The sequence below is a fragment of the Spermophilus citellus genome (genome assembly GCF_964194105.1).
Source record: "Spermophilus citellus genome assembly, chromosome: 12".
NCBI lineage: Eukaryota > Metazoa > Chordata > Mammalia > Rodentia > Sciuridae > Spermophilus > Spermophilus citellus.
Genome location: NC_138198.1, coordinates 33033208 through 33177386, shown reverse-complemented (window position 1 = coordinate 33177386; position 144179 = coordinate 33033208). Strand labels below are relative to the sequence as shown.

Sequence of the window (144179 nt, the reverse complement as noted above, 5' to 3'; positions counted from 1 at the left end):
CACTCTGCTGGATGAAGAATGGTACTGGGAACCTGCGATATTTATAATAATATATAGGTGAAATATATGTATGAAAACAGAAATCCAAGTAAGATTTGAAGGCCAGAAGGGCATTGGGCCCTTGATTGGGATACTTAGCTTTGAATGACTTTCTGCACAGGTGTCTCAGATAAATCGATATACAATGGCATAGGACCTTGTACCTTGGATGATTGAATGTAGAAGAGGACATCCAGTCAAAAAGGGATAGTAGGTAGGATTAGGAAGATAGTTGGTAGGTTTAGGAAGAAGAGTGGGTATACAATTTGGACCAAAAGTTCTTTAGCAATAGGGTGTCGGTTAGAGAGTGAATGTAAATGTCAGCACATGTGAAGAGGCAGTCACAATGATGAACTGGGGAACATATGTAGGAAAGCAGATATCAATAGAGACATGAGGAAATCAGGCAAAGTATAAAGTGAGTGAGAGGATTAGACATTTTCAACAGGGTTGAGGTTGAATATATCATCTTAGGAAGAAACAAATGTGTAGTCACCAATAGGATTGACATTTGAGAGCATTAGGCAACCTGGACAAGGATGTTTTTAGTAATCCATGCTCACTTTCAATGAGGCTTTGGTACAATCATAAGTGTGACCTTTGCATTTTGTGTCCAGAATATCACTGTGATAAAATGTATATGGAGATCAGGTGACATGAGTATTTCTTCCACCATTTCTGAGAGTAATATGTTGAAGACCTATAAATTAGCATTTGGGGTACAAATAGGTATACCATGGGTCTATGAATATAGAGATAATGCATGAATAGAACATACTGTGAATAAATATTATAACTGGTTCCAATTCAAATAATGGATTGAATTGATATCTGAAAATATATAGGAAATCTAATATTGATACACAACCATTCATTCCAACCAGTTATACATCTAATGGCGATATTAGGGTTATGGTTTACCATGAAGGGGGTGTGAGTTTTGCTTCACAAGGGATTATGGAAATGGAAAAGAATGTGTTTGGAAAGAAGTCTCATGAAAAGACCAGTCAAGAAACGTGGAGGAATACATGTGTTCTGAAGCAGGAAGTGATTGAAAGGGAACCAAATGCCTAGAAATTTGTGAACTTGAGGATGAAATACATATCCTATGATGTGCATCAACTGAAGAAATAGTAATGCACCAGTGTTGAATAAACATGAAAGTCAAAATACACATCATGTCCCATAGGAATCTGCTTGCATTGATGTTAAACTGGGTCAGTTACTGTAGAAATATTAGGATTTCTATGCACCATTCTCTGAAGTTAGTTTTCAGCACTAGGAAACAAATATGTATTTCAGGTGGATGACTATTTCTGAGAATAATCTTGTGAAAAGTTGATTATAAATCCACATATATGAACATGAATGAATTTAGGGAGTGTATAATAAGACACATACATTTCATATTTTGAAAAATCTGGAGAGTGTGTGTATGTGTGTGTGTATACACACACACACACACACACAGACATTAAAGGGTAGAAATGCATATGCCAATCGAAATTCATCATGAAATATTTATCATCCACAGATCCAAAAATATTTATTTTACTGAACATGTATTTATGTATCATGTTGTTCAAGTAGGAAGCTCACCTGGAGGTTGAATGTTCAGTTCCAACAGCGTTTAGGAGGAGTGATCTCTTCTCACAATTTGTATCTGCCAAGTCAGCCACCTCACAAGAATGTACGTGGGATAGCAGGTAGGATTCTATATGTGCATGTAAAAATGCAGGTTGCTGAATAGACTACAGAGAAAGGGAGACAGGAATTCACATATTTGTTAACTTTCAAAACACATGGAGAACTACTTCTATTAAACTGGACTAGATTTATAACACCTACCCTTTACAATGCAAAAGGCAAGTCCAACTATACACCAGGCCTCCTCTGAACCGCCTGTATTTCTATTCTGTTTGAGTTATTTTTCTCCATCATATTAGTATTCATAGTCACAGTCTAGTAGGGTATGGGTTAGTGTCAGGGATTCAGTATTTTGAACGGAAAATAGGAAAATGAATCCAATGTGTAGGCAAATATGTGCTACACAAAATTCTTCCCACTCTCCTCCAGAACAATGCCTTGACATTACCTTTGCAATAAGTAAGACACAATTTGAGGAGAAGAGTTAGAACTGCTGTGAATACATATGTGGAATGGAAAATGCTCAGGACAACCTTGGAGGTGGTAGAGGAGTTTCCATGAGTAAGGGACAGGGTAAACACTCCACAAACATGGAGCTCTGCTGGCCGAAAGACTTCGTGAGAAACTGCCTCTGAGGTTGGGCACTTGAAATGTATGTTGTTGTCAGGAGCTTTAGCTTCCTTTGCAGTGAGACCATCAAACCTGGTCTGCATCTATGTGACCTGGAGGACATGGTTTCTGATTTTTCAATGAACATGAGGCAGAAGTGCTGAATTCTCTCTTTGCAGGTAAACTGTGGCCACTGGGGTCTAAGTGTCTCCCTGTGTGGACTGTGAAGCCATTTGGTCATCCTCCACTTTTCCTGGTGTTTCTTGCTCCTGCACTGGGAGTTTGGAATTTGCTTCAGGAAATACAAGGAGTTCAACTGGGACACAGTGCTGGAGGGAGTTCTGTCACGTGTGGTGGGTCAGGGTCCTAGGAGAATGCACCAGCCAGGTTTCTATTCCACAGAGCTTGCCCCCTTGACCATAGCAACCCGATTCTGAACATTGCCCTGAAACCTCTCCATATAACAAGATGCCTTTACATAGAAGGGTCTGCTCACTGCACCATGTCAGTCACAAGCCATTTGGAAGCCAATGGCAGATCCACATGGCCCCACCACAGATGTTTTATCACACACCTGCACACCACTGCTCTAGGCCCACTACTCAGCAGGCCCCAACTTACTGGCATCTCTGTTTTACACCGTTTTCATGAAACCCAGTCAATCAAGGCACTGTCTGGTACACTCCTGATCAGCAACAGGACATCCAAAGGTTCTCCAGTGCCACCAGGTCATGGGAATTTCAAAAATTTCATGGTATTTATCTAGCTAGCCATTTTTAAAGGATGAAGTTGGAGGCACTGTGGGTTTCCATTCCTTCAGGAACCATTAAATGGTGAGGAAGCTCATTTCAATGAAAGCTCTGGAGAACTCTCACAAACAAGGCTTCCCAAAGAGTGGCCAAAAGGTCACATGAAGCCAGGCCCATTGAGGTCTACAATGTGAGGTCCACGTGTGTTTGGACTCTCCACTATGGCTGCCAGGTCTTTAAGAATAAAATCATGTGATATCCGGGCTGAGATTCCCAGTGCTCTGTGGAAAGCCAGCCTGGGCCTAGATCTCAGTTTCCAAGGGCGACTCTCATGCGTGGCCTCCTAAAATCCCAACGCAATTCACGGCAATACTTCTCTGAGGTCAGTTCCAGAACTCAGTCTCCAAGGGGAATCACACCAGAGTTCAAGCCCAGGTGGACCCAGTCATCTCTTCCCACTGCCACACCAATGACCACAATTCAAACCAAAACACTGCCACATGGCCCTCATCTTCTTCCATATAGACACTCATCATAACCTCTGGCTGGAAGTTTCCATGAGGGGCACAGCCCAATACAGTGTCCACAATGAGCTCCCTTGCCTCTCATTTGCCTAATGTCAGGGTGGACTGGACACCCTTCCTGTGAACCTGGAGTGATCAAATAGGCCTGCCCTTAATACTGCTCTACTTCTCCAATTGGAGGCCTACTGACTGCCGGGTATAGATTCTTTGTGTGACCTGGAGTCATGAGAAAACCCAAGCACCTATGGGCTAGCCTCTGCAGGGCTTTGAAGAACTCATTTGACACAAAGGATCCCTATTCTCACTTGATGGAGGTCAGGAACCTTACAGAGGAAGGCGAGAGACTTCATCCACAAGGACTGCTTTTGTGCCAATTTGGCTTTGGATGCACACATGGGATCTTTCTTTGGATCCATGAGGTGCTGACAATCTAAGCCACAGCCTCACACAGGGCCAAGAGGCTGATTCAGACACATCCCTTTGCAAAGCAATTAAGCAAAGAGCCACAGGTGATGCCCATTCATTTCCATTTGAAAACTGTTTTCTTCAGGCTTCACAAAGGGGTGCCCTGAGGCAAAGGCCTTCCTGACATTCAGGGCCACAGAACAATAGGTAAGCCAAAGGCCCAAAGCAGGGTTTCTCCAGGGAGACTTTACTGGTCACACTGATATCTGAGTTTTCTGAGATGCTCACCATTCCTTTCAACTATCCAGTGCATGGCCGTGTCACCGAGCTTGGAGGTGGTACATATCTTGGACACAAAACCATGAGCCTATTCTGGAGAGTGGCCAGAATTCAGGAAGAAAACAGGAACCTAGGAAGATAGTAGGTGTTGCCCATCCATAAGGCAAGCCGCAGTCCATTCATCAATTGGGCAGGATGAATGCTGGGAAGCTTTCTACTAGACAGGACACATCCATTGATGCGTTCTCTTTTCTAATGTCTACAACCAGGGACACAGTGGGATACACAAACATAGAAACACTCGCCTTGTCAAAAGCCTTACTAGAAACAGTCCACTCCAAACCAAACAAACCGCCTTTCCTACCTATTCTCAGAACATGAGACAAAACCACAAACTCACACCCACACCCACAAAGGCACCTCCTTCCAAGTTGGTCTGTGACTACCCAGAGTGTCATCTGACTGGTGGGCCATACTATGTTCCCCCGAAAGGGCCTGTCCTGTCTCACATCTGGCCTCCTTGGCCAACTCTGTGAAGTTGTCAGGAGCCAGCGGTGAGCCACTACCTGCTTTCTCAGGAAAGGCCCCTCTGCAGAGCTTTCCTGGCATTTGGCCATCCTCACATCAGTAGGTACCAAGAAAGACTGACTCTGTCCTTGGTAAATCCAAACAAGTGAGCCCACTGGGACTGGGACTGGGACTGGCTCTGGGTGCCTGGCTTCCTGGATCCCAAGTTCAGAGAGTTCCATCACCAAGGAAGTGAGGTGAGGTCACTTCCTTCAGGAACTGAATGAGGTCACTGCCTTGGCAACCACTGTGTCCTAACAGTTGCTTCCAAGGCTCCCATGAGATGGAGGCTGCCCCTCCTTCCTGTGACACTTTCACAAGTTAGAATGGAATATCAACCACAGGCACCAAGGAACAGCTGTCCACACAGGCCTGCTTTGGTCCATCTTGTCTACATTAAGAAGAGAGAGGCTCATTCAGACACATCCCTTCATCCTGACCAGGTTGTTTGCCATGGAAGATGACTTCTGCTCTCTCTCAGGTCCTTCATAGCTGCCTACATCTTCTCCAGGGATCATTTCTGCATGGACCTTTGAGGTTCTCAGCAGGTGGAAGATCCCCCACATTCCTGTATTGTAAGACCAACTCTGTCCCTGCTCTTCTGTAAAGTTAGATTGAGGGAACAGTGTATGGTTAGGGTTAAGAACCTGTTTGACTTGGGTGAGGAATCACTCTGCTGGATGAAGAATGGTACTGGGAACCTGCGATATTTATAATAATATATAGGTGAAATATATGTATGAAAACAGAAATCCAAGTAAGATTTGAAGGCCAGAAGGGCATTGGGCCCTTGATTGGGATACTTAGCTTTGAATGACTTTCTGCACAGGTGTCTCAGATAAATCGATATACAATGGCATAGGACCTTGTACCTTGGATGATTGAATGTAGAAGAGGACATCCAGTCAAAAAGGGATAGTAGGTAGGATTAGGAAGATAGTTGGTAGGTTTAGGAAGAAGAGTGGGTATACAATTTGGACCAAAAGTTCTTTAGCAATAGGGTGTCGGTTAGAGAGTGAATGTAAATGTCAGCACATGTGAAGAGGCAGTCACAATGATGAACTGGGGAACATATGTAGGAAAGCAGATATCAATAGAGACATGAGGAAATCAGGCAAAGTATAAAGTGAGTGAGAGGATTAGACATTTTCAACAGGGTTGAGGTTGAATATATCATCTTAGGAAGAAACAAATGTGTAGTCACCAATAGGATTGACATTTGAGAGCATTAGGCAACCTGGACAAGGATGTTTTTAGTAATCCATGCTCACTTTCAATGAGGCTTTGGTACAATCATAAGTGTGACCTTTGCATTTTGTGTCCAGAATATCACTGTGATAAAATGTATATGGAGATCAGGTGACATGAGTATTTCTTCCACCATTTCTGAGAGTAATATGTTGAAGACCTATAAATTAGCATTTGGGGTACAAATAGGTATACCATGGGTCTATGAATATAGAGATAATGCATGAATAGAACATACTGTGAATAAATATTATAACTGGTTCCAATTCAAATAATGGATTGAATTGATATCTGAAAATATATAGGAAATCTAATATTGATACACAACCATTCATTCCAACCAGTTATACATCTAATGGCGATATTAGGGTTATGGTTTACCATGAAGGGGGTGTGAGTTTTGCTTCACAAGGGATTATGGAAATGGAAAAGAATGTGTTTGGAAAGAAGTCTCATGAAAAGACCAGTCAAGAAACGTGGAGGAATACATGTGTTCTGAAGCAGGAAGTGATTGAAAGGGAACCAAATGCCTAGAAATTTGTGAACTTGAGGATGAAATACATATCCTATGATGTGCATCAACTGAAGAAATAGTAATGCACCAGTGTTGAATAAACATGAAAGTCAAAATACACATCATGTCCCATAGGAATCTGCTTGCATTGATGTTAAACTGGGTCAGTTACTGTAGAAATATTAGGATTTCTATGCACCATTCTCTGAAGTTAGTTTTCAGCACTAGGAAACAAATATGTATTTCAGGTGGATGACTATTTCTGAGAATAATCTTGTGAAAAGTTGATTATAAATCCACATATATGAACATGAATGAATTTAGGGAGTGTATAATAAGACACATACATTTCATATTTTGAAAAATCTGGAGAGTGTGTGTATGTGTGTGTGTATACACACACACACACACACACAGACATTAAAGGGTAGAAATGCATATGCCAATCGAAATTCATCATGAAATATTTATCATCCACAGATCCAAAAATATTTATTTTACTGAACATGTATTTATGTATCATGTTGTTCAAGTAGGAAGCTCACCTGGAGGTTGAATGTTCAGTTCCAACAGCGTTTAGGAGGAGTGATCTCTTCTCACAATTTGTATCTGCCAAGTCAGCCACCTCACAAGAATGTACGTGGGATAGCAGGTAGGATTCTATATGTGCATGTAAAAATGCAGGTTGCTGAATAGACTACAGAGAAAGGGAGACAGGAATTCACATATTTGTTAACTTTCAAAACACATGGAGAACTACTTCTATTAAACTGGACTAGATTTATAACACCTACCCTTTACAATGCAAAAGGCAAGTCCAACTATACACCAGGCCTCCTCTGAACCGCCTGTATTTCTATTCTGTTTGAGTTATTTTTCTCCATCATATTAGTATTCATAGTCACAGTCTAGTAGGGTATGGGTTAGTGTCAGGGATTCAGTATTTTGAACGGAAAATAGGAAAATGAATCCAATGTGTAGGCAAATATGTGCTACACAAAATTCTTCCCACTCTCCTCCAGAACAATGCCTTGACATTACCTTTGCAATAAGTAAGACACAATTTGAGGAGAAGAGTTAGAACTGCTGTGAATACATATGTGGAATGGAAAATGCTCAGGACAACCTTGGAGGTGGTAGAGGAGTTTCCATGAGTAAGGGACAGGGTAAACACTCCACAAACATGGAGCTCTGCTGGCCGAAAGACTTCGTGAGAAACTGCCTCTGAGGTTGGGCACTTGAAATGTATGTTGTTGTCAGGAGCTTTAGCTTCCTTTGCAGTGAGACCTTCAAACCTGGTCTGCATCTATGTGACCTGGAGGACATGGTTTCTGATTTTTCAATGAACATGAGGCAGAAGTGCTGAATTCTCTCTTTGCAGGTAAACTGTGGCCACTGTGGTCTAAGTGTCTCCCTGTGTGGACTGTGAAGCCATTTGGTCATCCTCCACTTTTCGTGGTGTTTCTTGCTGCTGCACTGGGAGTTTGGAATTTGCTTCAGGAAATACAAGGAGTTCAACTGGGACACAGTGCTGGAGGGAGTTCTGTCACGTGTGGTGGGTCAGGGTCCTAGGAGAATGCACCAGCCAGGCTTCTATCCCACAGAGCTTGCCCCCTTGACCATAGCAACCCGATTCTGAACATTGCCCTGAAACCTCTCCATATAACAAGATGCCTTTACATAGAAGGGTCTGCTCACTGCACCATGTCAGTCACAAGCCATTTGGAAGCCAATGGCAGATCCACATGGCCCCACCACAGATGTTTTATCACACACCTGCACACCACTGCTCTAGGCCCACTACTCAGCAGGCCCCAACTTACTGGCATCTCTGTTTTACACCGTTTTCATGAAACCCAGTCAATCAAGGCACTGTGTGGTACACTCCTGATCAGCAACAGGACATCCAAAGGTTCTCCAGTGCCACCAGGTCATGGGAATTTCAAAAATTTCATGGTATTTATCTAGCTAGCCATTTTTAAAGGATGGAGTTGGAGGCACTGTGGATTTCCATTCCTTCAGGAACCATTAAATGGTGAGGAAGCTCATTTCAATGAAAGCTCTGGAGAACTCTCACAAACAAGGCTTCCCAAAGAGTGGCCAAAAGGTCACATGAAGCCAGGCCCATTGAGGTCTACAATGTGAGGTCCACGTGTGTTTGGACTCTCCACTATGGCTGCCAGGTCTTTAAGAATAAAATCATGTGATATCCGGGCTGAGATTCCCAGTGCTCTGTGGAAAGCCAGCCTGGGCCTAGATCTCAGTTTCCAAGGGCGACTCTCATGCGTGGCCTCCTAAAATCCCAACGCAATTCACGGCAATACTTCTCTGAGGTCAGTTCCAGAACTCAGTCTCCAAGGGGAATCACACCAGAGTTCAAGCCCAGGTGGACCCAGTCATCTCTTCCCACTGCCACACCAATGACCACAATTCAAACCAAAACACTGCCACATGGCCCTCATCTTCTTCCATATAGACACTCATCATAACCTCTGGCTGGAAGTTTCCATGAGGGGCACAGCCCAAGACAGTGTCCACAATGAGCTCCCTTGCCTCTCATTTGCCTAATGTCAGGGTGGACTGGACACCCTTCCTGTGAACCTGGAGTGATCAAATAGGCCTGCCCTTAATACTGCTCTACTTCTCCAATTGGAGGCCTACTGACTGCCGGGTATAGATTCTTTGTGTGACCTGGAGTCATGAGAAAACCCAAGCACCTATGGGCTAGCCTCTGCAGGGCTTTGAAGAACTCATTTGACACAAAGGATCCCTATTCTCACTTGATGGAGGTCAGGAACCTTACAGAGGAAGGCGAGAGACTTCATCCACAAGGACTGCTTTTGTGCCAATTTGGCTTTGGATGCACACATGGGATCTTTCTTTGGATCCATGAGGTGCTGACAATCTAAGCCACAGCCTCACACAGGGCCAAGAGGCTGATTCAGACACATCCCTTTGCAAAGCAATTAAGCAAAGAGCCACAGGTGATGCCCATTCATTTCCATTTGAAAACTGTTTTCTTCAGGCTTCACAAAGGGGTGCCCTGAGGCAAAGGCCTTCCTGACATTCAGGGCCACAGAACAATAGGTAAGCCAAAGGCCCAAAGCAGGGTTTCTCCAGGGAGACTTTACTGGTCACACTGATATCTGAGTTTTCTGAGATGCTCACCATTCCTTTCAACTATCCAGTGCATGGCCGTGTCACCGAGCTTGGAGGTGGTACATATCTTGGACACAAAACCATGAGCCTATTCTGGAGAGTGGCCAGAATTCAGGAAGAAAACAGGAACTTAGGAAGATAGTAGGTGTTGCCCATCCATAAGGCAAGCCGCAGTCCATTCATCAATTGGGCAGGATGAATGCTGGGAAGCTTTCTACTAGACAGGACACATCCATTGATGCGTTCTCTTTTCTAATGTCTACAACCAGGGACACAGTGGGATACACAAACATAGAAACACTCGCCTTGTCAAAAGCCTTACTAGAAACAGTCCACTCCAAACCAAACAAACCGCCTTTCCTACCTATTCTCAGAACATGAGACAAAACCACAAACTCACACCCACACCCACAAAGGCACCTCCTTCCAAGTTGGTCTGTGACTACCCAGAGTGTCATCTGACTGGTGGGCCATACTATGTTCCCCCGAAAGGGCCTGTCCTGTCTCACATCTGGCCTCCTTGGCCAACTCTGTGAAGTTGTCAGGAGCCAGCGGTGAGCCACTACCTGCTTTCTCAGGAAAGGCCCCTCTGCAGAGCTTTCCTGGCATTTGGCCATCCTCACATCAGTAGGTACCAAGAAAGACTGACTCTGTCCTTGGTAAATCCAAACAAGTGAGCCCACTGGGACTGGGGCTGGGACTGGCTCTGGGTGCCTGGCTTCCTGGATCCCAAGTTCAGAGAGTTCCATCACCAAGGAAGTGAGGTGAGGTCACTTCCTTCAGGAACTGAATGAGGTCACTGCCTTGGCAACCACTGTGTCCTAACAGTTGCTTCCAAGGCTCCCATGAGATGGAGGCTGCCCCTCCTTCCTGTGACACTTTCACAAGTTAGAATGGAATATCAACCACAGGCACCAAGGAACAGCTGTCCACACAGGCCTGCTTTGGTCCATCTTGTCTACATTAAGAAGAGAGAGGCTCATTCAGACACATCCCTTCATCCTGACCAGGTTGTTTGCCATGGAAGATGACTTCTGCTCTCTCTCAGGTCCTTCATAGCTGCCTTCATCTTCTCCAGGGATCATTTCTGCATGGACCTTTGAGGTTCTCAGCAGGTGGAAGATCCCCCACATTCCTGTATTGTAAGACCAACTCTGTCCCTGCTCTTCTGTAAAGTTAGATTGAGGGAACAGTGTATGGTTAGGGTTAAGAACCTGTTTGACTTGGGTGAGGAATCACTCTGCTGGATGAAGAATGGTACTGGGAACCTGCGATATTTATAATAATATATAGGTGAAATATATGTATGAAAACAGAAATCCAAGTAAGATTTGAAGGCCAGAAGGGCATTGGGCCCTTGATTGGGATACTTAGCTTTGAATGACTTTCTGCACAGGTGTCTCAGATAAATCGATATACAATGGCATAGGACCTTGTACCTTGGATGATTGAATGTAGAAGAGGACATCCAGTCAAAAAGGGATAGTAGGTAGGATTAGGAAGATAGTTGGTAGGTTTAGGAAGAAGAGTGGGTATACAATTTGGACCAAAAGTTCTTTAGCAATAGGGTGTCGGTTAGAGAGTGAATGTAAATGTCAGCACATGTGAAGAGGCAGTCACAATGATGAACTGGGGAACATATGTAGGAAAGCAGATATCAATAGAGACATGAGGAAATCAGGCAAAGTATAAAGTGAGTGAGAGGATTAGACATTTTCAACAGGGTTGAGGTTGAATATATCATCTTAGGAAGAAACAAATGTGTAGTCACCAATAGGATTGACATTTGAGAGCATTAGGCAACCTGGACAAGGATGTTTTTAGTAATCCATGCTCACTTTCAATGAGGCTTTGGTACAATCATAAGTGTGACCTTTGCATTTTGTGTCCAGAATATCACTGTGATAAAATGTATATGGAGATCAGGTGACATGAGTATTTCTTCCACCATTTCTGGGAGTAATATGTTGAAGACCTATAAATTAGCATTTGGGGTACATATAGGTGTACCCTGGGTCTATGAATATAGAGATAATGCATGAATAGACCATACAGTGAATAAATATTATAACTGGTTCCAATTCAAATAATGGATTGAATTGATATCTGAAAATATATAGGAAATCTAATATTGATACACAACCATTCATTCCAACCAGTTATACATCTAATGGCGATATTAGGGTTATGGTTTACCATGAAGGGGGTGTGAGTTTTGCTTCACAAGGGATTATGGAAATGGAAAAGAATGTGTTTGGAAAGAAGTCTCATGAAAAGACCAGTCAAGAAACGTGGAGGAATACATGTGTTCTGAAGCAGGAAGTGATTGAAAGGGAACCAAATGCCTAGAAATTTGTGAACTTGAGGATGAAATACATATCCTATGATGTGCATCAACTGAAGAAATAGTAATGCACCAGTGTTGAATAAACATGAAAGTCAAAATACACATCATGTCCCATAGGAATCTGCTTGCATTGATGTTAAACTGGGTCAGTTACTGTAGAAATATTAGGATTTCTATGCACCATTCTCTGAAGTTAGTTTTCAGCACTAGGAAACAAATATGTATTTCAGGTGGATGACTATTTCTGAGAATAATCTTGTGAAAAGTTGATTATAAATCCACATATATGAACATGAATGAATTTAGGGAGTGTATAATAAGACACATACATTTCATATTTTGAAAAATCTGGAGAGTGTGTGTATGTGTGTGTGTATACACACACACACACACACACACACAGACATTAAAGGGTAGAAATATATGTGCCAATCGAAATTCATCATGAAATATTTATCATCCACAGATCCAAAAATATTTATTTTACTGAACATGTATTTATGTATCATGTTGTTCAAGTAGGAAGCTCACCTGGAGGTTGAATGTTCAGTTCCAACAGCGTTTAGGAGGAGTGATCTCTTCTCACAATTTGTATCTGCCAAGTCAGCCACCTCACAAGAATGTACGTGCGATAGCAGGTAGGATTCTATATGTGCATGTAAAAATGCAGGTTGCTGAATAGACTACAGAGAAAGGGAGACAGGAATTCACATATTTGTTAACTTTCAAAACACATGGAGAACTACTTCTATTAAACTGGACTAGATTTATAACACCTACCCTTTACAATGCAAAAGGCAAGTCCAAGTATACACCAGGCCTCCTCTGAACCGCCTGTATTTCTATTCTGTTTGAGTTATTTTTCTCCATCATATTAGTATTCGTAGTCACAATCTAGTAGGGTATGGGTTAGTGTCAGGGATTCAGTATTTTGAACCGAAAATAGGAAAATGAATCCAATGTGTAGGCAAATATGTGCTACACAAAAATCTTCCCACTCTCCTCCAGAACAATGCCTTGACATTACCTTCGCAATAAGTAAGACTCAATTTGAGGAGAAGAGTTAGAAAAGCTGTGAATACATATGTGGAATGGAAAATGCTCAGGACAACCTTGGAGGTGGTAGAGGAGTTTCCATGAGTAAGGGACAGGGTAAACACTCCACAAACATGGAGCTCTGCTGGCTGAAAGACTTCGTGAGAAACTGCCTCTGAGGTTGGGCACTTGAAATGTATGTTGTTGTCAGGAGCTTTAGCTTCCTTTGCAGTGAGACCATCAAACCTGGTCTGCATCTATGTGACCTGGAGGACAAGGTTTCTGATTTTCCAATGACCATGAGGCAGAAGTGCTGAATTCTCTCTTTGCAGGTAAACTGTGGCCACTGGGGTCTAAGTGTCTCCCTGTGTGGACTGTGAAGCCATTTGGTCATCCTCCACTTTTCGTGGTGTTTCTTGCTGCTGCACTGGGAGTTTGGAATTTGCTTCAGGAAATACAAGGAGTTCAACTGGGACACAGTGCTGGAGGGAGTTCTGTCACGTGTGGAGGGTCAGGGTCCTAGGAGAATGCACCAGCCAGGCTTCTATCCCACAGAGCTTGCCCCCTTGACCATAGCAACCCGATTCTGAACATTGCCCTGAAACCTCTCCATATAACAAGATGCCTTTACATAGAAGGGTCTGCTCACTGCACCATGTCAGTCACAAGCCATTTGGAAGCCAATGGCAGATCCACATGGCCCCACCACAGATGTTTTATCACACACCTGCACACCACTGCTCTAGGCCCACTACTCAGCAGGCCCCAACTTACTGGCATCTCTGTTTTACACCGTTTTCATGAAACCCAGTCAATCAAGGCACTGTGTGGTACACTCCTGATCAGCAACAGGACATCCAAAGGTTCTCCAGTGCCACCAGGTCATGGGAATTTCAAAAATTTCATGGTATTTATCTAGCTAGCCATTTTTAAAGGATGAAGTTGGAGGCACTGTGGGTTTCCATTCCTTCAGGAACCATTAAATGGTGAGGAAGCTCATTTCAATGAAAGCTCTGGAGAACTCTCACAAACAAGGCTTCCCAAAGAGTGGCCAAAACGTCACATGAATCCAGGCCCATTGAGGTCTACAATGTGAGGTCCACGTGTGTTTGGACTCTCCACTATGGCTGCCAGGTCTTTAAGAATAAAATCATGTGATATCCGGGCTGAGATTCCCAGTGCTCTGTGGAAAGCCAGCCTGGGCCTAGATCTCAGTTTCCAAGGGCGACTCTCATGTGTGGCCTCCTAAAATCCCAACGCAATTCACGGCAATACTTCTCTGAGGTCAGTTCCAGAACTCAGTCTCCAAGGGGAATCACACCAGAGTTCAAGCCCAGGTGGACCCAGTCATCTCTTCCCACTGCCTCACCAATGACCACAATTCAAACCAAAACACTGCCACATGGCCCTCATCTTCTTCCATATAGACACTCATCATAACCTCTGGCTGGAAGTTTCCATGAGGGGCACAGCCCAAGACAGTGTCCACAATGAGCTCCCTTGCCTCTCATTTGCCTAATGTCAGGGTGGACTGGACACCCTTCCTGTGAACCTGGAGTGATCAAATAGGCCTGCCCTTAATACTGCTCTACTTCTCCAATTGGAGGCCTACTGACTGCCGGGTATAGATTCTTTGTGTGACCTGGAGTCATGAGAAAACCCAAGCACCTATGGGCTAGCCTCTGCAGGGCTTTGAAGAACTCATTTGACACAAAGGATCCCTATTCTCACTTGATGGAGGTCAGGAACCTTACAGAGGAAGGCGAGAGACTTCATCCACAAGGACTGCTTTTGTGCCAATTTGGCTTTGGATGCACACATGGGATCTTTCTTTGGATCCATGAGGTGCTGACAATCTAAGCCACAGCCTCACACAGGGCCAAGAGGCTGATTCAGACACATCCCTTTGCAAAGCAATTAAGCAAAGAGCCACAGGTGATGCCCATTCATTTCCATTTGAAAACTGTTTTCTTCAGGCTTCACAAAGGGGTGCCCTGAGGCAAAGGCCTTCCTGACATTCAGGGCCACAGAACAATAGGTAAGCCAAAGGCCCAAAGCAGGGTTTCTCCAGGGAGACTTTACTGGTCACACTGATATCTGAGTTTTCTGGGATGCTCACCATTCCTTTCAACTATCCAGTGCATGGCCGTGTCACCGAGCTTGGATGTGGTACATATCTTGGACACAAAACCATGAGCCTATTCTGGAGAGTGGCCAGAATTCAGGAAGAAAACAGGAACTTAGGAAGATAGTAGGTGTTGCCCATCCATAAGGCAAGCCGCAGTCCATTCATCAATTGGGCAGGATGAATGCTGGGAAGCTTTCTACTAGACAGGACACATCCATTGATGCGTTCTCTTTTCTAATGTCTACAACCAGGGACACAGTGGGATACACAAACATAGAAACACTTGCCTTGTCAAAAGCCTTACTAGAAACAGTCCACTCCAAACCAAACAAACCGCCTTTCCTACCTATTCTCAGAACATGAGACAAAACCACAAACTCACACCCACACCCACAAAGGCACCTCCTTCCAAGTTGGTCTGTGACTACCCAGAGTGTCATCTGACTGGTGGGCCATACTATGTTCCCCCGAAAGGGCCTGTCCTGTCTCACATCTGGCCTCCTTGGCCAACTCTGTGAAGTTGTCAGGAGCCAGCGGTGAGCCACTACCTGCTTTCTCAGGAAAGGCCCCTCTGCAGAGCTTTCCTGGCATTTGGCCATCCTCACATCAGTAGGTACCAAGAAAGACTGACTCTGTCCTTGGTAAATCCAAACAAGTGAGCCCACTGGGACTGGGACTGGGACTGGCTCTGGGTGCCTGGCTTCCTGGATCCCAAGTTCAGAGAGTTCCATCACCAAGGAAGTGAGGTGAGGTCACTTCCTTCAGGAACTGAATGAGGTCACTGCCTTGGCAACCACTGTGTCCTAACAGTTGCTTCCAAGGCTCCCATGAGATGGAGGCTGCCCCTCCTTCCTGTGACACTTTCACAAGTTAGAATGGAATATCAACCACAGGCACCAAGGAACCGCTGTCCACACAGGCCTGCTTTGGTCCATCTTGTCTACATTAAGAAGAGAGAGGCTCATTCAGACACATCCCTTCATCCTGACCAGGTTGTTTGCCATGGAAGATGACTTCTGCTCTCTCTCAGGTCCTTCATAGCTGCCTTCATCTTCTCCAGGGATCATTTCTGCATGGACCTTTGAGGTTCTCAGCAGGTGGAAGATCCCCCACATTCCTGTATTGTAAGACCAACTCTGTCCCTGCTCTTCTGTAAAGTTAGATTGAGGGAACAGTGTATGGTTAGGGTTAAGAACCTGTTTGACTTGGGTGAGGAATCACTCTGCTGGATGAAGAATGGTACTGGGAACCTGCGATATTTATAATAATATATAGGTGAAATATATGTATGAAAACAGAAATCCAAGTAAGATTTGAAGGCCAGAAGGGCATTGGGCCCTTGATTGGGATACTTAGCTTTGAATGACTTTCTGCACAGGTGTCTCAGATAAATCGATATACAATGGCATAGGACCTTGTACCTTGGATGATTGAATGTAGAAGAGGACATCCAGTCAAAAAGGGATAGTAGGTAGGATTAGGAAGATAGTTGGTAGGTTTAGGAAGAAGAGTGGGTATACAATTTGGACCAAAAGTTCTTTAGCAATAGGGTGTCGGTTAGAGAGTGAATGTAAATGTCAGCACATGTGAAGAGGCAGTCACAATGATGAACTGGGGAACATATGTAGGAAAGCAGATATCAATAGAGACATGAGGAAATCAGGCAAAGTATAAAGTGAGTGAGAGGATTAGACATTTTCAACAGGGTTGAGGTTGAATATATCATCTTAGGAAGAAACAAATGTGTAGTCACCAATAGGATTGACATTTGAGAGCATTAGGCAACCTGGACAAGGATGTTTTTAGTAATCCATGCTCACTTTCAATGAGGCTTTGGTACAATCATAAGTGTGACCTTTGCATTTTGTGTCCAGAATATCACTGTGATAAAATGTATATGGAGATCAGGTGACATGAGTATTTCTTCCACCATTTCTGGGAGTAATATGTTGAAGACCTATAAATTAGCATTTGGGGTACATATAGGTGTACCCTGGGTCTATGAATATAGAGATAATGCATGAATAGACCATACAGTGAATAAATATTATAACTGGTTCCAATTCAAATAATGGATTGAATTGATATCTGAAAATATATAGGAAATCTAATATTGATACACAACCATTCATTCCAACCAGTTATACATCTAATGGCGATATTAGGGTTATGGTTTACCATGAAGGGGGTGTGAGTTTTGCTTCACAAGGGATTATGGAAATGGAAAAGAATGTGTTTGGAAAGAAGTCTCATGAAAAGACCAGTCAAGAAACGTGGAGGAATACATGTGTTCTGAAGCAGGAAGTGATTGAAAGGGAACCAAATGCCTAGAAATTTGTGAACTTGAGGATGAAATACATATCCTATGATGTGCATCAACTGAAGAAATAGTAATGCACCAGTGTTGAATAAACATGAAAGTCAAAATACACATCATGTCCCATAGGAATCTGCTTGCATTGATGTTAAACTGGGTCAGTTACTGTAGAAATATTAGGATTTCTATGCACCATTCTCTGAAGTTAGTTTTCAGCACTAGGAAACAAATATGTATTTCAGGTGGATGACTATTTCTGAGAATAATCTTGTGAAAAGTTGATTATAAATCCACATATATGAACATGAATGAATTTAGGGAGTGTATAATAAGACACATACATTTCATATTTTGAAAAATCTGGAGAGTGTGTGTATGTGTGTGTGTATACACACACACACACACACACAGACATTAAAGGGTAGAAATATATATGCCAATCGAAATTCATCATGAAATATTTATCATCCACAGATCCAAAAATATTTATTTTACTGAACATGTATTTATGTATCATGTTGTTCAAGTAGGAAGCTCACCTGGAGGTTGAATGTTCAGTTCCAACAGCGTTTAGGAGGAGTGATCTCTTCTCACAATTTGTATCTGCCAAGTCAGCCACCTCACAAGAATGTACGTGGGATAGCAGGTAGGATTCTATATGTGCATGTAAAAATGCAGGTTGCTGAATAGACTACAGAGAAAGGGAGACAGGAATTCACATATTTGTTAACTTTCAAAACACATGGAGAACTACTTCTATTAAACTGGACTAGATTTATAACACCTACCCTTTACAATGCAAAAGGCAAGTCCAAGTATACACCAGGCCTCCTCTGAACCGCCTGTATTTCTATTCTGTTTGAGTTATTTTTCTCCATCATATTAGTATTCGTAGTCACAGTCTAGTAGGGTATGGGTTAGTGTCAGGGATTCAGTATTTTGAACGGAAAATAGGAAAATGAATCCAATGTGTAGGCAAATATGTGCTACACAAAAATCTTCCCACTCTCCTCCAGAACAATGCCTTGACATTACCTTTGCAATAAGTAAGACACAATTTGAGGAGAAGAGTTAGAACTGCTGTGAATACATATGTGGAATGGAAAATGCTCAGGACAACCTTGGAGGTGGTAGAGGAGTTTCCATGAGTAAGGGACAGGGTAAACACTCCACAAACATGGAGCTCTGCTGGCCGAAAGACTTCGTGAGAAACTGCCTCTGAGGTTGGGCACTTGAAATGTATGTTGTTGTCAGGAGCTTTAGCTTCCTTTGCAGTGAGACCATCAAACATGGTCTGCATCTATGTGACCTGGAGGACATGGTTTCTGATTTTTCAATGACCATGAGGCAGAAGTGCTGAATTCTCTCTTTGCAGGTAAACTGTGGCCACTGGGGTCTAAGTGTCTCCCTGTGTGGACTGTGAAGCCATTTGGTCATCCTCCACTTTTCGTGGTGTTTCTTGCTGCTGCACTGGGAGTTTGGAATTTGCTTCAGGAAATACAAGGAGTTCAACTGGGACACAGTGCTGGAGGGAGTTCTGTCACGTGTGGTGGGTCAGGGTCCTAGGAGAATGCACCAGCCAGGTTTCTATCCCACAGAGCTTGCCCCCTTGACCATAGCAACCCGATTCTGAACATTGCCCTGAAACCTCTCCATATAACAAGATGCCTTTACATAGAAGGGTCTGCTCACTGCACCATGTCAGTCACAAGCCATTTGGAAGCCAATGGCAGATCCACATGGCCCCACCACAGATGTTTTATCACACACCTGCACACCACTGCTCTAGGCCCACTACTCAGCAGGCCCCAACTTACTGGCATCTCTGTTTTACACCGTTTTCATGAAACCCAGTCAATCAAGGCACTGTCTGGTACACTCCTGATCAGCAACAGGACATCCAAAGGTTCTCCAGTGCCACCAGGTCATGGGAATTTCAAAAATTTCATGGTATTTATCTAGCTAGCCATTTTTAAAGGATGAAGTTGGAGGCACTGTGGGTTTCCATTCCTTCAGGAACCATTAAATGGTGAGGAAGCTCATTTCAATGAAAGCTCTGGAGAACTCTCACAAACAAGGCTTCCCAAAGAGTGGCCAAAACGTCACATGAATCCAGGCCCATTGAGGTCTACAATGTGAGGTCCACGTGTGTTTGGACTCTCCACTATGGCTGCCAGGTCTTTAAGAATAAAATCATGTGATATCCGGGCTGAGATTCCCAGTGCTCTGTGGAAAGCCAGCCTGGGCCTAGATCTCAGTTTCCAAGGGCGACTCTCATGCGTGGCCTCCTAAAATCCCAACGCAATTCACGGCAATACTTCTCTGAGGTCAGTTCCAGAACTCAGTCTCCAAGGGGAATCACACCAGAGTTCAAGCCCAGGTGGACCCAGTCATCTCTTCCCACTGCCTCACCAATGACCACAATTCAAACCAAAACACTGCCACATGGCCCTCATCTTCTTCCATATAGACACTCATCATAACCTCTGGCTGGAAGTTTCCATGAGGGGCACAGCCCAAGACAGTGTCCACAATGAGCTCCCTTGCCTCTCATTTGCCTAATGTCAGGGTGGACTGGACACCCTTCCTGTGAACCTGGAGTGATCAAATAGGCCTGCCCTTAATACTGCTCTACTTCTCCAATTGGAGGCCTACTGACTGCCGGGTATAGATTCTTTGTGTGACCTGGAGTCATGAGAAAACCCAAGCACCTATGGGCTAGCCTCTGCAGGGCTTTGAAGAACTCATTTGACACAAAGGATCCCTATTCTCACTTGATGGAGGTCAGGAACCTTACAGAGGAAGGCGAGAGACTTCATCCACAAGGACTGCTTTTGTGCCAATTTGGCTTTGGATGCACACATGGGATCTTTCTTTGGATCCATGAGGTGCTGACAATCTAAGCCACAGCCTCACACAGGGCCAAGAGGCTGATTCAGACACATCCCTTTGCAAAGCAATTAAGCAAAGAGCCACAGGTGATGCCCATTCATTTCCATTTGAAAACTGTTTTCTTCAGGCTTCACAAAGGGGTGCCCTGAGGCAAAGGCCTTCCTGACATTCAGGGCCACAGAACAATAGGTAAGCCAAAGGCCCAAAGCAGGGTTTCTCCAGGGAGACTTTACTGGTCACACTGATATCTGAGTTTTCTGGGATGCTCACCATTCCTTTCAACTATCCAGTGCATGGCCGTGTCACCGAGCTTGGATGTGGTACATATCTTGGACACAAAACCATGAGCCTATTCTGGAGAGTGGCCAGAATTCAGGAAGAAAACAGGAACTTAGGAAGATAGTAGGTGTTGCCCATCCATAAGGCAAGCCGCAGTCCATTCATCAATTGGGCAGGATGAATGCTGGGAAGCTTTCTACTAGACAGGACACATCCATTGATGCGTTCTCTTTTCTAATGTCTACAACCAGGGACACAGTGGGATACACAAACATAGAAACACTCGCCTTGTCAAAAGCCTTACTAGAAACAGTCCACTCCAAACCAAACAAACCGCCTTTCCTACCTATTCTCAGAACATGAGACAAAACCACAAACTCACACCCACACCCACAAAGGCACCTCCTTCCAAGTTGGTCTGTGACTACCCAGAGTGTCATCTGACTGGTGGGCCATACTATGTTCCCCCGAAAGGGCCTGTCCTGTCTCACATCTGGCCTCCTTGGCCAACTCTGTGAAGTTGTCAGGAGCCAGCGGTGAGCCACTACCTGCTTTCTCAGGAAAGGCCCCTCTGCAGAGCTTTCCTGGCATTTGGCCATCCTCACATCAGTAGGTACCAAGAAAGACTGACTCTGTCCTTGGTAAATCCAAACAAGTGAGCCCACTGGGACTGGGACTGGGACTGGCTCTGGGTGCCTGGCTTCCTGGATCCCAAGTTCAGAGAGTTCCATCACCAAGGAAGTGAGGTGAGGTCACTTCCTTCAGGAACTGAATGAGGTCACTGCCTTGGCAACCACTGTGTCCTAACAGTTGCTTCCAAGGCTCCCATGAGATGGAGGCTGCCCCTCCTTCCTGTGACACTTTCACAAGTTAGAATGGAATATCAACCACAGGCACCAAGGAACAGCTGTCCACACAGGCCTGCTTTGGTCCATCTTGTCTACATTAAGAAGAGAGAGGCTCATTCAGACACATCCCTTCATCCTGACCAGGTTGTTTGCCATGGAAGATGACTTCTGCTCTCTCTCAGGTCCTTCATAGCTGCCTTCATCTTCTCCAGGGATCATTTCTGCATGGACCTTTGAGGTTCTCAGCAGGTGGAAGATCCCCCACATTCCTGTATTGTAAGACCAACTCTGTCCCTGCTCTTCTGTAAAGTTAGATTGAGGGAACAGTGTATGGTTAGGGTTAAGAACCTGTTTGACTTGGGTGAGGAATCACTCTGCTGGATGAAGAATGGTACTGGGAACCTGCGATATTTATAATAATATATAGGTGAAATATATGTATGAAAACAGAAATCCAAGTAAGATTTGAAGGCCAGAAGGGCATTGGGCCCTTGATTGGGATACTTAGCTTTGAATGACTTTCTGCACAGGTGTCTCAGATAAATCGATATACAATGGCATAGGACCTTGTACCTTGGATGATTGAATGTAGAAGAGGACATCCAGTCAAAAAGGGATAGTAGGTAGGATTAGGAAGATAGTTGGTAGGTTTAGGAAGAAGAGTGGGTATACAATTTGGACCAAAAGTTCTTTAGCAATAGGGTGTCGGTTAGAGAGTGAATGTAAATGTCAGCACATGTGAAGAGGCAGTCACAATGATGAACTGGGGAACATATGTAGGAAAGCAGATATCAATAGAGACATGAGGAAATCAGGCAAAGAATAAAGTGAGTGAGAGGATTAGACATTTTCAACAGGGTTGAGGTTGAATATATCATCTTAGGAAGAAACAAATGTGTAGTCACCAATAGGATTGACATTTGAGAGCATTAGGCAACCTGGACAAGGATGTTTTTAGTAATCCATGCTCACTTTCAATGAGGCTTTGGTACAATCATAAGTGTGACCTTTGCATTTTGTGTCCAGAATATCACTGTGATAAAATGTATATGGAGATCAGGTGACATGAGTATTTCTTCCACCATTTCTGGGAGTAATATGTTGAAGACCTATAAATTAGCATTTGGGGTACAAATAGGTGTACCCTGGGTCTATGAATATAGAGATAATGCATGAATAGACCATACTGTGAATAAATATTATAACTGGTTCCAATTCAAATAATGGATTGAATTGATATCTGAAAATATATAGGAAATCTAATATTGATACACAACCATTCATTCCAACCAGTTATACATCTAATGGCGATATTAGGGTTATGGTTTACCATGAAGGGGGTGTGAGTTTTGCTTCACAAGGGATTATGGAAATGGAAAAGAATGTGTTTGGAAAGAAGTCTCATGAAAAGACCAGTCAAGAAACGTGGAGGAATACATGTGTTCTGAAGCAGGAAGTGATTGAAAGGGAACCAAATGCCTAGAAATTTGTGAACTTGAGGATGAAATACATATCCTATGATGTGCATCAACTGAAGAAATAGTAATGCACCAGTGTTGAATAAACATGAAAGTCAAAATACACATCATGTCCCATAGGAATCTGCTTGCATTGATGTTAAACTGGGTCAGTTACTGTAGAAATATTAGGATTTCTATGCACCATTCTCTGAAGTTAGTTTTCAGCACTAGGAAACAAATATGTATTTCAGGTGGATGACTATTTCTGAGAATAATCTTGTGAAAAGTTGATTATAAATCCACATATATGAACATGAATGAATTTAGGGAGTGTATAATAAGACACATTTCATATTTTGAAAAATCTGGAGAGTGTGTGTATGTGTGTGTGTATACACACACACACACACACACAGACATTAAAGGGTAGAAATATATATGCCAATCGAAATTCATCATGAAATATTTATCATCCACAGATCCAAAAATATTTATTTTACTGAACATGTATTTATGTATCATGTTGTTCAAGTAGGAAGCTCACCTGGAGGTTGAATGTTCAGTTCCAACAGCGTTTAGGAGGAGTGATCTCTTCTCACAATTTGTATCTGCCAAGTCAGCCACCTCACAAGAATGTACGTGGGATAGCAGGTAGGATACTATATGTGCATGTAAAAATGCAGGTTGCTGAATAGACTACAGAGAAAGGGAGACAGGAATTCACATATTTGTTAACTTTCAAAACACATGGAGAACTACTTCTATTAAACTGGACTAGATTTATAACACCTACCCTTTACAATGCAAAAGGCAAGTCCAAGTATACACCAGGCCTCCTCTGAACCGCCTGTATTTCTATTCTGTTTGAGTTATTTTTCTCCATCATATTAGTATTCGTAGTCACAGTCTAGTAGGGTATGGGTTAGTGTCAGGGATTCAGTATTTTGAACGGAAAATAGGAAAATGAATCCAATGTGTAGGCAAATATGTGCTACACAAAAATCTTCCCACTCTCCTCCAGAACAATGCCTTGACATTACCTTTGCAATAAGTAAGACACAATTTGAGGAGAAGAGTTAGAACTGCTGTGAATACATATGTGGAATGGAAAATGCTCAGGACAACCTTGGAGGTGGTAGAGGAGTTTCCATGAGTAAGGGACAGGGTAAACACTCCACAAACATGGAGCTCTGCTGGCCGAAAGACTTCGTGAGAAACTGCCTCTGAGGTTGGGCACTTGAAATGTATGTTGTTGTCAGGAGCTTTAGCTTCCTTTGCAGTGAGACCATCAAACCTGGTCTGCATCTATGTGACCTGGAGGACATGGTTTCTGATTTTCCAATGACCATGAGGCAGAAGTACTGAATTCTCTCTTTGCAGGTAAACTGTGGCCACTGGGGTCTAAGTGTCTCCCTGTGTGGACTGTGAAGCCATTTGGTCATCCTCCACTTTTCGTGGTGTTTCTTGCTGCTGCACTGGGAGTTTGGAATTTGCTTCAGGAAATACAAGGAGTTCAACTGGGACACAGTGCTGGAGGGAGTTCTGTCACGTGTGGTGGGTCAGGGTCCTAGGAGAATTCACCAGCCAGGTTTCTATCCCACAGAGCTTGCCCCCTTGACCATAGCAACCCGATTCTGAACATTGCCCTGAAACCTCTCCATATAACAAGATGCCTTTACATAGAAGGGTCTGCTCACTGCACCATGTCAGTCACAAGCCATTTGGAAGCCAATGGCAGATCCACATGGCCCCACCACAGATGTTTTATCACACACCTGCACACCACTGCTCTAGGCCCACTACTCAGCAGGCCCCAACTTACTGGCATCTCTGTTTTACACCGTTTTCATGAAACCCAGTCAATCAAGGCACTGTCTGGTACACTCCTGATCAGCAACAGGACATCCAAAGGTTCTCCAGTGCCACCAGGTCATGGGAATTTCAAAAATTTCATGGTATTTATCTAGCTAGCCATTTTTAAAGGATGGAGTTGGAGGCACTGTGGGTTTCCATTCCTTCAGGAACCATTAAATGGTGAGGAAGCTCATTTCAATGAAAGCTCTGGAGAACTCTCATAAACAAGGCTTCCCAAAGAGTGGCCAAAACGTCACATGAATCCAGGCCCATTGAGGTCTACAATGTGAGGTCCACGTGTGTTTGGACTCTCCACTATGGCTGCCAGGTCTTTAAGAATAAAATCATGTGATATCCGGGCTGAGATTCCCAGTGCTCTGTGGAAAGCCAGCCTGGGCCTAGATCTCAGTTTCCAAGGGCGACTCTCATGCGTGGCCTCCTAAAATCCCAACGCAATTCACAGCAATACTTCTCTGAGGTCAGTTCCAGAACTCAGTCTCCAAGGGGAATCACACCAGAGTTCAAGCCCAGGTGGACCCAGTCATCTCTTCCCACTGCCACACCAATGACCACAATTCAAACCAAAACACTGCCACATGGCCCTCATCTTCTTCCATATAGACACTCATCATAACCTCTGGCTGGAAGTTTCCATGAGGGGCACAGCCCAATACAGTGTCCACAATGAGCTCCCTTGCCTCTCATTTGCCTAATGTCAGGGTGGACTGGACACCCTTCCTGTGAACCTGGAGTGATCAAATAGGCCTGCCCTTAATACTGCTCTACTTCTCCAATTGGAGGCCTACTGACTGCCGGGTATAGATTCTTTGTGTGACCTGGAGTCATGAGAAAACCCAAGCACCTATGGGCTAGCCTCTGCAGGGCTTTGAAGAACTCATTTGACACAAAGGATCCCTATTCTCACTTGATGGAGGTCAGGAACCTTACAGAGGAAGGCGAGAGACTTCATCCACAAGGACTGCTTTTGTGCCAATTTGGCTTTGGATGCACACATGGGATCTTTCTTTGGATCCATGAGGTGCTGACAATCTAAGCCACAGCCTCACACAGGGCCAAGAGGCTGATTCAGACACATCCCTTTGCAAAGCAATTAAGCAAAGAGCCACAGGTGATGCCCATTCATTTCCATTTGAAAACTGTTTTCTTCAGGCTTCACAAAGGGGTGCCCTGAGGCAAAGGCCTTCCTGACATTCAGGGCCACAGAACAATAGGTAAGCCAAAGGCCCAAAGCAGGGTTTCTCCAGGGAGACTTTACTGGTCACACTGATATCTGAGTTTTCTGAGATGCTCACCATTCCTTTCAACTATCCAGTGCATGGCCGTGTCACCGAGCTTGGAGGTGGTACATATCTTGGACACAAAACCATGAGCCTATTCTGGAGAGTGGCCAGAATTCAGGAAGAAAACAGGAACTTAGGAAGATAGTAGGTGTTGCCCATCCATAAGGCAAGCCGCAGTCCATTCATCAATTGGGCAGGATGAATGCTGGGAAGCTTTCTACTAGACAGGACACATCCATTGATGCGTTCTCTTTTCTAATGTCTACAACCAGGGACACAGTGGGATACACAAACATAGAAACACTTGCCTTGTCAAAAGCCTTACTAGAAACAGTCCACTCCAAACCAAACAAACCGCCTTTCCTACCTATTCTCAGAACATGAGACAAAACCACAAACTCACACCCACACCCACAAAGGCACCTCCTTCCAAGTTGGTCTGTGACTACCCAGAGTGTCATCTGACTGGTGGGCCATACTATGTTCCCCCGAAAGGGCCTGTCCTGTCTCACATCTGGCCTCCTTGGCCAACTCTGTGAAGTTGTCAGGAGCCAGCGGTGAGCCACTACCTGCTTTCTCAGGAAAGGCCCCTCTGCAGAGCTTTCCTGGCATTTGGCCATCCTCACATCAGTAGGTACCAAGAAAGACTGACTCTGTCCTTGGTAAATCCAAACAAGTGAGCCCACTGGGACTGGGACTGGGACTGGCTCTGGGTGCCTGGCTTCCTGGATCCCAAGTTCAGAGAGTTCCATCACCAAGGAAGTGAGGTGAGGTCACTTCCTTCAGGAACTGAATGAGGTCACTGCCTTGGCAACCACTGTGTCCTAACAGTTGCTTCCAAGGCTCCCATGAGATGGAGGCTGCCCCTCCTTCCTGTGACACTTTCACAAGTTAGAATGGAATATCAACCACAGGCACCAAGGAACAGCTGTCCACACAGGCCTGCTTTGGTCCATCTTGTCTACATTAAGAAGAGAGAGGCTCATTCAGACACATCCCTTCATCCTGACCAGGTTGTTTGCCATGGAAGATGACTTCTGCTCTCTCTCAGGTCCTTCATAGCTGCCTACATCTTCTCCAGGGATCATTTCTGCATGGACCTTTGAGGTTCTCAGCAGGTGGAAGATCCCCCACATTCCTGTATTGTAAGACCAACTCTGTCCCTGCTCTTCTGTAAAGTTAGATTGAGGGAACAGTGTATGGTTAGGGTTAAGAACCTGTTTGACTTGGGTGAGGAATCACTCTGCTGGATGAAGAATGGTACTGGGAACCTGCGATATTTATAATAATATATAGGTGAAATATATGTATGAAAACAGAAATCCAAGTAAGATTTGAAGGCCAGAAGGGCATTGGGCCCTTGATTGGGATACTTAGCTTTGAATGACTTTCTGCACAGGTGTCTCAGATAAATCGATATACAATGGCATAGGACCTTGTACCTTGGATGATTGAATGTAGAAGAGGACATCCAGTCAAAAAGGGATAGTAGGTAGGATTAGGAAGATAGTTGGTAGGTTTAGGAAGAAGAGTGGGTATACAATTTGGACCAAAAGTTCTTTAGCAATAGGGTGTCGGTTAGAGAGTGAATGTAAATGTCAGCACATGTGAAGAGGCAGTCACAATGATGAACTGGGGAACATATGTAGGAAAGCAGATATCAATAGAGACATGAGGAAATCAGGCAAAGTATAAAGTGAGTGAGAGGATTAGACATTTTCAACAGGGTTGAGGTTGAATATATCATCTTAGGAAGAAACAAATGTGTAGTCACCAATAGGATTGACATTTGAGAGCATTAGGCAACCTGGACAAGGATGTTTTTAGTAATCCATGCTCACTTTCAATGAGGCTTTGGTACAATCATAAGTGTGACCTTTGCATTTTGTGTCCAGAATATCACTGTGATAAAATGTATATGGAGATCAGGTGACATGAGTATTTCTTCCACCATTTCTGGGAGTAATATGTTGAAGACCTATAAATTAGCATTTGGGGTACAAATAGGTATACCATGGGTCTATGAATATAGAGATAATGCATGAATAGAACATACTGTGAATAAATATTATAACTGGTTCCAATTCAAATAATGGATTGAATTGATATCTGAAAATATATAGGAAATCTAATATTGATACACAACCATTCATTCCAACCAGTTATACATCTAATGGCGATATTAGGGTTATGGTTTACCATGAAGGGGGTGTGAGTTTTGCTTCACAAGGGATTATGGAAATGGAAAAGAATGTGTTTGGAAAGAAGTCTCATGAAAAGACCAGTCAAGAAACGTGGAGGAATACATGTGTTCTGAAGCAGGAAGTGATTGAAAGGGAACCAAATGCCTAGAAATTTGTGAACTTGAGGATGAAATACATATCCTATGATGTGCATCAACTGAAGAAATAGTAATGCACCAGTGTTGAATAAACATGAAAGTCAAAATACACATCATGTCCCATAGGAATCTGCTTGCATTGATGTTAAACTGGGTCAGTTACTGTAGAAATATTAGGATTTCTATGCACCATTCTCTGAAGTTAGTTTTCAGCACTAGGAAACAAATATGTATTTCAGGTGGATGACTATTTCTGAGAATAATCTTGTGAAAAGTTGATTATAAATCCACATATATGAACATGAATGAATTTAGGGAGTGTATAATAAGACACATACATTTCATATTTTGAAAAATCTGGAGAGTGTGTGTATGTGTGTGTGTATACACACACACACACACACACACAGACATTAAAGGGTAGAAATATATATGCCAATCGAAATTCATCATGAAATATTTATCATCCACAGATCCAAAAATATTTATTTTACTGAACATGTATTTATGTATCATGTTGTTCAAGTAGGAAGCTCACCTGCAGGTTGAATGTTCAGTTCCAACAGCGTTTAGGAGGAGTGATCTCTTCTCACAATTTGTATCTGCCAAGTCAGCCACCTCACAAGAATGTACGTGGGATAGCAGGTAGGATTCTATATGTGCATGTAAAAATGCAGGTTGCTGAATAGACTACAGAGAAAGGGAGACAGGAATTCACATATTTGTTAACTTTCAAAACACATGGAGAACTACTTCTATTAAACTGGACTAGATTTATAACACCTACCCTTTACAATGCAAAAGGCAAGTCCAAGTATACACCAGGCCTCCTCTGAACCGCCTGTATTTCTATTCTGTTTGAGTTATTTTTCTCCATCATATTAGTATTCGTAGTCACAGTCTAGTAGGGTATGGGTTAGTGTCAGGGATTCAGTATTTTGAACGGAAAATAGGAAAATGAATCCAATGTGTAGGCAAATATGTGCTACACAAAAATCTTCCCACTCTCCTCCAGAACAATGCCTTGACATTACCTTTGCAATAAGTAAGACACAATTTGAGGAGAAGAGTTAGAAAAGCTGTGAATACATATGTGGAATGGAAAATGCTCAGGACAACCTTGGAGGTGGTAGAGGAGTTTCCATGAGTAAGGGACAGGGTAAACACTCCACAAACATGGAGCTCTGCTGGCCGAAAGACTTCGTGAGAAACTGCCTCTGAGGTTGGGCACTTGAAATGTATGTTGTTGTCAGGAGCTTTAGCTTCCTTTGCAGTGAGACCATCAAACCTGGTCTGCATCTATGTGACCTGGAGGACATGGTTTCTGATTTTTCAATGACCATGAGGCAGAAGTGCTGAATTCTCTCTTTGCAGGTAAACTGTGGCCACTGGGGTCTAAGTGTCTCCCTGTGTGGACTGTGAAGCCATTTGGTCATCCTCCACTTTTCGTGGTGTTTCTTGCTGCTGCACTGGGAGTTTGGAATTTGCTTCAGGAAATACAAGGAGTTCAACTGGGACACAGTGCTGGAGGGAGTTCTGTCACGTGTGGTGGGTCAGGGTCCTAGGAGAATGCACCAGCCAGGCTTCTATCCCACAGAGCTTGCCCCCTTGACCATAGCAACCCGATTCTGAACATTGCCCTGAAACCTCTCCATATAACAAGATGCCTTTACATAGAAGGGTCTGCTCACTGCACCATGTCAGTCACAAGCCATTTGGAAGCCAATGGCAGATCCACATGGCCCCACCACAGATGTTTTATCACACACCTGCACACCACTGCTCTAGGCCCACTACTCAGCAGGCCCCAACTTACTGGCATCTCTGTTTTACACCGTTTTCATGAAACCCAGTCAATCAAGGCACTGTGTGGTACACTCCTGATCAGCAACAGGACATCCAAAGGTTCTCCAGTGCCACCAGGTCATGGGAATTTCAAAAATTTCATGGTATTTATCTAGCTAGCCATTTTTAAAGGATGGAGTTGGAGGCACTGTGGATTTCCATTCCTTCAGGAACCATTAAATGGTGAGGAAGCTCATTTCAATGAAAGCTCTGGAGAACTCTCACAAACAAGGCTTCCCAAAGAGTGGCCAAAAGGTCACATGAAGCCAGGCCCATTGAGGTCTACAATGTGAGGTCCACGTGTGTTTGGACTCTCCACTATGGCTGCCAGGTCTTTAAGAATAAAATCATGTGATATCCGGGCTGAGATTCCCAGTGCTCTGTGGAAAGCCAGCCTGGGCCTAGATCTCAGTTTCCAAGGGCGACTCTCATGCGTGGCCTCCTAAAATCCCAACGCAATTCACGGCAATACTTCTCTGAGGTCAGTTCCAGAACTCAGTCTCCAAGGGGAATCACACCAGAGTTCAAGCCCAGGTGGACCCAGTCATCTCTTCCCACTGCCACACCAATGACCACAATTCAAACCAAAACACTGCCACATGGCCCTCATCTTCTTCCATATAGACACTCATCATAACCTCTGGCTGGAAGTGTCCATGAGGGGCACAGCCCAAGACAGTGTCCACAATGAGCTCCCTTGCCTCTCATTTGCCTAATGTCAGGGTGGACTGGACACCCTTCCTGTGAACCTGGAGTGATCAAATAGGCCTGCCCTTAATACTGCTCTACTTCTCCAATTGGAGGCCTACTGACTGCCGGGTATAGATTCTTTGTGTGACCTGGAGTCATGAGAAAACCCAAGCACCTATGGGCTAGCCTCTGCAGGGCTTTGAAGAACTCATTTGACACAAAGGATCCCTATTCTCACTTGATGGAGGTCAGGAACCTTACAGAGGAAGGCGAGAGACTTCATCCACAAGGACTGCTTTTGTGCCAATTTGGCTTTGGATGCACACATGGGATCTTTCTTTGGATCCATGAGGTGCTGACAATCTAAGCCACAGCCTCACACAGGGCCAAGAGGCTGATTCAGACACATCCCTTTGCAAAGCAATTAAGCAAAGAGCCACAGGTGATGCCCATTCATTTCCATTTGAAAACTGTTTTCTTCAGGCTTCACAAAGGGGTGCCCTGAGGCAAAGGCCTTCCTGACATTCAGGGCCACAGAACAATAGGTAAGCCAAAGGCCCAAAGCAGGGTTTCTCCAGGGAGACTTTACTGGTCACACTGATATCTGAGTTTTCTGAGATGCTCACCATTCCTTTCAACTATCCAGTGCATGGCCGTGTCACCGAGCTTGGAGGTGGTACATATCTTGGACACAAAACCATGAGCCTATTCTGGAGAGTGGCCAGAATTCAGGAAGAAAACAGGAACTTAGGAAGATAGTAGGTGTTGCCCATCCATAAGGCAAGCCGCAGTCCATTCATCAATTGGGCAGGATGAATGCTGGGAAGCTTTCTACTAGACAGGACACATCCATTGATGCGTTCTCTTTTCTAATGTCTACAACCAGGGACACAGTGGGATACACAAACATAGAAACACTTGCCTTGTCAAAAGCCTTACTAGAAACAGTCCACTCCAAACCAAACAAACCGCCTTTCCTACCTATTCTCAGAACATGAGACAAAACCACAAACTCACACCCACACCCACAAAGGCACCTCCTTCCAAGTTGGTCTGTGACTACCCAGAGTGTCATCTGACTGGTGGGCCATACTATGTTCCCCCGAAAGGGCCTGTCCTGTCTCACATCTGGCCTCCTTGGCCAACTCTGTGAAGTTGTCAGGAGCCAGCGGTGAGCCACTACCTGCTTTCTCAGGAAAGGCCCCTCTGCAGAGCTTTCCTGGCATTTGGCCATCCTCACATCAGTAGGTACCAAGAAAGACTGACTCTGTCCTTGGTAAATCCAAACAAGTGAGCCCACTGGGACTGGGACTGGGACTGGCTCTGGGTGCCTGGCTTCCTGGATCCCAAGTTCAGAGAGTTCCATCACCAAGGAAGTGAGGTGAGGTCACTTCCTTCAGGAACTGAATGAGGTCACTGCCTTGGCAACCACTGTGTCCTAACAGTTGCTTCCAAGGCTCCCATGAGATGGAGGCTGCCCCTCCTTCCTGTGACACTTTCACAAGTTAGAATGGAATATCAACCACAGGCACCAAGGAACAGCTGTCCACACAGGCCTGCTTTGGTCCATCTTGTCTACATTAAGAAGAGAGAGGCTCATTCAGACACATCCCTTCATCCTGACCAGGTTGTTTGCCATGGAAGATGACTTCTGCTCTCTCTCAGGTCCTTCATAGCTGCCTTCATCTTCTCCAGGGATCATTTCTGCATGGACCTTTGAGGTTCTCAGCAGGTGGAAGATCCCCCACATTCCTGTATTGTAAGACCAACTCTGTCCCTGCTCTTCTGTAAAGTTAGATTGAGGGAACAGTGTATGGTTAGGGTTAAGAACCTGTTTGACTTGGGTGAGGAATCACTCTGCTGGATGAAGAATGGTACTGGGAACCTGCGATATTTATAATAATATATAGGTGAAATATATGTATGAAAACAGAAATCCAAGTAAGATTTGAAGGCCAGAAGGGCATTGGGCCCTTGATTGGGATACTTAGCTTTGAATGACTTTCTGCACAGGTGTCTCAGATAAATCGATATACAATGGCATAGGACCTTGTACCTTGGATGATTGAATGTAGAAGAGGACATCCAGTCAAAAAGGGATAGTAGGTAGGATTAGGAAGATAGTTGGTAGGTTTAGGAAGAAGAGTGGGTATACAATTTGGACCAAAAGTTCTTTAGCAATAGGGTGTCGGTTAGAGAGTGAATGTAAATGTCAGCACATGTGAAGAGGCAGTCACAATGATGAACTGGGGAACATATGTAGGAAAGCAGATATCAATAGAGACATGAGGAAATCAGGCAAAGTATAAAGTGAGTGAGAGGATTAGACATTTTCAACAGGGTTGAGGTTGAATATATCATCTTAGGAAGAAACAAATGTGTAGTCACCAATAGGATTGACATTTGAGAGCATTAGGCAACCTGGACAAGGATGTTTTTAGTAATCCATGCTCACTTTCAATGAGGCTTTGGTACAATCATAAGTGTGACCTTTGCATTTTGTGTCCAGAATATCACTGTGATAAAATGTATATGGAGATCAGGTGACATGAGTATTTCTTCCACCATTTCTGGGAGTAATATGTTGAAGACCTATAAATTAGCATTTGGGGTACATATAGGTGTACCCTGGGTCTATGAATATAGAGATAATGCATGAATAGACCATACAGTGAATAAATATTATAACTGGTTCCAATTCAAATAATGGATTGAATTGATATCTGAAAATATATAGGAAATCTAATATTGATACACAACCGTTCATTCCAACCAGTTATACATCTAATGGCGATATTAGGGTTATGGTTTACCATGAAGGGGGTGTGAGTTTTGATTCACAAGGGATTATGGAAATGGAAAAGAATGTGTTTGGAAAGAAGTCTCATGAAAAGACCAGTCAAGAAACGTGGAGGAATACATGTGTTCTGAAGCAGGAAGTGATTGAAAGGGAACCAAATGCCTAGAAATTTGTGAACTTGAGGATGAAATACATATCCTATGATGTGCATCAACTGAAGAAATAGTAATGCACCAGTGTTGAATAAACATGAAAGTCAAAATACATATCATGTCCCATAGGAATCTGCTTGCATTGATGTTAAACTGGGTCAGTTACTGTAGAAATATTAGGATTTCTATGCACCATTCTCTGAAGTTAGTTTTCAGCACTAGGAAACAAATATGTATTTCAGGTGGATGACTATTTCTGAGAATAATCTTGTGAAAAGTTGATTATAAATCCACATATATGAACATGAATGAATTTAGGGAGTGTATAATAAGACACATACATTTCATATTTTGAAAAATCTGGAGAGTGTGTGTATGTGTGTGTGTATACACACACACACACACACACACACACACAGACATTAAAGGGTAGAAATATATATGCCAATCGAAATTCATCATGAAATATTTATCATCCACAGATCCAAAAATATTTATTTTACTGAACATGTATTTATGTATCATGTTGTTCAAGTAGGAAGCTCACCTGGAGGTTGAATGTTCAGTTCCAACAGCGTTTAGGAGGAGTGATCTCTTCTCACAATTTGTATCTGCCAAGTCAGCCACCTCACAAGAATGTACGTGCGATAGCAGGTAGGATTCTATATGTGCATGTAAAAATGCAGGTTGCTGAATAGACTACAGAGAAAGGGAGACAGGAATTCACATATTTGTTAACTTTCAAAACACATGGAGAACTACTTCTATTAAACTGGACTAGATTTATAACACCTACCCTTTACAATGCAAAAGGCAAGTCCAACTATACACCAGGCCTCCTCTGAACCGCCTGTATTTCTATTCTGTTTGAGTTATTTTTCTCCATCATATTAGTATTCGTAGTCACAGTCTAGTAGGGTATGGGTTAGTGTCAGGGATTCAGTATTTTGAACGGAAAATAGGAAAATGAATCCAATGTGTAGGCAAATATGTGCTACACAAAAATCTTCCCACTCTCCTCCAGAACAATGCCTTGACATTACCTTTGCAATAAGTAAGACACAATTTGAGGAGAAGAGTTAGAAAAGCTGTGAATACATATGTGGAATGGAAAATGCTCAGGACAACCTTGGAGGTGGTAGAGGAGTTTCCATGAGTAAGGGACAGGGTAAACACTCCACAAACATGGAGCTCTGCTGGCCGAAAGACTTCGTGAGAAACTGCCTCTGAGGTTGGGCACTTGAAATGTATGTTGTTGTCAGGAGCTTTAGCTTCCTTTGCAGTGAGACCATCAAAGCTGGTCTGCATCTATGTGACCTGGAGGACATGGTTTCTGATTTTTCAATGAACATGAGGCAGAAGTGCTGAATTCTCTCTTTGCAGGTAAACTGTGGCCACTGGGGTCTAAGTGTCTCCCTGTGTGGACTGTGAAGCCATTTGGTCATCCTCCACTTTTCGTGGTGTTTCTTGCTGCTGCACTGGGAGTTTGGAATTTGCTTCAGGAAATACAAGGAGTTCAACTGGGACACAGTGCTGGAGGGAGTTCTGTCACGTGTGGTGGGTCAGGGTCCTAGGAGAATGCACCAGCCAGGCTTCTATCCCACAGAGCTTGCCCCCTTGACCATAGCAACCCGATTCTGAACATTGCCCTGAAACCTCTCCATATAACAAGATGCCTTTACATAGAAGGGTCTGCTCACTGCACCATGTCAGTCACAAGGCATTTGGAAGCCAATGGCAGATCCACATGGCCCCACCACAGATGTTTTATCACACACCTGCACACCACTGCTCTAGGCCCACTACTCAGCAGGCCCCAACTTACTGGCATCTCTGTTTTACACCGTTTTCATGAAACCCAGTCAATCAAGGCACTGTCTGGTACACTCCTGATCAGCAACAGGACATCCAAAGGTTCTCCAGTGCCACCAGGTCATGGGAATTTCAAAAATTTCATGGTATTTATCTAGCTAGCCATTTTTAAAGGATGAAGTTGGAGGCACTGTGGGTTTCCATTCCTTCAGGAACCATTAAATGGTGAGGAAGCTCATTTCAATGAAAGCTCTGGAGAACTCTCACAAACAAGGCTTCCCAAAGAGTGGCCAAAAGGTCACATGAAGCCAGGCCCATTGAGGTCTACAATGTGAGGTCCACGTGTGTTTGGACTCTCCACTATGGCTGCCAGGTCTTTAAGAATAAAATCATGTGATATCCGGGCTGAGATTCCCAGTGCTCTGTGGAAAGCCAGCCTGGGCCTAGATCTCAGTTTCCAAGGGCGACTCTCATGCGTGGCCTCCTAAAATCCCAACGCAATTCACGGCAATACTTCTCTGAGGTCAGTTCCAGAACTCAGTCTCCAAGGGGAATCACACCAGAGTTCAAGCCCAGGTGGACCCAGTCATCTCTTCCCACTGCCACACCAATGACCACAATTCAAACCAAAACACTGCCACATGGCCCTCATCTTCTTCCATATAGACACTCATCATAACCTCTGGCTGGAAGTGTCCATGAGGGGCACAGCCCAAGACAGTGTCCACAATGAGCTCCCTTGCCTCTCATTTGCCTAATGTCAGGGTGGACTGGACACCCTTCCTGTGAACCTGGAGTGATCAAATAGGCCTGCCGTTAATACTGCTCTACTTCTCCAATTGGAGGCCTACTGACTGCCGGGTATAGATTCTTTGTGTGACCTGGAGTCATGAGAAAACCCAAGCACCTATGGGCTAGCCTCTGCAGGGCTTTGAAGAACTCATTTGACACAAAGGATCCCTATTCTCACTTGATGGAGGTCAGGAACCTTACAGAGGAAGGCGAGAGACTTCATCCACAAGGACTGCTTTTGTGCCAATTTGGCTTTGGATGCACACATGGGATCTTTCTTTGGATCCATGAGGTGCTGACAATCTAAGCCACAGCCTCACACAGGGCCAAGAGGCTGATTCAGACACATCCCTTTGCAAAGCAATTAAGCAAAGAGCCACAGGTGATGCCCATTCATTTCCATTTGAAAACTGTTTTCTTCAGGCTTCACAAAGGGGTGCCCTGAGGCAAAGGCCTTCCTGACATTCAGGGCCACAGAACAATAGGTAAGCCAAAGGCCCAAAGCAGGGTTTCTCCAGGGAGACTTTACTGGTCACACTGATATCTGAGTTTTCTGGGATGCTCACCATTCCTTTCAACTATCCAGTGCATGGCCGTGTCACCGAGCTTGGATGTGGTACATATCTTGGACACAAAACCATGAGCCTATTCTGGAGAGTGGCCAGAATTCAGGAAGAAAACAGGAACTTAGGAAGATAGTAGGTGTTGCCCATCCATAAGGCAAGCCGCAGTCCATTCATCAATTGGGCAGGATGAATGCTGGGAAGCTTTCTACTAGACAGGACACATCCATTGATGCGTTCTCTTTTCTAATGTCTACAACCAGGGACACAGTGGGATACACAAACATAGAAACACTTGCCTTGTCAAAAGCCTTACTAGAAACAGTCCACTCCAAACCAAACAAACCGCCTTTCCTACCTATTCTCAGAACATGAGACAAAACCACAAACTCACACCCACACCCACAAAGGCACCTCCTTCCAAGTTGGTCTGTGACTACCCAGAGTGTCATCTGACTGGTGGGCCATACTATGTTCCCCCGAAAGGGCCTGTCCTGTCTCACATCTGGCCTCCTTGGCCAACTCTGTGAAGTTGTCAGGAGCCAGCGGTGAGCCACTACCTGCTTTCTCAGGAAAGGCCCCTCTGCAGAGCTTTCCTGGCATTTGGCCATCCTCACATCAGTAGGTACCAAGAAAGACTGACTCTGTCCTTGGTAAATCCAAACAAGTGAGCCCACTGGGACTGGGACTGGGACTGGCTCTGGGTGCCTGGCTTCCTGGATCCCAAGTTCAGAGAGTTCCATCACCAAGGAAGTGAGGTGAGGTCACTTCCTTCAGGAACTGAATGAGGTCACTGCCTTGGCAACCACTGTGTCCTAACAGTTGCTTCCAAGGCTCCCATGAGATGGAGGCTGCCCCTCCTTCCTGTGACACTTTCACAAGTTAGAATGGAATATCAACCACAGGCACCAAGGAACAGCTGTCCACACAGGCCTGCTTTGGTCCATCTTGTCTACATTAAGAAGAGAGAGGCTCATTCAGACACATCCCTTCATCCTGACCAGGTTGTTTGCCATGGAAGATGACTTCTGCTCTCTCTCAGGTCCTTCATAGCTGCCTACATCTTCTCCAGGGATCATTTCTGCATGGACCTTTGAGGTTCTCAGCAGGTGGAAGATCCCCCACATTCCTGTATTGTAAGACCAACTCTGTCCCTGCTCTTCTGTAAAGTTAGATTGAGGGAACAGTGTATGGTTAGGGTTAAGAACCTGTTTGACTTGGGTGAGGAATCACTCTGCTGGATGAAGAATGGTACTGGGAACCTGCGATATTTATAATAATATATAGGTGAAATATATGTATGAAAACAGAAATCCAAGTAAGATTTGAAGGCCAGAAGGGCATTGGGCCCTTGATTGGGATACTTAGCTTTGAATGACTTTCTGCACAGGTGTCTCAGATAAATCGATATACAATGGCATAGGACCTTGTACCTTGGATGATTGAATGTAGAAGAGGACATCCAGTCAAAAAGGGATAGTAGGTAGGATTAGGAAGATAGTTGGTAGGTTTAGGAAGAAGAGTGGGTATACAATTTGGACCAAAAGTTCTTTAGCAATAGGGTGTCGGTTAGAGAGTGAATGTAAATGTCAGCACATGTGAAGAGGCAGTCACAATGATGAACTGGGGAACATATGTAGGAAAGCAGATATCAATAGAGACATGAGGAAATCAGGCAAAGTATAAAGTGAGTGAGAGGATTAGACATTTTCAACAGGGTTGAGGTTGAATATATCATCTTAGGAAGAAACAAATGTGTAGTCACCAATAGGATTGACATTTGAGAGCATTAGGCAACCTGGACAAGGATGTTTTTAGTAATCCATGCTCACTTTCAATGAGGCTTTGGTACAATCATAAGTGTGACCTTTGCATTTTGTGTCCAGAATATCACTGTGATAAAATGTATATGGAGATCAGGTGACATGAGTATTTCTTCCACCATTTCTGGGAGTAATATGTTGAAGACCTATAAATTAGCATTTGGGGTACATATAGGTGTACCCTGGGTCTATGAATATAGAGATAATGCATGAATAGACCATACAGTGAATAAATATTATAACTGGTTCCAATTCAAATAATGGATTGAATTGATATCTGAAAATATATAGGAAATCTAATATTGATACACAACCATTCATTCCAACCAGTTATACATCTAATGGCGATATTAGGGTTATGGTTTACCATGAAGGGGGTGTGAGTTTTGCTTCACAAGGGATTATGGAAATGGAAAAGAATGTGTTTGGAAAGAAGTCTCATGAAAAGACCAGTCAAGAAACGTGGAGGAATACATGTGTTCTGAAGCAGGAAGTGATTGAAAGGGAACCAAATGCCTAGAAATTTGTGAACTTGAGGATGAAATACATATCCTATGATGTGCATCAACTGAAGAAATAGTAATGCACCAGTGTTGAATAAACATGAAAGTCAAAATACACATCATGTCCCATAGGAATCTGCTTGCATTGATGTTAAACTGGGTCAGTTACTGTAGAAATATTAGGATTTCTATGCACCATTCTCTGAAGTTAGTTTTCAGCACTAGGAAACAAATATGTATTTCAGGTGGATGACTATTTCTGAGAATAATCTTGTGAAAAGTTGATTATAAATCCACATATATGAACATGAATGAATTTAGGGAGTGTATAATAAGACACATACATTTCATATTTTGAAAAATCTGGAGAGTGTGTGTATGTGTGTGTGTATACACACACACACACACACACAGACATTAAAGGGTAGAAATATATATGCCAATCGAAATTCATCATGAAATATTTATCATCCACAGATCCAAAAATATTTATTTTACTGAACATGTATTTATGTATCATGTTGTTCAAGTAGGAAGCTCACCTGGAGGTTGAATGTTCAGTTCCAACAGCGTTTAGGAGGAGTGATCTCTTCTCACAATTTGTATCTGCCAAGTCAGCCACCTCACAAGAATGTACGTGGGATAGCAGGTAGGATTCTATATGTGCATGTAAAAATGCAGGTTGCTGAATAGACTACAGAGAAAGGGAGACAGGAATTCACATATTTGTTAACTTTCAAAACACATGGAGAACTACTTCTATTAAACTGGACTAGATTTATAACACCTACCCTTTACAATGCAAAAGGCAAGTCCAACTATACACCAGGCCTCCTCTGAACCGCCTGTATTTCTATTCTGTTTGAGTTATTTTTCTCCATCATATTAGTATTCGTAGTCACAGTCTAGTAGGGTATGGGTTAGTGTCAGGGATTCAGTATTTTGAACGGAAAATAGGAAAATGAATCCAATGTGTAGGCAAATATGTGCTACACAAAAATCTTCCCACTCTCCTCCAGAACAATGCCTTGACATTACCTTTGCAATAAGTAAGACACAATTTGAGGAGAAGAGTTAGAACTGCTGTGAATACATATGTGGAATGGAAAATGCTCAGGACAACCTTGGAGGTGGTAGAGGAGTTTCCATGAGTAAGGGACAGGGTAAACACTCCACAAACATGGAGCTGTGCTGGCCGAAAGACTTCGTGAGAAACTGCCTCTGAGGTTGGGCACTTGAAATGTATGTTGTTGTCAGGAGCTTTAGCTTCCTTTGCAGTGAGACCATCAAACATGGTCTGCATCTATGTGACCTGGAGGACATGGTTTCTGATTTTTCAATGAACATGAGGCAGAAGTGCTGAATTCTCTCTTTGCAGGTAAACTGTGGCCACTGGGGTCTAAGTGTCTCCCTGTGTGGACTGTGAAGCCATTTGGTCATCCTCCACTTTTCCTGGTGTTTCTTGCTGCTGCACTGGGAGTTTGGAATTTGCTTCAGGAAATACAAGGAGTTCAACTGGGACACAGTGCTGGAGGGAGTTCTGTCACGTGTGGTGGGTCAGGGTCCTAGGAGAATGCACCAGCCAGGTTTCTATCCCACAGAGCTTGCCCCCTTGACCATAGCAACCCGATTCTGAACATTGCCCTGAAACCTCTCCATATAACAAGATGCCTTTACATAGAAGGGTCTGCTCACTGCACCATGTCAGTCACAAGCCATTTGGAAGCCAATGGCAGATCCACATGGCCCCACCACAGATGTTTTATCACACACCTGCACACCACTGCTCTAGGCCCACTACTCAGCAGGCCCCAACTTACTGGCATCTCTGTTTTACACCGTTTTCATGAAACCCAGTCAATCAAGGCACTGTCTGGTACACTCCTGATCAGCAACAGGACATCCAAAGGTTCTCCAGTGCCACCAGGTCATGGGAATTTCAAAAATTTCATGGTATTTATCTAGCTAGCCATTTTTAAAGGATGAAGTTGGAGGCACTGTGGGTTTCCATTCCTTCAGGAACCATTAAATGGTGAGGAAGCTCATTTCAATGAAAGCTCTGGAGAACTCTCACAAACAAGGCTTCCCAAAGAGTGGCCAAAACGTCACATGAATCCAGGCCCATTGAGGTCTACAATGTGAGGTGTGTTTGTCCACGTGTGTTTGGACTCTCCACTATGGCTGCCAGGTCTTTAAGAATAAAATCATGTGATATCCGGGCTGAGATTCCCAGTGCTCTGTGGAAAGCCAGCCTGGGCCTAGATCTCAGTTTCCAAGGGCGACTCTCATGCGTGGCCTCCTAAAATCCCAACGCAATTCACGGCAATACTTCTCTGAGGTCAGTTCCAGAACTCAGTCTCCAAGGGGAATCACACCAGAGTTCAAGCCCAGGTGGACCCAGTCATCTCTTCCCACTGCCTCACCAATGACCACAATTCAAACCAAAACACTGCCACATGGCCCTCATCTTCTTCCATATAGACACTCATCATAACCTCTGGCTGGAAGTTTCCATGAGGGGCACAGCCCAAGACAGTGTCCACAATGAGCTCCCTTGCCTCTCATTTGCCTAATGTCAGGGTGGACTGGACACCCTTCCTGTGAACCTGGAGTGATCAAATAGGCCTGCCCTTAATACTGCTCTACTTCTCCAATTGGAGGCCTACTGACTGCCGGGTATAGATTCTTTGTGTGACCTGGAGTCATGAGAAAACCCAAGCACCTATGGGCTAGCCTCTGCAGGGCTTTGAAGAACTCATTTGACACAAAGGATCCCTATTCTCACTTGATGGAGGTCAGGAACCTTACAGAGGAAGGCGAGAGACTTCATCCACAAGGACTGCTTTTGTGCCAATTTGGCTTTGGATGCACACATGGGATCTTTCTTTGGATCCATGAGGTGCTGACAATCTAAGCCACAGCCTCACACAGGGCCAAGAGGCTGATTCAGACACATCCCTTTGCAAAGCAATTAAGCAAAGAGCCACAGGTGATGCCCATTCATTTCCATTTGAAAACTGTTTTCTTCAGGCTTCACAAAGGGGTGCCCTGAGGCAAAGGCCTTCCTGACATTCAGGGCCACAGAACAATAGGTAAGCCAAAGGCCCAAAGCAGGGTTTCTCCAGGGAGACTTTACTGGTCACACTGATATCTGAGTTTTCTGGGATGCTCACCATTCCTTTCAACTATCCAGTGCATGGCCGTGTCACCGAGCTTGGATGTGGTACATATCTTGGACACAAAACCATGAGCCTATTCTGGAGAGTGGCCAGAATTCAGGAAGAAAACAGGAACTTAGGAAGATAGTAGGTGTTGCCCATCCATAAGGCAAGCCGCAGTCCATTCATCAATTGGGCAGGATGAATGCTGGGAAGCTTTCTACTAGACAGGACACATCCATTGATGCGTTCTCTTTTCTAATGTCTACAACCAGGGACACAGTGGGATACACAAACATAGAAACACTCGCCTTGTCAAAAGCCTTACTAGAAACAGTCCACTCCAAACCAAACAAACCGCCTTTCCTACCTATTCTCAGAACATGAGACAAAACCACAAACTCACACCCACACCCACAAAGGCACCTCCTTCCAAGTTGGTCTGTGACTACCCAGAGTGTCATCTGACTGGTGGGCCATACTATGTTCCCCCGAAAGGGCCTGTCCTGTCTCACATCTGGCCTCCTTGGCCAACTCTGTGAAGTTGTCAGGAGCCAGCGGTGAGCCACTACCTGCTTTCTCAGGAAAGGCCCCTCTGCAGAGCTTTCCTGGCATTTGGCCATCCTCACATCAGTAGGTACCAAGAAAGACTGACTCTGTCCTTGGTAAATCCAAACAAGTGAGCCCACTGGGACTGGGACTGGGACTGGCTCTGGGTGCCTGGCTTCCTGGATCCCAAGTTCAGAGAGTTCCATCACCAAGGAAGTGAGGTGAGGTCACTTCCTTCAGGAACTGAATGAGGTCACTGCCTTGGCAACCACTGTGTCCTAACAGTTGCTTCCAAGGCTCCCATGAGATGGAGGCTGCCCCTCCTTCCTGTGACACTTTCACAAGTTAGAATGGAATATCAACCACAGGCACCAAGGAACAGCTGTCCACACAGGCCTGCTTTGGTCCATCTTGTCTACATTAAGAAGAGAGAGGCTCATTCAGACACATCCCTTCATCCTGACCAGGTTGTTTGCCATGGAAGATGACTTCTGCTCTCTCTCAGGTCCTTCATAGCTGCCTTCATCTTCTCCAGGGATCATTTCTGCATGGACCTTTGAGGTTCTCAGCAGGTGGAAGATCCCCCACATTCCTGTATTGTAAGACCAACTCTGTCCCTGCTCTTCTGTAAAGTTAGATTGAGGGAACAGTGTATGGTTAGGGTTAAGAACCTGTTTGACTTGGGTGAGGAATCACTCTGCTGGATGAAGAATGGTACTGGGAACCTGCGATATTTATAATAATATATAGGTGAAATATATGTATGAAAACAGAAATCCAAGTAAGATTTGAAGGCCAGAAGGGCATTGGGCCCTTGATTGGGATACTTAGCTTTGAATGACTTTCTGCACAGGTGTCTCAGATAAATCGATATACAATGGCATAGGACCTTGTACCTTGGATGATTGAATGTAGAAGAGGACATCCAGTCAAAAAGGGATAGTAGGTAGGATTAGGAAGATAGTTGGTAGGTTTAGGAAGAAGAGTGGGTATACAATTTGGACCAAAAGTTCTTTAGCAATAGGGTGTCGGTTAGAGAGTGAATGTAAATGTCAGCACATGTGAAGAGGCAGTCACAATGATGAACTGGGGAACATATGTAGGAAAGCAGATATCAATAGAGACATGAGGAAATCAGGCAAAGTATAAAGTGAGTGAGAGGATTAGACATTTTCAACAGGATTGAGGTTGAATATATCATCTTAGGAAGAAACAAATGTGTAGTCACCAATAGGATTGACATTTGAGAGCATTAGGCAACCTGGACAAGGATGTTTTTAGTAATCCATGCTCACTTTCAATGAGGCTTTGGTACAATCATAAGTGTGACATTTGCATTTTGTGTCCAGAATATCACTGTGATAAAATGTATATGGAGATCAGGTGACATGAGTATTTCTTCCACCATTTCTGGGAGTAATATGTTGAAGACCTATAAATTAGCATTTGGGGTACATATAGGTGTACCCTGGGTCTATGAATATAGAGATAATGCATGAAAAGACCATACAGTGAACAAATATTATAACTGGTTCCAATTCAAATAATGGATTGAATTGATATCTGAAAATATATAGGAAATCTAATATTGATACACAACCGTTCATTCCAACCAGTTATACATCTAATGGCGATATTAGGGTTATGGTTTACCATGAAGGGGGTGTGAGTTTTGCTTCACAAGGGATTATGGAAATGGAAAAGAATGTGTTTGGAAAGAAGTCTCATGAAAAGACCAGTCAAGAAACGTGGAGGAATACATGTGTTCTGAAGCAGGAAGTGATTGAAAGGGAACCAAATGCCTAGAAATTTGTGAACTTGAGGATGAAATACATATCCTATGATGTGCATCAACTGAAGAAATAGTAATGCACCAGTGTTGAATAAACATGAAAGTCAAAATACACATCATGTCCCATAGGAATCTGCTTGCATTGATGTTAAACTGGGTCAGTTACTGTAGAAATATTAGGATTTCTATGCACCATTCTCTGAAGTTAGTTTTCAGCACTAGGAAACAAATATGTATTTCAGGTGGATGACTATTTCTGAGAATAATCTTGTGAAAAGTTGATTATAAATCCACATATATGAACATGAATGAATTTAGGGAGTGTATAATAAGACACATACATTTCATATTTTGAAAAATCTGGAGAGTGTGTGTATGTGTGTGTGTATACACACACACACACACACACACAGACATTAAAGGGTAGAAATATATATGCCAATCGAAATTCATCATGAAATATTTATCATCCACAGATCCAAAAATATTTATTTTACTGAACATGTATTTATGTATCATGTTGTTCAAGTAGGAAGCTCACCTGGAGGTTGAATGTTCAGTTCCAACAGCGTTTAGGAGGAGTGATCTCTTCTCACAATTTGTATCTGCCAAGTCAGCCACCTCACAAGAATGTACGTGCGATAGCAGGTAGGATTCTATATGTGCATGTAAAAATGCAGGTTGCTGAATAGACTACAGAGAAAGGGAGACAGGAATTCACATATTTGTTAACTTTCAAAACACATGGAGAACTACTTCTATTAAACTGGACTAGATTTATAACACCTACCCTTTACAATGCAAAAGGCAAGTCCAACTATACACCAGGCCTCCTCTGAACCGCCTGTATTTCTATTCTGTTTGAGTTATTTTTCTCCATCATATTAGTATTCATAGTCACAGTCTAGTAGGGTATGGGTTAGTGTCAGGGATTCAGTATTTTGAACGGAAAATAGGAAAATGAATCCAATGTGTAGGCAAATATGTGCTACACAAAAATCTTCCCACTCTCCTCCAGAACAATGCCTTGACATTACCTTTGCAATAAGTAAGACACAATTTGAGGAGAAGAGTTAGAAAAGCTGTGAATACATATGTGGAATGGAAAATGCTCAGGACAACCTTGGAGGTGGTAGAGGAGTTTCCATGAGTAAGGGACAGGGTAAACACTCCACAAACATGGAGCTCTGCTGGCCGAAAGACTTCGTGAGAAACTGCCTCTGAGGTTGGGCACTTGAAATGTATGTTGTTGTCAGGAGCTTTAGCTTCCTTTGCAGTGAGACCATCAAAGCTGGTCTGCATCTATGTGACCTGGAGGACATGGTTTCTGATTTTTCAATGAACATGAGGCAGAAGTGCTGAATTCTCTCTTTGCAGGTAAACTGTGGCCACTGGGGTCTAAGTGTCTCCCTGTGTGGACTGTGAAGCCATTTGGTCATCCTCCACTTTTCGTGGTGTTTCTTGCTGCTGCACTGGGAGTTTGGAATTTGCTTCAGGAAATACAAGGAGTTCAACTGGGACACAGTGCTGGAGGGAGTTCTGTCACGTGTGGTGGGTCAGGGTCCTAGGAGAATGCACCAGCCAGGCTTCTATCCCACAGAGCTTGCCCCCTTGACCATAGCAACCCGATTCTGAACATTGCCCTGAAACCTCTCCATATAACAAGATGCCTTTACATAGAAGGGTCTGCTCACTGCACCATGTCAGTCACAAGCCATTTGGAAGCCAATGGCAGATCCACATGGCCCCACCACAGATGTTTTATCACACACCTGCACACCACTGCTCTAGGCCCACTACTCAGCAGGCCCCAACTTACTGGCATCTCTGTTTTACACCGTTTTCATGAAACCCAGTCAATCAAGGCACTGTCTGGTACACTCCTGATCAGCAACAGGACATCCAAAGGTTCTCCAGTGCCACCAGGTCATGGGAATTTCAAAAATTTCATGGTATTTATCAAGCTAGCCATTTTTAAAGGATGAAGTTGGAGGCACTGTGGGTTTCCATTCCTTCAGGAACCATTAAATGGTGAGGAAGCTCATTTCAATGAAAGCTCTGGAGAACTCTCACAAACAAGGCTTCCCAAAGAGTGGCCAAAAGGTCACATGAAGCCAGGCCCATTGAGGTCTACAATGTGAGGTCCACGTGTGTTTGGACTCTCCACTATGGCTGCCAGGTCTTTAAGAATAAAATCATGTGATATCCGGGCTGAGATTCCCAGTGCTCTGTGGAAAGCCAGCCTGGGCCTAGATCTCAGTTTCCAAGGGCGACTCTCATGCGTGGCCTCCTAAAATCCCAACGCAATTCACGGCAATACTTCTCTGAGGTCAGTTCCAGAACTCAGTCTCCAAGGGGAATCACACCAGAGTTCAAGCCCAGGTGGACCCAGTCATCTCTTCCCACTGCCACACCAATGACCACAATTCAAACCAAAACACTGCCACATGGCCCTCATCTTCTTCCATATAGACACTCATCATAACCTCTGGCTGGAAGTGTCCATGAGGGGCACAGCCCAAGACAGTGTCCACAATGAGCTCCCTTGCCTCTCATTTGCCTAATGTCAGGGTGGACTGGACACCCTTCCTGTGAACCTGGAGTGATCAAATAGGCCTGCCGTTAATACTGCTCTACTTCTCCAATTGGAGGCCTACTGACTGCCGGGTATAGATTCTTTGTGTGACCTGGAGTCATGAGAAAACCCAAGCACCTATGGGCTAGCCTCTGCAGGGCTTTGAAGAACTCATTTGACACAAAGGATCCCTATTCTCACTTGATGGAGGTCAGGAACCTTACAGAGGAAGGCGAGAGACTTCATCCACAAGGACTGCTTTTGTGCCAATTTGGCTTTGGATGCACACATGGGATCTTTCTTTGGATCCATGAGGTGCTGACAATCTAAGCCACAGCCTCACACAGGGCCAAGAGGCTGATTCAGACACATCCCTTTGCAAAGCAATTAAGCAAAGAGCCACAGGTGATGCCCATTCATTTCCATTTGAAAACTGTTTTCTTCAGGCTTCACAAAGGGGTGCCCTGAGGCAAAGGCCTTCCTGACATTCAGGGCCACAGAACAATAGGTAAGCCAAAGGCCCAAAGCAGGGTTTCTCCAGGGAGACTTTACTGGTCACACTGATATCTGAGTTTTCTGAGATGCTCACCATTCCTTTCAACTATCCAGTGCATGGCCGTGTCACCGAGCTTGGAGGTGGTACATATCTTGGACACAAAACCATGAGCCTATTCTGGAGAGTGGCCAGAATTCAGGAAGAAAACAGGAACTTAGGAAGATAGTAGGTGTTGCCCATCCATAAGGCAAGCCGCAGTCCATTCATCAATTGGGCAGGATGAATGCTGGGAAGCTTTCTACTAGACAGGACACATCCATTGATGCGTTCTCTTTTCTAATGTCTACAACCAGGGACACAGTGGGATACACAAACATAGAAACACTCGCCTTGTCAAAAGCCTTACTAGAAACAGTCCACTCCAAACCAAACAAACCGCCTTTCCTACCTATTCTCAGAACATGAGACAAAACCACAAACTCACACCCACACCCACAAAGGCACCTCCTTCCAAGTTGGTCTGTGACTACCCAGAGTGTCATCTGACTGGTGGGCCATACTATGTTCCCCCGAAAGGGCCTGTCCTGTCTCACATCTGGCCTCCTTGGCCAACTCTGTGAAGTTGTCAGGAGCCAGCGGTGAGCCACTACCTGCTTTCTCAGGAAAGGCCCCTCTGCAGAGCTTTCCTGGCATTTGGCCATCCTCACATCAGTAGGTACCAAGAAAGACTGACTCTGTCCTTGGTAAATCCAAACAAGTGAGCCCACTGGGACTGGGACTGGGACTGGCTCTGGGTGCCTGGCTTCCTGGATCCCAAGTTCAGAGAGTTCCATCACCAAGGAAGTGAGGTGAGGTCACTTCCTTCAGGAACTGAATGAGGTCACTGCCTTGGCAACCACTGTGTCCTAACAGTTGCTTCCAAGGCTCCCATGAGATGGAGGCTGCCCCTCCTTCCTGTGACACTTTCACAAGTTAGAATGGAATATCAACCACAGGCACCAAGGAACAGCTGTCCACACAGGCCTGCTTTGGTCCATCTTGTCTACATTAAGAAGAGAGAGGCTCATTCAGACACATCCCTTCATCCTGACCAGGTTGTTTGCCATGGAAGATGACTTCTGCTCTCTCTCAGGTCCTTCATAGCTGCCTACATCTTCTCCAGGGATCATTTCTGCATGGACCTTTGAGGTTCTCAGCAGGTGGAAGATCCCCCACATTCCTGTATTGTAAGACCAACTCTGTCCCTGCTCTTCTGTAAAGTTAGATTGAGGGAACAGTGTATGGTTAGGGTTAAGAACCTGTTTGACTTGGGTGAGGAATCACTCTGCTGGATGAAGAATGGTACTGGGAACCTGCGATATTTATAATAATATATAGGTGAAATATATGTATGAAAACAGAAATCCAAGTAAGATTTGAAGGCCAGAAGGGCATTGGGCCCTTGATTGGGATACTTAGCTTTGAATGACTTTCTGCACAGGTGTCTCAGATAAATCGATATACAATGGCATAGGACCTTGTACCTTGGATGATTGAATGTAGAAGAGGACATCCAGTCAAAAAGGGATAGTAGGTAGGATTCAACTCTGCCTAAGCCCGGAAAGAATGCAAGATTGGTGCTGGGAATGAGGCTCCTGGGTGCAATCAGGAGGAGAGATAAGGAGAGAATTCCCAAGAGGTGGTGCAGAAACAAAGGGATGGAAAGGTCCTCCTGACCCCTCTACACTTGCCCTACTTAGTCACAGGGTCTCTATATGCCTCTAGTAGGTCAGGGGACCCTGACCACCCACACCAGAGCTACTGGTGATTGGGGGAAGACTGATACCTCTTCCTCTCTGAGGCCCAGGCTATGCCAGGGCTGTGCTTTCCCTTCATAAATCATAGGCACTCGGACAACAGAGTAAAACTGCCGGAACTGGGTAAAGAAGTTCCTCAGGTTGATGGGGTTCCAGGGCTGGAGGATGCTGAAGATGCGGCCCAGCCTGATCTCAGCTGCCATCTTCTTCCCCTTCAACAGCTCCTTCTTTATCTTATTAGTGAAGAGGTTCTGAAATTTCTCCAGTGTCCCAGGAGGCCTCATGCAAATTATGTCATCATATTGATGCCAGTCTATGGGTGACAACAAGAAAAATGTCACACTTAAGATCTCAAAACCCACCAACCCATGGTACCACCCCAGAAGACAGAAACACAGGGGAGCAGCCAGGCACAGTGGCAAATGTCTATAATGCCAGTGAGGCTGAGGCAGGAGAATCACAGGTTGAAGGTCAGCCTTAGCAACTTAGAGAACCCTTCTGAAAAATAAACAGAAACAGGGGAGTACAGTCAGAGGATTAAAGGAAGGAAGGAAAACAAGTCTGGTAAACTGAAGTGATCAGAACTCACTCCATCAGCTACCATGGGCAGGTCATGCCCCTGCAGAGAGAAATTCTAGACAATCCAATGTGGTGAGCTTAAAACCAAGTCTCTGCTGAGCCATGCAGTTCAGCAAGCCTGGTAAAAGCTTTAAACATGACCACATGCAGGTTAAACATTTTTTATACCAAAACTTCATCCCTCACTAGCAACTGAGTACTGTTCTGGTAAATGAACAGGGTGCATAGTGGAACAGCAACAGCCACCCCAAAGAGAACAGCACAGATCACCCAACAGCCACAAGCCACTAGCAGGTGCCCAGTACAGGGCAAGTGCTGAATTTATGGCTATTCTGAGGACCAACTGCAAGCGACACAATTATAGACCAAGAAAACCCAGTGACATTAACTGTAAAATAATTAGAAAACAAAAGTGGTTAGCCAAGCACCGTGGTTGCACAGCTGAACTCCAGGCAATTTAGGAGGCTGAACCGGGGGATCCAAAATTTGTGGGCAGCCTGGGTAACTTAGGAAAACGTGACTCAAAATTTAAAAATGAATAAAAGAGCTAGGGATCTGGCTTAGAGGTAGACCAGAGGTAGAACACTTGTCTACCATGAACAAGGCCCTAGGTTCCATCTCCAACACTGTCAAAAAAAGAAAGAAAATGAAAAAAAGAGAGAAAACCTATAAGAGGGCAGAGAGCTGGGCATGATAGTACATGCCTGTAATCCTAGTAACTCCAGGGTTGAAGCAGGAAGACTACAAGATGGAGATCAGATTAGGAGGCCCTAAGCTACTGCACACTACTGTTGCCTTGGTAGGCCCTGCCACCCCAGTTCTACCCTGTCCTTTCCTACCCTGCCAGGTGACAGTTGGCCAGGGTTCATATGATGATTTGGGCATGGCCTCCTCTCGAGCTTCTCCTTAAGCCCACTCTAGCCCCTCTCTTTGTGGGAATTGTCAGAGAAGAAGCTCCATCTTTCCTTGTGAAATTATCTGATGAAGTCCAGTTTCGCCTCAAAGCTGAAGTCCTCAGAGTACACTATTGTTATTAAAAATTACATGTACAGGGGCTGGGGTTGTGGCTCAGCAGTAGAGTGCTTGCCTAGCACATGCAAGGCCCTGGGTTCGATCCTCAGTATCGCATAAAAATAAATAAATAAAATAAAGATGATATTGTGTCCAACTAAAAAAAATATATATATTTTTTTAAAAATTACGTGTACAGCCATGTATCATGGTGCACATACAGCCACTCAAGAGAATGAGGCAGGAGGGCTTCCTTTCTAGTTGGAGCCCAGACACCACTTCTGTTCAACATAGTTCTCGAAACACTGGCCAGAGCAATTAGACGAAAGAAATTAAAGGCATAAAAATAGGAAAAGAAGAACTTAAATTATCACTATTTGCAGATGACATGATTCTATACCTAGCAGACCCAAAAGGGTCAACAAAGAAACTATTAGAGCTAATAAATGAATTCAGCAAAGTGGCAGGATATAAAATCAAAACGCATAAATCAAAGGCATTCCTGTATATCACAAAAAATCCTCTGAAATTGAAATGAGGACAACCACTCCATTCATAATATCCTCAAAAACAATAAAATACTTGGAAATCAACCTAATAAAAGAGGTGAAAGATCTATACAATGAAAACTACAGAACCCTAAAGAGAGAAATTGAAGAAGATCTTAGAAGATGGAAAAATATACCCTGTTCATGGATAGGCAGAACTAACATCATCAAAATGGCGATATTACCAAAAGTTCTCTATAGGTTTAATGCAATGCCAATCAAAATCCCAACGGCATTTCTTGTAGAAATAGAGAAAGCAATCATGAAATTCATATGGAAAAATAAAAGACCCAGAATAGCAAAAACAATGCTAAGCAGGAAGTGTGAATCAGGTGGTATAGCGATACCAGACTTCAAACTATACTACAGAGCAATAGTAACAAAAACAGCATGGTACTGGTACCAAAACAGGCGGGTGGACCAATGGTACAGAATAGAGGACACAGAAACCAACCCACAAAACTACAACTTTCTTATATTTGATAAAGGGGCTAAAAGCATGCAATGGAGGAAGGATAGCATCTTCAACAAATGCTGCTGGGAAAACTGGAAATCCATATGCAACAAAATGAAACTGAATCCCTTTCTCTCACCATGCACAAAAGTTAACTCAAAATGGATCAAGGAGCTTGATATCAAATCAGAGACACGGCATCTGATAGAAGAAAAAGTTGGCTACGACCTACATACTGTGGGGTCGGGCTCCAAATTCCTCAATAGGACACCCATAGCACAAGAGTTAACATCTAGAATCAACAAATGGGACTTACTCAAACTAAAAAGTTTTTTCTCAGCAAAAGAAACAATAAGAGAGGTAAATAGGGAGCCTACATCATGGGAACAAATCTTTACTCCTCACACTTCAGATAGAGCCCTAATATCCAGAATATACAAAGAACTCAAAAAATTAGACAATAAGATAACAAATAACCCAATCAACAAATGGGCCAAGGACCTGAACAGACACTTCTCAGAGGAGGACATACAATCAATCAACAAGTACATGGAAAAATGCTCACCATCTCTAGCAGTCAGAGAAATGCAAATCAAAACCACCCTAAGATACCATCTCACTCCAGTAAGATTGGCAGCCATTATGAAGTCAAACAACAACAAGTGCTGGCGAGGATGTGGGGAAAAGGGTACACATGTACATTGTTGGTGGGATTGCAAATTGGTGCAGCCAATTTGGAAAGCAGTATGGAGATTCCTGGGAAAGCTGGGAATGGAACCACCATTTGACCCAGCTATTCCCCTTCTCGGTCTATTCCCTAAAGACCTAAAAAGAGCATGCTACAGGGACACTGCTACATCGATGTTCATAGCAGCACAATTCACAATAGCAAGACTGTGGAACCAACCTAGATGCCCTTCAATAGACGAATGGATAAAAAAAATGTGGCATTTATACACAATGGAGTATTACTCTGCATTAAAAAAATGACAAAATCAGAATTTGGAGGGAAATGGATGGCATTAGAGCAGATTTTGCTAAGTGAAGCTAGCCAAGCCCTAAAAAACAAATGCCAAATGTCTTCTTTGATATAAGGAGAGTAACTAAGAACAGACTAGGGAAGAAGAGCACGAGAAGAAGACCAACATTAAACAAGGATGAGAGGTGGGAGGGTAAGGGAGAGAGAATGGAAATTGCATGGAAATGCAAGGAGACCCTCAGGGTTATACAAAATTACATACAAGAGGAAGTGAGGGGAAAGGGAAAAATAATACAAGGGGGAGGAATGAATTACAGTAGAGGGGGTAGAGAGAGAAGAGGGTAGGGGAGGGGTGATAGTAGAGGATAGGAAAGGCAGCAGAATACAACAGACATGAGTATGTCAATATGTAAATCAATGGAAGTGTAACTGATGTGATTCTGCAATCTGTATACGGGGTAAAAATGGGAGTTCATAACCCACTTGAATCAAAGTGTGAAATATGATATATCAAGAACTATGTAATGTTTTGAACAACCAACAATAAAAATAAATAAAATAAAATAAAAATTACATCCTTTGGCTAAAAAATAGGACAAGAGAAACAAAAAAAAAAGAAATTCATCATGAAATATATATTATCCACAGATCCATAAATATATATTTTACTGAACATGGATGTATGTATAGTGTTGTTCATCTAGGAAGCTCACCCATAAGTTGAATTTTCAGTTCCAACTGCGTTCAGGAGGAGTAATCTCTTCTCACAATTTGTATCTCCCAAGATGAAATAGAAGACACCATCAGAAGACTACCAACCAAGAAATGACCAGGACAGGATGGATACACAGCCGAGTTCTACAAGACCTTTAAAGAAGAACAAACACCAATACTCTTCAATTTGTTTCAGAAAATAGAAAGAGAGGCAGCACTTGCAAACTCATTCTGAGGCCAATATCACTCTGATTCTAAAATCAGGCGATGATACACCAAGGAAAGAAAACTTCAGATCAATATCTCTATTGAACATAGATGCAAAAATTCTCAATAAAATTCTTGCAAATCGAACACAAAACATATCAAAAAGATCATGCATCACAAATAAGTGGGATTCATCCCAGGGATGCAAGGTTGGTTCAACAGACTGAAATTAATAAATGTAATTCAACAGATCAATAGACTCTAAGATAAGAATCATATGATCATCTCAATACATGCAGAAAAAGCATTTGACAAAATACAGCACCCTTTCATGTTCAAAACACTAGAAAAACTAGGGATAACAGGAACATATCTCAATGTTGTAAAGGCTATCTACGATAAGCCTCAGGCTAACAACATTCTAAATGGGAAAAAAAAAAAAAATTAAAGGCATTCCCTCCAGAAACAGGAACAAGACAGGTATGCCCTCTTTCACCACTTCTATTCAACATAGTTCTTGAAACATAGGCTAAAGCGATTAGAGAGATGAAAGAAAGTAAAGGGTTATGTTTATATGTATTATTTCCCACACCCTCCAAACCTAACCAGGCAGGGACACACTGGGGACAGGAGAGGTTAGCGGGGCCAGTACCTGCGGGCCTATGGGACTGAGTCTGGACGCCGACACGGGAGCCCGGCCGGGCGTTGGGAACCTGCCATCTGCGCTGGCGCCTGTGCCTTGCCCTGCTGGGGCCCCAACGGACGCCAGAGCCCCAACTGACACTGGAGCCCTTGGGTGGCGGCCCGCGAGCGCCAAAGCGCCTCCAGCCAAGGGCGTGCGCATGCGCGAAGGGTGCAGGGCGGACTGGAAGCCCAGAGCTGCCTGCAAGAAGAAGACCTAGGGGCTGGGGATGTTGCTCAAGCGGTAGCGCGCTTACCTTGCATGCGTGCGGCCCGGGTTGCATCCTCAGCACCACATACCAACAAAGATGTTGTGTCTGCCGAGAACTAAGAAATAAAAATATTAAAAATTCTCTCTCTCTCTCTCCTCTCTCACTCTCTCTAAAAAAAATAAATAAATAAATAAATAAAAGAAAGAAAAGTTGGTTTAAAAAAAGACGACCTAGGAAGCAAAGAGAAGAAAAAAAGGGTCACTGAAGGCTGTGGTCACCTAAGATAGGGGCTCAGGAGCACACCCCTGCGGGTGGATGTGCACCCCTGGAACACAGCGCCCAGCAGACAGGTGGACGCGTTCCCACAGAGGATGCCCCCGATAGCCCCCGAGCCCCTGTGGGCAGAGGAACACATCCTGGACCACCAGGGTGGGCAGCCACACCCGCCAAGGGGTCTCTCTGCACTGGGAGGCTGACAGTGCGGAGCTGTCGCAGCAAAGCCACCGAGTACAGCGTCCCAAATCCATCCCCGCTCACTTGACAATTATTTGGAATCTAGGTCACCTCCTAACAAAGGCGAGCGCTCTACCGCTGAGCTAAAACCCCAGCCCCGCCTATATAGCTTTTGCTGTGTTGAGGTATGTTCTTACTATCCCTAGTTTTTCTAGTGTTTTGAAGATGAGGGGTGCTGTATTTTGTCAAATGCTTTCTCTGCATCTATGGAGATAATCATAAGATTCTTGTCTTTAAATCTATTGATGTGATGAATTATGTTTATTGATTTTCCTATGTTGAACCAGCCCTGCATCACTGGGATATGAACCCCACTTGATTATAGGGCACTATCTTTTAGATATGTTTTTGTATGTGATTTGCCAGGATTTTATTGAGAATTTTTGCATCTATGTTCATCAGGAATAGTGATCTGAGTTTTTTTTTTTTTTCCTTGATGTGTGTTTGTCTGGTTTTGATGAGATGATGATAGTTTGATTTGTCTTTGCTACTATTTTTAAAAAATATTTTTCTAGTTGTAGATGGACACAATACCTTTACTGGTTGATTTTTATGTGGTGCTGAGGATTGATACACACATGAGGCGTTCGCTGTACTGCTGGGCCACAACCCCAGTCCTGTGTCTGCTATTCTTACGTGTTGCTTCAGGTTTGGTTAAAACAGGAACAACAAAGAACCGAGCATGTGTTATTTTTGCAATGTGAACCTTTATTTTATAAAAGGAAACAACAGATGGGTTAAATTCAAGTTAAGGAATGGAAAAAAAAGAAAGAAACGACTCCGAGAAAATAAAACAAAGGAACTACCAAAGTCAAAAGCAGAAATCTGTGAATGAGAAAACCAGGGGGTTTGATCAATAAAGCGGGAAAAATTCTCTGAAAAAGATAACTAAGAGAGAACCCTCGGGGAAAGAATGATCCAGAGACCAGACACCCATAACCCACAGTAAGATAAAGGACCAGCGCTCTCTGACCTCCCCCCCAACAGTGGGCGGGACTCTTGGTCCAGCACAGGTGGCCCTAGAGTCTCCAGACTTCTTCGCAATCGGGAGGGCGGGCGGGCGGGGTCCTGGGATCTTCCCCTTAGACTGCACGGCGACGGGACCTGCAGAGTTTGGAAGTCCAGTCTTTCCTACAGAAGGCTTTCTGCAAACTTCCCTAAATGCAATAGAGACATCTGCCGTCCCTTAGACTCTGCTAACCAGGTGGAGAGTATTAGATGGGGGATCTGCATAGAGGCCACCTCTGGGCGGCAGCACCCCAACCAGGCGGTCCCGCGAGGGGCTTCCAACCTCCAGACTGCAGGGGGATGAAGGCTGAGCCCAGCGCGTTCTTCGAAGGCTGCCAACTCGCACGCCCGGTTGACGGGCGGCCTAGTCCGCATGCGCAGGGCCAGGCGATAGAAACTTGAGTATTCTGAGCTGATTTTCTTTGCCTATTGCTTGGCTAGAAGGTCAGAGAATGTAAATGTAGTAAGAAAGAGTCAAGCAGAAATGCTTGAAAACAAGAGATGGGAGGACAAGAGAGAGTCCTAAAGGCTTCCCAGGGCTCCTTGGACTCAGCTACCTTCCTGCCCTTAGGTTCTGCATTTTTGTCCTCAACTCCTATTTGAAACCAGAGTTCCAGCTCATATGAGCATCCAGCCAGTGGAAGCCTTTAGTCACGTTGATCAGTCCTGGAAGTGTTTGTACATTAAGTAGACATAAAGTCAGAATCTTTAAAATGTTGTTAATGGCAGTGATGGAATTGGAAAAGGGCAGGGACTTTTGAAAGGCTGAATCCTGCAGCATCTCAGGAGTAATGTCTTTCCAGGTTGTGACAAATAACAAGTTTTTGCTGCTGCTTATAAAGTCATTGGGGTTTTGGAGGACAACAGGACAACAATTCTTCCTATTTCCAACACCATCCTCAGTGATCGGTGAGATGAGCTTTCATCCACATAAACATCTGCATGTTGGTAGAAGGAGTCTTCCTACAGGGTGACTGCCCTGGTGGCTGGGATTCTGGTACATTATGAGGGGGACCCATCAATAAGAGCTTTGCTGGCACCTTCTCAAAGTTATGCCATTAGATCTGCAGTTGGGTGAAAGTCTTTGTTGAGCTCAACCTTTTTTCATGCGACTACTTTTATCCCTCTAAAAACCATGGAAACAAAATCATATACAGTCTTATCTTTCATTCAGCTGTTTTTCAATAAATTAATAAGTATGCACCAAGCTCCTTCAAGAGGCCAGTCTCAAGACTGGCTGCCCTATAATAACTCAAGGCTATCAAGTCCCCTTAGCCTCTCCTGTCTGCCAACCAGAAAGGCTACCCTGAGGATACCCAGGCCATCACCTTTGACCTCTTCCACCCCACCTTGTCTTCACCTTTGTTTCCAAAACCCACCTCACTTATCCCTGGCTTTGCTATTTAGTCTCATGTAGGACCCAAGTTCAGAGCTCTGATCCCTTTTGTAATAGGCCACTTTCATCTCCACAGTAGACTGGAAGTTCTTTGAAGTCAGGAACATATTTTTTCATCTTTGTATCCCCAGAGCCCAGATGTGTATCTAACAAATGGCAGCACCCAGTCAATGCTGCTGAAAGGGAAAAAAATGAATGAGCATATGACACACCTTTAATTAGCAGGAATATATTAATGTTCCGTTCTGCACGTCTCTATTCCTATTGATATTCCTATTGAATGTGCTTGACAGAGCTCACTCGTGTTACAGAAGAGAAACTAGAGATAGCAGTACAGGGAGTGACCCTCTTCTCCGGGAGCCAGAGGCTCTGGACCGCCCAGGGCTGAACACCTTCTGTGTTGACTTTCACCGGGATCCTTTGAAAGCCATTGTTGCCAGGTTCCCTGGTTCCAGTGACTATTTTATCATGAATGCCACTTTCTTTCTCTTGGGAGTATCCACCTCCCAGCCTCTTCTGTAACAACACCTTGAATTCTTCTCATGCCTCTTATTTTCTGCTCTTTGGTAGAAAGAGCATCATTTTCAGCTCCGGGGCCCTTGGCCAAGACTTTCTGTTGGAGCCAGAGTCTCCTTCCTCTTTATTTCTGGCATGAGCCACCAGTACGCTCCCCAGTGATAAGACCGGGAGCCTAACCTGGCATGGAGCTCCATATGAACCCTACAGTGACCCTCCAACCCACATTGACCAAGTCACGGAGATGACGTGTAGCTCATGATTGTAAAGCAATCGTCACAGTCATCTTTCATCTGCCACCTCTCCTCCTTGAGTAGGATTTTCTCCAGAATCTTGCAAATATTTCAGATCCTGCATTTTTATTGTGACATAATCATCCCACTTGTCTCTCGTCAACCCACAGTGAGTTTTAGATTTTTCTTTTTCTTTTTTTTTTTTTTTTTGCCACTGCTCTCACTTTAGGAGATAGATATGCAAACCTAATCTAAGTTTCGACATGTTCACTGCCTTTGGTATGAAGTGTGGGTGGCCTTTGGTGACATTAAGTGGGTCAGAGACATGGTAGGCAAGGTTTAGACTAATTTTCTTATTTTTTTTCTTAAATATTTATTTTTTAGTTATAGTTGGACACAATATCTTTATTTTATTTGTTTATATGAGGTGCTGAGGATCGAACCTAGGGCCTCACACATGCTAGGCGAGCGCTGTACTGCTGAGCCACAATCCCAGCCCCTAATTTTCTTATTTTTAATATTTATTTTTTAGTTACTTTATGTGGTGCTGAGGATCGAACCCAGTGCCTCACGCGTACTAGACAAGTGCTCTACCTTTGAGCCACAATACCAGCACCTAATTTCCTTATTTTAAAGGAAAATTTGCTAAGAGCTTAAGGGTTTATGTGACTATATTTTACATCTGGGGGTAGTCAGAACTATAAAAATTTGAAAATTGTCTCCCCCCAAATCCCATAAAATGACATATTGACAGTACCTCATTATACCAATGAGAAAAATACACAAGCTTGGAGAAGTTGTGTGGGCTGCTGGGGCCATGTCAATAATAGAATAGTGAGGAATTATTTTGTTATTTCCTTTAGTGGGTGGAGATTTGGTGGCCCACGGACACCCAGAAATTCCAGTGCCTCTATAACAGCTTCTATTGAACATAAATATCCCTTTCCTGTCTGTGAACTGTTTATAGTTCAGCCTAAAAGAGTGGGACTAGCATAACAAAAAAACATATTGGGATTAGAAGTATGCAAAAAAGTTATTTTAAAGATAGTTTAAATCCTGTTTACAGTACAGCAAATCATGGTAAGTGTCTATTTAGCCCATCCATAAGACAGCAGCCACAACAGAAACAAGAACAGGAGGAACAGTAGGAGCACCAGCAATTTCTATTTAAGCATGGAAAATAAGGCTTGATTTGGAAAATAGTGAAGAGGGAAATCTGCCTTCCACTTCCCCCCAAATTCTGGAATTCTCTTAAAGTCATAAATAGCAGCAACAAAAAAATTATTTCAAGCATCAACCACCAAAAGCCCTACTAAGAGGGGCTCAGACTGAGGCCTGGCTTAGTGGCTTAACTGTGTGAGTAGTGACTCAGCCTGTCCCTCACCCTCTCCTTCCTTTGCTTGTTGACTGTCCTCTTCCCACCCATCAGCTGTGTGCTCACAGGATGGCTGCTGGGCACTAGGAGCATGGCTGCTCCCGTGCTGGAATCACAGCAATAAAGAAAGGAGCAACACTGCCAGAAAACAAAGACCTGTGGGATACTTAGGACCATATTTTCATAAGGAGAACACATCAGAATCCCATAGGCACCTCTCCTTCTGGCTCAGTGGCCAGATTTGGCCACGTGGCCACCATCAGCTGTAAGAGAGCTAGGACCGTGAACATGGAGTAGTGGGGAATGGGATTTCATAACCGAGTTCAATTTATTATGATTTATCCACTGGGCTGGAGAAGGGACCTATCTTCTCTGAGGTAAATGGGTTTTCTTCATTGAATCAGGGTTCTGTTAGTAGGGAAACGTGGGGATACCGGGGAGGCTCTGATGAATGGGTCTAGAAATGGTCAAGTGTTTGCATTATTCAGAAACTGAATTTAGGAGTTACTACCTCAGGCAATCCTTCTTATAGGCCTTCAAGAGGACCCTGTTTCTTCCTATCAGGTCTGCATAAAAGCTGCAAAAGCTTTTCCTGGTTTTTTTTTTTTTGGGTGTGTGTGTGTGGGGGGGGATGCCTAATCTTTATATCAGTTAGAATTAGATTTGATGGAAGAAACAGACCCAAAATAAAGTGACTTCAATAAAAGAGCAGCTTATTTCTTTTGGAAAATATAGAGGCAGATAGTTCAAAATTGGTATGGTAGCTGTTGTAGTTTGGATGTGAGGTGTCCCTCAAAAGCTATATGGGAGACATGCAAGAAGGTTCTGAGGAGAAATGATTGGGTTCTGAGAGTTTTAGCCCAATCAGTGAATTAATCCCCTGATGGGATTAAGGAGTAGTAACTGAAGTGGTGAGGTGTGATCAGAGGAGGTGGGAATTGCGGGTGTGCCTTACACCATGTGGTTCAGCCTCACCTTGAGCCCCAAGGCATGGAGTCTGCCATCTGTGGATTGAGACCTCTGAAACCATGAGCCCCCAAATAAACTTTTCCTCCTCTGTAGTTGTTCTGGTTGGATCCTTTAGTCACAGCAGTGAAAAAGCTGACTTAAACAGTGACCCTATTCAAAATATCCTCAGGGACATACTTATTTCATTTTATGGAATGAAGTGTTGTCTGATCCTAGAATTCAAAGACAAAATCTTTTTAAAAATTTTTTAATTATATATGGACACAATATCTTTATTTGGTTTATTTATTTTTATGTGGTGCTAAGGATCGAACCGAGGGTCTCTCACATTAGAGGCGAGTCCTCTACCACTGAGCCACAACCCCAGCCCCAAAGACAAAATCTTTTAAAAAAATTTTTAATTGAAGATGGACACAATACCTTTATTTATTTTTTATGTGGTGCTGAAGATCAAACCCAGTGCCTCACACATACTAGGCAAGTGCTCTACCACTGAGTTACAATCCCAGCCTGTCAAAATCTTTAAACAAAAGTCCTCAGAGACCAGATTTTTATCTCTCCCATAAAGCTCTGAAAGATGACATATGATCCATGAAGTTGACATACAGCTTTAGATGTAGCTGGCACATCTGCATCCCAATCAAAGGAAGGAGGACAAGAAGAGAAACTGATGTTTTTTAAAGATAGTCATCATGACTTGCCACATTTCTTTTACAGCCATTAGTCAGATCTTCGTCAAAGGGCCACAGCTCAAAAAAATGTTTTTCTTCTGGATATACGACAAGCTAAAATAAGGCCCTTCCATTACTTAAAGTTGGAGGTTTGCTACTAGGAAGAAGAGACTGGATATTGAGGGACAGTCAATGAGCTTCGTCACTCACTCCTCTAGTGGACTCATTCACCTGAGCCACATCAGAAATTCTTTTCAAATGAAATCCAATCCACCAAATCACAGGGTGGGGGGGATATCAAGTCCAATCTTTCCGGTCATTCTAGTCACAATATCCTTGGCAATGTCATGGATGGAGAAAGACCTCCTCAAGTTCTAGGCAACTATTCTGATATATTTGGTGACTAAATTAAGCAGAATTTTACAATTGGATCAGATCTTAGGAATGATCTAGTTCAATTCTCTCATTATAAATGAGAAAACAAAGCTTAAGGAAGTCAAGGAACTCACCCCAAGAAAGATGTGAAAAGGGCAGGGGTTAACAAGGACAGAGGTGCAGGACAGATGCCATAAATATGGGATGGATTGTGGACGAGCGGTAAGAGTCTTGGATGACCCTGGATTTCAGAATGGGCACTGGGTGGGTATTGATGATAACTGAGAGAATAAATGAGGCATGGGAAGAGGATAATTTAACTTTTCAAATGTCAACTAGACCTCTAAGTGGAACTGGGGTATTTGAATAAAAATTTTTTAGAAAGCTTTGGGTGGAATGAGTTGAGAGTTGTCAGCTTCCTGGAATCGTCACAAAAGAACAAAGTTATCACTCTGGAAAATTATCCATTGAGAGGCAAAGTTGTAGCCTGCAGGCCTCATCTGGCCAGCAGATGTGTTTTGCTTCATCCACAACAAAAGTTTAACAAAATCTGAGTTACTGACAAAAGTTTAAAATTTGAGAGATTTCATGTAAATCTCTTTATAATCATTTCTCTTAAAAAATTAGAAGACCCAACATCACTGGGCTGGTATTCCTGGTTGGCAAAAGTCAACTAGAGGTGAGGAGATCAAGAGCTTCAATTCTTCTGCCTCCATCCATAGGCTTTGTTCCTTCATGCTAACCTCAAGGCTGCTAAAGGATTTGGATTTATAGGCTCTGATTAGCATAACACCAAGGGGGAAAAGGGTAAAGGGAAAGAAACTGAGGGAGATGGTCAGAGGTAAGAGGAGAAGGAGGCAAAGGAATTAGGGTTGAAAGGAGGAACAAATCTTGTCTGTATTGTATGATATAGCTATTTTGCTCATCCCAGAATTTAGGAGTCATTTCTAATGCCTTCCTTTTCTTGATCACCTTCATCTAATCCATCTCGAGCCGGTCACATATACCTATTCCAAATTATTCCTTAAACTTGGCCATCTCTCTCAATGGCATCTTTCCTGATCTTGGCAAAAGCAACTTGTCTTTCTTCACCAATCATGGCCTCCCAGCAGGTCACCAGACACACACACTCAGCAGATAGTCTTATAATGCTAGATCCTGTCCCTCTCACATCAATAGCTTCCTGCTACATCTGAAATAGATGCAAGCTTCTTACAACAGCCCAGAACGTCTCTGCATGATGAGGCCTCTCCTCGCCTTGTTGATCTCATCCTCTGTTCTTCCCTAACTTCTTTCTCGAGGGCATCGACTGCAGGTGGCCTCCTCCCCACACTTAACACACACAGATCCTTCTGATGGCTGCTCTTCCCTCAGATCTTCGCAGAGCTGGTTCCTTCTCATCCCATTTTAAGGAGCCTCTTTAGAGGCAGCCGCTTTCCTTCAGCTTCTGCGCAATTCACTTTTCCTTGTACCCAATTATCTCTAAGAACGCATAAATAGAGCAAAAATACTGCAGCCACTGAAAGTCGGCTTCCTCAACTAGAAGATAATCTCCGTGTTCTGTCTCGAACCCCTCCGTGTCCCCGTGATCTCTAACAGTGCTTGCGGGCACACTGTGGGGCTCAGCTGCCCTGGAGCGCGCGAGCGTGCACCACTACTGCACGCGGCGGAGGTGACCAAGGATTAAGACGTGCACACGTGTATTTAAATAGCGTTTTTTTCTTAAGTGCTCAGGAGATCCTGCGGTCAGGAGCAGCCAGGCTACAGGGGACTCCGACGCCCTGAAGCACCCAGATCAGCCCGCACAGTCCGAGCGCTCGGCCGCTCTGCGCCTGCGCGGCCTCCGGTCGTGCTCCGCCTAGCCCCGCGCTTCCCGGGGGGCGGGCCGGGCGCGCGCGGGTGACGTCACGCGGCGCGTGCCGGGTCGCCCGTGGTAACCCCGGGACCGCGGAAGTGGAGGCCGGCGGGCAGGCGGTCGAGCCAGGTAAACTGTGCGCCCGGGTTGGGTCCCCGCCTTTCTCTCGCCCTCGCCGGCGACAGCAGCGCCCTGTCCTGCTGGCGCCGGACGCCTGCCCCTGCGTCGCCTTTGCTCTGGCAGCAGAGACCCCCTTCCCCTCAGCTCCCGGGACTCTGGGGGCGGTAACCCGCCCTGGGCACCCCAGCGGAACCCCCAGCCCCCGGCCGGGCGAGGGGCCCGGACCCCGCTTTCCCGCCGCCTCAGCCTCATCTGCGGCCGCCTCCTCTCCCCGCGGGCCCGCGTCCCCCGTCCCGCGCGTCCCCAGCCTGGGCTGAGCAGACCGGCGGGTCCAAGTCGTTTCCTGCCACCTGCGGGAAGCACGCCCTCCCGCCGCCCCGGGACCCGGGTCGGAAGCGCCGAGTTTCGAGTTGGGTGTCGCCGAAGAGCGTGCCTTCCCTGGCAGTCTGGAGCTGGCGCCCTCGCGCACGTCTTCGCGGGGGCTGGGGGCCTGGCGGTGGCGGCGGTGGCGCAGTACTGTGCACGTCTGTTGTGACAATGATCCACTTGGGAGCCAATCAGCTGCCGAGGTGCATGAACAGTAAACAGCATTTCATTAAAATGCTCCTTGCCTCTGGGTTTCCTTTTGGTTTTCAAGCAATGAGGACAGTTACCTTGCAAAGGTAGCCCCCGAAAGAGTGATAGACTCTCTAGGAATGTTTAGATGGTAACCACGGGATTCATATTGCTCGACAGGAATAATATGGGTTATTACAAAACCAACCGGAGTAGGTGTTGGGTAAATAAAGTAAGAAGCAGAATTCTGCTATTCTTGGGCTCCTTGATGGTTTTGTTTTCTAGTACCCTCTGTATGTTCCATTTTTTAAAGGAGTACTTCCTAGCATTCTGAGAAGTCTGCCAATGATTTGCTGATAGGTAAAATTAGATTCTTCTAATATTTGGGGCACAAAGTAGAATAAGGCAGAGAATAATAGTTCTTGTTCATTGTCGGACCATCTGCTGTTTCCCAGGGACTGTGTCCATCACTTTGTGTGTGTTTTCTCTTTAGCTCCCACAAAAGCTTTGTGAGTTAGGAATTTTTATCCCCAATTTACAGAGGGGAAAAAAATCTGTGAAATTGACTTGTTGAATATTTACAGCAACTAAATAGCAGAGCCAACATTAAAATTTAGGTCTACTTATGACTTAAAGGATTTTTTCCCCTTTTGATAAAAGGATTTTTTTCCCCTTTTGATACCTGGGATTGAACCCAGGGGAGCTCAACTACTAAGGCGCATCCCCAGCCCGTTTTTGTATTTTATTTACCCCATTTTTGTATTTTGTATTTTATTCAGGGTCTCACTGAATTCTTTAAAGCTTCCCGAAGTTTCTAGGCTGGCTTTGAACTCATAATCCTGCTGCCACAGCCTCCTGAGGCACTGTGATTACAGGCATGTGCCACTGTTCACGTTTTTTTTTTTTTTTTTTTAATTTTTTTTAAAAGAAACTCTAATAGTGATCAAACACTAGATTCTGTGTAGTGTTTTTTTTTTAATAATAGTCACACACAATTCTATGAGTTTATTCACTCAAATATATGAATGATTTGACACTTTCTAGTATCTTTTATTAAGTTCTCATATTCCTGGAATTAAAACACCTGGATAGTTTAATTGGTGATCCTTCTGTGCATGCATATGCAACACACACACACACACAGACACACACAATGGCAACCTTGGTGGCACATGGTTGAGTGACTGGGATGCTGAACCAGGAGGATGACAAGTTGGAAACCAGCCTGGGCAACTTAGACCTTGTTTCAAAACCAAAAATAGAAAGGGCTGGGATGTCTCTCAGTTGGTAGAGTGCTTGTCTTCCACATGTGAGCTCTGGGTTTAATTCTCAGTACTGCAAAAAACAGACAGACAGACAAATCCCTGGGATAAATGGTGAAAAAGATTGCTTAGTAAATACCTTTTGTATTTACCTTTTGTGTAGAAGTGAAAATCATTGGCTTTTGGCTACATTTTTTTTTTAAAGTGCTAAACAGTTTCTTGTCTTCTTAGACATTAAGTGTACTGCACAGACTTCACCTTCCTTTATGCAGTCACGAACATCATGTGTTACCCTGTGTGGCAATCTGGTTGTTTCTTTGGGACTTTTATTGTATTTGACTCCCAAACTGCCTTGTATTTTGAGTTTGCTTATACTTGTGGTCCATCCCTTATTATTGTCATCAACAGATAATGAATAAGTGGTTAAAATACACATGGCAGAACCACACTTCTAGATTTTTATGTTCTGGTTCTCTCTCTTGTTACTAGCAGCTCAGTGAGCCCATGCAAAGTATATGTCCCATGTATACCTGACCCTTATACCTCAGTTTCATCGTTTGTAAAATAGGAATGAGAAGAATACTTAGAAGATGAGTTGATTATATATAAAAAGCTTATAGGCTGGGATTGTGGCTCAGCGGTAGAGTGCTCGCCTAACATGGGCGGGACCCGGGTTCGATTCTCAGCATCACATAAAAAAAAAAAATAAAGGCATTGTATTGTGTCCATCTACAAAAAAAAAAAAAGATATTCTCTCTCTCTCTCTCTCTCTCTCTCTCTCTCTCTCTCTCTCTCTCTTCTCTCTCTCTTTAAAAAAAGCTTAGAACAAAGCTAAGCATATTTAAAGGCTAGGTGAGTGCTGCTTTTATTATCAGGCTGGTCTTGCCTTTAGGTCTTTGGAATTTACATTCTAGTTCTGTGAAAATTATTGTTCTTTGAATGATATTTGATATGGTAATTACCAGTTTATTAGATAGTTAAATTATCCTAACTATAATCCTTCATTCCAAGCCATTCTGGATAGATGTTAATTTATTAAATTCACTTTTATTGTGTCTTTATTATCTTACTTGAGGTATTTGAAGTGGAGCTTTATATTGGCCTTTTGTAAACACGGGTGTCCTCAGTATAGTTCTCCTTCCCTTTCTACCTTTAAGGAGCTAAAAGGGTTACCTAATCAACAAAGTGAAATAATGTTCCATATGAAAATTTCAGGGTATGTACTCATCTTTAGGTGTGTACTTTAAACCAAGGTTAGTTAAGAGTTAATATTGATTCCTTTTGGTGTCCTTAGTTAGGAACTTAAGGATGAGTAGTTTGTCCTTTATATTAATACCATTAAGGCTCATATGTGTTTTATGTGCTGTACATTTTTAATGATTCTTTTTATTGTAAAATATACACATCGAAATGTACAGTTTTAGCCATTTCCTAAGAATACAGTTCAGAGGTATTAAGCATATTCACAGTGTTGTGCAATCATCATCATCCATTTCCAGAACATTTTCATCATCCCAAACAGAAACTCTGTCCTTGCTGGGCATGGTGGTACACACCTGTAATCCCAGTGATTTTTGAGACTGAGGCAGGAACATTGCAAGTTCAATGCCTGTCTCAGCAGTTTAGGGAGATTGTCTCAAAATAAAAAATACAAAGTAGCTCAGTGGTTAAGCTTGCCTGGATTCAATCCCCAGTACCATTTAGAAAAAAAGAAAGAAAGAAAGGGGGCTGGGATTGTGGCTCAGTGGTAGAGTGCTTGCCTGGCATGTGTGAGGCACTGGTTTGTATCCTCAGCCCCACATAAACAAATAAATAAAGGTATTGCCCATCTACAACTAAAAACAATATTTAAAGAAAAAAAAAGATCACTTAAAAAAGAAAGAAAGAAATTTTGCACCCACTAAGCATTAAACAGTTAATTCTCATTTTCCTCTTCTCTCCTGCTCTGGCAAGCTCCATTCTGCCTTAAGTTTCTGAGTTTGCCTATTCTAGGTACCTCATGTAGTTAAAGTATTGTGATGATATTTGTTTATCTGTGACTGGCTGCTTTCACTTAGCATAATTTTTTCAAAGTTAATTTGTGTTGTAACATGTGAGAACTATATTCCTTTTAAAGGCTGAATAATTTTCCGTTTTATAGATAAACTGTATATTGAATTATGCTTCTTTATATTTCTCATCTTCTATGATATGGTCTTGGTGATTTGATTTGATTACAGGCTCCTAGAGGATCCAAGTGGGAGATATCAGCTGAAATGATATCATTTTTGAACTATGAACAAAATTCCTGGTGTCCAATGTCAGACTGGAGTCTGGGCATGTGCTGTAATTTTCCCTCATGTAATATACAGTCCAAAACTAGTAAAGAAACTAACACTACTGATAGCACTCCTTGACATCTCTATAGTGTTTACAATGAGTCAGGATTGTCCAATCCACTTTACAAAGGAAGTTGGTACTGTTTTGTTTCTGTTATACAGAATGAGGAAAATGAAACATAGGTAAATTAAGTGAACTATTAAAATGACAAGATTGGTAAGTGGTGAAAGTGAAATTTGAACTTGGGGTCTCTGGCTCCAGAGCTCATTTATCCCTAGGGTTTGTCAGTATCAACTTTGTAGTATAACTTGTTTTGCCTGACACTCTCTTCTTATACCTTCTCCTTTTATACCTGCTTTAAAATTGAGAATTACTTCAAGCTTAGTAGACAATGAAAGAACTGAACTCAAACTGTCAAAAGAGTAACAGGTGCCTCTCATTTGATTGGGATGATAGTATTCAAGTGGAATTCAGACTGCATTTTTACAGCTTAGTTCTTATCCTTCTCTGAGAACCTGATCTTTGAAAAGCAGACCCTGAATCTTTTTATGATCTCGTATTGCATATATATTGTGCTGTATTTGACTTTCACGCTATGGGAATTCTCTGGTAGGAAGAGCTGTTTTCATAATGTTAGTGACGGTCAGAATGGTTTATGGCACTTCATTTTACTACTAACTCATTATTCTGTGTTACTTGATTCCTGATGAAATTATTTTGAAATAGCACACACACACACACACACACACAATCAATTTCATCATGATTTTTCTTGGCTTTTGTTTTTTTTTGCTTACATTTTATTTCTTTGACATTTGCAATTGAAGGTTTCGTTTTTGAAAGTGATGGAAACCAGGATATGCTGATATATTTTGGCATCAAAGGAGACAAATCAGCCTGTGCCTTTTGGCACCAATAATATCTTGCATATGTCACAAGTATAGCATATATTTAGAGGTATGAACTATCTGTAATGTCTGTTAGAAATAAAATCACAAAATGAATGTTATGGTTCTCAGGTCCTTATATTTATCTCTTTTACTCTTTATTGGGTAGTTGGGAATCCCAAGCCTGGCTGATTAAATGATTCTTTAAAAATGAATTCCAGTGTTCTGTGTTCCTTTGAATCCTATGTCATTGTGTTTGCATAGCATTCTTGCTTATAAAAGGAACCTCCAATTTTTTTACTCATGTGTATTTATCATTCTTCTTAGATGTTCTGGATGGGAGATAATGACCTGTATTAGGCAGGTTGCAGAGAGAATGATCTGATAGGACAGATCCCAGATACATGGATTATAAACTTGGTTGTATGTGTGAGAGTAAGAAATCTGGGAAGATTGCAGTATTCTGGGAAGGGGGTGGTGTCATTGGCTAGGAAAACTTGGTTAAAAGAGGTCAGGATTGGGGATTGGATTTGAAGCTACTGGAGCATGGACTGCACAGTCTAGTCATGAGATTTGAAGCCAGACCTGCAGGACACCATCATCTAAGAACTGGGAGAAGGACTAAAGGGGAGCATGTAACCACAAATAGTAAATGAGAGAATCTTAGAGAGGGCTTGGCAATCTGCATTAAAGCTCCAAAATCAAGGATGGAAGAACCCAGAGTTGACTAACAAGAAGTCATTTGCCTCTGCTGTGGAGTTCTAGTAAGCAGCGGGCAGTGGACCAAAAGTGGTGTGGAGTAAGGAGCAAGAGTGAGGGGGAGGAGGAATTAGGGGAGGCTTTGTTCATTCGTGGGCTTTTTGCCCCAGGAGGAGATTGGAACATTTACTTACTGCTCAGGTGAAAAGGGCTGGCAAGAGGAGGAAGTGGAGGTAGAGGGTGATTGATGAGGCAGGGACCCAGAGGAGGCCAAGGGAGGATATCCAGAACAGAGGCCATGGTCAGGTCTATACGGGGACATGGGGGACACTTCTACTCTCTTGGGAGGGCTGGGCAGAAGGGCGGGGATAGACAGATGAATTTGTAGGATGGTGGAGAAATGTGTGGAAGTTCTTGTCTGATGGAAGCAAAAGTTCTTAAATGAAGGAAATGAGTTTGCTGACGCCAAGTGTTGGTTCGGTTGGGCAGGGATTGAGGGAAGTACTAAAGTTTAGAATAATCATTGAGGAGAGCAGATAGGAGTTGAGGGGAAGACTGGAGAGGCACATAAAGGGTTACCTGTCTGGTGATGTTAAGAGTCCCGCCAAAGTTGGAATTTGAATATATAGAGGCAGCCATTCTTGTGGCTGGGTGATTTATTTATTTAGCTTTTGTTGAACTTAGTAGGCAAAATTGGGAAGTAGAAAATTTGGATGAGTCAGTTGATTGAGGTTTTGGTTTTATGTAACATTTTTGTCAGAAAGATGAAAGGACAGTAGAATTAAGGTTAAACTGTTCCAAGAGTCACTGAACAAAGGGACCATGTTATAGAAGAAGGCCATGTGGAGCAGGGCTTCTCAACCTCCAGAGCATTTGTAATTCTTGCCTGTGAGGGAGCCAGCCTGTGCACTGTGGGATGTTCTGCAACACGTCTGGCCTCTACCTTCTAGATGCTGGTAGCAGCATCCTCCAGTTGTGAGCATCAAAAATGTCTCCAGACATCGCCAACTGTCTTTGGAGAGGCAAAGTCACCACAGCCCTGGAGTCAGGGAGCAGATGAATGGGTACAGTGGAGAAGCTCAGGGATCAGAGTCTTCAGTGGAGTACATGTCGGTAGGTAAGCAGGAGATGAAGAGGGAGACAGGAGGTCTTGTCTGAAGTTGGATGTTGAAGTGGAATATTTCAGAGGTGGAGCTGTTCCAGGTAATGAAGATGTCAGGGGCAGTCTAATGGCCTTCCCTCTGTTTTTCGTTTTATAATCAGAGTCTACCAGTTTCCTCGAGATTGCAGAGCAGCAGCTTGGGCCCAACAGCAGTCCTGTCCACTTCCAGGCACACTGACCACTGTTGTCTGGCCTCCATGAACTTGTTGAATAATTCTGTTGAAAAGAGTTATGTTTTTTATTTCTTTTTTTTTAATATTTATTTTTTAGTTCTCGGCGGACACAACATCTTTGTTGGTATGTGGTGCTGAGGATCGAACCCGGGCCGCACGCATGCCAGGCAAGCACGCTACCGCTTGAGCCACATCCCCAGCCCCAGTTTTTTATTTCTTGACTCAAAATATTGTTAACCTACATGCTGTTTGAGAATAAACCTCTATTTTTCACTAAGATTCTATACCAAATGGTGAAATACAATATGTCCCTTTTTCTCTCTGGACAGAATGAGAATGAAACACTTTTTTTTTTTTTTTTAATTCTTAAGTAAGATTTTTTTAAAAAGCAATTAGAAGGGTAAAATTACTACTTATTTAAATGGCATAACTCAAACATTTCAAAAGCCAATTTTTTAAAAAAAATTTTTAGTTATAGATGGACACAGTGTCTTTATTTATTTTTATGTGGTGCTGAGGATCGAACCCAGTGCCTCACACGTGTGAGGCAGGCGCTCTACCACTGAGCTACTGTTCTACCACCGAGCTATAGCCCCAGCCCTCAAAAACCAATTTTTAACCTCAGATTCATCTATATGGGGAAATTCATATATTAATAAACCACGTATCTTCTAAGGTTGAAAAAAAAGGAGCATTGGTTTGCTGAGTGGCTGAGTGGAGTGAAGGTGAAGAGTGTTGGTGCCAAGTAGGTCATTTTGAGGGTCATTTACCAACTGGGTAGTTATATAGCAAGTGGACATGGTTGATGGGACAGCCTGAGTTTCTGAAGTAAGCCTGAGCTGACGCTGCTCTCCATCCTGGAAGAGCTTCAAAGCTCTTTTCTGACATAGGCCTTTTCTTTAACTCGCACCCCCCTCCTATAGGGTTTTAAAAGCTATGAAATTTATTCAGCATGTTTTTAATAGCAATTTCTAGGTAAGTAGTTCTTTTTTTACTTTTTCAATATTTCTCTGATCTTTTGCCTCTAACTAACTATAATACTTTTCAAAAAGCCCTGGTTCCTGTGCTGGATGACCTAATTTCAGAGCATTTCTTTTGAATTTGGGTATCAGATGATGAAGTCTGTTCTCCTTGGTGGAAGTGTTAACATATCCTTAAATCTTACAACTCTTAGAAGCTTTTCTCTTTCCTCTGCCTTGTACTCATTATTTTGTTGCCTTTTGCTCCTTATTGTTTCATATTTATTTTTATCATGTACTTATATGTATGTGCAGTGTTGGTTGAGAACCAGTTACAGTGGATTCAGTAAACAGGTTATAAGCAACTGATAGAATCTGTGTTTAATGATCTTTCCTAAGTTCATACTTCCAGTAAACTTGTTTTTGTTTTTTGATTTTGTTTTTTCCTAATGAGCTTAGCTGGCATTATTCATCAAGAAAGAATGGGTACTAACTTCTACTTCTTTTAGCAAAGCATTAAAAACAAGACCCAAAATGTTTCTCACAGACACAAGCTCACATAGGTTTTGTTATGGTGTCATTAATGTTCATTGCAAAATAGGAAGTAACTAGGTGGTATTACAAGCCTTGACATTTTAACTGGATGCTCATCAAGGTGATTTTTATGGAAGTTGATCTGTCTGATACAGTTTAAAAGGTGGCTTCTATAAAGAATTTTCTATGATAGGTAAATGTCCTATGTATTTCCTACTAATGATTAATGGTGATTTTTATAACCTTATTTCCATACTTAAATATGATAATTTCTTTTCTTTTCCCTGTCTCCTTCCCTCCCTCCTTTCCTTCCTTCTGAGTACTGGGGATTAAACCCTGGCCTTGCACGTGCTAGTCAAATGCTCTCTCACATCCTCAGCCTGTAAAAAATTAAAAAAATTTTCTTGAGACAGAGTTGTTCATGCTGTCCTCAAACTTACCATCTTCCTGCCGTAGCCTCCCAAGTAGCTGCGATTGCAGACATGCACCACTGCTCCCAGCTCAAATGTGACCATTTCTAAAAGAAAAGTTAACTTATTACCTTGATAAAGAGTAGTGAACAATGTTTCACACAGACCTTTTTTCTTCTTCTTTCCATGCCTCACCCTATTCCCCTTCCTCTACTCTACTGGTCTTCCTTCTATTTATGTATTTTTAATTGGTGCCTTATAGATATACATAAAGGTAGAACTCACTGTGGCATATTCATATATGTCAGTTTCATTCTGTAGTTCCTCCTTTTCCTTAAACCCCTCTTCCTCTGCTGATCTCACCTCTATTTTTATGGATTCACCTACTCACCCTTCCCTCCCCCCTTATTTTGCTCTAGCTTCCGCATATGAGAGAAAACATTTGACTTTTGACTTTCTGAGTCTGGCTTATCTCACTTAGCATGATGTTCTCCAGCTCCATCCATTTGCTAGCAAATGCCGTAATTTCATTCTTGTTTATGGATGAGTAAAATAGCACATTTTCTTTATCCATTCATCTGTTGATGGGTATCCAGACTGGTTCCATAATTTGGCTATTGTGAATTCCACTACTATAAACATTGCTGTTCCTGTATCACTATAGTATGCTAATTTTAGTTCTTTTGGATAAATACCAAGGAATGGTATAGCTGGGTCATTTAGTGGTTTTATTTGTAGTCTTTTGAGGAATCTGCATGCTTCTTTCCAAAGTGGTTGTACTAATTTGTAGTCCCTTCGACAATGTATGAAATAAAACCAAGAATCAATAAGTGGGATGGCATTACATTAAAAAGCCTCTGTAGAGCAAAGGAAGCAGTTAAGAGTGTAAAGACAGAGCCAAAGAATGAGAAAATCTGTGTCAACTACTCCTCTTGACAGGGGTTAATATCTAGGATATATAAAGAAATCAAAACTTAGCACCACAAAAACTAAAAAACAACCCAGTCAATAAATGGACAAAAGCACTAAACAGATATTTCTCAAAAGAAGACCTGATTTATTTTTATGTTTAATATTTAGCACCTCAAAAGAGAAATGGATTGTTCTTTCCAGACCATGGAAATGAACATTCATACTGAATACAGAATATAGACATGAAAGCAGGCAGAAGATGATGTTTTGCACTTTAAAAAGCAGCAGGATTACATCTCAGCGGTTGCTCTCTAGTGTCAGATGACACAGAGCAGTCTGTGTGCCCTCTGCAACCATGCTCAGTGTTTGGCCAAATCTAAGATCAGTGGTCACATTTGAGCAAATGGATACCGAAGGACTTTGTTGGAAGGACTTTTTTGTTTGTGACAAATTTTTTTGATTTGGAGTATTGCTTAACATCTTCTCAAATGAAGAGGGCATTTCACGTTCTGGAAAACACTATGGTTAGAGTATTTGTTGTGAATAGTCATTTTTTTTAACAATAATTGTAAAAAGCCATATTTTTATACTACATGGTAAATTAAAATGTTAATGTAGTTTTTACAAAATTTAACCAGCTTATTGCCGACACTTTAAAAAACATTCTTAAGTTCCTTCCATTTTGGTGTAATTCTATATTTATTCTCCAGGTTTACACTTTTTTCTTAAGCATATGTATCTTAGCCTATATAAGGAATGGAATTTAAAAGGAAAATAAACTTACTTTAAAAGTAATAAATAAAATAAAACTTCCTAAATAGTTTTAGCATGGTCCCTGAATTGAGTATCAGCTGTATGTTTAAATTTAAAAGACGATTGAACTCCTGAAGATCTTCCAAAGATGTTTAAACTGTAGCAAATACATTTTCTTACCTTGCTCCTGAGAACTTTTTACTTTCTAGAAACTGCTTGTCTTGGGAAGGATGAACTGAACCCATGTTCAGTTTGTCAGTTACAACCTGATGCTGGGAATGTATATTTAAATCTTGATGAAATGGAGTCAAAAGCTACTTCAAGAGAACAGGGTACCCTTTTGCAGTGTGTAAATTCTAAATCTACCTCTGAATGGGAAATCTGTGTTATAAAGTACATTTATTCCCTCAAAGAACCAGAATGTAAATATTGAGATCTGAGGGATTCTGATATTCTAGAGACTCTTGAGTTTACCCTTGACCTCATTTTGCTCCTGGGTGCATTACTCACTGCTGACTCCGTCTGTACAGCTGCAGTCCTGTGATGTGATCACCAAATAAATTTCTAGGTGTGGGGAACATGTCTTGCTTTCTGGCTAAGAAAGCGCAGTTCCGTAGGACAGGAACAGAGGGACCTTCTGCCCTTCCTATGGCTTTCCTGCTTTAGGAAGTATACAAATAGGACAGAAAGACTGAGGGTGCAGGGTAGGAAGGGGCTGTAGGGTCAGAAAGAGGACAGGAATTGGGGGAGGAACAGGAAGGGTCCTAATTCCTTGAGTTGCCAAGAAAGGACTTGCTTATCACATTTTTTTTTTTAATTTGAAGAACTTAATCCATGTATTCAGCATTAGGAGTCCTACATGAGAAGCCCTACAGCAAGTGGCTGGAGCATTGCTAGGTGAAAGTATTTGAAATTTACAGTGATTGAAATTTATAGTGAATTCCAAATTATGTTGGCTGGAGCATTGCTAGGTGAAAACATTTGAAATTTATAGTGATTGAAATTTACAGTGTATTCTAAATTATGTTGGCTTGGAGGAGACTAGCATTAGATTAAACCAGTGGTTCTCAAAGTCTCATCTCTGGACCAAGCGTTACCAGTATCTCCTGGGACTTGTTAGAATGCAGATTATTAGAGCCCAGTAGCCTTTGTTTTAAACAAGATCTTCAGCAGTCCCAAGCACACAACCAAGTTGGAGAACTACTGGCCCAACCAATTCAACCTGATTGTAGTGTCAAAGACCCAGCATTGAAAAATAATGAGTGAGAAGTTACACTAGAATACCCTTTAATCTTTGTGTAGGGATGGCATTACTCTTACAGAGGGTGCTGTATTTTAAGGTGAAGGTCAGAAAAGATTGCTTCATTTTAGGTACAGTAATAGGTAGCATTGTACTTGAGGTGGAGAGTGTCCCCTCATGGCTACAGTTCAACCTAGAATCATACTTCAGCCAGAGTCTAATGGAAGAGAGCCTTTTATCTTGCATCCTTATCTTAAATATTTATTCCTTGATTTTTTTTTTAACTTTAGCTATACAACGACCTATGAGAGTCCTGTTTTCATGGTGTTATGGTGGGAAGAATTGGTTCAAGTAGTGCAGAAGTGGCATTAGGTACTTAGGAATTGTTTGGAGATTTATTTAAAATGTGGATTACTGGCCACCACTCCCAGAAATTCTGACCTAGTCAGTGTCACATAGTGTATTTCAAACTCCACTCTTGCCAGCCCACTGCTGTCTCCCTGCATCATTTCTAGTGCATGCAGCCCTCCCACCACACTTCGAGAAGCACTCTGCTAGATTTCCAAGGAGAGGTGTTGTATCTGATTATAATTTTGGCTTGTATTCTGAGAGACAAATATGTTCATGAATTTCTGAGAATATTAATTAAGATATTAATCTTAATTGCTAGTAATGAAGTTACCTGATTGTTTAATATTCACTGGAAAACTATATAGAGATGCTAGGAATAAAATTATTTGAAAAGTCATGAGTCATGAAGTTGAAACAATACCCCTGGAGATTGGTTTTGTCATACTATTCCACTGTCAAAGCAATCAGCTCTTCACAGGGTCTCCAGGCCTGGTGCCCAGGCCTGAGTTGGGGGGAATGTTGGAAAATGCTGTTTGATGAGCCCCAGGCAGGAGCCGGGGTCCCTGTCCGGGCAAGGCGTACATTAAATCTGAGGTGACTTACATTTCATTTTTCTGCATAGAATTGTCAAAATAAAATTGTTATATCTAGCTTTCAGGAAAATGATGAATGGGCAAGAAAGGGACAGGAAATGACACCCTCCCCCATCTCCATTCTCTGCCTTCCTCCACCAGGAGGCAATTACAAGTGCTTAGTGGGGAGATTAAAGACAGGTGTGTTCTCTGACCGCCGGAGTGGGTTCTTGCTGGCAGGAGAGGGATCCCCTTTGCAGTGTGGAAAGGAGGTAGGAAGGAGGGGAGTCCAGACTCCAGTGTGCACCGTGGGGGTGTCTTGTGCAATGCCGTATGCCCAACTAGGAACGCCTGGGAACCCACCCCTGCACTGTGACTTCTGAATGAGGCCAGCCAGCTTCAGGGGCCGACAGTCGGTGTACTTGTGACTGGTGTTGGCCGGAGGGGCGTGGGGCCATGCAGAACCCTGCTCGCCACATCAGCCTCTTCCCGGCTCTGTGCTGTTTGATGTGCAGAACGTGGCAGTAGCAACTGTCCTCTGGAACTTGTAGAGGAGACCCACACCCCTCTTCCTCAGCTGTCCCTCTTCAAGGCCTGCCGCCTACCACTGTCCTTTACCATTCACTCTTCTTTTATCCCCACATGCTTTGTCCTGTTGCTCCCACTGAATGTGGGCTTCACTTTAGGGACCAGAATAGTCCTAAATGTTGCTGAACAGTGGTTTCCTGAGCATTCTAACTTTCCTGTGACACTTTTAAAAGTAATGGATATGTTACCAGGTGTGCAGTTTTTAAAAACAATGTTTTTCAAGTTGTAGATAAATTGATTAAAGTGTTTACACACACACACACACACACATACACATATATACACACTATATATTAAATTTATTAAAATATTCCAAATTTATTTTAGATTTATTAAGGTTTATTTTAGTATATAGTGAAAAATAAGTTAACACATCGAACTTATAATTTTATGCACCTTATTGCCTAAGATGAGGTTAAAAAAAAAAAAGGTAAGTCAGTGGTGGTGGGTTTAGGAGAAATCCTCAGCAACAGTGCAGCCTGAGGGTGGCAGAGATGCTGGAGGTGGTGCCTGTAGGCTGATGTTTGGGAACTGCTGTTCTAAACATACACCCAGGGCTGACGGGTTTTGAAATAGTCTTTAAAGTAACATACAAAATAACTTATAAAGTGGAAGTGCTCCACTGCATTGGAAGGAGATGTGACTTGGCAAAATGTGACTCTTCAACTGCAAATGTCCTTTCAAGCAGTATGTATCTCTTTTAAAAATCCTTTTGAAGTACTGAACTTGTAACAATACTTGCTAATATCCTTTGTATGCTTTTACTGAGTCTTTTGTTCCAAATTTAGTAATATTTTCTACCTTCTGTAGATCATTTGTTAAAAAAAATCACTGTAGAACTTTGTGTAAGTGGTTTGCTAGCCCTTTTTCTCAGCTTTATTGACACATATGTGCAGACCATAAGATTCACCCTCTCAGAGTATGAAGTTCAGTGGGGTTTAGTATATTCCCAGAATCGTACACCCATCACCACTATCTTATTTTAGAATATTTTCATCACTGCAAAAGGAATCTTGTGCCCTTAGCATCATTCCCCATTTTCCCTTTTCCTTGGCCCCTGGGACCTGCTTATCTACCTTCTGCCCCTGTAGTTTTCCTACTCTGGATATTTCATGTAAATGGAATTACATAACATTTGGCCTTTTTTATCTTTGTTCTTCACTGAGAATAATGTCTTCAAGGTTCATACATTTTCCATTGAGCCATATATCCAGCCTCCTCCCACTTTTTTAGAAACAAGGTGTTCATAATTTGCTGGGGCTGGCTTTGAACTTGCAAGCCTCCCGCCTCAGTCTCATGAGCTGCTGGGATGAGTACCACCAGATGAGTACCACCATGCTTGACAATATTTCATTCCTTTTTATGGAAGAATAATATTCCAACACGTGGATAGACCACATTTTGCCCATCATTTGATGGGTATTTGGGGATTTGGTTGGTGTGTTTTTTGAACAATATCAAATACATCTAGAGCTTTTTAAATAGTCACTGGATGACTTTGTGAATGTGTTTTATTTTTATTTATTTTTTTTGAGAATTTTAATATTTATTATTTTTTAGTTATCGGCGGACACAACATCTTTTGTTTGCATGTGGTGCCGAGGATCGAACCCAGGCAGCATGCATGCCAGGCGAGCGAGCTATCGCTTGAGCCACATCCCCAGCCCAGTGAATGTGTTTTAGAGGGGATTTATGTTGTGATTGGGAATTGGATTTAGAAGCCCTTATAACGGTGCTTTGAGGAATCTATATCTTTAGTTTCCTTTTGCAAGTAAAATACATTTTCCTAAGAACCTGAGTAGCTACTGTTTCTTCATAGAAAAACATTTGTTTTTGGTATGGGAAATATTTTCACATCTTTAAGGACTGAATTTCAAAAATAGTTTTTATTAAGTAGCTTTCTTCGACATTTTTAGCAGAGGAAATATCTGAAAAGCCAATATTTTTATCCATATTTTCCTAATCCTTTTATTTTTGCTCTATTGAACTCTGTAACCCAGTTCTATTAATTTATGTCCTGTTTGCAGTGCGAATATTTATAGACAATAATAAATTAGTTTTTCTAATGAGTTTTAAATGTTTTGTTAAATTTTATCCTGATATAACAGAAATTACTGGGTGGTCTGGTAAATCTTTAAATGTTAAGCCAGTTCTTTTTTTATTTTTAAAAGCTGCATTCATTGAATAATATCTACAAAAGTGTTCAGCAGTTATTTTTCTTGGCCCAGCCTTGGTGTACAAAGCACGTCATGGAATAATGGACCTGCCTTTGGCATCTGCTGTTGTCATACTTTATTTCAACCCTTGTTCTCCAAACCTGGGCCCACCACTGTGCCCTGGGGATTTTGACTGAACTTGACTTGGATTTTGAAGACTTTAGAAACCATGTGATGAGAGAATGGGGTGAGAGAACTGAGGCGGTTCAGCTGTGGAGGACAAGACGTCACAGCAGCCCTCTCAGCTGGTCAGACTATACAGAAGTTTATTCTTGTCCAGGTTGTTGTGGGGAGAAATTCCGGGGAAACACATGTCAGCAAGGTCCCTACTTTGTTGGGTTCTGAGGAGGCCTACAGCAGGGTTTGTTTTGTAGCTTCCATGCTTCTACACCTAGTGCTTCTATATTCCCCATTGCCTAGTGTGTGGTGCTAAGAATGACTTCTGGTTTGTATTTTGCCCATTTAGGATGTATATAGTGTTGCATTATGACATTGTTCTGTCATTATTAATGCCTGATTCTAATTTAACCAATGAGTTTAACAGGTGAAGTACTATTTGCTATTTTGTAATTTCCCATGTAGTTAAGTTTTATTAGATCAGGATTAAAATATCCCTTCCATTTGATGTAATGTGTAAGGTTTTGTCAGTTCCTAAAATGTAGGACCTGCAGTGTGGTGTAGCTTGCCTGGCTAATAAGCAGCAGAGTGGTGCTGTTTGAGAGGTGGTGGTGGGACTCTGGTACTGGTGGGGTCAGGTCAGTGTGTGGACCTGGGCAGTTCTGACCTGTCAGTGTTGTGCCCTGTCTGCTTCGGCTTATGGGTTTGGGATCCAGTTACTTCTCTGTACTTTAAATGAGTCTTGGATTTTGATCTAGTCTTGGATTGGGCTTTTGGCAGCAGAGTGTGGTATGAGAGTCCTGGGTCTGGAGCGACACTTCATGGATTCAAATCTCTCCTGTCTAATGACTGTATGTGCTTGGACAGGTATCTCAACTTCTCTGGGCCCAAATTTACTCATCTGTAAAATGGAGCTTAGAGTATTCGAGTCATTGGTAGAAGGGTTAGGTGCAAGGATATACTCAGTGTCCTAGACTGTTTCATATTAGATGTTAGATGCAGTTCTGGTTTGTTAATACTGGTGTATAAAGGTCAAGTGCCTTTCCAGAGGTCTCTGAATAGGCAGAAGGAGTTTCAAATTCACTGAACTCCTGAAGGGGAAGGACCGGTCTACCTGGTCTCCCGAAGGGCCTTACATCTCAGGACCTTACATCTCTGGAAGTTTTGAATGAATGGAATTCTTTGGGACCTTACATCTCTGGAAGTTTTGAATGAATGGGATTCTTTGGCCCTCCATCATCTGGACCTGTTCCTGCTTTGTTCCCCAAGCCTCTGAAGTGTGAGATGCCCTTGTGGTGGGTGTTGTGTACGATTTTTTCAGAGGAGCATGACTGAATGTGTAGATATTCTGTTGGGACAGTAGGATGTCAGGGAAAATTTGCACCACTTGTGCTATAGGAGAAAGTTATAGCACTGAGAGAGAGGTTGAAGAGAACAAGAAGAAAATACATGAAATGGATGAGATGACAAGCTGAACTGTAGCTGAATTCCTCTGTGTATTGTATGCATTTAGTTTCATATGATTGAAGAACCCATTCAAAAAGTGTCTGGTAGCCATTCATTCCTGCTGGTCAGCTCTGTCTAGGAGGGGCGTCAGGAACCCGCAGCCACTATGGAGACTGCTTCTCCCCCAGGTCTGCATCCTCATGTCTTCTTCCTTGCTGGGCTCATCCTCTTTTTCTCTACTCATCCAGCCTTCTCTTGGAATTCTGTTTTCCCCAAGACTGGCTGCAGAGTCCCCGCATTTTTCTTAACGTCTGCCTTTCCTTATTGTCCCAGTGGTTGTCTTTAGATTCTTTCCTGATTAAGCTTTCACTGTTGAGCCTTGCGGGAGAATGTAGAAGTAGGCTAACAAAGGCAGATTAGGAAGGTTTCCTTCGTCCTGTCCAATTCCCAGCTAAGATAGCAACTACTAAAGTTGTCACTGGAAGGCAAGAGCACCAGGCTCACCAAACGCACTCTGTTCAGCAGGGCTTGCCTCTGCCCTCCTGGAAGTCCTTTGTCCCACTGGTGGAGATTGATGGAATCAGAAAGTCACAAGAGTCCTCCCCATGGTGAGTGTGTGGTTTGCGTTGCCAGAGACCTCTAGGTAGGATGATGCTCTTCTTTAAGTACATTTTGAATTCATTTTAACCAGGTATGGCGAGCCGGTGAACACAGACAAGCTCCTGTGAAAGAGGTTTACTGTTTAGAGTTCCCAAGAAGAGGGGGCAGGCTTGCCACACAGGCCACACACAAGGAAGCACCAGGGCTGGGCAGAGGCAGGAGAGGGAGGGAAAGCATAGGCAGGCAGCAGCTCTTGTGGCTTCTGTGAGAAAGGCCAGGCTAGGCAGGGTAAGCACTGTACGGTTGGCTACTTACAATAATTCTGGAGGGCTCTGGGCAATAGGGGCAGTTTCTACTTATGTGACATCTGGCTCTGGGGTGATTTAGGGCCTAGGAAACATTGGTTTGGTGTGTGAGAGTTAGACAGGGAGGTGGCTGGGGGTGTGGACTGTGGATTGTTTGGTTTGTACATGAAAAGTGTGTTTTTTGGCAAATTGTTTGCTAGCCCTGGGACGGGACAGTCTCTTCAGGATCAGCAGTGCCCAAGATGTCAAAGCTTCAGAAAATAAAATATGTGACTAATACATGCCTTTTCCAAGAGAACTGTGCTTATTACAGAAGTGGTTGTGTGGATAGCATTTTTTCAGTGAGGGCTTCCAGCACCCCTGAAGTCTAGTTTAGTAGGTAGGGTCTGCATGCCTCCAGCAGTGACCAGCCATGCAGGACACAAGATCATGTGCCAGCAAGATTGGCCAAGGGTAATGGAAGTTCAGGGAAAGGACAGAGGAGCATGTCAGGAAGCAGCAGAGGGCAGCGGTTAAGAAGGGAGCCTCTGGGGGCAGACTCTGGGGTTCACTTCTGGCTTTGTCAATTACTGGCCCTATAACCTTGAGCAGGCTATATAATCCCTTGGTTTTAGTTTTTTCATCTGTGAAACAAGCTTAATAACACTAATAGTTGTAGAGCCCATGTCATGATGTTATTGTGATGGCTATGTGAGTTCGTGAGTCAGAGTGCTTGGTACATAGTAAGCATTCAGTGTCAGCTGGTGTTAGCTGGCCATTTTGGCAATGTTGATTCTTCTAATCCGTTAACATCCGAGTCTTTCCATCTTCTAATGTTGCCTTCAATTTCTTTGATCATTGTTTTATAATTTTTATTGTTGAGGTCTTTCCTTTTTATGGTTAGGTTTATTCCTAGATTTTTTGTTTTTGTTTTTTTAAAGGTATTATGAATAGGATTGTTCTCTTGATTTCTTTCTGAGCAAGTTCGTTATTGGTCTATAGGAAAGCTACTGATTTTTCTATGTTAATATTATATCTTTCTACTTTGCTGAATTTGTTTATCAGTTCCCTTTCATCTTTAATATCTGTTCTAATATTCCCTTTCATCATCTGAATTACCCTTTCAATATGTTTAGGATTTTGTAGGTACAGAGGTATATCATCTGAAAATGGGTGATTTGACTTCTTCCTTTTCTATTTGTTTCCCTTTTATTTTTTTTTTCTTGCATGATTTTTCTGGCTAAAATTTTGAGTATTATATTGAATAAGAGTGGTGAGAGTAGACATCCTTGTCCCATTCTTGATTTTAAAGAAATGATTTCAGTTTTTCCCCATTTAATATGATGTTAGGAATGGATTTGTGGTATAGCCTTTATTATGTATGATCCTCTGTAACCTTATTCAGGGATTTTTTTTTTTTTTAAGTCATGAAGGGAAGTTGAATTTTTCTGAAGGCTTTTTCTGCCTACTGAGATAATCATGTGATTTTTACGTTCTTGATTCTATATATGTGATATATTGCATTAATTGACTTGTGTATGTTGAACCTGCTTTGTATCCGTGGAATGATGCTTGTAGTGGATGATCTTTTTAACATGACAATGAGTTCAGTTTTACTGGGAATTTTTGCTTCTGTGTTCATCAACAATATTGGTCTATAGTTTTTCTTGTAGTCATTTCTTTTTCAGGTTTTGGTAACAGGGTAATGTTGGCTTTGTGGAATTGGAACAGTTATTTCTCTTTATATTTGATGGCATAGTCTGAGAAGCATTAGTATTAGTTCTTCTTTAAATGTTTGGTAAAATGCAGCTGTGAACCTGCCTTGTCATTTTGCCTTTACTTTGTTGGGAGACATTTTGTTGTTGCTTCAGTCTTATCGCTTGGTATTGATCAATATAGTTTTTTTGAAATATACTGTTGGTTCAATTTTGGTACATCATATGTGTCTGGAAATTTCTCCATTTTTTCCCTAGATTTTTCGATTTGTTGGTGTATAATTTTTCAAAATTCCCTAATGATCCTCTGAACAGTGGTATCTGATTTAATATTCCCTTTCATCTCTAATTTTATTTATTTGGATCTTTTCTGTCTTTCTTTTGGTTAGTTTGGCTAAGGGTTTTCAAAGATTTGGCTCTTTGTTTCATTGATACTTTGTATTGTATTGCCAGGAAATGACATTTTTTAAAAATTATTTCTTTCCTTTTACTGTTTTGTTAGGCTTGTTCTTGATCTTGAGATGTGTCAATAGATTATTTGAGATTTCTCTGTTTTTCTACTATGGGGAAGTTTAAAACTGCTATCACTGTGTCACACAGGTTCTGGTAGTTTATGTTTCCATTTTCATTTAATTCTATGAATTTTGCCCCTACCCCAATTTCTTGAATGACTCACTGCTTTTTCAAAAGTGTATTGTTCAGTCTCCATGTTTGTGTAATTTATGCAATTTCTATTGCTGTTGATTTTTGGTATCATTCCATTATGGCCTGAAATAAAACGCAAGAAATTATCTTAGGCTTTTTTTTTTTTTTTTTTTGTATTTGCTAATATTTGCATTAGGGCCTAAAATATGGATTGCTTTGAAGGAAGTTCCCTGTATTAATGAAAAGATTGTATTCTGTTAACTGTTCACTATCTTTAGATAGCTGTTCATGTTAAATCCACTTGATCTTTAGTGTAATTTAACTCTGATATTTCTTTGCTGATCTTTTGTCAGGAAGATCAATTTGTTGGCAAAAGTGAGGTATTGCTATCACTCACTGTTAATGTATTGGGGCTTATCATTTCCTTTATGTCCTGTAGTGTTTGTTTTATGAAAGTGAGTGCTCTGAAGCTCTTTGCATATATATGTATATTCATAATGGTTATATCTTCTTGATGAATTGTCCCGTTTATCAAAATGTACCCTCTTTGTCTTTTCTGATTGATATTGGCCTGAAATTTATTTTGCTAGATATTAGTATAGCTATTCCTGCTCGCTTTTAGATTCCATTTGTTTAGAATATCACTGTCCTTCATTTCACTTTCAGTCTGTATGTCTTTTCCAATGAGATGAGTTTCCTGCAGAAGGCAAACAGTTGGGTCTTCTTTATTAATCCAGTCAGCTAGTCTGCGTATTTTAATTGGGAGAATGCAGATAATTTGCATTCAGAGTTTATTATCAAAAGAAATGTACTAGTTTTTGTCATTGTGTTGTTTTTCTTTTAATGGTTATGAATATTCTGTGCTTTTTTTCTCTCATTCATCATAGACGTTTGATAGTGTACTAAAATAATCGTGTTTGTTTCTTTCCTACTTATCATTTGCTTCACTGCTTTTCGAATGGGGTTTCTTCTTTCCTGTGCTCTAGTGATTGTGTTTATCTTGGGTTTAGGGTTCCTTTGAGTATCTTCTGTAATGCTGGTTTACTGGTTATTAATTCTTTTACTTTATTCTTATATTGGAAGATCTTTTTTCTTCTTTGCTGGATAATAGTAATCTAGGTTGGCAGTTATTTTCTTTTAGGTCTTGACATGCATCATTCCATGCTCTCCTTGTATTGAATGCTTATGCTGAAAAATCTGCTGTTATTCTGATGACCTTTACCTTTATATGCGATTGGGTACTTCTCTCTTTCAGCTTCTCATATTCTTTCTTTGTTTTGTACTTTTGGCAGTTGGGATGTAAATGCCTGCAGTACCTGGATGTCCATATCATTCCTAAGATTAGGGAAATTTTTCAATGAATAGGTTTTCTATGCCATTAGTCATATTCAAATGTTTGGTCTTTTAATGTTCTCTCTGAGATCTTGTATGTTCTGTTCATGGCTTCTTATTTTTTTTCTTTTTTATTGTCTGAATGTAACAGTTCATCCATCTTTTCTTCAAGTCATGATGATATTCCTTCTTCTGCTTGGTCTAGTTTATTGGTGAGGATTTCAGCTGAGTTGTTTGACTTATTGATCTTTTCATTTCCAAGATTTCTATTTTTCTTTTTCAGAATCTCTCTTTATTGAATTTCCCTTTTACATCCTGCATTGTCTTCCTTAATTCATTCCATGTTTTATTGGCATCTTTTAAAATTAATTGATCATTTAAATATTTTTTTGAATGCTTAGACATTTCATCTACTTTGATATCTTTGGTCACAGATACCAGGGAGTCTCGAATATTTGGAGGAGTCAGGTTGCCTTGTTTTTTCATGTTTCTTGTGTTTCTTTGCTGAGATTTCTGCATCTATTGGGCCGGATCTCTCTTCACTTCTGTGTGAGGGCCTTCTCTGATGATGTATACCAGAATATTGATTTGCTGTGTAGTGTCGAGTTTAATTCCAAGTTGTCTTCATGTTGTTTCCCTATGTCTTCTTAGGGTGCAGTAGGTGGACCTTAACTCTGCATGTTGTGTTGGAACCTGAGGAACTCTGTAGAGCCAGTGTGAGGGCCCTCTGATAGTTAATCTAGGTGTGCTGTAGGCAGTGGAGTATATGAAGTGTGCCTACTGGGTAACCTCCAGACTTATCTGCCATAGGTTTTATGAAAGTGTGTGAAAGCAGCCTGAGTTAAGGCCTCTTGTGGGTGGAGTGATCTCAACAGTCATGTGGTTTCTCTCTGTTTTTTGCTAAGCGGGGTGAGTATCCAGTGTATGTCTTCAAGTACCCTAGTCTGCGCCTTCTTGGGGCCAGGTCATCAGCTAGATGGCTTTTGTTACCCCTATTCTTTTAGTTGCAGCATCTACTGAAGTTTGAACAAGACTAGGTTGTGGATGGAATAAGGTACAAGTTCTCTCATCTGAGCTGGGGGCGGTAGCTCAGCAGCAAGCCCCCCCCCCCCCCCGCAACCTGGTCATGGGCTCAATCCCTAGCACTACTTTGAGAGGAAGAAATAACCATGAGTCACAGCAACTTAAAAGTCAGCCAGAACCAGGCGCACTGTTGACATCCCAGCTCCTGGAAGGTGGAGGCGAAGCAGGGAGTCCCTGTCTCAAAATAAGAAATGAAAAGGGAGGGGTGTGGAGCTTAGTGGTAGAATGCCTCCGTGTTAGTCCCAGTACTTCAACAGAAAAAAAAAATGCAAATCAGAAATAGACATACAATAAAAACCTTTTAAAAACAACAACTAGGGCTGGGGTTGTGGTTCAGAGGTAGAGCACCTGCCTAGCATGTGTGAGGCACTGGGTTAGATCCTCAGCACCTCATAAAGTAAAATGAAGACATTGTGTCCGCCTATAACTAAAAAATAAATATTTTAAAAAAAGAACTCTATTAACAAAGAACATAGATTAAAACTTAAATGTTAATGAAAGTAAAATTAGGGCTGGGGATGTGGCTCAAGCGGTAGCGCGCTCGCCTGGCATGCGTGCGGCCCGGGTTGGATCCTCAGCACCACATACCAACAAAGATGTTGTGTCCGCCGAGAACTAAAAAATAAATATTAAAAATTCTCTCTCTCTCTCCCTCTCTCTCCCTCTCTTTCTCTCTCTTTCCTCTCTCACTCTCTCTTTAAAAAAAATTTAAAAAAAAGAAAGTAAAATTAATGATACATTTCAAAAGGGAGAAGGCAAGAAGAGAATGAAAAGAAAAAAAGGGAAATAAAGATGAAAGAAGAAAAACATCAAGAATTTAAAAATATGTAAAATTAGGTGTAAGTATGAAAAAATAACAAGGGAAAACAAAATAAACAACACAGAATAAAGCAAGCAAAAGCAGTCAACAATTTCCCGGGTCCCAGGTATGTGAAAGGGAGCGATGCCTTTCAGACCTCAGATTTTGGAACCTGTCAGCCAAGCAGGCCGAGCCCGCCCACCTCTCGTACCAGCAGGGGCTTCATGCAGTGGTGGTGGCAGGGCTATGTCCCCTGGAGGCCTCTGCATGTGCATGGGTGGACGGGATGTGGCAACAATAGGAGGCCCTGCCGGCCCCTCTGCCCGGTGGAGCCTGTGGATGGTCGGATTGCGCTCCTGGACCTCCAGTCGTGCATGGGCCGAGTTACTAAGCCTGGCATGTACCCTGAGGGCCTCTGAGCAGCTGGAGGAAGGACTCTGTCCTGCCCTCTGCACTGGAGGGGAGCTGAGAGACCCCAGCCCTCCTGGCCGCTGTGCTGTGGGGGGCCGCCTTGGAGAGAATCCACACTCAGTTGGCTTCCTGCTCCCAGAGCTCGCCTCGCCTTACCAGTTTTGCATGGCAGCACCTTCCGCTTCCCTTGACTGGCGACCTGGTGTCCCACCCAGAGAATTCTCAGCAGCTTTGTGTCATAACCAGTTCCTTAGGCCCAAACTGTCTGCTGAGAAGAGAAGAATCTGTTGGGTCTTGGGGATGTAAAGTGCTGGGGCTTTTTAATCTCTCCAGCAGTAAGCCCAGACCAGGGGACCCTTCTTGGCACCACCTGAATATGCTGGGAAGCACTGAAAAGTGCCAACCCACTGCAGATGCCAAGGCTCCTGTCTACTTACGTCGTATTTACCTGGTGCTGGATTCAGGACTTGCTAAGGGTGCTAGGACTTGCTCACCTACAGCCTGGTTAAAGGGTACTTCTCCAGCAGGCTACCAAAGTACTTAATATTGGGTGCTTGTTCCCCTATTTCTAATAACCAGTATTTCTGGGTTGTTACCTGCTCAGACTATGATTGTACTCCAGAGTTTACCTATGACACCCCTCCCCCATGCAGCCATATCTTGTTGCGGTGGTTTAATCTAGTGCAGAAGCAGGGGAGTGCTGAGTGCCTCTAATCCACCATCTTCCTCATCTCTCAGTGCACTAAAACAAACAAACAAACAACAACAACTGACAAATCAAGTTTTTTTGTCCCTGGATGATGGATGGGGAGTTGGCTGTATATGCATTGAATAAAATGACAAGAAGTGATAAAGGAATCATCTACAAAGTTAGTCTTGATGGGGGAAATGTACCTGTAATAGGCCATGCCGAGATTTGCTTTGCTGTGTTCTATGGACATATTTTTAACAATTTTAATGCAGAAGGATTATTTTTTAGTTTAAAACATAAGCATTTCCAGCATAGATGTCCATTAACAGATGAATGGGTAAAGAAAATGTGGTATATATACACAGTGGAGTTTTATTCAGCCATAAAGAAAAATGAATATGTCATTTGCAGGAAAATGAGTAGAACTTGAGATCATTATGTTAAGCAAAATGAGCCAGCCTCAGAAGGTCATATGCTTTCTCTCATATGGGGAAGATAAAGAGGAAGAAGGGAAAAAAAGGAGGAGGTCAGGGATTTCATACAAATCAAAAGGATATCAGTCAAGGAAAGGGACCAGAGGGTGGGAGGTGGAGAGGGAGGGGGAAAATGTTGGGGAGTGATATTGGCCAAATTATGTTGTTATATTGTGTGCACACATGAATATATAATGAAAAATCCCATCATTATGTAGGATTATAAGGTACTAGAAAAAATGTGGAAAGGGGGAAAAATAAGTATTTCATGTGAAATTTTTAATTGATAGTGCCAGGAAACAATCAATGTTGATTAAGACATATCTCCTAAGGAGGAATCAGGCATTGAAGTTCAGTAGGTGCATGACCTGAAGTTCAGCCCCTTGATTGGGCAGCTTCTGTCGGTGGGTATAACTTCTTTGAAAATGGAGTCGAAATTTCACTTAACTGAAATGAGTTCTCCCAGGAATCCTTTTCTGAACAGTCTGTTGTAATTTAGTCTAAGTGGCACTCTTTAGGGAACTGAAACATGCTTTACTTTGCAAGCAAGTAGCAATCAGAAGAAGAAATTCTTTTTCTTTGAAATAGAGAAATCACTTCCAATCTGATCTTTGCATCCCCACGCCTGCTGATAATGTGAGCATGAACACATTAAGCATGACAGAGGAATGGCTTGTGTGCTCAGTTGTGATCGGGAGTGCTAGAGAACACACAGGCTAACACCAAGGTAGGTGCAGTCCATCCTGTCACATCATGCTTACACAGAGCTCAGAGTAGGCTGACACTGGTGTGATTTCCAGTGTTCTCAGGGTAGACCTCTCCCTACCCTAGTCTAGTTATCATATGTAAATCAAGCTGCAGTTGACAGGGATTTGCTTTCTTTATCCTGGAAAAGGTCTTTGAGTCAGACTCTGCTTTGGCCTCACTGTGTTGATCTTCATCACAAACACTTTTAAAATTCCCACATTTTTTTCTTCTTTTCATACACATATCTCAATTGGGTCTTTCATTACATGATTACAAATTGTATGCTTCGTGAAAGGAGTAAATTTAAAGAAAGATTATTTAAAATCTGAGGCCAGAGAGCATGGTTTCTCTTACTTACAGTTTGGCTTAAAGATTGGTATTTAAGTTGGTACAATTCCACATGTGGTAATCCTGCAAAGTGCTACAAATTTTTATTTGTAGTTAAGGGAATAAACCCAAATCCACTCTTCATTATGTTGTCTTGCATTATTTGCTCAGTGATAAATGACATTGATGTGTGGGTGCGAGTTTTGCAATGAAAGACCCTATTGTAGCCTATGAGGCTGGGGCTGGGGTCCAGTCAACATCACGTTTTTAGAGGGATTTAAATTCAGAATGTCCTGGTCCTTGCAATTTAAACATATAGCTTTATGTTGTTTTAACACTGTATTTTTACTCAAAGTAAAATAAAATAAAAAGGAATGAACAAAGAGGGAAAACTTAAGGTTGTAATGTTAGAAACCAAATAAAATGACTGAAGGCATATCCTAAACTCAAAGATTAAAATTGTACCAGAGATAATAGCAATCCTTTGAGTGGCCTGTTTCTGCTATTTAGAAATGACTTCTGCTTTGAAAATTTATTAACTGTTGGATGCCAGAGAACCAAATTAGAGAGATCTGAAGACAGGCTGAAAGAAAAATTCTGAGGGGCAGGGAAGTTGAATAGCTGCCTCAGCCTTTGAGGAAAAAGTAGTTCCATGTCATGTCAGTTTATCCAAACCAGTGTTCAGGAGAGTTTTTGAAGAAGGAAAGAGGTGGATATTTTGGAGGGTGGATTAGTCTTAGATTATATTTGTTTTGTTTTGAAATAGAAACATAATAAATAAGAGGGAATTTCAGTTTTGAATCAAGTAGTTCAGTCTCCACTCATCAGAAGTTTGGATAATTAAATCAGGAATCTACTAAAATGCCATTTTGCTAAGTACAAAATGAGGGATCTTCTAAAAAGTTAATAATTAAGTAAGATTTTAGGGGTAATATATCTGAAGCAAATGTGCCCTCCTTTCCCATTCATTCAGAACTGAAAAGAAAATCATTCCACAATTTTCTGGGTCTTTCATCATTTCTGATGAGAAGCCAGATGTCACTCTGACAGGAAGACAACTTTCAAATGTGCTGTTGTTCCACGTATGTACTGTGTCATTTTATTGTGGCTGCTTTTAAGATTTTTTTTTTATCTTTGGTTTTCAGCAGTTTGATAATGGCGTACATAGATATGATTTCCTTTGTATTTATCCTGCTTGAGCTTGCTCAGATTCTTCAGTCTTCAAATTTATAACTTACCAAATTTGGAGAATTTCAGCTATTTTTAAAATAATCTGTATCTTTTGGGATACTTTCAGAGGTTGCAGAATTAGTATAGGGAGTTTCTACATACTCATCGCCTGGCTTCCCCCAAGATTCACATATTATGTAATTAAGATGTACTTGTTAAACTACAAAAGTAATGATGGTACAATGCTATGAACTACAGTTTTTCTACTGATGTCCTCCTCTTTTTTTTTTTTCTTCCTGTTTTAGAATCCCATCTAGGATACCATATTGCATTTTATCATTGTATCTCCATTCTGTAAGTCTTTCAGACTTCACTTACTATTCACAGCCCTGACATTGTTGATGGGTGCTGAGCAGATGTTTTTCAGAATGTCCTTCAGTGTGAACGTGTCTGATATTTTCTCAGGTTTACATTGATTTAGGGACTATTATGGAGGCAAGATGCCTTTCTCACTGCATCATATCTGGGGTAATGATAGCAATATGACTTATTTTTGGTGCTATTAAGCTTGATGATTTGGTTAAGTTTGTGTGTACTAGATTTCTGAACTATAAAATGAGTATTTTTTTCTATTTCCTATTTGTTGGAATCAAATCATTAAATCCAGCCAATACTCAAGGGGAGGAAGATTAATCCCTACCTCTTAGAAGAAGTAACATCTACATATATTATTTGAAATTTTTCCATAAGAAGATATATCTCCCAATTTACTATATGATCATTTGTTTATATCACAATAGACTCATAGACATGTGTCTTATTCTTTGGGTTCTAACCCAGTACTACCATTGTTTGTTTGCTTGCTTAGGCCAAACTAGCCATTAGCAGCTTTCCAGGCTGGTGCCTGTGGCCTTTCGAGGTGCCCTGTTCTTCCCCACTCTTTGCCTCTGTGATGCTCTAGGCTCTTCTTGTATTTTCCCTGTCCTAGTCCTATGGTCGGCCATTTTTCCAAGGGGTCCTGGTTCCTTTATTGGAAAATGGTATTTAGAAATCAAGACTTGGTGCTGGTTGTGCTCACTGCTGCTTCTTGCCTTTTTTTTTTTTTTTAATTGGTATAATTTGCTACCTCATTCTTTTTGAACTGTTCTTTTTGGACTCCAGTTACATTCACATTAAATTTTTTGATTTTGTTCCAAAAATACCTGGGGTGCTTCATTCCTTTCAACATTTTTTTTTTTTCTGGTTTTCATACTGGATAATTTCTGTATAACTATTTTCAAGTTCAGTTGCTCTTTCTTCTGTGATCTCTAGTCTACTATTGAAAACTACCAGTGAATTTTTAAATTTCATATATATATATAGTTTTCAGTGGACACAGCATCTTTATTTTTATTTTTATGTGGTGCTGAGGATCGAACCCAGCGCCCCGCGCATGCCAGGCAAGCGTGCTACCGCTTGAGCCACATCCCCAGCCCAAATTTGGTATATATTATTCTTCAATTGAGAATTTATTTTGCTTTTTTATTTTTAGTAATTCTGTTTCTCTTTTAAGTTTTCTTTTAGTTCATTTTATCATAGTGTTTATGTCCTTAATTTATAATAGTAATCACTGCTTTAAAATCATTGTTTGCTTATTCAACTCAAGTTGGTCTTCATTGATTGCTTTTTCTCTGAGTATGGTTTATATTTTCTTGTTTCCTTTTATGCTTAATATTAGGATTGTGATCCATACTAGTAGAAACTCTGGGTTCTGTTCCTCGTAGGGACATAATGTTTTGCAGGTGATTAACTTTAATGAATTTGAACTTCTAGTAGTGCCTCCTCTATAGTGGGAATTGATCAGAATCCCAGTTTAATTGGGTTTAATTGGGCTGTTTGGCTACCTCATACATGCATAGCTTGGGGGTCAAAAAGAGATACCAAAATACAGTACAGTAATGTATTCAAAGTGCTAGGTAAAAAATAACTCTACACTTAGTTAAGTAATCACTTAATAGTGAGAATTTAATGAAAGCATTGCAAACATGCAAGTGTTGGAAGAATTCACTCTTGTTCCTTCTGAAAGAAATGCTAAAGTGAAGAAGAAATTGAAGCATATGGTATTTTCCAAACATGGCCATAGCAATATCTCCCATCTCCCATGCTTTTCTACTCTGTGACTTACCACTTGCCCATCAAAAGGGGAGTCTCTTCCCCTCTCCTTGAATCTTCATTGCCTCGTGATAGATTGTAGTGGAATTGATAACCACATTGACTTTCAAGGCCAGGCAAGAAGAGGCCATGCAGCTTTCAACTATTGTTTTAGGGATGCTTCCTCTGGGGGATGCCAGCTTCTATATCAGATGTCCAACTATTCTGAGATCCCCATATTGGAGAGGCTTTGTGTAGCCAATCTGGTCGTCAGAGTCTCTGGATAAGCCTGTCTTCTCATTGATTACCAGGGAGTGACATGGATGAATCCCCAAGCTATAGAAGAGTGGTGCCAGCTGAGTGTTGCCAGAATAGAACATAATGGTTTCAGTTTAAAGACACAACTTAATTTGTTATGCAGCAACTGGAACAACACCGACCCAGAAGGAAGGAGTGGACGTATGACCCAGTTGTAAGGAAGCTGATGAACATATTTGTAAATACATATAAATAAGTTATACTTGTAAATATTGGCTTTTTTTGGAGGGGGGGTACTGGGGATTGAACTCAGGGGCACTCGACTACTGAGCCACATCCCCAGCCCTATTTTGCATTTTATTTAAAGACAGGGTCTGAGTTGGTTAGCGCCTCGCTTTTGCTGAGGCTGGCGTTGAACTCAAGATCATCCTGCCTCAGCCTCCTGAGCCACTGGGATTATAGGCATGCACCACTGCACACAGCTTAAAATATTGGCTTTTAAAAAATGCTGGATGGGGCTTCTTAAAAATAATGTGATACTAAGACATTAGCAACAGGAATATAGAAGTTGGTATGGAGTAAGGAAGAAGAAAAACTGTTGATTAGTCTTTCTAAGGTGCTTATAGTTTTTTGGAAGGCTTTTAGAGATTGACTTTAAGTAGGTATGTTAAAGAAAATAAATAGATTTTATAACTAACACCAGAAGGTAAAACAGGTGTGCAGTAAAAATTTCAACAAAAATCAGAAAAGTGAAACCTTAAGAAAGAAGCAAAGAAAATCATGTAAATAGAAAACACAAAATAAGCTAGATGTGGTGGCCCATGCCTGTGATCTCAGCTACTCAGGATGCTGAAGTAGGAGGATTGCAAGGTTGAGGCCATCCTGAGCAACTTAGTGAGACCCTTTCTCAAAAAAAAAAAAAAAAAAAAAAGGTTAAGATGAGTGTCATTATAACTGTAATTGTGATAAATGTAGACAAATGAGTTTCAGTCAATAAATGTGATACTTATGTTAAAAATCCAGCCAGTGCTGGGGATGTGGCTCAAGCGGTAGCGCGCTCGCCTGGCACACGCGGGCGGGGTGCTGGGTTTGATCCTCAGCACCACATAAAAATAAAATAAAGATGTTGTGCCCACCGAAAAACTAAAGGATAAATATTTAAAAAATTTTCTCTCTCTCTCTCTCTCTCTCTCTCTCTCTCAAAAAAAAAAATCCAGCCAGATGTTATCTTTAAAAGGTAGTTAGGCAAAACAACCCAGAAGGTTAAAAATAAAGGGATAGAAAAGATGTACCAGGAAAAAAAAAACCCTGAAAGAAAGTAGGTGTGACAACAATAATATCAGGTAAAATGGAATTTTTACGTCTTTTACCCACAGAAGTTGCATATGTGAACTGGGAGATGTGTACAAGGATGTTCAATGCAGCATTGTTTGTAATAATGAAAATTTTAAGAAAAATACCTTATCAATAGGTAAATAATAATATTGATAGATGGTAGAATATTCACATGGGACACTAAACAGCAGTTAAAGAAACAAACTACGTCTGTATGCATCAACATGGGTTTATTTCAATACTATTGACTAAGTTGCATAATAATGTCAATGTGATGTTTCTAAACCCAAAACAACAAATTTGGACTAAATTTCCTTTTAATCCTGAAGTTATTTTACTGAAATTATTTGATCACAGCAGTGAGCTGTGTTCCTGTGACTATATGCAGGTGAATTTCTGAGAAACTGTGCCCAGAAACAGTATATTTCAGCAAGTAAACTGGTTATGTCCAAGAGTATTTGATGTGTCCTAAAGAATGCACACACTTGATATAGAGAAAGCTGTCACCTCTGATCAAATAAATAGTCTGTAGAATAAAATATTTAGTAATTACTCAAAGTGTGTTCAGTGCTATAGAATAAGCGTATATGCAAACATTTCTCTTCCCCACATTGCTTAGGAGAAAAAAGACGTAGAATAAAATGGTATAGGTGTATCCTGAGAAGAAGAAAGGAGTGATCTGGAGGAAGGTGTTTGTTAAATAGTAAAATTCTACCAGACTGTAGAAATGACACAGCCAGACGTGTTACGTAAGAGATGTTAAGGTCACAGATGTCTTCAGATGTCAATTTCATGGGTATTTATTGAGAACCTACTGTGTACAGAGTACTCTGCTTAGCATGGTTGTGAACACAAAATTGAATTGGGGGGGGGCAAGGAGTTCCTGGATCGCTGAAGGGTGGGCAGCTCTGAATTGAGGCAGATGAGTTAAGGGCCAGGAGGATGACATGGGTTGCTTCGTAAGCTGGAAGCGAGGGAAATTGTTTCTTAGAATGATTGGGATGTTTTCACAGAGGCTGCTTCAGTTTGGGGGCTTGAAAGTGGCAGAGTAGTTTCTTTTCTGAGCCATAGCTCTGTTTATTATTTGATCCTCCCCCAACCCGTTAAGAAAAATGTTGCTGTACATTAATCCTTTCAAAGCATTTTAATGGTGTTGCTGAGACAATCACGTAAGCCTTTAAAAGACACACCACATAGCACACTTGTTTTAGAGGCTGCGGTGGTTAGCCACTGGAACACTAACCATTGGTTTTGATAAAGGGGGGAGGGATTTTATATGTTATAGCTTATGACAGAGAATGGAAAAATGCTTCAGTGAGACACGCCGGCATTTTAAATTGGAGCACAATAATAGCCAAAAGTGCTGAAGTCAACGGACTGCTTAGAAATATGGTTACCATTTGCTGAGAGAGGCCTTTCAAGGTGGCCACAGACATGTGTTTGCAACCACAGTCAGTTCAGTTTTGCCCTAAATGTGGGACTGTGACCCTGATTGACGCCAGTGAGAGCTATGTACTTCCAGAGATAGGGGATTTAGGTTTCCAGAAATCCAAGACAAGTAGGAAATAGGTGAATAAGCCACATAATATACAAACCATAATGTAGGTTGGAAACCAGGCAGCAGTGACTGCTCTTCAAGTCTTCTGGGGCTGGATTAAAAAAATCCTCCTTTTCCTCCCAAAGTTGAATTCTTCACGAGAAAAATTGATTACTAGTCTGCACAAATTGAAGAAAACAAAGAAGGTAGAGTGCGAACATGCAATGGTATCTTAGAGGTAACATCTGATTTATGACTTAGACGATATGAAGAGATAACCATGAAATCTAGAAGATGAAAATTCCAAGGAAGAGCATCAGCTAGAGGGAAAAGTTCTATTCCTCACAAACAGAAAGAGATGGGGTGACCTTGGGCACAGCGCTTTCCTTCTCTGGACTTCTTTGTTTTAAGTTGTAGAGGAGAGCTGCATGAGTGAGCCTGAAAATTTGTCCAGCTCCAAAGTTTAATGATATAAAGACTAGTTAAAATGGAAAGCAGAGGGATGGAAATGTAGTTCAGTGGTAGAACACTTGTCTAGCAAGTGTGTGATCCTGAGTTTGATCCTCACTGTCTCAAAATGTATAGATGAATAAATAAGCAAGCTACAGTGCCAAATGTAGCCTTTGTTTTTAAAGATGGTAACCCGAAGGCTGGGGGTGTAGTTCAATGGTAGAACTCTTCTTGCCTAGCAAGTAGGAGTTCAATCCCCAGCACCCCCCCCCCCAAAAAAAAAAAAGGTTGGTCTTTGAATAGAATGGAATGGTGGAGAGAGAAAAATGTTAGCAAGAGAAAAAAAAATCAAATAAAACAAGATTGTCAATTTATAAGTTTAGTAAGTGGAAGGTGATGGTGTTGGGGGAATGGTTCTTTCCTGTTTCGGTCATTTCCTTCAGTGTTGAGGGAGTTCAATTAGAGTGACACTTCTGGTTTTGTGTCTTTATCTCACAAGGTGGCTTAATTTAATAAACTTGGGCATGTTCTAATTATCTCCTCCCCTTTGATTTTTAGGTAGCAGTCCTTTCCACAGAGAGCTGTTCTCCTGTACAATTTCAGCCCTTAAGTCTTACTTGGGGCAGTGGAGGGGCGGTGATCTTTCCTCTCCTTGGAGCTCTGACCTGACCCAGATTGTCTGAAACCATCTGGGAACAGGGGATGCAGTTTCCTGGTATCTTTGGGTCTTGCAGGAAGCCATGTTCTCCAGTTTAGCCTTCATCAGTACTGATGGTGATCTTTTGGTCTCCCATCACTACTGATGCCATGTCTTTACTATATTTCTTGGTATGTTTGGAATTTGGTGGGAAGGAAGAGTGTTGTTTATTTGGCTCTCTCAAGACTCCAAAATTGGGTTCAGAGGGCAGGATTGGCTTGATGCAGAAGGGATGCTGTTCCCTCCAAATTAGGAGAAGGCAGTAGTTATGAACAACTGGAGATGCTTTGAGGTATGATGAAGTTTCAGAGATCATCTCAGTAAAGATCAAATAATCACTTGAGAACCAGTCAGCAAGCATGGAGCTGGAAAATGAGCAGAAGGAAAGACTCAGAATGGCCACAGTGAAGCACGTAGCCAAGAATCTGCTAAGAGGACCAAAGAATAGCCAGTCACGATAACAATGGCTGAATTGTTAAAAATATACTCCAGAGCTGGGCATGATGGTGTGTGCCTGCAGTCCTAGCTACTGCAGACACTGAGACAGGAGGATCACTGGAGCCCAGGAGTTTGGGGCCAGCCTGGGCAACTTAGCAAGACTCTTTCTCTCATAAATCAAAACAAAACAAAAACAAAAACCACACCACATGGCACACTTATTTTAGAGGCAGCAGTGGCTAGCCACTGGATAATGACAGGTTTTGGTCACAGTGGGTTTGATAACAGCCTGGAAAGGATAGGCTTTAAGACAGCATCATAGCATTGTTCTCTGCACCCAGGCACAAAAGCAGCAAACATTGTTCTGTAAAATATATTTTATTCTTAAAGTACATAAACTTTCAGAAATAAATGAAGGATCTATTAGGGTTAGACAATGAATATTTACATCTATATTGGTATCAGTGCTAACCTAGTTTTCTTCAAATGTGAAAAGTTTATTCAACCACTAAGGTTATGTGTGTGTATTTTCAGGCTTTTAAAAAAATATATGTTTAAAAAAAAAAACTAGTCAACAGCTGTATATTAGCAGTTCCAAACACCAGCAGGATGAAGTTTGAACATCATTGTTTCTCATTGCATGGATATAGTCAATGGCTTTATCAGAGGTTGTTATTAATTAATGGCAATTCAATCACTTTCATTCAGAAAACAATATACCCTAGCTTATCCCCTGTGCCTGTTGACCCTCTAGCACTAAGAGAAGTACCAGTTTTTTCCATAAATAAACTTCAAACTGTTCTTTCTTTGTGCGGGCGGGATCTGGGGGTTGCACTTAGGGGCACTAGACCACTGAGCCACATCCCCAGCTCAATTTTGTATTCTATTTAGAGACAAGGTCTCACTGAGTTGCTTAACGCCTTGCTGTTGCTGAGGGTGGCTTTGAACTTGCAATCCTCCTGCTTCAGCCTCTCAAGCCGCTGGGATTACAGACGTGGGCCACTGCACCTGGCTCAAACTGTTCTTCACTTCCCTGACTTCTCTGTACTCCTTTTGTGTTTAGCATCATTACTGCATGCAGTTTGGTAGAGGAGCCGGTGGGGTCAGTGAAGGATTCTGAGAGGCGGTTGCACTTGAACCAGGGTGTGGAAGGAGAACAGAATTTGGCAGATGGGATCCAGGAGCACTTCAGGTGCTTCTCAGTGCCAAGGTTTGGCAGGGCTGGAGTTCTTTAGGGATCAGAGTCTTAAGCAGGCCCTTTGGTTGGAGAACAGGGTGCAACGGGAGTGTCATCCCCATAACTGGAGAAGTAGCTTCAGTTAGATCATATCAGGCCACGGGAGGCTCCACTTTTTAAAGTTAAGTGAGATTTTAGTGAGGAAATGTCTTTGTGAGAGGTAAAACCTAATAATTCAATAGGGTTGTTTGCTGAAATGAGATTCTAGAAGGAAGGGAAATAAAAAGATTTAGTAGAGAGGCAGATAAAGTCAGAAGGGAAGTGAGGAGGAGTTAAAACAGAAGGGGGAGCACTGCAATTTGCTTGAAAGGTCAATGCAAGTAGTGTTGTTTTGTAGTTCACAGAAGAATGCCTCTTGATATTTAGAAATATAAAAATTGTTTTAAATATATCTACTCTGTCAGAGTTTTCTTTTCTCCTGCCATTTGATTTTCATTTTTGGTAAAAGAATAAAAAAAGAACAGCTTACGCTAAAAGAAATTAGGTACACATCAGGGACTGAATAATTTCAAATAATTTCTCTTTCAGCTGCATTGCTATTATATAATAAGAATACATTTTGATTCAGAACTTTTATGAAGAACTTGTACACTTTATTGCAACATCTGTTTCTGTGTTTTAATTTCTCTCCTTCCTTTTATAGGTATTTGCATACTATTTTTTTTCAAATGAGAAGACCTTTTGTTTGCCACAAAAAGGCTATTATCCAGAATGTTAATGGGTTTTCAGCTATTAAGATGTAATGATATACCTTGAGTATTTAACTATAAATTTGAAAAATCTCCATGAACAATCTCAAAGGAATACTTAGAATGCACTCCTGGTAAATTGGCTCATTTTCCCGTAATTTACTGGAAGTGCTGATATGAGAGCAGTCCTAATGTGAAAAGTACATTAATCCCTGGAGTTACATTGTATGTATTAAATTATTACTCTCAAAGAATAAAATGTATGAGTCCATTTAGCCCTCATTCACACTTGTTACTTAGAATCACAGTAGAGAAACAATCACTTATCTTTTGATGCACAAAATTAGAAATGATACATTTAATATCTTCTAAAACAAGAAGCACAGTGATGATCAGTTATGATTTTGCATAACAATTGCTCTTTTTCAAAACAAGGATTTTTTAGTGAGGAACACAATTCTTTCAGCTTTGTGGAGGCCCATTTCATTCCATTGGTAATTGAAATATTTTTAGAAATCCATAACGCAGCTTCTTTCATGTCAGTCAAAAAGCTTAGTGTGCCTTGTAGCCATGAGTACCTGCCACGCTGGGGGATTGTTAGGGATGGTAGTCAACTCGCATGAGAAGCGGTTTGCAGAAGCGTTTAGGATCTTATTTGGAATTTTACCTTATTGTCTTTTTCTTCTTTGCCAGGAGACTGAAAGTTGTGGAAGCATAACTTGTGGCATAGGTGTTTTTTGAGGAAGCAGCCATTTATGATTCTGGAAGATTAAGGCAAGAGAGGAAGCCCCATCTGAGATTTTAACAACCTTTCAAACAGCAGACTACACCATGGACACGAAGCTGGACCCTTCCAGAGATGATCTGCCTCTTATGGCCAACACCAGCCACATGCTTGTGAAGCACTATGTGCTGGATTTAGACGTGAACTTTGAAAGTCAGACCATTGAGGGCACCATAGTGCTTTTCTTTGAGGATGGAAACCAAGTCAAGAAACAAACTAGTTCCACCAAGGAAACCTGCCAATTGGAGTCAAATGAAGCCTGCACATTTAGGACACCTGAGCCCTGCCATATTCCTGCAACAAATGCAAGGACCGTCTCATCTAAATTGGGATATAATGATTTTGCAATCTGTGATAAAGGTGAAAAAGATACTTTTGATAAAGATGGTAACCATGACAACCAGGAACAGGCTTCTGGTATCTCTAGCTCAGAGTACTGCTTTGACACAAGGAACCATGGGAGAGAGGATTTTTTGCTGGTGTTGGACTGCTGCGATTTGTCTGTGTTAAAGGTTGAGGAGGTGGATGTTGCTGCTGTGCCAGGTATTGAAAAATTTACAAGGTCTTCCAAACTCTCGGTTATTTCTGAGGAGCTCAGGAATGAAGTTGCTGGTGAACTTGTGACTCTGCCTGCGGATCGTTGGAGGGAGCAGCTGGATTATTATGCTTGCTGTGGCCAGGCTCCTGGCTGTGGGGAACTGTTCTTTGACACTGATACTTGGAGCTTACAGATCAGGAAGCCAGGGGCTCTGACGGCTTCTGAGTTCCCTCATGCCATCAGGATATGGTACAAGACCAAACCCGAGGGACGGTCAGTTGCTTGGACCTCAGACCAGAGTGGCAGGTAGGTTATCTGAGCACTCCACAGTCACAGTAATCTCGCACACTTCAGGGGTGCTCTCAGACAAGGGACCAGTTCTGTGGAGATGCTCTCGCTTCTTCTGTGACATTACCCAGGTAGCCGAAAATCCTAGACACACAGAAAAGCAAGTAAATTCTCAGGTAAACTGAACTCTTAATAGGATTACCTCCTATAAGTCAGAATGAAAAGATTACTTTTTAAGCTCTGGCATTTTGGAGTAAGGCGATTGAAAGGCAAGCTTAATGATGAGACTCTGAGCCTACTTCCTGGTTGAGATCACTGTGACTCTCAGTGGAGTCGATGGGAATGAGTCTCCGAGCAAGTATTTTTTCAAAATTCCTTCACAGTGCCCCTAAGAGAATATAGATGGCTGTGAAATTGGGTTGGTGCAAAGCTGGGCAAAGTGCTGTCCAATAAACCAGCTCTGCTTTGTGACTTTCATACTGTACCTCTCCTTGGGCAGCCGTGCCTCCCTGGACTCTGTCAGTTGTCCTTTGATGTGAGCCCCCAAAGAACTTGAAAGATCTGTTTCTGAGGAGTGAAATAGTCTGTCCTGCTGAGGCAGGATTCGGCCCCTCTGGCGCCATTCCTGGTATTTGGCACGAGGAAGCTCCCTATTCTTTAGTGCAGGGAAAGGCTTGATGCGGCGGCTTCCTTTTCCAGGGGAGGCATTTAGGCAGCCATTTGTTCTTTTCTTATGGCTCTTTCTCCAATATCCTCTAAATTTTAGAATCAAGAATGTCTAAATCAAACTTAGATTCCTCATTATTTTACCTTTTTTTTTTTTTTTTTTTGCTAATGTACTGCCAATCATTGAAGAGCTCGGAGGAGGGATGCCGAGTTTGAGAGCCGCCTTTACAGTTTTGGGAGCAGGGCTCTCCTGCAATTGTTTACATCGCTCCTCAGCTTCCCTCCAGTCCTCTCATACTTCTTAGATTTTATTTTTTTTAAGTATTACTTTGACTTTGAGCTATAATTATCCCATTCTTTGCCTCTAATCTTACCTCCTGCTCTGGTTCCTAGCCCTCTGAGAATGAGTTCACTTCCTGTCTCGTTTCTAGTCTGAGACGGCCTTTGGGAAATTGCAGAGTTGAGACAAACTTACATCAGTACCAATCATAGTGATTGATTTATGGAATAAGTTATTGGATTTTCTTTGGAGACCAGGAGGGAAAGAAAAGAAGTAGGTGTTCAGATTTGTTTGAAATTATTAGAATTGTGATTTTCAGTAAGATTTAAGTACATACATCTTTGAATATTTAATTAGGAAATTGTAGTTTTTACACTCAGATATTTTTGAGAAAAACATTAGAGAAATCGCAACTGAGGGACTTTTGACTTGGTATCTGATCGTATTCTTCAACACTATCAAGAGCAGCTTGAACAAGCAAAGTCTAAGAACTTGTCAGTCGGGAGGAGCCTGAGGAGAAGTGATGATCACAAGTGCTCGAGTGTCCTGAGATGGCAAAGAGCAGACAGGGAAGACGGAGGAGGTCTGAGTGCAGCATGCACTCCAGTCACCAGTCATGTCCACTCTTGTGGCAACTAAGATACTAATGACAGGAGAAACTGGGTATTATCTTAAAAAACATCTAATGCTGTTCCAAAACAAAGTTTATTAAAAAAAAAAAACCCTCAGATTTAGAAAAGTCACCATCTTTCTCCCCAGAGACCCCCTTTATAAGATCTGTCCTCCCACTTTTATCATTAAGTGCAGTGTTCTCTGGAGAAGAATCAATATGTTTAAAATTATAAAAGAGCAGTTATCCTCTAAGTAATTATCAATAATTTTTCTTCCCCATTATTATTCTAGCTCTAAAATGAAGTACCTGGAAGTAGTGCACTCCGTCTGCCTGTCTTGGTCTAGCCACTTTGCAGTTGTGCCAACTCTTGAACCTCAAGGTCCCTTCTTGCCTCTGTCCTCAGATCCTGGACTGTAGGTGACATTTGAGTGACTGGCAGAGGAAACATGGATAACAATCTGCTACAACACACTTCTTGGAAAAGGTGTTTACTTTTATGTGCTCTGTGGACTTGTGTGTCCTTTAAAAATATTGTGAAGAAAGCAAGAACAGGGTCAGGAGTATGTAAAGATGTTCTTGCAGAGCTAGAAAGGAACAGGACTTAATATCTTTTTTATTCTAATTCCTAAATACACCCAAGAAAATATTTTTAAAATGGAAATTACTGAGTTCATGTGTTTTCTTCATTTTCGTTACATTTCTTACATTTTCCCCATTTCACTGAATAAAATGGTATTTGTTTTTAATTATTTTAAATTTAATATCTTTATTTTATTTATTTATTCTTATGTGGTGCTGAAGATCAAACCCAGTGCCTCACACATGCTAGGCAAGTGCTCTGCCACTGAGCTCAACTGCAGACCCTAAAATGGTATTTAAAACCAAAGCCTTCTTTCCATAACCCACTCCCTTTCCCCTTAGGATCTTGAGGGTGGTTGGGGAAGTGCCTCATAGTCTAGTAGGTCTGGGCTTAGCTGATGACATCAGTGAATGAGGGTCAAATAGAAGGAAATTGGACTCAATCTAGGAAATCTATAAGGAAAAGTACAATTATTTGAATTGCCTTGCAGGATAAGAAAACTAACTGGGGAAGCACATTATAAAGTAAAAGTAATATTAAAATTTAAACTTTTCTAAAGCACCGTGGTGTTCTTGATTTAGACTAGGCCAGCCAGGATGAAGTTGGCAAAATACGACTTTTTTCTTTGTTATATTTATTGCTTAGCCATTGGAACAAGGAAGCAGTACACTTTTGTAGTTTTTTTAGTTTGACATCAAAAACAGATGTTAAACATGCCCCTCCCCCACACACTGTGAATTAACTTCATTATTTTGTATCTCACTGTAAAGGAAAGTTTTAGAATTAAAAGAATGAGCAGAAGAGGCTTCCAAAGAGATTTCAGGTATAAAGGAAGTGTTTCTACAATTAGTGCCTTTTTTTTTTTCTTGCTTCAAGAAACCAATACAAAATTCATGAGAACTAAAGTGGAAATACAGGTTAATTCTGTGATATTATCATATAATTGCAAAGAAGGAGTTAGTAATTCCAAACTTGAAAATGTTTGAAAGGGCTCATGTTTTGTTTGGCCTCCTTCTCCCACGTCCTCTACGTATGGCTGCATAGCCCAGAATCCTAGGTCCTAAGGAGAAAAGATGGCAAGGGACTATCTTAGCTAAACAGAGTGCCCCAACATCAAACGGGCAGTTGAACAGCAGATGATGATAACAGGCAGCGGCATGCATGACCAGGACTGGAGGGCGCTGAAGAGACCTGGGAGGTGAGAGCATAGCTCAGGACTTGAGACATGTCACTTTTCATCTCAGAGCCTACTTTCCTCGAATGTAAAATGAGACGGTTCCAGGAAAGGATCTCCAAATGTTTTCTGCGTATATGATCCTATGAGAGCTACTGTAGATGCAAAGCTGGATCCCTGCTGATGAAGGGGCTTCCAGGTGACAAATACAGTCTTTGCCTTTATAGGCAGCTTGCCTGTCTTGTACCCTAAACACCTCCATAAAGAAGTGGTTGAATTCTGGCTTAGAGCCATTCCAGTCCTGTCCATATCAAAGTCGCGTCCTCTGTGGACCTGCTATAGAGTCAGTATGATGGGTGAATTCTGATTTTTGTGTTTGTGCCATGAAGTAGAAAGATAATAAGGAAAGGGTGTGGGTGTCGGGGGGGTGGAAAGAGAAAGTGTGTGTCATAGTTGACTTGTCCTATCCCAGTATTTTTGGCTTCTTAGTTTTTGTGGCATAAAAAAGCAAGAAGTTTTTACTTACCTTCAGTGGAGACTGTAACCTAGTTTGAATGAGAACATGGGGTTGAAAAAAAGATTGGGCACAAATAGAACAAATTGAAAAAGACTGGAGAAGGCCTGAGACTTCGTAATCCTGGGAAGCTTTTAAAAGATTCTGACTGATTTGCCCTGTATGTGGCTCCTGGCCAGGCCCCAGAGACCAGGACTCACTTTTGGAAGGATCCCATGAAGCCCCACAACACGCATGGACCCTGCAGGCTTATCACCCCCTACTGCTTCTCCCAGCAGCTTGTCCCCGGTACTTGAACTGTGATCACCAGCCTCTGAAAAAGGGGTGTCTCGATGGAAAGTAGTGGAACTTAGCAACTGTTTTGAACTTTTCTCCTGACTGCAAAAAGACAAATGCATATAGCTGTCAACTGAAAAGAAAGAAAATAATGTGCTTCGAATGAATCCCCTACAGGCTCCTTTCTAGCAGGGTCCTTAGGATCGCTTACCTTGGAGGCACTGTCAGTGTGGCTAGGTTTCCTTTGGCCACTAGGTGAACACAGGCATTTAACGAGAAGCTGAAGCAATTGTTATTGTACAGGTTCTTTCAGGTTAGAAGTTCTTTAATGGCAGCAAGCCATGGACCTGCCTCTCCAGCCATCTTACCATGTTTCCCTCTTCTTTATGATTTCCACTGTCCTTATTCCCAACTGCAGTGAACCTGGGCTGCCCAGGGGGTCTCCCTCATGGGTGGATTTCCCAGGGCATTTGAGATGAGCCCTGGTGAGAGAGCATTTTCCTTTGCGTGCTAGAAGGAGTTATTCGGTCTGGAAATAATGATGTTAGAAGCATCAGAGAATTCCAGGCTGGCACCTGCACATCTCTCCCACAAGCCTTTTAGCAACAGAGCCAAGGTGCAAGGCTGTGCATGTTGAATAAACACAGCTGCATTTATTTCAGTGATTACACATTCAGATACTGTGCAGCCTGTTTATAAATGCACATTGATTTTCCTCCCCTCTAGGTGAGGGGCCAGGGAAGCAGGGAATCAGCTTGCATATGCAGTGGGTCTCATTTGAATGTGTGCATGATGGAAGCCGTCTTTCCTCTGGAGTCACTACATAGGATGTATAATCGCGTGACTCTGTGAAGACCCCATGTTTACCTATCCTCTGTCTGCTGGCAGTTGCCCCAAATTCCGCCAGGATTTATCCACAGGATGAAGCTTTCATCTCTGTTAAAAGAGAGTTACCTAACTTTAAATTGTTTTCAGTATTTGCACTATGACCTGAGGCATGCAGAAGGATACCAGGCTGTAAAAGATCAAAGGCTTTTGGTTATAAAGAATCTAAGCCCTGGCACTTGGTTTGGGCATGTTGGGAAGGGAGGAGTGAGCCTGTAGCTGAGAAGGAGGGAAAGGCCTGGGAAGGAGGAGGCTGGGATCACAAAGAGACTGCCTTTTCAAGAAGCCAGTGCCTAGGGCCTCCCTCTATCTGTGAAAACATTCCAACAAAAAGCGATTGAGTCTTACTTTAGACATGGGTGTGTTTGTAGGTGTGGCTTTTAAGACTTGTGGCTGGATCTACAGTTTCAGAGCTGTAGCTCTGGATACCAAGTGGGAAGCCAGAAAGAAAACACTTTGACTTTTAACAGAAACGGACTCCAGCAGTGTGAAGGGTAGGATAGGAAAAGAGAATTGTGAGGATGTGGAGTTGTTGGAGGCAGTGCTTCCTTAGGGCCTGACCGGGTCACTAACGCCTTGATGGGAGAGTTTAGTTACCCAGGCAACAAAATGGCTGGAGGAGCCTTCACGAGAATGACAGAAGAAATCTGGACAAAATTCTAGAACAAAATGTTCTGAACTAGATTGCGAGAGGGGACATAATTCAAAATTGGGAAGGGAAGAACGTGGGCAGCATGTGAGTTTTCAGTCTACACTATGAAAGGATCCCCCATCCTTGCTGGCACATGACTTGGCACGGATAGTGCGCTGCATGAGTGTCATTCCTAGACTCTCTGGGTGAGGTCTGAGTGTAGACACTTGGTCCCATTTTGGACACCCCACTGTTTGGGATTAACAACACGTAGTCTCCATATCCATAAATTGACCTCTGCTGGGGGATGTGTAAAGCCCTTTGTAAACAGATTATAGAATGAGGTACCCTTTATCTTTTCCCTCCCTGCCCCTTCCTGAGTTCCCGTGTTTAGTAGCTTTACCATCCATCTCATCACTTGGGCCAGAAACCTCAGAACCTTCTGTGCTTATTATAACTGCATAATGAATTGTTCCAAAATTGATCAGCCTGAAACAGCCAACATTGCTGTCTCACCTAGTGTCTGAGGAGCCTAGTGTCTGTCCTGGAGCAGGCTAACTGGTGCTTCTAGCTCAAGCCCTCCTACAAGGCTGCAGAGAGCGGTCAGATGGGCCTGCAGGCATCTCAAGGCCTGAGCAAGATGGGAAATTCTCTTCCACGTTCAGTCACATGGTCGTTGCAGGCTCAGTTTCTGATTGTTGACCAGAGGTCTCCATTCCTCTCACCATGTGGGCCCCTCCCCTTGGCTGCCTGAGTGTCCTCAGGACTTGGCAACCAGATTCCCACAGGGCAAATGGTGAGAGGGAGAGAGAGAAAAGAGAACCCCAAAGACATAAGCCACTTATCTCAGCAATAAGATGAGATGGCCATCACTTCTGCCATATCCTATTGGTCTCAGAGCTACCAAATCCTTCCCTTCCTTCTGTGCAGTAGTCCTCAGATGTGACTCATCTCAGATCTGATGGCTTCTTCATGGAAGAGATGTGGAGGCTGCTGGAGCCTGGGGCACAGGTGGAGTGTAGGGTGTGCCCTGGCCTGGCCTGCCAGCCTCCTAGGGAGGAAAAGAACAATGTGTTGGCAGGCCAGTCTCGGGGAGGGTTTGTTCCCAGTGCAGGGCAGAGAGTCACCCAGGTACGGAGAGCCCAGATGCTTTCAGACTGGACCTACTAAGCACCTTGGGACTTCAGCCTACCAGGTGGTGGGGTCAGGCCTCTTCGTGCATGAGGCTGAGATGGTCTTAGTAGAGCCCTAGGCAAGGGTGCTTCACTTCTCTGTGACTGCACAGGACTCACTCCACAAGGGTACCGAGACTGGAAGGGGCTTCCTAGAACTCTTGAACCAGAAATGTAGGAGTCCATTCTGTTTCTGAGAGAAAGAAGGCCCTGTTTCTCAGTGTCTGCTGCTGTCAGAGGACACAGGAGTTGTACAGCCACTTGGCCATGAAAATACGTCCCCTGTTCACTGCTCATTCTTCTCCTTCTGGGGACCCTTCTCTAGTGGGCTTTTGGGGAAAAAGAAATTCTCCAAATGAGGTATGCCTGGATACCACCTACCTGAGCTGCTCTGGGATCCCTCCTCCTATTACTGCCCCACTTGGGAGGAGGTGAGAACTAACAGCTTCTCTTATTAGGATCTTAAACAGCCTGAGGCTGGACAGTTAACTAAGTTAAGCCAATTAACCAAGGACCCAAGGGGACAAGAGTGGGAACTCAGAACTCGCTGAAATTGATGGGAGAATCTGGGGCCTTAAATGAAAATTTGCTCCTTATTCTTGGAACAATAAACTTGAGATCAAGAATTATATACTTACTAGCCAGAATAGATGATCAAGGTCACCTGCCTGCCCTCCCCTTCCTCATTTTACCCATGACAGAAAGGTGAAGGGACCTGCCTGCAGTCTCGTAGTACATTGGCCAGCTAACCTGGATGGACGTTTTCTGACTGCCTTTGGAACTGCGTGTCTGGTGTGCACACCTGTGGGTAAGCGCACGCATACTGTATCTCCTGCTCACTCTTGAGACCACTTTCTGCTCTCAGTGGGATCGTCCCTGGATGAAGGGACTTTATTTCCCAGACTCTTCTCTTCTGGCTTCCTGCAAGGTTTGGCCAATGAGGAGCACTGGTAGAAGATTTAAAAGCTGGAGTTGGCAAGTAACTAGCCATCTCTTCCTTTCTCCCTGCTTCCGGGTGACCATGTCTCCTCTGTGGTCCTGGCTCCCACTGGACAGTCTTCTGTAACTTTGGCTTCTGCCAGGTGCCCCTGTTGCTGTGGCCTGGTGACATAGCTGCCCCACGCAGAGGAAGAGTCACTGCTGCTCACCGCTGGAGCTGGTCTCAGGCTTGCTTTGCTGTGCCTGGTGGCTTCTCAGGCCTGGTGTCATTTGTGGGTCCAATTTCTTATATTGTTATCTCTCTTTAGGAGGATCCAGCAGGGTTCTCTTGTCCTTACTGGATCCTGACCCACAGAGTAGGGCCATCATTCCGTGTGTTCCTGTGCATTGTAGGAACGGGCAAGTGTCCAATGATAATGTTGTTAATGGAAAGAAAACCAGTTTATCAAAAAGAAGTTGTGCTCTTTCCTCTCTGTTCACTCACACCATAAATTAAACTAATTGAAACAGCATCATATTTGTCATAAATTCTGAAAAACAAAAAGTGGTAATATTTTCCTAAGGTGGTTTTCCCAAGGAGTCAATCTGGTACTTTCTGCTCTGCCATTTAAAAAAAAATGAGTTCCTTTGATGCTGTAGGTCCTTTCCACCGCTCAGCCATGGAAGGGCCCTTCTCGGTTTGGGCGGGTTTCTGTTTTTTTGGTTGTAGCAGAGTCTTGCCTTCATCCGTGGGTTTCATACGCTTGCTGGTAACAGCTCTGTACGCTTGGCCTTCCCATCACAAGCCTGGTTATGGGGACCCACAGTCCTGTTTACATGCCAGACCCTGTTCTTGGCCTTCCCACAAGGATTCCCACAAGGCTTCCATTGGAGAAGGTGGTTTCTAAGGTTGGGTTATCTGCCCGCTAGCACTGGATTTGAGACCACCAGCTTGTTTTTCCAAGCATTAATATCTCAGTGATCTCCAAACGTATTTTCTTTTCCAGAACACTTTCCAAAAAAGTGTGTAAGGGGCTGGGGATGTGGCTCAAGCGGTAGTGCGCTCGCCTGGCATGCGTGCGGCCCGGGTTCGATCCTCAGCACCACATACCAACTAAGATGTTGTGTCCGCCGAGAACTAAAAAATAAATATTAAAAAAAAATTCTCTCTCTCTCTCTCCTCTCTCACTCTCTCTTAAAAAAAAAAAAAGTGTGTAAGAATGTTGGTAAAACTTTTTTCTTTTGAAGGCATAAGAGCCTAAGGGGAGGGGCAAGGGTATATGTACTTGGCAGACTTGTATCTAAAACTGTTTCCAAAAAATATTTTTCTCCTTAAAAAAATCCTCTTTACATATTTAAGTAATTCATTTGGGAGAAATAACCACTCAGCTATTCACATGGCCAGCCCCTTGGCAGCTTCAGTTCAGTGTGCTTTGAAACCAGTCAGCTACAAAGCCTCAAATGTTTTCACTTTGAAAGCTCAACTTAACCTTCACTACCATGGTAGTGAGAAAAATGACAACTCATTTTGAAGATTCTCTCCTTTGTGTCTTTGTCTTTATTCTGCAGGCCACGTGTTTATACTGTGGGATCTCCCATAAACAACAGGGCCCTTTTTCCGTGCCAGGAGCCACCTGTTGCCATGTCAACATGGCAGGCTACGGTTCGAGCAGCTGCATCTTTTGTTGTTTTAATGAGTGGGGAAAATTCTGCCAAGCCAGCACAGCTTCGGGAAGGTACTGTACATGTGTTCTTTGCTTATTTATGTATTGCACACATGCTGGACCCAGGAACCCAATAAGCAGTGTTTTTCTAAACTTTAAAGAGCTGCTTTATTAGTTGAGTTGGAAATGAGCATACTATAAAACATCCTGCCAGAGAAAACAAGCAGGGGCTGGGGAGGGGTGCTTGAGAGTCTGGGCTTGGGATTTGGGGCTCTTTATGCCAGAGTTATCAATTCAGGGATTATTTCAGCAGTTGCTTTCACCTAGTGGCTTGTGGGCCATAAGTGGGTGGTCTTGGGCAGACTCTGGGCAGGCAAGTGTGTCATGGCAACACCATTACGGTTGAGTTCTCTGTGGTTTGGACCTGGTGTCTGTACCTGGTTTTTCATAGGTCAAGAGATAGTGCTACTATTGGCTGGCCCGCCGGGGTAGTCCTGGTAGAGGTCCATTCTATACAGCTCTCCTTCGTGAAGTTCTGAACCAAAGGTGTATTACAAAGCTGGAAGGCAAGGGCTAATGCATTCTTCAGGTTTTTATCTGTGAATTACTTGCTTTTCCAGAACTAATCTGTTAGTTCAAACCCTGAGCATATTGATGCAAGGTAGTTGTATTATTTATTTAAAATATGGCATCTCTTCTCACATACTTATTATAGAAACTTTTAAAATACTCAAAAAAGTAAGAAAAATAAAGTTAAATAATTTTAGAGAAAAATGATTGCTAAAGTTTGGTTGCATTTTCCTTCAGATTTAAAATCTATGTGGATTGTAAGAATAATTCAAAATTGTTGTTATAGCATATAGCAGTGTTTATTCTGCTTCCTTTATTCACAGTGATTGTTGAATATTTTTCAGGTTATTGAGTGTTTTTAAATATAATTTGATGTTGGCATTAAATTTTGTTGTGTGAATTCACACAACAAAATTTCACGCCAACATCAAATTATATCAGAATTTATTTAACACTCCCATGTCAGATATTTTGATTGTTTCCACATTTTCTCTCCTATCACAAAGTTCCTGAGGAGACATTTTATATGACGTGGAAGTTGCCGAGCCTGAGGTGTGAGCGTGTGTAAAGCTGTGGTGCATCCCGTGTTGCTCTCCAGGGGCTGTGCCAGCTTACATACCCCTCAGCCATTGTGAGGTCATGGCTTTCTTGAATTTTGCTCATCAGATGTGCCAGGGGGAGTGGCTCTTGAATTTGGGTCACTTTGGTTGTGATTTTCACATGTTCCTATCTGTTTTTTAACCATTTTCATTCCTATCTGTCTGTTCATTTCCTTTGTCCACTTTTATACTGAGGACGTGAGATTTTCAATAAGTATGTCGTGTTTTAAAATTTGATTAGCTCTTGGCCTGGGGTTGTGGCTCAGCGGTAGAGCAGTTGCATAGCACGTGTGAGGAGGCCCTGGGCTCGACCCTCAGCGTCACATAAAAATAAATAAATAAAATAAAGGTATTGTGTCCAACTGCAACTAAAAAAATAAATATTAAAAAAATTGATTAGCTCTTTAAAAAATTAAGGATATTATACCTTTAATTTTACACGAGGTTTCTTACTACAAGTTATTTTAATGTTTGTGAAATCAAATTTATCAGATTTCTTTGGAAAGTCTTTCTTTGTACTCAGATTTACCTGTTTTGTTTATAGCTTAATTTTTATAATTTACTTTTTATTCTATGTATATTGTTTTCAACAGAATTGTGAAATGAGGACTAAGTAATTATCTTTTTCCAACTAGAAAACCAGTTGCTCCAAGAGCACTTACTGTATCTTTTCTGATTTGTGATGCCTTTTAAAAAAATTTTTTAGTTGTAATTGAACACAATACCTTTATTTTATTTATTTTTATGTCATGTTGAGGATCGAACTCAGGGCCTCACACATGGTAGGTAAGCGCTCTACCATTTAGCCACAACCGCAGCCCCTGTGATGTCTTTTTTATCATAAGCTAGATTTACAAATATGTACTGAAGTCTTCAGTGAATATTTACTTGATTCTTAAAGTAAAGGCAAAACAAAGTAAATAATACATTTAAAATTTTTGTTAAAGTAGATAATATTTACAAATGAAAAGTAGACAACATATTTCAATAAAGTCTCCTTCCTCTTCTTCTTTCCTAGCTGCCCAGTAACCCTTTCCCAGGGCAACCCAGGTTACTAATTTTGCTTGTGTAATGTTCTTTCTCTTTTGTTGCATAAATAGTGGCATGCTATATACGTGAATAGCACTTCTCCCTTTAGAAGAAATTGATCTCATAGATATTTCATGTCAAATCAGAAAGAGCTTTTTTTAATCATTATTATTTTTAAGACTACAGATGTTTCATTAATGGATGCTTCATAGCTTAATCAACTAGAGGCTCTGGACTCCACTCTGTGTCAGATAAGGAGTTTGGTGGGTATTCACTTCTAGTGCTTTTCTTCCCCTGTGGCCCCCGTGTTGGTCTCAGGTCTGTGTTCTGTTTTCTGTATTACAGCCTCTTTTCTAGCAATAACTTTCTTCATTCTTGAGCTCTTAAGTTTGATTTGTCTTTTGGCTGGGAAAAGGCTTTAATTTTTTTTTTCCTGTGAAGGTGGGTGTGCAACCTATTTTCTGAGGCCCCTTTCCTATTTAAGTTGACTTTTAATCGTATTTATTTATGAACAGTTCTTGGCTGGATATAGACTTCTTGAGTCAATTTTTTCCCCTTCTTAAATGACTATAAATATTATTACAATCGCCTCTTATTTAGTATTTCTGGAGAGAAATCTGGCAACACATTTTTTTATTCTTTGAAAGTAGTCTGGTTTTGCTGCCTAGATGCTCAGAAAAAAAAAAAAATTAAAAATTTTTGTAATTAAAAACTTCAGAACAAATCTAGATGTGCTGCCTTTCTTTTGAATCAACTTAACTAAAGTTTAATTTACATATAATCAATGCATACATTTAAAATGTATCACTCAGTGAGATTTGACAGATGTCTACACCTTTGTGATTAATCAGCACCTCTGTGATGACCTGGAGCATTCCCATCACCCCAGCAATTCCCTGTGGCCTGTACTCAGTCCTCCCTGCCTGACTCTGTTCAACCACTGAGCTACTTTACATCTCTATAGAGGGGTTTTAGCTTTTCCAAAAAATCCCTCTCAGTGCATTTGTTCAGTCTGAGTTCTGACATCTGACTGCTTTCACTCTGTGTGGTGTTTGTGAATTTCATCCATATCGATGCAGGTGTCAGTAAGTTATTCTGTTTTAATTGATGAATTAGCCATCCATTGTGTGAATAAATCCCAATTTATCCACTTGTCTGTTGGTGGGCATGTGGATTCTTTTGGTCATTTTGAAAAATACGCTGTGACGTTCATGTATAAGACTTTTGTGGACATGGTTTTCACTTCTCTTGAGCAAGTACCTAAGAGTGGATTTGCTAGATCATATTAAAAGTATATGTGTAAGTTTCTAAACTTATGATTTGGCACCTGCCAAACTAGGTCCAAAGTGGTTGTGTCCTTTTATATTCCCACCAGCAATGTGTGAGAGTTCTGGTTGCTACTCATCACCCTAAGCACCTGGCAGTGTCAATCCATGGATTGTTAGCCTTCTGACTGAGTGTGAATACCATCTCATTGTGCTTTTAGTTTGCATTTCATTTATTAGATGTACTTATGTTCTTCTTTGAAAAGCATCTCTTCCAAGCATTAAGAATACTTTTCTATAATACTCTAGACGTAAATCTTTTGCCGGATATATGTATTACAAAAATATACTCCCAGTCGGTGTGGCTTACCTTTTCATTTATTATTTACACTCTATTCCACTGTTTTTCTGTAGTGACATATTTGTTCTTTATTAACTCCACTCTATATGTAAATTATGTCATTGTAACATATCAATCCTTCTTTAAAAAAAACTTCATTTTTTTTTTTTTTTTATGTCAGTCTGGTACCACTTACACCTCAGCCTATCTTCTTCTCATGGCTTTTTACTTTATTTTGTAGAAGTTATATCTTCTTGTCTCATAATGACAAGACCAGTTTCCTAAACTGGTTTTGGTTTCTGTAGCAGATTGATTCCCCAGACCTGTTCTTGCTGAGTCCTAAGGATGATGTCTTTTTTCACTTTGATTCTGCCAGTTTGGTTTGATTTTCTTCCACAGCCTTCATGGCTTTCCTCTCTCCTGTGACCCAACAGATGGGATAAAGTATGTCACTTTCCTGTGGTACCTTCATTGTCCCCTGTGTTTGCTGAACTCCTTCTCAGTCCAGTATACAGAGCCAACCTGATAAGCCTCACTCCTCTGTCCAGGCTTTGTTGTCTTGTTGGCCGTTTCTGGTCAAGTTCTGCTAGACATGCCTGGCCCTTTCTTTGCCCTCTCTGTTTGGTTCCCTGCCATGCTAAAACAAGAGAGTGTGTTTTGAAACACTGCTGTGTTGAGCAGGCACTGATACCAGAGTCTTCCAGCCCACTGAGTTTTCCTTGTGGTTACTGCACTTCCCAGGATGCCATGTGGTCATCCCCTGTGGTATCTCCCCACTGCCCATGGACTTTATTATTCATGGTTTGGCCCTGTGGTTCAGATGGAAGGCTTTGTATTTGGCCTTGCTTCACAAATTTAAGCATTATTTTTCTTTTTAGATAGAAAAAAAATAATCTCATGATTTACCAAGGTTGATGTAAATTATTGATATCAGAATGATATTTTCAAAACTAACAACCTAACACTAAATATAAACTCTGTATGCTTGGAATTCTTGCACATCTGTGAAGCCAAAATAAAATTATAAAACAGATCAAACTCCTAAATCTTAACATTTAGATTAACAATTTAAAATTGGTATAAAGATTAATATTTTGCTGGCATAAAATTGCCTTTTACAATACAAATGTGGAACTGAGGGCTCCCTGTATTTTTTGTTTGTTTGTTTGTTTTTGTGATGATCCACCTTTCCATCACTTTAGCTTACACACATGTGGTGACATCATCTGGCCTTTACTTGGGCAAAAGCATCAGCCTTATGTTCTTCTCGGATTATCTCTCAGTAGTGGTGGTCGTCCCCACATGCCTGTTCAGTCGCACAAGCTAAGGCAGACATGAACTCTGAAGTCATCTGGCAACACTCACCCATACCTGCATGCTTTCAGGGGCCAGCAACCCTCAGGTCCTTGGCCAGACCCAGCCCACAGCCTGTCCTTGTAAATAGGTTATTGGATCCGTGGCCATTGTCTAGGGCTTCTTATGTGCTACCACAGCACAGTTGACTATTTGTAAGAAAGACCCACAAAACCTACAATGTTTCCTTCCTGGTCCTTTACAGAAAAAAGTTTTCTGACCTCTGACTTCTACCATATCTGTCTGTTGTCGATCTATCTATTTGAAGATTATCATAGAAAAATTAAAATAAGAATTAACTTTAAAATTTTCATGGAAAACTTTGATACTTCCAGGAATATGTCTGTGGACATTTTTTCCCCCAACATTACCAGTTGAGAGCAGAGTTATAATAAAGTAGATGTTCACTGGGATTTGCTTGTTCTCACACTACTTACACCTCGTGTGATATCACACTATAAATTTTACCAGTTCACACTGAGGAAGGCCTGAGCGAGACAGGGAGAAAGACGTCTACAGGCAGCACTGCAGTGTCTCCTGCAGCCGCACCTGGGGGTGAGCAGAGGGCAGCCAGAGTGCTAATAAAGCTCTTTGCCAGAACCAAAAACAGCTGTTCTGAGGATGGAATAATGTCTACAAATGTATCACACCCCCTGGAGAAAAAAGGTAAGCGGATATAACGTGATATTATTTCCTCTCCGAGTCGTGTTTTCTAGATTGGCAGATTGGTCTCATAGGACCTCCACTCTGTTGTGCACCATGCCCTTGAAAACCACGAGCTGCCCTGAAAACATGAGTGGCCAAACGTGGCCCAGCAAGTCTCCATTTCCATCACATTGACACATCAGCAGCCTGATTAGCACATTCATCGGGCGCCAGCTGATTTCCCGGAAGGAGGAAAAGTACCTGGGAGCAGATAACAGCAGCAGAGATGACAGCAGCCCTTGGGCAGGGACCTCAGAGTTTTTGCTCCATGAGGGAAATCAATCCTCCTAACTCTTTTTAAAAAGAAAGCTAATGATTTGGGCTGTAGGATAATGACCATCGTAAGACTGTTATTAGCTGAATAGTCATTATATTTTTTCAAGAAGGCTAAGTCAAGGCCATAGATTTAGATTAACTTGTTTGACTCATTTATTATTCAGTTTCCTCAGCATGAAGCTACTTTGGGCCGCAGGGTTATCCTGTGTGTTATTGTCGCCTGTATTTCCTGCCCCAGTATAGCCAAACTATTGAGTATAGAAACCCAGTGCCCAGTACAATGCTTTGTATATAATAAGTGCTCAAATATTTATTCAATGAGTTCATGTGGCCTGTGTAGTCAGGCAAAAGTAATATGTTCATGGAAGGAACATTTAAACCCTCTGTCCATAGTGACAAAAGTGATTTCAAGGTCATTTCTTTTGTTGTGCTGCTAATTTGAGTTTATGCCTTTTTTTTCCAGCCTCCATAAATTTTAGAAGAATAAAAATTTGTCTGAGTATGTTATTATTTTTCTCTGGTAATTTTTTGTTTAGTTTACTGAGTCTAATTTAGCATATTCCTACTTCCTAAAAAAAATCCTCTGCCTGTTTTTCATGGGAAGCCTCAAGAAAGATGAGTAAGACTATCGAAGCTCCTTCCAAATGAAGGAGAAAAAAACATGTGAATAAGTGAAAGGTGTTAAAAACGACATGTGCCTTTGCTTGGGATCTGATTTTATTTTTCTTTGCAAAAGTAAGACTGTAGACATTACTTCATTCTGGACAAAATGCCTGCCCAATCCACCAGCTCTCTGACATTCTCTTTCTCTTGACTGTGTGGGAAATTCCAGGAAAAAGCCAAGATTTCAGGGTCCAGACCCTCCTGTGTGCAGTTGAAAGCCAACTTTTCTTCCCTCTTGATGGCTCAAAATGAGCAATTCTATTTAGACTGCTCCCACAGTATGCAACTAGGAATTACGTGCAAGGAAATGGTAAATTAAAAGGCATTTAGGAATGGTTATGATTAAGTGTGTTCCCCACAAAGAGAAAATGCAAAGTAGAGAAAGCTTCTTGTTTCTAGACTTGGAAACTTGATTAATTCTGGGGTGATACCCATACCTACAACAAGGGGCTGGAATGCAGGGCAAATGTGTTCATGTTTTCCATTGGAAGGCTGCTGGTGAGCCAGGGCTGTGTCCCACACAGTGCTGTTGTGTTTTTAAGTCTTTGTCAGTTAGTTCTTTACTTTTGTGATTCATATCTACTGACTATTGCCTGCATTCCTCACCCTGCACATACGCAGCACATGCAGAAGTACTCATGGCCTCTTTCGGATCACTGTGATGCTGAAGGCATGTATGTGCCACTTGTTACTGCTTGTGGAATTTTGTCTGGGACTTGACATTCATAATTCTCATGTGAATATAAAATACTGAAGTTAACCCGAGATTATCTGGAGCAGTACAGCTTGATGTCCAGTCCACTGGTTCCATGTGTACTGAAGTAGAAGGTGAACTGGTCATCTGCATCGTTGATCAGACCTTCCAGGGAGACTTGGGATGACAAGCCTGGTGCCTTGTCTTCCTGTAGGAATGCCCCCAGCCGGAATGTCCCCAGTCTGCAAGGAAAGCCTCCCCACATGTAATAGTGCTTGTGTTCTTACTTCAGTAGGTGGCGCTCTTTTACCTAGTTCGCCCGAAGCTCTCCAAGGTCATTCTCTCCTGGGCCTCCTGGGCCTGAGGCCCTACCCCATTTCAGGGAAGGAAACCCAAAGCCCTGCCGCTCCTGTGGCCTGCCCTGGCACATCGCCCTGGTTAGGCAGTGCTGGTGCTCACCAACCCAGGGCCTTACTGTCTCCTTTGTTCTGGTGCCAGTTACAACCTTTGAGCAATAGTGGAGGAAAACTAATGAAAGACAGTCACACCATGGGTATTCAGGAGGGTGGCACTAAGCTCATAAAACCAGAATGTGTAGACTTGGCATATGCAAAGTAGTGACACCAAGAAAGCTGGGATTTGCTGAAAGACCTAAGCACTGGAGAAGCAGGCCAAGAGGGGAAGGGCAGCCAAAATGGGGAGCTTTCCCTCCTTTTTATGCATATATTACACAATGTGTGGATAATACATACTTTGAAGGGAAATAATATATACATTGTATGTGGTATTTCTATATATACTTATAAATACATTCCTATACATATTGTTAAGCATCTTTAATTTGTGATACAAAGTTGTTACAAAATAATCTTTAACATATGGAATAGTTTGGGGAAACTGAAAGAAGGGATTGTGGCTGGCGAAAGAAAAGGTCTTGGGGTAGGAAGTGAGGAGGGCTGTGTTAGAGCTGAGGAAAGAACCTGATATGCTAAATGAAAGCATGCATCGATTTGACGTTCCCACAGGCTTCCTGCTGTTCGTGTAACTATGGTGGAAAGGTTTAAAAGGTACATGGATGCTTTTAATAGGAGGGATTTATGTGCCTGTTTTAATTTTCAGTGAAAACAATAGCTCTTTAAATATAAGTTCTGAGGGCTGGGGATGTGGCTCAAGAGGTAGCGCGCTCGCCTGGCATGCGTGCGGCCCGGGTTTGATCCTCAGCACCACATACCAACAAAGATGTTGTGTCCACCGAGAACTAAAAAATAAATATTAAAAATTCTCTCTCTCTCTCTCTCTCTCTCTCTCTCTCTCTCTCTCTCTCTCTCCCCCCTCTCTCACTCTCTCTTTAAAAAAAAAAAATATATATATATATAAGTTCTGAGGTGCTCAGTATGCAAAGACACTCTGAAGAAGCAGGGTGGCGTCTGTGTGGTGTGGCTCTTCGTCCAAGTGCAGAGGACTTGACTTTCCATATGGCTCCTGTTTAGTGTACTGGTTGTGATGGGCATGACTGAAAGAAGTGGGTAAAAAGGACTTTGTTTTGATTTTTCTTCTTTCAGTGTTTCTTTTGTGAAAACTATTTTCTCAAATAATTAGCAGAGTTGTTGTGAAGTTCAGGATGCAGAGTCCCGACCTCTCCATTGCATTCTCCCTCTCCCCTCTTTACTGGAAGGTGGGATCGTCATGACTATTCAGAGGATCGTGTCTAGTAGTTGAAAAAAATAGTTAAAGTAATTGTTTTAATACCTTTTAGTTATGATGTTTATAGCTTTTTCTGTTTTTTTTGGGGGGGGCGGGGGTGGGTAGGGGTGGTTGAGGATTGAATCCAGGGTGCTTTACCATTGAGTTCCATCCCCAGTCCTTTTTATTTTTTATTTGAGACATGCTTTTGCTAATTGCTGAAGCTGGCTTCATGATACTTATTTTCAAAGTTAATTTTTTTCTTCTTCCTGTGCTCCATTGGTTTTCCTACTGTTTGTTTATTATTTTTTAATTGGTGCTTTATAGATATACATAAAGATGCCAGAATTAAATTTTAAACTGCCTCTTGTGATTTGAAAATCAGCATATTTCAAATCCTATTGTTGGAAAAAACACAATCATCTTTAAGGAAATTTTCAGTCCCATTTTGGAGATGAAAATGTATAATTGAGTCTTGTAGCAGCTGCTATTGTGATTATAAGAACAGTATCTCTGGGGCTGAGGTTGTGGCTTATAGGGGTAGAGCGCTTGCCTAGCATGTGTGAGGCCCTGGGTTTGATCCTCAGCACCACATAAAAATAAAAAATAATAATAAAATAAAGGTATTGTGTCCAAGTACAACTAAAAAATAAATACTAAAAAAAGAACAATATCTCCTGTGAAAGATCTGCCTTGCTGGTGAGACAATTGAAGTGAGTTTTTCCCCTCTGAATACATTGCAGATTGAGAAAGTGGTATAGGGGTGTTAAGGAACTCTGATCACTGTTGGAGGACTTCAGAAGCCCACCTTTGCAGAATCTGTCCAGAAGGGAAGGTGAGCTGGAGGCTGCTGGCGCCTGCAGTTAGGGAGTGCCCCTTCCTGTCATCCCCCTCTTGTTAGCCTTACTAATGAATCCAGGCCTGGCTGTGCAGTCATCCAGGGGTGTGATGATCTTCAGGCTTTTGCAGAGGAAAAACTCTCAGTTTTTCAAGTGTGGCATGTTCTCTTTGTTTTGCAGCTGGTGTAGCAAAGCAATCTAGTGCAAGTGGGTTGAATCAAAAAAAGAAAACGAGGGCATTCACTGTTTTATCGAGGATGGCTCATTTAAAGTAAACACCATTTAAATAGTCTCCAAATGGTCCATTCTATGTGAAGTCACACAGGATGCCCCCTCTGGGCTGTCATTCTCCTTTAAATGGATCGCTCTGTGTGCACTGTGTTTAATGCCATTTAACCTTAAACCCCATATGTGGGCCCCTTCAGGTCACGGGTTTTGGTGCACATGTGGCAGCCATACCTCCAAATAATCCCTTGCCTCTGCTTCCAGAAAGTCAGCCAGAGCGCCCGGGAAAGGCAGCTGTGAAGATGAGAGCTTGCAGATGATGCGAGTGACGACAACAGTGACGATGATGAGGATGGCGCTGGGTCTGAGTACTGTGCCCAGTGGTTTCTATTCGTATTACCTGACTGAATCCTCCAGAACCCTATGAGACAAAGGCTGTGATCATTCCCCTGTAATACACTGCGACACTGGTGCCTACTGAGATCGAGCAGTGTGCCCACACTTTGCTTGTGGAGCCCTGGCATCTGGAGTGGGAATTAACCCATGGACACGCACCAGAAGAGACTCCCATCAGTTCCCTTTGTCTATCACAAACAGCAGCCTATCCAGAAATGATTTCTCTTTGTCTTTGGAATGAAAGCTCTGTTTTCTGAGGCAGTATTTACACCTTGTTATTCATGTTTTTTGTAGTTATATAAGGGACAAGGTAGGTGTTTCCTATGGCAGCGAACAGTCTTCATGCAAGATGGGCCGAGTGGAGACATCCACGGACACACAACTCTATTACCAAGCAACCCTGGAAATGTCCTCGAAGTAGTGAGCTAATGAAAACAGTTTCTAGTGTGTGGAAGGGTTCTGTGATGTCACCACCGGCTCTAGCTTTCACCTAAGATCTGGACAAGAAGCTCAGGGCTAGACTCTTCTTCCTGAGAAACATCTCAGGTCAACCACAGTCCTTGGGAATTGGGTTCCTGGCTGGTTCCTAGTGGCCCAGTCTGCTGATCTGCCCCTGTTTGGCAGTCACTTGGTAGCTCCCAAAAAGGTTTCATTTTAAAAGCTTGCACTATGAAGCAGTTTGTTCCAAATGAGCCCCGCTAGAAAAGGGACTTAGGAATCTAAGAAAGTAAAAAGCTGTGGGCTGTATAGAGGGGCATCCTCTTTAACATGCAGAATCTTTCTTTTCATTATTTAATTTTGCAGCCACATTTGAGGGGGGAGTGATGCGAGTGACGACAATAGTTCTAAAGCGTTCTCGTCAGACTCAGTTCAGGTTCTGTTATCACTGTGGCTACCTCACTCCCCAATTCTGGGTTATTTCAGATATTGGCAATTTTTTTGTGGCTCATCTCATTCTTCCTCTTACTACATCCCTTCATGGCTCCTAGTACCCTCCCTGTGTTACCTCGAAGGTACACACGCTTTCTGACAGTGGTGCTGGGATGTGATGTCACTAGGAGCTCTGGATTTTTGGTGCCCTTGTGCAGGGATCTCGTGATTACCTCCTATTTCCTTAGCAGTGATTTCTTTTGGAAGCAGTTTCAGTTCAGTTCTTGTGGTTTCCACAAGTCCCACCTTGCTTAGGCCTTAGATGGTACCAAGAAAATCGGATCAAAACTTCAGCACAGAACATAGAAACCATTGTGCTCAGCGCTTGCTTCGTTCCTAAGAGGGTTTCCCGATGGAGCAGCGCCTGCACCTTCTCTGTGGCCGGCCCTTCCTTCCAGCTGTATTTCATCATTTTGATGGTATTTCAGAGTCAAAGATGCTGCTGTTTTTCTGATAAGTTTACCTTTTGATCAATTGATTAGTTGGTTTTGTTTAGAATTATTTTACATTAAAAATGCAATATTTAGAGTTAAACAATTCTCTGGGTTTCTTACACTCACTCCCTGTGTTCACCTGCTCTGGTTTCTCGTCAGCGTTCACCGTGTCCCACCGGTGAAAATTTAGTTCTTTCTCCTCCCTGCTTCCTTCCCCACATCCTGTCTTCCCAATGTGACTCATGTCACAGCATTGATTAAGTCAACATTCTTTGTATTTTATCTTTGTCATTGAGAGCTGAGTCTCATAATGAAATTATGATTACATTATGATTTCTGTACGTGTGGATTTTTCTTGGAGTCAATAGTGGTATTTTGTTTGCCACCCGCCCCCCCCCATTTTCTTTGTTTTGTCAAGCCTAGACTCTTTTTTTTTTAAGAGAGAGAGAGAGAGAGAGAGAGAGAGAGAGAGAGAGAGAGAATTTTTTAATATTTATTTTTTAGTTTTCGGTGGACACAACATCTTTGTTTATATGTGGTGCTGAGGATCTGAGGATCGAACCTGGGCCGCACGGATGCCAGGCGAGTGCACTACCGCTTGAGCCACATCCCCAGCCCCAAGCCTAGACTCTTTGAAAGCCATTCAGAACTCCTTTTAAGGTGATCACCCACATCTCCTTTTCTCCGGGGTTTCCTTCTGAAGCAGTCTCCTGGGGTTCCTTGGCTGCCTGGCGGGCATGGTGTCCCCTCTACTGGCTGCCCATCTCTGTCCTTCTGCAGGCGACCTCTGTTTCTCTCCTGCACTGGCTCCTTTGTCTTCTTTAATGGCTTACTACCTCTGTTCGAAGCATTCTTTATATAGTCTAGTCCCTTCCGGAGATGTGGTGCGTAGGAGGTGAGTTTTTGAGACTCTGAATGTCTGAAAATGTCCTTATGATATGTATACGCTCCTCCCCTGTGCGGCACCCCTTTCTCTTTCTGGAAGCTTGTGGGATCTTATCTTCATTCCCAAGCTTCTAAATTCTATAATGATGTATCTTAATGTGGGGTCAAGGGACCTAGTGCTTTGGGTGCTTTGAGTCCTTTAAGTCTGGAAATCCGTGTTCTCTCCAGGTTGGGGCAGTGCTTCTGGATTCCTTAAACTGGCAGCTTCCCCTTCTGTCCCTCCGTCACCTCCTTCTGGAACTCCTGCTGCCTGGACGTGGGCCTCTGGAACTCATCCCCACCGCCCCTCATCTCTTTTGTCTTTACTTTTTTTATTCAGTTTTTGCTCTGCTTTCTGGTGGATTTCCTTGCCTTTATGATTTCATCCCATTCCTTTCATTGAATTTTCCTTCCAATGTATTTTTCATTTCATTGAGGTTTCTGATACTTTACTGCATTTGTGTCAAGACTGCAGTAAATTCCCTCGATTCTGGGTGTTTGTGTGTGGGATGTTGTGTGAGTTTCCTTCTCCGTGAGTGGTTGCTGTCCTCCAGGTTGCTTGTTTGGTCTATTTTGGTCTCTCTTGCATGAGTGGCTTTCTAAAGGTGCCTGGAGGTCCTTGGTTTGTCTCTGTGCATCAGGAAGAGGGAAGCACCAAGTGCCCACGGAGATCTTGCCAGCTGCGAGCCTCACCACTGGCTTGTCACGGAGTCCTCCGGTGTTCCTGTCATTGGGCTGTGCCCGTGGTGGAGTAGCTTTCTTCAGTCTCCTGCCTGGAGGGTGAAAGCTCGGCCCCTGGCATTCTGGGAGATGGCTGGTGCTCTCGGGGTCCTGCACGCACATACGCACATCCCGTTCACTTTCTTCACCTGTGCCATTTCTTCCCCTCTTCCCACACCCCTGTGGCACAGAGAGCCCTGTCTTCTGTTTGGAAAACGTCTTTTGCCAGGTTGGTGGGATGGGCACAGCCCAGGCGTGCAGAATGGAGAGGCTGTCACGGCTCTCGTCACTGCTCAGGTTAACCTTTCTCCACCCAGCAGCCTTTTGGGCTTCTGGAGGGTGAAACTGGGTGCGTCTTCTCTTTCTCCCCCACCGACTTAGGGTGTGGTTCTGCCATCACTTGTCTCTGCCGTCTGCGTTCTAGCTTCAAGTGTTTGCAGCTGTCTCCTAGATTAGTCTCCCTGTTCTCATGGTTTATGACTTAAAAAAAAAAAAAAAAAAAAAACTCCTTTCACTGTTCTTTAAAAAGGGGCTTGGGAGGAAGTGAAGATGGCCTTATGCATTCAAGCTTCCATTTTTTTATCTGGACACCTCACCATTGCTGCTGATTTATCCAGCCTCGAAGGGTTTGACTTTTTAAGATTCAACCTGGACCCACTCAAAAATAATTTAGAAAAATAATGACTGGCCAGAGCTCTCTGATTAAGAAATGTGTTCGTTCAGAATATTTAACCCGGGCCTTCTTTCCTCCTCTTTCATTTCTACTCCACCTCCTACCTGCTCTCTTGGCTTTGTGCAAACTGAAGTTCTCCATGGAGCATCAGGAGGCATCAGGTTTCAGGGAGTGAGGGGCCAACAGAGGCTGACACTGAGGTAGACGTGGAGCAGCTACCAGGCCAGCTCCATGCCGTGCTCTCCCAAGACTTCTGTGACTGTTACCCTCTTCCCACTGACTGGGGCTGGAGATAATGGTTCTCTCTAAGGCTGTGGAAGCAATGTAAATCATGGGTTGGCTTTAGAATCGTTGGACTTGATTGTCTCTTTAACAAAGGGCATGCTTCCGCTTCTTGGTCAGCTGAGAAAAAGGGATGTCAATAATGGCTACCCTGGCTCTAGAAGCAGGGTGAAACTCACGCAGGCTGAGAGAATGACTGCCTCTGTGCTGGGTTCCCAGCAGCCCTGGGCATTCCCTCTGTGCCCCTCTCTCAGGTGTCTCCTCCAGGGCTTCCAGGCTTGGATTACACCAGGAATCATACGTGTTCTTAGGCCTTTGCTTCCTACATAAAATTCTGTTGTTCATTAGAGAAATTCCATAACATATTTCTTTGAATTTAAGTTGGCAGAGTTTGAAAGGTAATAAAGACCCTTCCTGTGTTCAGAATCAGTAGATGAAGGAGCCAACCATATGGAGATCAAAATCTAACTGGATGGGGAAATTCACGCCATTTGGAATCAGAGTGTCACCCCACTGACCACACACAGGACTACTCCCTCGGCTCAGCTCTTGGAAAATGTCATGTTAGGGCCAGTGTGGGCATGTCAATGTTTCAACCCAGAATTTGACATCTTATCTGCTTACTCACCAAATTGGACAATCACAGGCTGTTCCATGAGTGTGTAACCCTATAACATTTAAAGCAGCGAAAATAGCTCTTGTGCGTGGGCTGACAGAGAGGTGTTACTCCAGTGGAAGTTCCCCTCGTGGAAACATGAGAAATGGAGGAATGGGCTTCATGATATAAGGTGATATTAGCATCAGTTTAGAGTGCGTGCATCAGCAATGCTGTGCTAAATCATGCAGATTTCAGAGTCATTCCCATCTAAGGCAAATGCAGTGGTAGTTAACAGTCACTTGACCCTTTGATCAAAGCTTCCCTAAGGTTTGAACTACATAGAGAGGACACCCTCACCTGGGGTTGAGACCCCTCTTGGGAACTAGTTGGGTGTCATGGATCTGGGAAGTCTCTACTCCTGTTTTTCATCTGCTCATCGAGCAGTGGGAGGATCATCTGAATGGAATGGCAGGATAGGGGCTAAGCCATGAACTTCTGTAGCTAATTTATTTCAGTATTAGGACTGAAACCCAGGAGTTCCCCTTCCTCTGTGTCATGTATTTTCTATGGTGTGCATTTTAGCTCGACTTTTTTTATTTAGGAAGTATCATTTATTATTTTTTTTAATATTTTTATTGGTTGTTGACGGACCTTTATTTTATTTATTTATACGTGGTGCTGAGAATCGAACCCAGTGCCTCACACATGCCAGGCAAGTGCGCTACCACTGAGCCACTACCCCAGCCCCAAGGAAGAATCATTTAGTTTCAGGACAGAAATGATCATTCATTCCTTCAGGAGATATCAGCTGTGCTTTCAAAGGAGTGAGACGTGTTCTTGTCTCCTCAGGCGTGTGTTGTGAGTGACCACCTCGCACCTCATTTTGCTCAGCCTCACTGTGAGGCTTCAGAATGACAGCTGGAAGAGCCCAGACCTCCTTGCCTGCCTTGAAACATCCCCTCTCTGCTTTCCCAGAGACCTGGGGTCTGCTGGGGTGACCTGCCCTGGGCTCTTCTTGTATCTCAAGAAATAGAGGAGGGCCCGGAGCCTTCCACAGCTCACTGTGCTGCTTCTTTCTTCACAGGGTGCTCAAGCTGGCATTACTACGTAACCATGCCAAAGCCCGCTGCCACCCTCACGATAGCGGTGGGATGCTGGACAGAAATAAAGCTGGAGAACGATCTGGTGACAGAACGACCCTTCTCATCTTCGGAGGCCAACTTCAGGTTTGTGTTTGGGAACTTGCTGAAAAACAAACCCTGGAGGGAGCAGGATGATGCGTTCCTTCCACGCTCTGGGAAAGTGAGTCATCCCTGCCGAGAACCTCACCCAAAATAGGATTCAGACAGCAGGGAGAGGCCTGCTGGGAAGGAAGGAGAGAGGCAGAAGTGTGGGCGTGCTGTTGTGCAGGGAGAGCGAGAGGAGTGAGTGTGCAGTCCTCTGAGTGCAGTAGAAATATTTGTATGTGTGAAGGGAGGAACCCTCAGGCCAACCCCACCTCTTCCTGCACCTTTCAACTGGTTTTTAGTGCTTGTCTGCTCAAAAACACGACTTACTAACGAGACGGAGCTCGCCTACTGGATCACTTTGTAAGCCACTTGCCTTTCTGTGCGGTGGCTGCCATGGATGGCGTCCTCAGTGGAGCTTATTGGCCTCTTAGAAGTGCAGGAAGCTGTCCCGAAGCTAGTGGGCTAAGGGAATCTGACGGGGTCGGGGCCTTGCTCACCTCAGTACTTATTTTCTGTGTGGAATAGGTCAGAAAATCACTGTGCTGTTTCTACACATTGGGGCGGGCCGTTGGCTTTCCCCTGTGGCCTCCACGGGTGCCCACCTGATTCTAGCTCTGGAACCAACAGGGGTCTGCACAGGATGGGTACAGACTCGTGCTTCATGCTCCATTCCCAGCCTGCTACTTGTTGCTCGACTGAACCATTTTTCTTTCTGGCAGAGAGCTACCAGGTCAGTTTCTCGGTGGTGAACATCCGAGCAGTGGTCCAGCTGGTTCGGTCCTCCTCGAGGACAGTCAGGGCGACTCCTGGCACACATTCCTCGTAGGGTTTCTCTTGCAGGCTGTGCTTTCTAGCCATGGTGACTGCAGGGGTTGGTCTTTTAGGAGATGAAGCCATGTGTTCTGTCTTCTGACACACATGTCTTATTGCCTGTGTTTTGCTTTTTTGGCAGAAGGGAGCAATTTCCACTTGTTGGTCAGTAAGTTATATGCCTATTTTGAAGTGTTTCCTGAGCTGTGTAGAATATTCTTGCTTATTAGATTTCACTTATGTCTGCTTGAGAGAAGAAGAGAATTGTGTACAGCAGGGACAAACCCCCCCTCATGTGGGAGCATTTAATTGCCTGTGAGACCCTATAGTGCCCTCCTCCCCTGCACTGGGGCCATAGAGGAGGCTTCATTTTGCAGCTGTGGGCAAGCCTAAATTTCTGAGTGAGGAGAACAGGTGTCCTAGAGTGTCAGTGGATCCACAGTGGAGTTGGTATGAGCAGGAAATAAACTTTCTTTCTTTCTTTTTTTTTTTTTTTTTTTTTGAGAGAGAGAGAGAGAGAATTTTAATATTTATTTTTTAATTTTCGGCAGACATAACATCTTTGTTTGTATGTGGTGCTGAGGATTGAACCCAGGCCACACGCATGCCAGGCGAGCGAGGTACTGCTTGATCCACATCCCCAGCCCAGGAAATAAACTTTCTTATGTTGAGCTGCTGAAATGCTGGGATGGGTTGTTATTGTAGCATATCTTAGCCTATCCTGAATCGGTACAGAAGCCATTGGTGGTTTAAAGTCAGAGAAAGTCTTGATCTAAATATTGTCTCATTCAGTCCTGAGGATAAACCTGTAAGATAGATTGACTTTGATAAATGAGGACACTGAGGCTGAGACAGTAACTCATTTATGTTCTTATACCTGTTTAGTCAACAATACCTAGATTCACACCCAGGCTTGACTCTCTGCAGAGGTGATTTATAATTTTACCTGGAGACTTAAAAAAATATCCAGAATATATCAAAATATCAGAATCCACATTCACCTGGATTCTGAGTGATGACCTTACAGGAGAGTCCTTGCCATGATCAAGCCATTGTTACTGACTGGAATGTGTCATCTTAGGACAGAAAAGACAAGTGGGGAGCCTAGGAGCTGGAAGGAGCCATTCACACTGGTTGAATTTGAATGTGGGCAGAGCCACTCTTCTGCAGAATGCAGACTTGGTGCATGAGTTCCCAAAATCTTCACTGGGAAGGAGCCGTGAAGGCTTCACCTAAAGCCTCAGGGTTCCATGATAAGGAGGTGCATTGTTGAAAAATGTGTGAAAGATTTAGAGAAGGCAAAGAAAGAAATTTGCTATTTTGACTTTCTAGCCATGTTCCCAGGAGACCTGGGGCCAGGAGTGGGTAGTAGCCATTCCCTATGTGTGCTCTCTTTCCTGCCCAGAAACAACTACAATGATCTCTCACTGGTCTGGCACCCGTCATTCTTAAAGATAGAGATGGCCAGACCAAAGGGGTTCTAGAAAGAGATGATGCTTAAAATTCCTGTTGGGGTTTGGAGAATGGGATAAATACTATTCCTCTCTTGTCCTTCTACATTTAAAACCAGTTGAGGAATGAGAGAAGGAGATTAAAATAAAGGTTTTGTCATTGACAAGAGCTGAGCCGAGGGAGTGCCCCTGTGTGTGGTCAGTGGGGTGATACTCCGATCCAAATGGCGTGAATTTCCCCACCTAGTTGCCGACCCACTAGATTGCTGCAGTCTCTGTGACACAGGTGCTCATCCCACCTACTGCAAGACAGAGAGCAGGCCCGGAAGTACCCTCTCTGTGAGCACGAAGGTCCCAAAAGGCCAAGTCCCCAGTGGCTGAGACAGTCAGGGAAGCTGGGGGAGAGGGCAGTGTGTCCTTCATGGGAGGTTGCCCTTTCATGGAAGTGGAGGCCTGCAGAGTGGGCCCTGCCCCTTGTAGACCATGCCTGTGGTCTCCCTTCACTCAGCAGCATGCTTGTGCAGCAGAGGAGTACTGCTGATTAAACAGCAACTGCCCTGGCTTTGGCATGCCTGGGTGCCACCGCTCGTTAGCTGGAGGTGGCTCTGTGTTTACTCATGACATCTCTCTCTCTCTCTGCTCGGCTGGCCAGCAGAGCTGCTCTCCAATCCTAGGGTGTTTCTGGTTATGTTCACATCTGGTCCCCCTTGCCTTCCCCAACCCCCTTTCTACTTCAAACCCTTGAGACCCCCAATTCAATTTGTGGAAATCTAGCTTTTACAGGGGCCTTATAGACTATAGGCTTTCATTTGCCTGAAGTGTTCATCTGGGTTCCAGAAATTTGGCCAGAGGATTGATCACTGTTCATGTGGGCTAAATTATAGGAAGAACACTCCCTCTTCCAGCTCCAGTTCCACACACTCAGCCCACTCTGGGTGAGCACTGCAGTAATGCATTAGCTGTAAGGCACCGAGATAAACTGTCAAAAGCTTATTAATTTTATTCTGCTCCAGCCACAGAGGACTCTGGTGTTATGTTTAACCTCTCTAGGCTTCTGTTGGGACCATGCAGCTTAAGCATGGCACAGAAACTTGGATGAAGTCCAGAGGAGCTCAGCAAAAATGATTAAAGGCACTGAAAATGGGCAGTTCCTTCTGAAGGAGAGCAGGCCTGGTGGGGAGGGGCGTTCTGTACAGGTGTGGAGAGTGAAGAGTTGCCTGAGCGGAAAGAGAACATCTCCATGTGGCCATGGGGTCTCTGCGAGACTTGACGATTCAGTGCAAATACAGCAGCATCCCCTGAGTTCTCCAGAGGCAGGCTGGATGTACAGAGGGGCTCACACAGCAATTGTCACGGAGTCATGGTGCAAGAAGAAACCTCAGAGATCATTTCATTTCTCATTGTTGTTTTGGTTGCAGATGGACCCATACCTTTATTTTATTTATTATTATGTGGTGCTGAGGATCGAATCTAGTGCCTTACATGTGCTAGGCAAGGCTCTACCACTGAACCACACCCCCAGCTCCAGTTTTCTCATTTTAATTAAAGTGTAGTTAGCATACAGTGCAATGTGCAAGTCTTACTTGGCTTGCCAAGTTTCTGACACTATATATACATTGTAAGCCAGTTAGAGAGCACTGAGTTTCTGACACTATATATACATTGTAAGCCAGTTAGAGAGCACTCACTCTGGGAAGTTCTTTCACACCCCTTTCCAATCATTTCCTTCCCTCCTTCAGCAGCCATTTTGCAGAGAGATGAAGGTAAAGAGGTCCCAGATACCACCTTGCCGCCTCCGGTCACAGCTGGTCTCTGAGCGGCCGCTGAAACCCAGGTTTTCTGGTCTCTCTGTTTTAGTCAGCTTTGCAGCTGCTGTGACTAAAAGACCCGACAAAAACAATTAAAGGAGGAAAAGTTTATTTAGGGGCACACAGTTTCAGAGGTCTTGGTCTATAGACAGCCAGCCTCCATTCCTTGGGGCTCGAAGTGAGGCAGAACATCATGGCAGAGGAAAGCAGCTCACATGGTGATCAGCAGCATAGAGAGACTCCACTCACCAGATACAAAAAATATACCCCAAGGCCACTGCCCCCGTTCCCACCTCCAGCCACACCCCACCACTTCAGTCACCATTCAGTTAATCCCTTCAGTGGATCGATTTGCTGATTGGGTTAAGGTTCTGATAATCCAGTCATTTCTTGTCTAAATCTTGCATGGTATCACACGTGAGCTTTTGGGGGTACCTCACCTCACATCCACACCATACCACCATGTAGGACTGTGCGAGTTACCTCCCTCATGGCATTTCCATTTTTGTTAGGAGCCTTACTGGTCTCACTTGTCTATGGTTTGATGGCTGTATACTCCTGCATTTTCTCTCAGACTTTGATTATGGAAAATAGTGCCCAGTCACGCACTTGGAATCATTTCCATCCATATGGCTAGTGCCATATGTTTCCCAAGAGACTCTCAATCACATTTTCCCTTGAACAAGTGGGGTTTTTTGGCGTATCTCTGGCTACCTCAATCTATTCTCTGCCCTTTGGTGTTCTTGTCTATAAGAAATAAACCTGCCTGGTGGAAACAGGCTGTATGTTCCTAGATGAAGGGCCTCTTTGCAGTGTTGTACTGTGGTTTGTGGAATTTATCCAGAAGATGCCTGTACACCTCCAGGATCTCCATTGCTAACACGCTCTAATAGCTTTTCAACCGGGAGTGTGAGTTTAAATGACTGTAGCTCATCATATGCCTGTGTAAATGCAGTAGGAAAAGGTGTGATGGTGGTTCATTTCCACTTTGTGAGACCTTTGATTGAACTAATGCCCCGAATGGTTCTTGACATTAGGTGGACACGTTGGCCTTTCAGTTAAGTGCTTACCAACAGGCACCTTGGCTGACTCTCCAATGCGAGGTTATCAATCCAGGGACTGCGGCTAGAGTTCAATGGCAGTAATTATATTCTTTCTACTGCTTTATTCTGCTGAAGTTTCTGTAGCTCTCCTTCCATTTTTCTTACCCCCAACCACGATGAAGCATCATCAGGGCTGGAGGCCGGGCTCCTTGAGTCACACAGAGGGGAGAGCACCGCTGTATGGATCTCCTGAGAGCTGGCCTTGCTTGGGGGAAGGGCACTTCATAAATTGGAACAGGAATTGTCATTGAAACCTGCCCATATTGGGACAGGCCGCTGTTTAAAAATTTTTTAGTGTTCACTGTGAATCAAACAAGCACCTATTGTCATAATCATAATTTGTAATACAAAGTAAAGAGGCTGCACATTGTGCTTGCATAAAGGACATGTTAGCAGGTGAGAAGACAGACTTCCCTTTGAAGTCAGTTTTGGTGGGTAGATAGTTGTCCTGAGACCTGCAAGTCAGGTACTAGGAATTCTCTTCAGCTGCACCTTTGACGGGATAACTGGTAGAGGTCAGATGGTACTGAGTGGGCTTCATATAGTTACTTAAAAGGACAATTCCTTTAAATTTGTGTTGACAGTAGCCTGCGGGACTATTGCCTCAGAAAACCAGTGGGTCCTCAGCAGCTGCTCTGGATGGGCTTTGTGAAGAACCCCCAGACCGCTTGTCAGTCAAAGGGACTGTGTCCTTTTGAAAAGTTTGTACCTGCAACTGTCATTTGGCTTGTTCTCCTACCTTAGTATGAGTCTCTCAATCTAGAAAATTTCCAGAATTTTTATCTTAAGCTTGGCTGTACTTTCCCCTCCTTTCAGAGTTACAATTCGTCCCTGATTTGGAGATTTTCCCATGATGATATTTAAAAGCACGTTACTGAGGGAAGAAATTGTTTTTATTTGGGTGGGAGGTAGTTTTATTCTGAGTTTGGATCCCATCCCCTCAGTTTATTCTAAAACAAGATTTGACTGCTTTTTTATCACTTAGATTGAACTGCTCCATGAACTCAAGCACATCAGTTTTATTTTATTTATTTTTTGTAGTTGTACATCGACAGCAGGCCTTTATTTTCTTTATTTTTGTATGTGGTGCTAAGGATGGAACCCAGTGTCTCACACATGCTAGGCAAGCACTCTGCCCTGAGCCCGAGCCCCAGCCCCTCAGTAAGTGTTTTGATCTGTAATCTTTCATTGCTATCCACTTGAACAGAGAACTGTCTTTGCTCATGAGCCTGTTGGAACTTCTGTCTCCTGAAAGTGGTCCATTGTTGAAGAGTTCCACCCCTCCGCAGCAGGAGTGAACACGATTTACCAGTAAGCGCATCTGCTTTTCTCCTGTCATCCCCAGGTGTGCTGGTGTTTGTGGTCACGTGGAGTACCCCTGCTGTTTCCAGAATGCCTCTGCCACTGCCCAGGAGGTCATTCCTCACTGAGTCTTTGCCCCGATGTGCCTCCGGGATGTCTGCCAAGAGACCCTTCTGCCTCTGATCCCTCCTTGCCTCTCAGCTGCGCACTCTGTCCTGGGGACACACCCGTTCTCCCGGCTGGATGTACTCGTTGTCCCTGCTAACTTCTCAAGTCTGGGGATGGCCAGGTATGTCATTCTCTTCTGTCACTTGGAGCACGTGCTCTGGAGATTCTTAGACCATTTCTTGCTTTTCTTGAGCTGTCTTAAAGCTGTCATTTGATTTGGAGGCAAGGGCCACGTAGCTCATCCTTGGACATCTTATTGCTCCTTTGAGGGTCAGTGTTTAAGCCCCTGTGGGCCTGTGGGTGTCATGGGCTCAATTCAAACTGCCTTGAGAATAAAAAGCCCACGCTGTTGCTGGGGTTGCCCAGGGTGATGTATGTTGTTCAGAGCTGATCAGGGCTGTTAGTGTGGGTGATGAGAGCATAATGCGAATGAGTTCAAGGTCAGAGCGTGAGCTCTGGGCTCAGTAACATGACCTGGTCCCAGGGCCAGGGGCTGTTTGCCTAATCCTGACCAGCCGTCTCATCCATCCTTACCACCAGTCCCAAGGCAACGACTTGAGAGCCCCTGTGTCAGAGAGACTGTGGACAGATCAGTGGAAATCAATCCTCACTGCTGGACAAACAGCTCAAGAGCAGATGGCCTGCCGCAGGGTGGGGCGGGTGGTACTCACGGTGCTACTATTTTTTAATACAGTCAGTGCATTATTCTTACTGTGTCTTGGTTTGGTTCCTATAGAAAGTTGAACCTTTCCCCGATGTATCTTTTAGAGGTAAACTCCCTTCATTAACTCCATTCTCTATTCTGCCATGGGTAGTGGTGTTCCACTGAAAAAGGACAGAGAGTATACTCAGGGTTTCCCTTGGTTATATTTCTGTTTGCAAATCTTAATCATTAACAGTGAATATTCTTGGCTAAGGATGGGAAAAATAAGCTCATCAAAACATGTGACTTTAAGTTTTTCCCCATTAGTCAAGGAAATTCCTGCTGCCAATTAATTTCTGTGCTTTTGAACAGCTGTCATTTGTTGTGTTTTCCCTGAAAACTGTGCACATTCTTAGTAAAACCCATGAGTAAAAAAGAACTGACCAGAACGTTTGCTTTTGATCTTTACTACATACATATACTTTTTAAAGGCTGGCTGACTTGACTTAATCCATGAGGAGGTCTGAGAAAGTCATTTAGACTGATTTTTATCCTATATTTATAAAGATAATGGGAATGTAGGAACTAGGATAAATATATATATTTGGTTACATGCATCATGTAATTGTCTTGGATGTCTATATATAGAATTTGTCTTAACAAAGGGGCTTCTTTGGTCCCTTTGAAGAGTCTCCTGGACTTAATTTAAGCAGAGTTATTGGTGAAGAAATGTTGTTCATTAAATGTTTCTCATTTGTATACAGTTTTGAGGGGGCATATTTATTTGGGAGTGTTTAGCACTTTACGAGAGCTGCAGCTTCTCAGAGCATGTTCACTAACAGGACCAGGTTCTGGCCTGAGGGAACCAAGGGTAGAGTGGTTTCAGAGACAGGACCTTATTTTCTATAGCTCTTTCCTGACATTAGCTGCCAAAACCAGAATTTTGTTGACCTGCGGCCATTCTATAAAGCTTTGCTTTTCAAGTTTGCGTGCCCAAGCAGGTACACTGCTGCTTTTTGAGATATTTAAAGTGGTTTAAACACACTTAACTCTGTACTTTTAAAGTAATACCTGAAGGCCAAGTGTTATAAATGTCAAACCATGGGATGATGATGATGACTTAGCAGCAGCAAGACTGCTTCTGTGCTTAAAAATAGGAGAACGGACATTCAGAAATTTGTGGTTGGTTGTCATATATCTTTTTTATCCATTTGAGACTGTGGAAATAAAGTCTGCCCTCGTCTAGATGTCTTCCTGGACTGCATTGCTGTCCCCTGAGTTTGGGCTGTGGAGGGGGATTGTGGCATCTTCCACAGCCAGTGGGAAGGGGAAGGGGAAAGAAGGGTGGACTCTTGTTTTTTTCAAACTCTGACTTAAATGGATTCCACTTGCTTGGCTTGACTCTCCTGGGATCCCAACACCTTAAGCCACATGTGGCCAAGTGGGGTTTATGACTTTATATTTAGAGTTAAGGCTTTGCCTACCTGAGGCTCTGTCAATCAAAGCTGAAACAAAAATGACAGCCTCGTAGGTCAACTCTGCACTCCAAATAGGGGAAAGAATCCCCAAGGCTAGAAGGAGCCATCCCAAAGGACCTCCACCCTCTAACTCTCCACTGTTCTGTGAGTTATAATATGCTGAGAGATCAAAGGATTTCTCGGTTCATTAACTAGTTCTTTCCCAATTCCGTGTTTTATAAACATGCATGCAAGATCATCAGTTCCATACCTCTGAACTTCTTTAGTGATTAGGTCGTAATTATAACGAGTACCACTTTATACCATTTTAGTATTCTTTTTTTTGTGAAAAGGCATTCACTTCTGCTTGTGACCTAAAACAGGTCATTAATAACTGTGTTAAAGAATTGCTTTAAAAAATTTGGGGTTGTATCCATAAAGATTTCACTGTGTTTTAAATATTATACATTATAATTTGTGTAAGCTTAAAACTCTCCACTCTGATTCTGTTTTTGAGCCTAATCTGATATTTTAGCTAAGTAGAGGAAAAAAATAAAACCTCATTTGTACAGCTTGAATGTGTGGTAATGACAAATCAGTGTATAAGAAGGTGACGACTACCCAGTGTTTTCGGATTTGGAATGTTTTTCATAATAGCAGTAATTAGAGTATTTACCAGTGCTACATTTCGTGATTCTTGTCTCCTTTTGAAATAATCAGAGTCATTATTTATTGACCCCCACCTCCACCCTAACCCTTCCCAGGACTACTGTTCAGGGGAGAGGTGCTTTTCTTCTTTCTGATCTGGAGGAGAATCACTAATTTGCTTTGAAGACACTGTGGATTGTTCCCTCCCCACACGGGTCTCACTCGGTGGGTATGGGCTTGCTGTTTTGGTTTCACAAAGACACAATCTGCTGTGTCGGGAGCTGTGAAGGAAAGTTTCTTGGATTGAGTACTTGGATACCTCTGTGAAGACAAAGGCATTGTAAACGAGTCCTCGATGGGTGGACAGCTCTTCCTGTTTGGATAGTTAACATTCTGCTGTTTTCCTCTTGACTTCTCACATTCTCTGTGTCTCAGGAACCTACTAACCAGCCCACTTTCTAGTGCCGAAGCAGGACGGGAGAGGAGCTTATCGAACTGGCACTGTTAGCAGTGCAGTTGATGGAGTAGCACCTGGAGCCAGGTTAATGACAGCTGCTTGAAAGTGGACACCCACCTCTGTCTTACCTCTGTATGTTTGGAATAAATGCTTTGTTCCAGCATTTGCCCTTCAGCAGTTCACAATTGCATATCACCACACATAATTAGACTGGCAAAACCACCTCGCTGACATCCAGACCCTCCACCCCCATATTTGAATTTCAAGAATCTCCTGTGGTTTTTTGTTTGGTGCCAAAATAAAAATGCCACCTAGCTCTGCTCACCAGTCCCGCCATCCACATGTGGTTTCACCTCTGAGGAACAAAATTGCCTCAGAGTGGCTACTGATAGGTGACCAATTCTGCTTTGAGCTCTTTTCCATGGCACTATGACAGGGTTTGTTTTTTGTTTTTTTTTTGTTTTTTTTTTTTTTGCCCCTTTGCTCATTTTGTTGGTGTATTTGTTCACTTACAAGGGTGAACAAGGTTGATGAGTTCTCTGTCTTCATGGACTTGGTGTAATTAGGGGATGAAAATTTTATTCATGAAAAGAAACTAAGATGTGTGTGATGAAGAAAATAAAACCAAGTAAATGATAAAGGAGGAGAAATGGGTGGCCATCTGAGCTACTTATGCATCATGTAAGTAAGAGCAGAGAGACACTAACAACTGGCAGTGGTTGGATCAGGATCCATCATTCCAGGCGGTCAGGGTTGTGGAGAGAGAGCTGCAAGTGAGGCCCAGTTTTGTCTTGGTTTTCTTGGAACCCCAGGTGCGCTGCCCCTCATGACTGGTTAGTTAGAACCCAAGTGGCCTACAGCTGCTGACCTTGAACAGAGTTCTCCAGTGCTGGGACTCAGGCTGGCATTACCATGTTTTTGTGTGGCTGGTGACGGATTCCTTGCAAACTTTTTGACACAATAGATCAAAAGGAGGGAAGCTGTGTTTATGTTTGCTCATCCTAGTTTTTAAGTTTTTTTTTTTTTAAAGATTGATCACAAATAGAATGGATAAATACTTTAGATAGTTATCGATTGTTTACATATCTTAGAACACTTTACAGTGGAGAAGTACTCTAGAGCTCCCAGTTACACACGACTGGTTCTTGAAAGACTGGATTGTGCAGTCAAGGCTTGCTGATCCTTCTTCCTGACTATTGCATGCACAGTTGTCTTAAGTACCTCAATTTGCAATCGAACGGTGTGCACCCCTACATGCCCAGGAATGCTCTGAACAGGCTTTTCCCTCCACCCCTCCTGCTGGGTTAGACTGGGTGTTGTCCTGTTTATTTTCATCTCCCAGCCAATGCATAAGAGAATAAGCTAAACACGACATGCTGGTACCAAGGGCCCATTGTTCTCAGCCTTCTAATTGTGCTCCTTTCTGCCGAGGAAGGAAGCAGTCATAAATTTGTGTCATTATCTTAAGTAGCTAGGTTTCACAGCCTCGGAAATTTTTCTTTGCTTGTTCTTTGTTAGCTTCTATTTGAATTTTTGATCCCCTAAACCAAAACTATCATACTTCTAAACAGTCCTACTTTAAATTTTAAGGGCTTTCTCACACACACACACACACACACACACACACACACACACACACCCTGTTTCAAGACAGGATGCAATCATAGTGATTCTTTCTCTTAGGAATCAGATTTTGAGCCTTAAATTAGTGTGCCTTTCAATTCATCACTCTGCTATCCTCTGGATTTTGGGTTTGCACGTTTCTTTTTTCTTTTTTGGATGTTGATATTTGTTTCTCATATTTTAACAAATTCTCAAGTTTCTCTCTTTATGGATTATTTTAGAGAATATTCTGAGGGCTGTGGATGTAGCTCAGTGATAGAGCACCTGCCTAGCATATATATCTTACATATTTTAAGTGGGCTTTTTCTTCCCTGTTATTTTTCAGTGTAGCTTTTCTCTGTTTGTTTGTTTGTTTTTTTGTTTTTTTGAGCAGGTGGGTGTGAATGATTGAAAGATCCTCAGTTCCATCCTTTTTCCCCCTCTCTATGGCATTTCAATTCCTTGTTTTTTGGCGAGCTTGCCATTGCTGTCGAGGTGAACACAGCATGAGTGGTGAGTGAGGCAGTGTGCTGTGTAGTCTGTATGCCCTCTTAGACACTTCCCCTTAGTTGCTTTGTGTTCAGTTTCTCCACTCTGTCTCTTTCTCTCTTTTTGTTTTGCTTCTTGAGAAAGTGATTTACTTTGTGTTCTTCTTATAAGAAGGGGTTTTCTCCTTCTAATGTGTTTTAGTCCTTTAATTTTTCTTTCCTAAAATAGTAATTGGTGTTCATAAAATGATGTTCTTCTCAGATTCTGAAAACCCTTGGCTGTGATGATTTTGTTGTTCTTGACAGTCCCGGTTCGACTAAGTAGAGTAAGTCTTGTGGATCTGGGGGTTCCAACATGGGCAAGGCTGATCTGTACCTGTCTCTGAGATCATGTATACAGGCTTCATGATTTCCCGTGGGAAGCTGAGTGGCACTGTGGTTGAAGGTGTGTTTGAAGGTCAGTAGTCCCTGAGGCCTGGTTCTAAAGCAGCCATAGAGTCTGGGTATCAGACAGAGCCCTGGGTGCTATGGGCACGTGGAGCCAGGCTCTCTCATTTCTGTTGAGTAACAGGCAGGCTCATCATCTTGCCATCAGGCAGCTCTGCTGCTTGTCAGATCCAGAAGTAGCATTTGATCGTCATCAGCTGTGGGGAGCCATTCTGACACGTGATTGGGTGACTCCCATTAAGGGCCTGAGGCACTCTGGCTGTGTCGGAGTTATCCCGACCCTTTCCTGATGAGAGAGCCCATCCGTGTGGGGGTGTGCGTAACCACTGACCCTGGAGACCCAATCACTGACCCTGACCTTGGAGTACAGCCCCCCCTCAACCTTCATTGGATGGAATTCTCCCCTGAATCTCTTGTCCCCCCAAATAAAAGGCTACTCCCCGGCGTGTTCGCTCTCTCTCTCTCCTGCTAGCCCAGAGTAATCCTCGCTGCCCTGCTGGGCGGCTTGAGGCGGGGACCAGGGAGGCGAGCCGTCTCGGACCTAGCAATATAAAATAAGGTACTGTCTGTGTGTTTTATTTTGATCTCTTCTAACTAACTTAATGCCAGAACCTCATTAATGAAACCACTGATCCAGAAGTAGCATTTGATCGTCATCAGCCATGACTCCTCACCCTGAATGACTGCGCTCAAGTATTGTGTGTCTTTTGAACTGTTCTCCACGCACTGATTGACAGACCTACCTTCAGAGAACACTGTAGGGCTGTCCTTCAAGGGAAGCTGGCAGGCTTTGAAAGGCCTTCCCGAAGCAACTGTCCCTCCACCTGCATGTGTAGTCTTCCCTCTCTGTTGATGTCACCATGGGCAGCCAGTCTCTTCCATTCCTTGAGCTTGGCACGGGCAGCTGGCACCACCTGGCCATTTTTCCATTGCAGAGGAAAGGCTTTTCCCTTCCCATTCACCTCTCCACAGAAGCCTCAGGAGCATCATCCCGGACAGAACACACACCCTGGGTGAAAAAGGACCAGGTACATCAATGTAGAAAGTGCCTAAATTGAAATATTCCTCATCTTGTAGGCTTTTACTCCTAGACCATGACGCTAAGCAAGCGAGGGCTGCCAGCTTTGGGGCTGGCTTCTGACCGGTGTGTGGAGGTTTTTGTGTGGAGTTGTGTGTTTTCTTCCGGGATGGACTCCTTTTGGGGCGGAACCCAACTCCAGAAACCATCCTTCAGCCAGGCCTGATGCTTGAGCAGCTCCACTGTGCAGGAGCAAAGCCTGTGCTGTGGTGCAGCCACCGTGCAGCTAGAACAGACTGGCTCGGTCCCTGCCACAGAGGCCCGTTTGCATAAAATGGATGAGGAATTCCTTGATGCTTCATCCTACCCCTAATATGAATTGAGCAAGTATCTCAGGTACCTTTTCTTAAAAAGAAGTTTTCACTTGTTTATAGTAAAAGGCCACAGATGTAAGGAAAGGCTCCTTTTAAAAATGGTTGATTACTATGTGGAATTTGAGGGTACAATGCCAAAATCCACCCTGATTTAACTCCAAAGTGGAGCTCAGAGTAGAACATGTTCTGTTTCTTGGTTAACTAACCATACTATTTATAGAGGTGACTCCTCAGAAAGCTTAGACATTTCTCCCAGAAGATAGAATGTCAAATCCATAGTCATTGAAGAACCCAGAGCTGCCCTTCACCTTCCCAGTTAGCATGCTGAAAATAACCTCCTCCCCGTTTCTCACCAGAAAGTAGGAATCTTGGAACTTCATTTCAGAAGAGTGTGGGTGGCACAGTTGGGTTCCCCTGCCAAGACTTGGGACAGCAAGGAGGAGGGGTGCCCTTGAAAGCCTGGTGACCGACTCTTGAGCCTTTGTGCCTTCGAGGCCACCTTGCTCAGTTGTTGGGAACCATGGGTGGCAGATCCTAGTTTTTAACTGTGTCCTTTAAGAGATTGCCCTGAGAGCCTAAGAGTGGTGCCTTCCTTTATGAGTCAGCTGCAGTTTCTGTTTTTTTTTTTTTTTTTTTTCATACCTGTGCCATTTCTGAATGTGCCTTGAAAGCTGGCAGTGGGGACAGGATGGAGGGGCACAGCAAGTTCGTTCAGTGGATGTACACCGTGCCCAGCTGTGATGCATGCTGGTGAAGCCGTGGCCACAGAAAGTGTGAGCCCTTCAGCCTCAGTCAGGAGAGTCTGGAGTGGGTTGCAAGGGAGACTACTTTTGTGGAATGTTAATAATGTGGGGGCAAAGAACTGGGGGTTAATTAGTTTCAGAAATGAATGAATTAAACAAAGTTAAAAGAGATTCTTTACTGGAGGGCTTCTGAGAAAGCTTTTAATATTTTTATGATCTGATTTAATATCCTGGTACATCTGTGCCAGAGCCAGACATTCCCCCAGCTAAGCTGTATTTCCCCAACTGTTTTGCCCAGGGATCCCCGCTTTATGATGAAGGTTTCATGGGGTGGGGGAACCTCATCAGATCACATTTTGGGAAATGATTCTGTTCAGAACTCCCTGGGAGTGCGCTGTGGAACTGGCCATGGGGTTCCCTTCTCCTGCTGTCAGTGGCGACCAAGGACCTCTGTGGGTAAAAGGCTCAAGGAAGCCATCACAGGCCTTTTCTTAGGAGACTCCCAGCTCAGCTCAGGGAGCCCCTGGCTTCTCTGGTTGCACATGCCTTTTTAATAATCGCTTGCTCGGGGCTGGGGATGTGGCTCAAGCCGTAGCGCGCTCGCCTGGCATGCGTGAGGCCCGGGTTCGATCCTCAGCACCACATACAAACAAAGATGTTGTGTCTGCCGAAAACTAAAAAATAAATATTAAAAATTCATATTCTCTCTCTCTCTCTCTATCTCTCTCTCTCTCTCTCTCTCTCTCTTAAAAAAAAATAATCGCTTGCTCTGTGTATCCATACTTATTTATGTGTAAGTTGTATGACTTCAGTTTGGTGTTAATATATTAGGTACACTAAAAAACACAAAAAATAGAAAATTTAAAAAGGAGAAAAATAATTACACAAATAAATTTTGTCACTTCCTTCCTTTATTCCAGTAAATTGTTTTGTGCCTTGGGATTCCTGCAATTGCCTAGGTCCCACTGTGGTAACTCCTGGTTGAGTGGATTTGGGGTGGGGTCTTGGAATCTAGAGTAACAGCCCATCTCTAGGCAATCCTGCTCAGAGATTGGATTGCGTGGTATTAGGTGGGACATGTGCAGGGTGTCTCTGTCAGGGAAGGACCAACTGGAAAGCTTCCCAGACCCCACACACTGCCCCTTCTCTCAGGTGAGGAGAGGCTGAGGTGCACTAGTGAATGGGGGAGGGAAGCTGCCTGGCAGTGCTTCCTGCCCGCTGCTGTGCTCCAGGACCTGCGCCCCATCACAGCTAAGGGCTCCCTGGAAAGCTGCTGGGCCTCCCTGTCCTAAGCAAAGGGTGAATTTAGTGTCCTAGAGCCCTCACATTCTTTGATTTAATTTTTTATTTTGTACAGCGGGGGTGATTCAATTTTGTTCAGCAATTTAACATACTCATATATTTTCTTTTTGATGCAAGAGCTAGTTAGATGATGAGGCTGAGATTTTCTCTACTCCATCAGCACCTAGGCATCAGTAGGCATTTAAATGTGAGGCCCCCAAGCAGAAGTTTTGGAAGGGGCCTCTCTTACCTCTCTAGTTAATTGCAAAATAAACATCTCAAAGGCAGGGCTCCTTCCTTTCACAATAATCCTGCCTCTGCTCTGCGCACCCTCAGTGCAAAACTGCATTCTCAGGTAGTCACTGGGAGCAGGTCTTCTTCCTTCAGCCCAGCAATTTATGGCTCATACCCCCTCCTGTGACTGCCTAGCCAGTGACTAACCTGTCCGCTCCCTGCTTCTCT

General features: G+C 42.9%; 1 protein-coding gene across 1 annotated transcript; it reads left to right on the top strand.

Moving 5' to 3' along the window:
* Window positions 1–64215: 64215 nt before the first annotated feature.
* Window positions 64216–134589, top strand: LOC308631786 (aminopeptidase O-like). Its single transcript, XM_081263272.1, has 5 exons — window positions 64216–64313; window positions 101201–102135; window positions 111396–111562; window positions 127773–127914; window positions 134435–134589. The coding sequence occupies exons 2-5, from the start codon at window positions 101339–101341 to the stop codon at window positions 134517–134519; spliced, it is 1191 nt and encodes a 396-aa protein (XP_081119398.1). The 5' UTR covers window positions 64216–64313; window positions 101201–101338; the 3' UTR covers window positions 134520–134589.
* Window positions 134590–144179: the final 9590 nt, after the last annotated feature.

What these genes read in the sequence shown, in the direction of transcription:
- LOC308631786 (XM_081263272.1), top strand. Translation starts at nt 101,339, where the DNA reads ATGGACACGAAGCTGGACCCTTCCAGAGATGATCTGCCTCTTATGGCC. An exon ending in ACCTCAGACCAGAGTGGCAG is followed by an intron (nt 102,136 to 111,395) that starts GTAGGTTATCTG and finishes TTTATTCTGCAG; the next exon opens with GCCACGTGTTTATACTGTGG. An exon ending in TCTTCGGAGGCCAACTTCAG is followed by an intron (nt 127,915 to 134,434) that starts GTTTGTGTTTGG and finishes TGTCATCCCCAG; the next exon opens with GTGTGCTGGTGTTTGTGGTC.